Source organism: Muntiacus reevesi, chromosome 4, assembly GCF_963930625.1.
Source record: "Muntiacus reevesi chromosome 4, mMunRee1.1, whole genome shotgun sequence".
Lineage (NCBI taxonomy): Eukaryota > Metazoa > Chordata > Mammalia > Artiodactyla > Cervidae > Muntiacus > Muntiacus reevesi.
Genome location: NC_089252.1, coordinates 87,664,112 through 87,808,290, shown reverse-complemented (window position 1 = coordinate 87,808,290; position 144,179 = coordinate 87,664,112). Strand labels below are relative to the sequence as shown.

Here is a 144,179-nt window from a genome sequence, read left to right as displayed (position 1 = left end):
AGAGCATTCTTTAGCATTCATTGCCTTTCTTTGGGATTGGAATGAAAGCTGACCTTTTCCAGTCCTGTGGCCACTGCTGGGTTTTCCAAATTTGCTGGCGTATTGAGTGCAGCACTTTCACAGCATCATCTTTTAGGATTTGAAATAGCTCAACTGGAATTTCATCACTTCCACTAGCTTTGTTCGTACTGATGCTTCCTAAGGCCCACTTGACTTCACATTTCAGGATGTCTCTGGCTCTGGGTGAGTGATCACACCAATGTGATTATCTGGGTTGTGAAGATCTTTTTTGTACAGTTCTTCTGTGTATTCTTGCCACCTCTTCTTAATACCATCTGCTTCTCTAGATCCATACCATTTCTTTCCTTTATTGAGCCCATCTTTGCATGAAATGTTCCCTTGGTATCTCTAATTTAGGAACCCAACATTTCTCTCATTTTACATATGAAACTGCCATTCGTAGAAGTATAGTGTCTTGTCAAATGTCACATGGCTAGTGAGTCAGTATTCCTTCCATCCTTCACACTTCCTTCCGTGTTGATGAGCCCTTTGCCCTGGTCAGTCTGCAGTCATACTTCTGCCAGTTCCCAAATATCACCCTACATGTAAGAGTTAAGGGTATCCTTTGATCCTTCACCCCTGTTTAAAGAAGCCCCAGTTTCCAGAACAGGCTCTCTCAAGAGTTTCCTTCCCTTAGCAGCAGCTCTGGTTTGTTCAAAGGGAGAAGAGTGATTACAGGGATCAGCTCTGATGGCAAAGAAGATTTTCCTCCATCTCTCCCCCTTTCAGACTCAATTTCCTCAAAAATGCTCTGTGGAGATGGATATTGAAACGACACATGCCATTCAGGGACCAAAAAATATATAGTTATCCCAGAGGATTGACAATGTAGGAGCAGTTTGGAGGATGTACATGGAGCACCCAGAAAACCACCAATGAAACCAAAGAACTTTCTGCACAAGATTTCTCGTCCTTCATGCCCTGACATAACACAGGAGCTGCTGCCTTTCCCGCAGTATTTATTGCTGTAATGTGTCAGTGTGGCAAACAGAAAGCAGGCAAGGAAGGCTTAATTATAAAAAGGAATCTTTTCAAGACACTTTAATTCCCTCATTTTTTTCTCCTGACAAGAACTCACACACATACACAAAAAAGTGAACCTACTTTAATCTGGGGCTCTTGAAATTACTGCCAGTGTGATATCTTAATAGCTGTTGGTCCAATCTCAGAATTTCAAATTTTTCTGGCTAAGATTTTCTGTTGTTGGAGGCAACGGAGCAAAGAGGTTGAAAGCGTGGATTCTAGAGACAGCCTTCTGCCTCTGAGTTCCACCCCATCCCTCAGCACCCAGGGGGTCTTGGGCAACACATGCCCAAGCCCCAGTTGCCTCATATCTGAAATGAAGAGACCAACAGAGCCTGCCTCCCAGCCTTGCTGTGAGGTTAAAGGAAGAAAATATGAAAAGAATGTAACAGTCCCTGGCACTTAAATACTAAGTATTCATGTGTTTTAAATGTCAACTATGTTAATATCATTATATTTAAGTAGCCCAAAGAGTTCATATATCTTAAGTATCACATATAACACATGGATATATGTGTGAATTGGTATAAAATGACCAAGTATACATGTCTCTGTTAGTCACTCAAAAACATGTAAATTATTATAAAAGTAATTTGCTTATTGTGGGAAATGTTTGGACTATATAGAAGTAGAAAGAAAAAATAATCACCACATATTATCTAAATTTGTTGTTGTTAATTTGCTAAATCGTGTCCAACTCTTTATGACCTCATGGACTGTAACACTGTTTAATGACATGTGACTATATTTATGATTTATAACTTGCTCTATTCACTAGTCATATATCAGAGGTATAGGCATGCCATTAAACATTCCTAGATATTTAATATGAATTAAATAGCTATATAATCTTCCATCTGAATACATCATAATTCATTTAACTGATTCCCAACTATTGGACATTTAGGTTGCTTCCAACATTTTTACAATATTAAAAACGACATTGAAATGAACAGTTGAAAATAAACTACTGTGCACTTCCAAGTTCTATTCCCTAAGGATAAATTCCTAAAAATAGAATTTCCAGGTCAAAAGTTCTATGCAATTCTTAATATTATATATAGGACCATAGCACCCTTCAGGAAGGGTGTATCACTCCCTCAAGGGGTGTATGAGTATTTCTTTTTCCTGTATTTACCACCCCGAGTATTCCTTATTCAATTCTTTCACCTTTTTTTTTTATTGCACTCCCACTATTTTCCTGCTCTGTTGGGAATGTCTAGAACACAGACTCACTTCAGTCTGGCGGCTTTATCTCTCAACTTTACTTTCAGAGAAACAGGACTGTCTGATATGTACAACAGGGCAAGGCAGGGCTTCTGTCTCTAAGGGTCTCTAAAACAAGAATGTGTCAGTCCTAGTATCCCCCTCTTGCTGCTCTTGGGTCCTCTTCTAATCTAAGCCTTCTGCATAACGTGTGTCAAGAGCTTATAACTCAAGGAAGAGGGTTTCAATGCAAACACCAGCTCTAGTGGATTATACCTGGATCTCCGATTGAGAAGGATTCTGAGGCTATATTTGAGTTCATTTGAAAGAGGACTGTGATTGATTAGTGATGTCTGCCACTGAGATAGGAATGGGAAATAGTGGTCTGTATACTTAGATTCTGTTACTTACTCAATTCCAGGTTTTGGCTGTCCTTAGGACCTTATGGTTTCATGTGCCATTTTCTTATATTTCTGACTTCTTTTTCTCCTTTCCTGTTCCTGATATTCTCCCCTAATTTGCTTTGCTTTCTCCTTCTTTTGTTTTGGTACTTCACACATATTTATCATCTCTGTAAATTTTGTCTTCTATAGACCACACCCCCATTGTGTTAAGCTTGCAGAGAGCTCACTGTTGCACTTTCTTGCATGCCCTTGATCTTCCCCAGACTCTCTACTCCTATAGATCATCCACTCAGTTTCTCACGTGTTACCAGAAGCTGTCAATGGCAAACAGTATTCCATCAATTTATTCTTGCTAGACTGACCACAGGAGGGCTGTTTCCATCAGGAAGCCCCATTGTTCAGTCAGAAGATGCCTGATGCTCTGATAGAGTCACCAAGAATCCACCCCTACAGGAAACAAAGCACATCATTTATGATGCCTTGTTCATGTTACAGCATCCGCTGACTGCTTCACGAGCTCCTGGAGACTGATAAAATGTCACCTGAAGAACAGCTCATTGCTGGCCCAGTCCTGTGGACAGGCCTCATGGGGTCAACTGTCTTTGGGTTTAGTATTACATTTCCCATAAACAGCCTCCCTTTACTGAGCTCTGACCATGGACCAGACATCGTGAGAAGGGTTTACATGCATTATCTCAAGGAATCTTCCTGCTCATCTGGAAGCTGATATCATCATTGCCCCATTCTATAGATAAGAAAACTGAGGCTTGTTGAGTCTTAAGTAACTTGCCCCAAATCACTCTGCTAAGGAGCTGAGGAGCCTCCAACTGGTCTCTGCAGCTCCACATCATACATGAGTCAATATAATACACTGCTTTGTGAGGGGACCAAGGTGTCCCACTTACCCATCCTGCCCCACTGAAGAACTCAGAAATAAGGAAGACAGAATTGCCATCTTGGAGTTAAACCATACAGCCAGCATACAATGGATTAGATCAGCAAACTGCAAGGTGGTTTTAAAGAGATAGTCTGTCTTCCAGGTTTGTAAGAATAAAGATATTAGTAAATTTAAACAAAATAATTGTGTCCCTTTGAAGGAAGCTTGACTACTATCAGTAGACACTTTCAAAAAGGGGACTGAGGACTTGCTTGGTGGTACAGCGGAAAAGAATCTGCCTGCCAATGCTGGGGACACAGGTTGAATCTCTGGCCAAGGAGGAGTCCACATGCCACAGAGTAACTAAAAGCCCATGCACCCTAACTACTTAAGCCTGTGTGCCTAGAGCCTGTGCTCCACAAGGGAAGCCACCGCAACGAGAAGTCTGTGCACTGCAATGAAGAGAAGCCCCCACTCACCACAATTAGAGAAAGTCTATGCAAAAACAAAAACCCAGCACAGCCAAAAAATAATTTTTTAAAAATCCAAAAGGGGGGGACTGAAAGGATGGTCACCAAGCACCACCCAGGAGAGAAGCGAGTACCCCAAGTTTGCTCTGTAAGGCTATTCGTTCATTAAACTATCATGTACAGAGCACCTGCCCCGTGCCAGCCATGGTCTCAGCACTCATGGAGCCTACACTCTACTCAGAAGTTCACTTACCAAGAACTAATGAAATCTGAGCATCAGGGCCTCACCTGCCATGGGCCCCTTCCAAGAGCCCCAATTGTGTTCATGGGTCATGTGGTTTTATAAAATTTGCCAGAGTAATATCCTTCATTGGCCATCAGTTAAGGCCATTGCCTCCACTTTTATTTTCTCACTGTATTTAAAATAAATATTCACTTCTGTGCTGACTTAATTTGGTTCCCCTGGAAGCAGCCCTTGGGACAAGAATGGGAATACGGTTGGTTTATCTGGGAGGCGTATTGGCAGGCAAGTGGGGAAATGAGACCAGGAAAGGCAGTCAGCCAACAAAGGCTGCATTATCAAGCCAGCTCCCACTGTGGGTGTCTGGAACGTAATCCCATGGGGGCCTTTGGGGAACAGAATGTTTTAAAATACGGGTTTTATTATTATTTAGCTGAGACAAGGCCAGCAGATCAGGAGGCGACTGCCATTGAAAAGATAGCTTCTTACTCACAGTTCCCAAGAGGAGGGGACTCAGTACATTGGGAGCCACATGGAGAAGCACCAGGAGGCAGAGGGATGGGGTGCCATGAAGAGACTTTATTGAGGTTTCTTACGCTGGAATGGTTGAAGCAGGTTAAGTACTTTTGTGACTGGCTAACTTGACTAATTTCCACGGGTTCTGGGTACAGGGATACTCTTCGTTGGCTGATACCTGGCTCTGGGGTGGTTAGGGAAAGGGGATGATGCCTTGAAGCACGAGAGCCTGACACACAAAGAAGGTGCTTGGATAGGTTGATTTGAATGTGAAGGATACATGGACGGTGCATATTTGCTATCTCTAAGACTTGGCTAACCCTGCTGCTGCTAAGTCACTTCAGTCGTGTCTGACTCTGTGCGACCCCATAGATGGAAGCCCATCAGGATGTGGGTATTCTCCCACAGTGGGTCAGCAAGGCCTCAGAGGTCAAAACAACAGCAATACAGAAAATAAAGACATGGTTGATGCCCAGGATAGAACATACACCTCACTGACGTCCCACCAGAGGGGCGAGGCAGTCACTGGCCGGAGGCTTCTGAGTGTTGTGGTAGGAGTTATTTCCCCAGCACTGTTGGTGGGCAAAGGCCCTTGGAGAAATCTGGGGATCCTCACACTGAATGCCAGAGCCTGTGGGACATGAGTGGGGCAGCAACAGCTCTGCTCCCTGAATTCTACATTCACAGTTGTATATTCCTTTTCTTCTACTGGCATTTTTATTAAGAATGTATAGAAATCATTTATTGGAAGTTGACATCTTCAAGGTAGCAATGTTTATTTGTAAGTAAAATAAATCATGCCATTGCTACTTAATATTCTTATTTTTCTGCCTACAATAGTAACAGTAATTTTATCTCATAATTTCTTTAGGGGAAAGGATAGTTAGGAAGTTTGGGATTGACATGTACACACTGCTATATTTAAAATGGATAACTAACAAGGACCTACTGTATAGCACAGGGAACTCTGCTCAATGTTATGGGGCAGCCTGGATGAGGGGAGTTTGGGGGAGAATGGATACATGTATGTGATATGTATGTGTATATATGTATATATTCTTTTTTATCAAGAAGCCTTCCAACATTGCACAAGCTTCAGGCTATAAAACTGGGTCTGTCCCTATTGGGAGATAATCAATATCTGATCATTATGAACTGAATTGTGGCCCCTCCTAAAATCATATATTGAAGTCCTAACCCCAAGTACCAAATATGACTATATTTGGAGAGAGGGTCTTTAAAGAGGTCATCAAGTTAAAATGAGGTTCTTAGGGTGGGTCCTAATCCAATATGGGTGGTACAGTTGTAAGAAGGGGAGATTAGGACATAGATGCACTGAAGAGTGAAACATAGGGAGAAGACAGCCATCTGCAAGCCAAGCAGAGGCCTCAGAAGACACCAACTCTGCTGACACCCTGACCTTGGTATTTTAGCCTCCAAAATTGAGGAAATAAATTTCTGTTGTTTAAGCTACCCAGGGTGTGATACTTGGTTACAGCAGCCCTAGCAAACTAGTACACTGAGGAAGTTCTGACAGGTTGGTACCCTTCCACACTGGGGTCCAAGAACCTCCCGGGCTGGGTCCAGCCTCCCTTTGCAGCTGTGGCGTCATCTAATTCTTCAAAGAGCAGGCCTCCAGCTGGATGGGGCTGTGGCACTCCAGAAGGTTCCTGTTCCTTCTAGAAAGGGCAGTCATCCTTCTCTCCAACTGACCATTCCCAGATCCAGATCTTCTGGTTTCCCAGGAGAAGCCAGAAATCTGCATTATGAAAACTCCCTATTTTTAAGAGTTGGTAATAAATTCAAACATTTTTTAAAGAAATACTCTTCAGGCCAAACAAAACAACACTAAGGAAGATTAGACTAGTGTACACGGTTTGCAACCTCCAGCTGTATTTCTTCCTCGCAGGGAGCTACGAGGTACTCATCTGCTGGATATTTCCATTTCTTGTTGTCAATGAATCACTTGGTGTTGACTTGGGAGCCAGATCAACCTGAGTTAAAAATCCCAGCTCCACCACTTACTCCTGCTGGAGCTCACACAAGTCACTTTACCTCTCATGCCTCAGTTTCCTCATTTGGAAAGTGAATGTCATGAGGACAGATGCGCTGTGAAGGTCAGAGGCAAGGCTTCAAAGGGCTGAGGGTACAGCAGGCATCCAGGAAATAACAGCACTTTACATCCCACCTCATCCATTTGCTGATGTCAGCCTTCCAGCATCGCTGCAACAGGCAGTGTCTGAGCCCATGTGGGGCCTGTGATAACAATCACAAGGTAAATATCTCCTGGTCATGATCTTGTCAGGCGGCTGTCCTCTCCAGGGGATGGTCTGACCTTGAGACACTCTCCAATGTCTGCACAATGGAATGAATCACTGTTAGTTTGGTCTTAGAAGGTCCCCAACACTGAGATTCAAAAGTTGGAGCTTCTTCCCTGATCAAAATCAGTCTTTAAACACACACTTGCTTCCTGGGCCCCTGATCATGATGTCAAATGATTCCAGAAGGAGGTCAGCTCCAAAGGCATGCCAGATTCTGCTGTTGGATTCACTGCATCACACACGTTCGTTTTAAATTCCCAACCAGCCACATAAAGACAAGAAGAGACTGCCAAATATCGATCCTGGGAAATGAGACATAAATCAAGCTAATTCTGTCCACCCGGGCCCCGTTCCCACAGGCAGGCTAGAAATGCAGGCAGAGCCAGCATCTTCCTTTTTCTTTTTTTGTATTTTTCATAAATTAAACCTGACGCTCAGTCCATGGATCAAGCTGTGAACACAGGCAACAGTGCAGTTACGATGGGCCAAGTTTTCTATGGATCTGGGGAATATTCTGGTGAGCATTTGTTTGCTAGAAAGGAGACAGCATAGCCAGGTTGTGGAAACAAGTGCCTCAATCCTAGCTTGATTATTTCCTTGCTGTGTGAGGACTTTGAGCAAACCTTTCTCAGTCTCAGTTTTCTGTGAAACGGGTAAACAGTAATAGCTATCTCATTGAAAAAGTAAGAGGAATAAACAAGATAATATTAAATACTTAGTCTAGGGTTGCCCCTAGTTGCTAAAACAATAGTGTGCAGCTCTTTATATGAACATGTATTTTCTAGACTATATGATTTTCATGGCAGGTTCTCTGTCTGATTTATCTCATAGAACTCAGCAGATGTAGAACAAGTTTTTAATTATTTGTACCAATACATGCATTGACATGGATGGGCCTTGAAAACATTAGGCTAAGTGAAAGAAACTAATCACAAGAAAACACATATGACTTGATACTACATAAATGAAATGCCCAGAATAGGCAAATCTTTGGAGACAGAAAGTGAATTCCTAGAGTTGAGAGATTTAGGGGGAAATGGAGAATGACTGATAATGGGTATGATGTGTCTTTTCACGGTAAAATTGATTACGGTGATGGTCTCACAACCATGAATACACTAAAAACCACTGAATTGTACACATTAAATGGGTGAACTGTATACAATGTGAGTTATTTTTAAATCAAGCTGCTAAAAATTATGTTAAATGAACGAATGGTTTAATAATTGGATGATTCCATGTATGAATGAGTTTCCTCGTTTCCTTGGCTATTTCTTGTTTCTTTGGCTGTTACCAATACACTTTGGTATTTATCTGTAATTCAGCTAACTTACTGGACGTCTAGTCAGTGCCAAATATGGTATTAGGGGCTGAGGGTTCAAAGACAGAGGAGACACAGGATCCATCTTCCCAAAGACACATACTTGAGAAAGGGAAACAGACTGTAAGTGCAGCTGCAATAGATAACACTGACATACCACTTACTATGAGCCAGGCACTAAATATAAGTACAAATATATGTTCTTTCATTGAATCTTCATAGCAACCCTTAAGGAAGGTACCAGGATTGTTTGTAGTCTTTAGATTGGAAGACAGACGCACAGAGGGGTCAGTAAGTTGCCTAAGGTTGCCCAGCCAGGAAGTGGTCAGGTGGGACTCGCAGCCCAGAACGCTTGGCTCTGTGCCCATGGCCTTGTCCCCTGGGCTCCACTGCCCGCTCAGGGCCACACTGCTCTAACAGCAAGGGTCCCAATCGTGGCAGTGATACGAGAGCCAAGGGCACAATCTCCTCCCCACGTTGGGCTTGGGCTCCCAACCTGTCAAAATCTGTCTTTATACTCTTTCCCTGCCCCTCTCCTCTCACCACCTGGCCAGCCTCTGGCCCTGATCACACTCTGGAGATCACAGGAAAGGACCCCTAGTCCTATCTCTGGCATCAGGCATTGCCTCGACAACTGTCTGCTTCTCTTCCTTTCCTGCAGCAGAGCAGAAACACCACACCACTTGTTATGGACTGGACAGTGGCCCTCCCAAACCCATCTGTTGATTTCCTACCCCAGTGCGACTGCATTTGGAGATAGGCCTTTATGGAGGTGATCCCCGTTCAATGAGGCAATAAGGATGGAGCACTCATCTAATAGGACTGGTGCCCTTACAAGAGGAGGAAAAGACACCACGAGTATGGTGCATAGAGAAAAGGCCATGTGAGGACACGGCGAGAAGGTGGCCATCTACAAGCCGGGAAGACAGGCCTCACCAGAGCGATACTGACGGCACCTTGATCTTGAACTTCTGGTGTCCAGAACTGTGAGAAATAAATGTCTGTTGTTTAAGCCACTCTATCTGTGGTATTTGTTACAACAGCCCAAGTAAACTAATATACTGCTCTGCACCTGCTCCTCTCAGAGAGGAGGCAGGCTTGACTGGGAGGGACAGTAACAAAGGACGGAAGGTCTGAAGTGCTGTGGCCCTTCTTGGACATCTCATCTGGCTGTGGATACTGGGATGGATCTCATCAAACCACTGTTGTGCGGCAACCTGCTCATACCCTCCCAAGAGCTGACGCTAAAATTCTTAGGAATTTTCCAAGCTGGTTATTAAAGAGTCATAATAAAAAATTAAATTATATAAACTTCTAGCAAATAATTTATATTAAAAATAAAGGTCATAAGTACTCAAATCACCTCTTCCTAAGCATTTCACTACATTTTACTATCATGTGTGTTTCTGAGGTTATTTATATCTCCTGTATCTGTAGAGTGGGTACACCATATAAGGGTGTACAACCACATAACTCTTCCCAAATCCAGTTTCACTGACATCACCTGGGTAGCTTAAAATAGGGAGGTAGGAGTCTTTACACCACAGATGTTGGCCAACTGCACATCAGACCATTGTTTTGTTGATTATCTAGATTTAAGAGGGTATTGGAAAAATGTCAGTAATTAGATGCATCATATATACAGTTGTTACACAGTGAGTAGCACAAAAATCAAGGAACTATTCTTCAGGTATTCAAACATTTTTATCCATTTCAACGAAGAAGTCACTCATGCCATTGATGAATGCATAATATTCTGACATATGTCTTTGTTGTTTCACTGTCATCTTCCTCTTTAACATAAACAAAAATATCAACCAATATTCATGTCAGAACTACAACCATTTGTCAGTTGCAACTGTTGGTTGGATACTGATAGGAGAGGTGGGCAAAAATCAACAAAAACATTTTGTGAAAATCAGTTGACTTTGTGGAGCGTATAATAGGGTAATCTACGTTTTATTATTTTCAATTAAATACTACACATCAGTAATATTAATAAACTGTATAATAAGCACGTAGTACAAATGCAAATACATATATACATATTTACATATACATAGGATGTATATATATACACACACATGTATACACACATGTGTAATTTTTTTGGAGAAGCATTTAAACATTCACCAGCGTACTACTGCATCAAATCTTCCCCATGTGAGAAGGTTGGGGTCATGGAGCAGAGGACCTATTCCAGAAAACACACCAAGGTCTCCTGACCACCCACCCCACCTTGTTTGCTGTTTCCAGCTAACCACAGCCCACTCATTCCATGGGGTTAAAGAATGATAACCCAGTAAGATGGGAAAAGACTCTGAGATTCCATCATTTATATTTGTTTCTGAAATTCTTTCCATGCCATACAAATAGTAAGCCATAAATCCTAAGAGGTGCATAATTTCATTATTCTTATGATACTTAATTAAAATAACACTGAGTCTAAGTTAGTGATTAACTCTCTCTCCACTTTCCTCAGCCTCCCATTGGGGTAATTTGTTTCTGAACTCACCGAACAAGCACAGGCAGAGATTGTGTTTTTCCTCTGGGTATTTTGGTTATTTTTCATGATTATTTTCATACTCCTTGAGGGTCATATTCCTCAATATGTACCTTACTTGGGAAAGTGTGAAGGAATGAATGTCAGACAAACCTCGGATGAACAATGGTTCCAAAATGGGACTGAGACACCATTAAGGAGATGAAAAGACAGGACACATACTAGGGAGTGGAGGCAGATCATATTATATTGTGTAAATGCGTGCACAATGTGTAAATATACAAATGCATAAAGTATCACTTAATCTCAGTAACAGTAAGACAAACAATACAATTAAAAATGAGCAAAATATATGAATAAATACTTCACCAAAGAGGATATATCACTGGCCAATAAGCACATGAAAAATGATCAATATCACTAGATGTTTGGGAAATGAAAAGTTAAGCCTCGAGAAAGTAGGGCTGGCACCCACTTCAAAGATGAAAGTTAAAAAGACTGACCACACTAAAGGTTGGAGAGAATGTGAGACAGTTGGAACTCTCATATGCTGCTGGTGGGAATGCAAAATGGTACAAACGCTTTGAAAAGGGGTTTGAACATTTCTACTAAAGTTAAACACAGAATGGTTATACAATGCAGCAAGTTCACTCCTAGGCATCTACCCAGGAGAAATAACAATAGATATACATACAAAATTTGTACATGAATGTTCACAGTGTCTTTATCTCTAACAGACACAACCCAGAAACAATGCAAATGTCTACCAACAGGCAAATTGATAAAGAAATTATATTCTACTCATATAATAGGACACCTCCCAGTAATGAAAAAGGAATGAACTGTTGATACATAGAGCAACATGGAAGAACCTCCAATTATTATGCTGAGCCAAAGAGTTGGGCATAAATGAGTACTTGCTATACATTGCCATTATGTAAGATGTTCTAGAAAAGGCAAAAGTATAAGAACAGAAAACAAATTAGGGATTATCAGAGGCTGAAGGATATTGTCTGCAAAGTAGCACAAGGGAATTGTTGGGGTGACAGAGAGGTTCCATGTCTCACTTGGGTGATAGTTCTATGTATCCCCTTGTCAATAATACATTGGATGTGGATACATTGGAAATTCATACCTCACCAAAATTCATTTTCAAAGTAGCTTTAAAAGTATAACCTTTGGCAATCTATTCTACTTTTCTGGGGCTTAGTTTCCTCATCTGTAAAATGGTGATAATAGCAGTTGCAATGCTATGAGAATTAAAGGAGAGAATACTGCAAACACTGAGAATATGCATGTGAACAATAAGCTTGGGGTGCTTTCCTTGTTGGTTTTCATTAAACTAAAAAGGCCATATAACGGGTATTCATTCACTCACCCATCCAAGAAACAAGTATTTCTTAAGCATCTACTATATTCCAGGCATTGTTCATAGCACATGAAACACCAGCAAATGACAAAGATTCTTGTCTTCTCAAGATTTAAATTCTATTAGGGGAAGACATAATAAATAACAAAGACAATACAAATAAATTATATATGTTATATATAGTATTATATAGACATGTGAGAAGATGACAAGCACTACGGGAAAAAAAAAAAAAAGAAAGAAAGAAAAGAGAGTAAGTTGACAGAGCATTCAGGGCTCACAGTTTGTGATTTTAAGTAAAATAGCCAAAGGGGTTTTAGTGAATAGATGATGTTTGACCCAAAACTTGAAGAATGCATACTGATGAGAAGAAGGAAAGAACTCAGGCAGGAAGCGGGTGAGGGATGAATTACAGTTTTCCAATTTGATAATCTATCAGTTGCCTAAAGCTGAGTCTTAATTCTACCACGTGGGGTTGGGGATGGTCATGCTCTTTTTACCATATCAGGTGGAATGATTTTGCTCCAGTATAAGCACTGAGAGAATGACAATTGAAGTGAAGAATGTTTGAGATTCACAAGAAGGCACATTGGCATGCCAAAATTGAAACACCTATGCTGAAAAGTCACCTCAGCCACCTATTAGCCATGTGACCTCTGGGAGGTCACTCAATCTCTCAGAGACTTAGTTTCCTACCTGAGGAAAGGTGACAAGGGTCCCCAAGAGTGCTTTGAGTGTTAAAGAAGCTAACAGAGTAACATTCTAGGATAATTCCAGGTGCCCTTCTTGGCTGAGACCCATTTGGATTAGCGTGGCTGCCCCTACCTGCAGGGCCCCTCACTTTGCCCACTATGGGCTCCAGCACAGCAACTGTTCTGCTCTCTGTAGTCCCACCACTGCTTCTGTGACTCACCAATTAGCACGTGCAATTTCAGCACTTCTCCAATGAGATGATGTTAAATTCATAGTCAATAATTTATGGAAATGGATGCTGGTATTTTCCCCTCTCCCTCTTTTTTAAAAAAAGCACTTTAAAGAGATGGCCCAATCTTCTGACACTTGACATAGTCGATGAGCAATCTGCCTGGTGCCTGCATGGTGCCACTTCTGCCAGAGCTGGGCCTCCTGGGGAGACCCAGAAGAAAATTGAGCTTTCTCAAACATTTTCATTGTAAGTGGAGCTCATTAGTTTAGATCACATTACAATAAATTATTAGCCACTGCTTTCAATCTTAACAAAATGGACACTACCATGATTAGAGTCTATGTTTATACAAAGACCCTATAATAAACCACACTTGATGATAACAACAGCAGATTGGTCCTCAACCAAACTGGCTATTTGTCCCAAGATGGAAGGCCCCACATTTGATGAGTAAAGTAGAAACCTGGTTTTCTTATGCTCAGAACATTAACAATGGTCCGCTGGCAAATTTGATCATGGCATTTGTCAGCTTAAAACCTTCCACAGTTTCTCATCATGTTTAGGAGAAAGTTCTGTCAAAAAATCATATTAAGAAGATAAAACTGATCTCTTTTTTTCCCCCAGTTATACTGAGATATAATTGACATATAACATTACATGACTTTAAGGTGTATAACATAATAATTTGATATGTGTATATATTATGAAATGAGCACCAGTTAAGTCTAGTTAACATATGTCACTTCACATAGCTATAATTTTTTTTCTTGTGATGAGATGTTTAAGATCTACTATCAGTGACTTTCAAATATACAACAGTATTTGTCAACTATAGTCACCATGCCATACGTTACCCCTCTAAAACTTATTTATAACTGGAAGCTTGTATCTTTTGATCCCTACACTCATTTTGCCTACTCCCCACATACCATCTCTAGCAACCACCAATCTCTTTCCTGTATCTTTTGTACTTTGTTTTTTTTTTTAGGTTCCACAAACAGATTAGATCATATGGTGTTTGTCTTTTCTATATCTGACTTATTTTACTTAGCATAATACCCTCAAGGTTCATCCATGCTCTCACAAAGGGCAGTATTTCCTCCTCCTTTATGATTGAATTATTGTTTAGTCACTAAGTTGTATCTGACTCATTGTGACCCCATGGACTATAGCCCACCAGGTTCCTCTGTCCATGGGATTTCCCCAGGCAAGAATAACTGGAATGGGTTGCCATTTCCTCCTCCAGGGGGCCTTCCCACCCCAGGGATAGAACTCAGATCTCCTGCATTGGCAGGTGGATTCTTTACCACTGAGCCACCAGGAAAGCCCCTTATGACTGAATACTATTCTATTTATGTAGTCTATATGTACACCATGTTTACTTTAACCTTTCATTTGTCATAGATACTGGGTTGTTTCTATGTCTTGGCTGCTGTGAATAATGCTTCAGTTACTATGGGGATGCAGATATATCTTTGAGATAGTGATTTCTAAAAACCCAACTCTTACTGATATAGAATAAAAACATGTTGGATGTTTATTTAACTCATTAATGAGAGAACCAGTGATATGATAGAGCTAAAAGCATTTGATGACAGGGGTTTAAACTGTCCCTCAGAAAAGACGTAAGGAAGTTAACTGTTATTTACTGTCTTCTTTTTGGCCACACTGCATGACTTGTGGGATCCTAGTTCCCCAATCAGGGATCAAACCCAGGCCCACAACAGTGAAAGCATGGAGTTCTAACCACTGGACCGCCAGGGAATTCCCTACTTGTTCATTTTTTAAGTTAGAAACAAAACTGACTAAGTCCTTCAGGACGATAAAGTGATAACCTTAGGGGCCATCTTCTCTACCAGACAGAAAGCACTTGCTTATCTGCAGAAGGACAGCTCTCTACCAATGTACATATAACTTCATAGAGATCAGGCCCAAACAGTAAAGAGCAAAATCAAACAAAGGTACAATCTCATAGAAAATTAAGTCATTGTTTGGGTGAGTTTGGTAATTATGCTGTAGTCTGACATCAAAAGAATCTATGGTCCCTTTTAGCTCTCTTTCTAAGTGTTGGATCATTCTTTGTAAGAGTTCTAAGTTTTCAACAAGGCCGACAAGATCAGCTACTTCCCCAGCTCCAGCCCCATTCAATACTGCTGCCCTCCTAAGATCAGCTCCTCCTCCCCCTCTCTGGGCTCTATGGCCACTTCCTTTGTCTGGAGGACAACCCTCCTGCTTCCCCTCTCCTATGCTCACATTATCAGCTGAGGTCATGGCCTCAAGGGAACGTTCCTAACCCCTTGGACTAGGTCACACCCACTATGAACATCTAAGGCAGCTTTCTGTTGGCCTCCACCTGGTACCTCTACAACTCTGGTTAGCTACCTTGTTGTACAGTTCATTGTTGAAAGTCTGGCTCCTTGACTGGAATACAACCCCTCTGAGAGCAATAGTGGGTCTGTTTCACTCATCACCTGGAACAAGGCAAGTGCAGGAGGGTGGTCTCTCTCCATAGGATCATGAGTCTCCACACCCAGGGGTCTTGTTGTGCCCAGTTCTGTCCAAAAGCCAGGCTGATCCCTCCATGGTTCAGAAAGCTCATGTGAGGCGAGCTCACTGGTCAGGAAGACAGACATAGATCCTGCAGCTCCTCCCCCATCCTCCCTGGTGGTAACTGCCTTCGCCCCTCATCCCCCTTTTGCTTGGCTCATGGAAAGTTTTCAAACAGATTTCAGTTAGTTGTCAACATTCAAGGTTTAGGATCCAGAATGTCCGGTTCCTCTTGGAAAATCATTAGGCCCAAGAGGCCACACTTGGCAGGAGCTGAGGAGCAGCAATTTCCTGCAGTCTCTTTGCTGACTGAGCTGAATCACCAACTGCCGCCAATCTTGGTGTGGGCACCCAGCCCATGTCACACGTGTCTCCCTGGTATGAGAGCATTTGAGTTTTCAAGCCTCATGCAGAAGTCTCCAAGAACCAATGAGATCATCAGAAAGAAACACATCACGCTGGATCCCCATCAATATATCCTGCCCACCTCACTCTGGAACTCTGTGATGTCCCCTCTACTTTCAGAAATCATCGGGAAGGAATCTCGACACATTCAGAAAAACTAAATCATCTGAGAAATTTGAACAGTTGCCGATCAATCCTCCACCGTATCTCTCAGTTCCCCTTCCTCTTGGGAGGAAAACCTCCCAAGAATGTCTGCTTAACTTTAGTAGAGGAAAGCTTTTCTTCCCTAAAAATCTGCTTCACCTTGTTTTATTTGCAGATGAGAAACCGAAACCCACTGACGTTTCTTTTTGAGCTTTGATTACCAGGAAACTCTGTTAAATTCTGAGCTTGCTTCCTGCCACATTCTTTGATTTCTTTTTTCTGGCAACTTGGACACTTTGCTCACTCTGCCCTACATCCTCACTTTCCTTTTGGAGAATTATTCCTCCTGCCCAGACCTCCCCCACCCTTACTCAGAAGCAACCAGAATGTCAAATGTGTTCCTGACCCACTTTGGCCAAAGATGATGGGTCCAGGAATGGACTCCTGGCTCAAGCCAGCCCCTGAGTCCTTAGATGAGGCATGCTGGAACTGAGAGATACATTATCCTTGAGATGCTGGATTGTGGAAGTCAAGTTTATATAATAGAGGAGCTGTTGGCTCCCTGTGGACTGGGGTAGAGAGAGCACAGAGAAGACCCAGCATAGAGGTGAAGAATCTCCAGTTGTATGCAAACCTAACTTTATTTTTTCCTGTAGTTTCTCTGACACATTCCCACAGTCTTTTAAGAAATCCCGCCTTTTGTTAAAACTTCCTTGAGTTGGGTTTCTAAATGTTTTAAAACGGTAAAGGAGACTATGCTATTTCTCTGCTTCAAGGGCCCAAAATTCTTAAAATAATAGTTGAACACTTTATTATACTGGATAAGACCTTGCAGGATCTGGCCTCATCCAACCAACACAAACTGCTCTCCTTCCCTCATTTGGTTCCAGTCAAAACAGTCTTCTTCTTCTTATTCTTCAAACTCTTCAAGCTCCCCCATACCTCAGGGCCTTTGTACATGCTGCTCCCTCTGTATGGAGAGTTTTTGTCCCAGAGTGTCAGGTGGCTGGTTCTTTCTTGTCCTGTCACCTTCTCAGAGAGACCTTTCCTGATCACCCAACACATATTTGCCCTCCACTCCACAGGCCCTTTCTCTCTATTTACTTACTTCATGTCTCTGTCACTCTGAAATAATCTTATTTCTTGGACTTCATACAAGTAATACTCAAATGTGAGCTCCATGAGGTCACTGCTGCAAACCCATGATGAGCGCACCACCTGTTACCTGGGAAGAGCTCAGCAGACAGTCGTTGGATGCATAAATGTTCCTTGCAGCCCAAAGAGCCTTCCTTAATACAAGATATGACAAGCCTCTCTTCTTACCCCTTTCCTTATGTGGTTCTTGAATTCCTCAGTCTTCATTTTACTGATGTTTGTGTATCTCACTTTTCTGGTCTTTGTGTATCTTCATTGGAGGACTTCTCAGAGCCCTTCTGGAGTGGACAGAAAAATATAAGAGAATTTACTTACTTGTGCCAGGTATGTTTCCAAGCAAATATTAATTCATTTAATCCTTCCAACAATGATATGAGGACTGTAGCATTATTACCACCCCATCTTACCACCCTATCTCAGAACAGACCGAGACACCGGAGATGGAGTCACTTGCCTAAGGAAACCAGCCTGTCAGGGGCAGAGCCAGGACTCTGCCCAAGGAGTTTGGGTTTGAGCCCACATCTGTGAGCTCTTGGCCAGTGCCCTCCTGGGTGAAGGGGAGGAAGCATCCTCATTCCTGGGCAGTGAGCATGGGTCACATTCTACATCCTCGAGTCCCTTTCTCTAATATTTGGGCTCTTGGGCAGGGCCCAGGAAAGCATATATTCAACCCAGCACAAAGCCAGGGTGAAGTGCGTCTGATTAGGACTATGACAGATTGCAATGAGACACTGCAGGATGATTGAGGGCTTCCTCTAATCACACCAATTGATATAAATTACTATGCTGACCGCCCCAAGCGGCATCTATGGGATTTACACCTCATTAGATCGGCGGTGCCAAATGAAGCAACAGGGTTGGGTCATTCCCTCCTTAGGAGCTGAGTCTGTGCTGGGCAAAAATTGTCAAGGGGAATCAGAAGGTAGGATCCAAACCCTCCAGGGGATGAAAGCAACTGTGCCGGAGAAAACAGAAAGTTAAGTAGGCACAATTCTGCATTTCGGAGCTTCTGATATGAAAACTATTTACACTTCTGCCAAACTCCTGCTTTAGCTCTTCTGTCGTTGGAGATTTAGCCTGTAAACAAGCAAAATCACAGCCTCAGGTGGTTCAGGGAGAGTGTTGGGAGGCTCAGCATGTTCTGAGGTTTGGGGACTCAGCAGAGGCAAGGATTCAGCTTTGTTGGGGTGATGCCAAGGGTGAGTTGAACCTCCTCCAAGTTTCCACTAGCCACCACCCCCATTAAATAAACAATGTCAGAGAAAGCGACACACACAGCTTCAAGATGACTGCCCCCCTCGCCCCGCAAGCCCCACTCCTGAGCTTCGTGCAGTCACTCCCGATCCTGCCAGCTCCTCCGGAGGTCTGTGGGATAAAAACAGGAAGGCAGGAAGCCAGGAAACCTGGATTTCCTTATTGGCTTCCGAATGTGGAGGGGAGGAAGGGAAAGAGGCAGAAAATGAAGAAAGGGCACATCAGAGCCCAGACTTGATTATAAATTCAGGAGCTTTTATGTCATGATGATGTTTTAGCAGTCATGGGCCTTTTTTCTCCAAAACAATTCTTATTTAGACTGTGTGAGGACAACATCACAGGTGAGTGTCTATATTTATACTGCAGTTGATGAATGGCGTTAGGGGGACAATAGTTTGGATTGATTGGATCTGGCAGAAGAGAAGTTCTAGACACAGTGTGAGGCTCATGTAGAGGGTGCTTAGTTGGACGCTGACCACACCCTGCCCAGGGCAGCTCAGCAGGAACAACTGTAACCTCTCAGGAGGACTGTCTGCCTTCCTGAGAGCATAGCCTGTGTGCAGGGCAAGTGGAACAGCCCCTGCAAGCAGCTCTTCGTGATGGCCAGTGAGGCACTGGGATGATTTCAGGGCTATGTTCTCTGCTGTTGCCCAAAGCTCCCCAGCAAGCCTGGGCTCTGGTTGTCCACTATACCCACCTTGATACACACCTGAACAATTCTGGTCCCCACACTTCCCTGTCTTATGCCCCTACTTCCTACTAGTGCTTCTTGGGAGCATCTTCAAGACCAAAGACCTTTGCTGCAATATTGATCTCTGGGTCTACTTCCTGGAAAACCCAAACTAAGGCAGTGTCTTTGTTCAATTTATTAAGCACCTGTCTGAGATGATGTGGTCTCAGGGGCAAAGTACTTACAAACAGCACTCTCCAGTCCGATGAAGCCCAACACCAGGGTACTGACTGGCAGGTGACATGCAGGATGGATTTCAGCCCTCACCTATTCCTCTGCTGGGTATCTTTGCCTGACACAGAGGCACTGCAGCAGGTACTTCTTCTCTCTTGGCTTCAGGGAAGGAACAATTTACTGAGAAGGACACTCTTCTATTTTGGGGGCATATCAAAAATTCCACCAACATACTCTTGAGAGCCTGAACATCCCTTTGAATTTAGGGCATGAGCAAAGTATGAAAGAAACAGTGCAGGGTTTAAGCGTGACTTCTCTGAATTCAAATCCCACCACTGCCAAGTCCTAACTGTGTCACTTTGGGTTCATCATTTTACACTCTGTAGCTTCCACTGCATCAGCTGAGAAAGGATACACAATTGCTTGAGGCATAAAGTTAGGAAGCAAATCGTGGGTGCACTGCCTGGAGGCCAGAAGGTGCCCTTTCAGTGCTGGTCCCTCCTCACTCCTCCTGCACCCCTCTCTCCAAATAGCCAGCGGAGCTCACCAAGTGGTTGGGATTGGACTGGGACCCACGTGCATATGTCTCCAAGATCTGTTGATACTCAGAACTGGGTCAACCTCGTGTTAGTTTTGAACACTTGCCACTGTTAGTGCCAGGCTACAAAACGTTAACGAAAGGAGGCCACCAATCAGGTGATGGTGACAAAGCTCCCGTCCCAATCTGCCCTTCCCTCTGCTTCAGGCTAGCATGAAAACAACTTTTCCACTACTCCTCTGCTGCGTGAAGTGGTACATGAACACATGCCCACCAAGAGACCCAGCGCCAGGGGAGAGCAGCTGCCTTCCCACTTTATTTCTTGACTTTTATGTAGTGAGGGTAATAGCCATGGTTGTCACTGAATTTCTCAGCAAGTCCTCCTAGGTTTGGCAGCATCTGAGGTTTTCCTCACCTGGAGGTGCTGAGTGACCATGAGTCCTGGACCTCCTTACCTCAGCACAAACCCTGCCAAACTTATTATTTCAATCAAGGGAAACAGCCAGTAAGAGCTGCAGAAACAAGACTCTGGGAGCCTGGACACCCTGGCAGCACCTCTTCGAGGTTCCCCATAGACCTACCCCTGGCCAGGCAATCTTGTTTTATCCCTTAGGAACATACATACACACACACACACACACACAACACACATGCACACACACACACGTCACCTTCTAGGTCTCACAAACATGTCAGGGATCATGAAAAAATAAAAGTCATTGGCTTAAAATATTTAAAGAAAGATATGCAAAATCAGAATGAATAAATGTTTAATTCAACATTTCCATTCAGTTCAGTTCAGTTCAGTCTTTCAGTCGTGTCCGACTTTTTGCGACCCCCTGGATTGCAGCACGCCAGGCTTTCCTATACTTTACTATCTCCAAGAATTTGCTTAAACTCATGTCCACTGAATCAGAGATGCCATCCAACCACCTCATCCTCTGTCACCCCCTTCTCTTCCTGCCCTCAATCTTTCCCAGCATCAGGGTCTTTTCCAGTGAGTCAGCTCTTTGCATCAGGTGACCAAAGTATTGGAGCTTCAGCATCAGTCCTTCCAGTGAACATTCAGGGTTAATTTCCTTTAGGATCGACTGGGTTGATCTCCTTGCAGTACAAGGGACTCTCAAGAGTCTTCTCCAGGACCACAGTTTAAAAGCATCAACTCTTCAGCACTCAACCTTGTTTATGGTCCAATTCTCACATTCACTCATGACTATGGAAATACCATAGCTTTGACTATATGGACCTTGAAAACATTAGATCTATTTTGTTCATTGTCAAGTTTAGTTTTCATAAAGATTTTATTACATACGAAGACAATTTGTGTGGTAACTTGCTTTGTAAGAACTCTTGAGTATGCATGATGATTGCTTAGAAAGTAGAGCCAATAGCAAATTCAATAAGTTACTATTCATAGCCTCATAAGTTCAAAAGCAAACCTCTAAAATTTCTTTAAAGTGTATATAATATAAAAATAAATATACATACATATGATATGGGTACATTATATGTGTGGTATATATATGTATTATATAATGTGTATTATATATGTAATATATAAATACATATGATATGGTTTTAGAATAAATACTTGATGCAACATATAATATAGGGTGAGGTTCTAAAAGTAAGAGTAAGTATAAGAAAAGAAACATCTTTAAATGCTCTGCTCTGAGGCAAAAGTCACAACTGCTATTTGTTCTTGGGGAACTCTTTACTAGAGTATACCCTCCTGACGAAGTCCGTATTTTCTTCCCCCTGGAGACCTTCAGTCACTGATCATGAAAGATGCAGACAAATAAACCCTGCCTTATTATTTCAACATAGGAAAAGGGCCATTTTGCCCCTTAGAATTAAGAAAACTCATGACCGGCAACCCATATGTGTGTATATACATATATGTCTTCCTTGGCCTCTTATCCTACAGATTTGCCGCCATACCTCTTACCTTTAGAGGTTTCTCAAGTTGGTTGGGTTCACAGGCAACTGAACCTCAATCTCAAATCTCTGAAATCATACTGCCTTTCCCCCAGGAGCCTGTGGGGTTCACCAGCCCTCCCAAGACAGCCGCCACAAATGTGCAAATGATCAGGTCCCCCGTCTTCTATCCCTGGTTCTTACAGGCTGCGCCCTGTGAAACTGCTGAGACTAGAAAGCCACGTCCTCCCCATCCTACCACACACACCATTCTGCCAACCTCTTCAGAGCAAATGTGTGAGGAGGCCGTTAGCCACAGGTCATTAACAGAGCCGGAGCTGAGGTGGCGCCAGGGCAATCCCCTCACAGCGGGCATCCCTCAACCTTTTGTTTTCATGCCGCTTCAAGGAGAAAATTGATTTCAAATACACACTTTAGAGCCTCTTGTTCACCCCATCATCTCTCCAATTAAGACAAAAGGCTCAGGGAGGCTCATCTTCACTCTGAGGAAACCAGAGGCAGGCCTGGGCTAGGGGTGCCCTGGGCAGTGTTGGGCACAGAAAGGTGTGAGCAGTGCTGACTGGAGACAGATGGGTGCTGGGTTTTGTCGATGAATAATTCACACCCTCAGAGAGCTGGGTTGACACTTGGCATCAAAGAAGGGTTCTTTCTGAGCCTGGCCGCTGTGCAGATGGGTGGGGGCTTCCAGCCAAAGGCCAGGCCAAGCCTGGGAGAAGGAAGACAGAGGCGGGGATGGAGCTGCGCTCACCGACTGCTTGAGGACATGCATTCAGCAGCTTCAGCACCTCCCAAGCTGGCCTCCCAGGCTGGGCAGCCAGGGCTGAGTTCAACATTCCAGTCCACCAGGCCTGGCTCTTGGAGGGCTGTTGAGTGACATGAAAATGGATCTTTCCCCTCCTCTTTGAAAGCTTTGCTCCTGAATCCCCTCTGTCTCCTGGGCCCAACCAGCCCTTGGGAAGCCACTGCTAGTCACATGTGACAGAATCGCAGACTCACAGAAAGACAGAACTCAATTCAAAAAACATGCATTCAGTGTTGTGATATGCCAGGCACTGTTCTGGTGCAGGGGATACAGCATCAACAAAATGACTAAAAAAACAACTTCTTAGGGAGCTGTGGACTCTCTGGAAACCAGTATGACCCAGTCCTCTGGCGAAAGAAAAAGTAAAAGAGACTGAGCTTCAACTGTTGCCCTAATGATGTGCCAGGAGTTTTATATCTCACTTCATTACCTCCCCCATAAAATCAAGGCCCAAGGAAGTTTGGTAAGATGCTCAAAGTCACAGAGCTAGTGGGCAGTAAATCTTGATCATCTTCAAAACAGGTAATGTGTGTCCTTCATGAAGCCTCTCCATTTCTCTAACCCATATGATTAGTCTTCCTTAAAATAAAACCAAGTTTAGTTGCTAATGCCAATATTTAATAACTTTGCATGCTTGTGTAAGGGACTCATTTTTCTCATCTGTAAAATGGGATTGATGGCACCCATCTCCCTGGGCTGCAGTGATGATTATAGGAGATCAGACCTGTAAAGCCCTCTGTTCAGAGCTTGGTGCTGGTTAAGTGTTTAATAAATGTAAATTCTTATTAATAGTATTTTCATATTTGATATAAATAATCTCACATAGAGAGAAAGTTATAATACACTGAGTAAATCACCCCTAATAAAAGAATAAAAATTAAGTCAGAGAAGCTTTAATACTAAAAATGAAAGTGTACTAAGTCAGGCCTATAGAAGAACATATGGCAGTAATTATAAATTCATTAGGTGTTCAAACATTACAACCTTTTGACTCTGATTGTCACAGCTTTAGGACAGCCTAAGAGAAATTACAGAGTGTCAGATGTGTATCTGACCACTCCATCCTAAAGACAAATCTGTGCTGGATGCAATGATTCCAGTGAACACTGGCCACATGGGGTGCCCACTTAGGTGACCCCATTCAGAATTCAGCGTCATGGGCTCCATGCTTATTACAGCCATACCTCATTGTAGTGTGATTTGATTTATAGCCGTGGGTTTCCACCCCTGTGGAAACCAGAGTGTACTGTCAGCCCTTCAGACAGACATGAACAGAACACTATTATCAGAGAGGGGAAGAGGAATGATTTCCCTGGGAAGATGCCAGACAGACCAAAAGGCATGCCCGCTATTGCCCAGGAGTTCAGTTGATTATGGAAAGATGCCTTGTGTGACAAGCTTTAAAAAATGTTCAAAAAGATGGGATGGGCCCTCCAAAAAGGATCACAAAAGGGCCATAGCTTTTGGAAAGAGAACCTTGAAGCAGAATGCCACCACTCCTAACCCCAGGAATGACCAAATAGTTCTAAGTCACTCCTCATCCTAAAAAAACAAGCATGACTGTGGTAGACCCATGTGACAACTACCAATGGTTTGTCTTTGAAAGCAGCCTCCATCCCTCTCCATTTGATTGCCCTCCCAGACTGGCACACAACAGTCTCCCCCCTCTCCGGTTTTCTCAGAGTCTACCCCAGGTGGGCCTGGAAAACCCCAAAAGCCCCAGGCGAGGCACCTAAATTGCTACTGGATAAGTATCCATATCCCACTTCTTCTAAATCAGGGGTCAGCAAACTTTTCCCGAAAAAGGCCAAATGGTAAAATAGTCTAGGCTTTGTGGGCTAAGAGGCAAATTCATGTCATTTCTCATGACATGTAGAAAAACATACAATAAGATGTAACATATGACAAGAAAAAAAATTTTTCTACAAGTTCTTTTCAATCATTTAAAAGCATACTTAAAAAAATTCTCAGTTTATGGGCCACACAGAAATAAGCGATGGGATGGATTTGGTCTGTGCGAGGTCTAATTTGTGGATTCCTGTCCTAAATCATTCAAGAGGGAAGGAGCCACAAAGCAGAATTTACATTGAAGGGAAGAGGATGCTGTAGTTTCAAAATCACAGCCACAGAGGGAGAAGAAGGGAGAAAGAAAGAAAACTGTGGGGACAGAGACTGAGAGTCAGGGAAATTTGGAAAGGAAAGGTGACTCTTCATTTGGTCGTGGGCAGAGGCGATGATCAGTGAGAAAAAGAGGAAGGGAGATGATTTACAGTATTTGCTGAGCTCTTAAAATGAAATGCATCAGGGACTACAATATTCAATTGATTTTCAGTTATTGGGCATACTAGGTTTTCTCCTCCCGCCCCCACCCTTTCTTTCTGTGCCACAAAGCAGAGTCTGGACCCACAAGTAGATGTGATTTTTATGGGTTGCTTCCCAATCCTGTGGGGTGGCTAACCTGCCCCCTTCTCTGTCCCCGCCATCAAAGCACTCTGATTCCTTCAGCCATCACATCCATCCACCTGGGACATGCTTTTTCACTCCAGCCTCCGTCTCCTCAATCAACTCCTGCTCATCCTTTCTTCCCAGTCTTCTGTGATCCCCACCGCCTGCTTCCTTGGCTCTTGCTGCTAAGTGCCTCCCCTGAAAGCCTGAGCCCCAGCTTTGAAATGGGCCCACTCCTGCCTGCCCCTGTTGAAAATCAGGCAACGGACAAGAAAGCACTTTGCAAACTGTAAAGCTCATATTAGTATTTGGTCCCAAAGACAGACTACTTCTGATCCTCTTCTCTGTGCCTTTTGCTCCAGGCAATACTTCCATGGGCCCCTTGAGTCAGCACTCCACACACACAGAAAATATGTTATTGGGAGGGGAATGAAATATGCTTGTGATTTAAGGATCAGCTTCACGCCAAACAGTTTAGTCAGATTTGTGTGGGAGCAGGCGCTCTGAGTTCTCTATTAAAGCCTCCTGGGGTTCCAGGTGATTATTTTACATATCAGGAAATTCTGGGCGCGCCACCCCCAATTAAAGAAGCAGATGTCTCCTCTCCGCGGCAGCTTCCAGTATGCTACCTTCTCGAGCTCAGCTCAGAGCTCCATCTGAACGTGTCTCCTATAATTTTTAACTAAAACAGCCCCCTCCGTCGACTGTAATTAAACATATACTCAGCCACCGCTAGTTTGGCATCTGCACCTGCCGCTGGGATCCCCTTTCTCCAGGCACCTGCGCTCAGCCGCGCCCTGCCGCCTGGCCCTCGCCCGTGCGCACGCGTAGTCTCACAACCCCAGACCTCGCGCCCTCGTCCGCCTCCCGTTGGCGCCGGAGGAACAGATGGAGCGATCATCCTCTTCATTCCGCCAGAAGGGCCCCGCTGCTCTGGGGGGAGTTCTGCGGTTGTAAGACACATAATTAGACACGTCAATGGACAATGCGGCGGATTAGAGGGGGTGGGCTCGCGTCACGGAGGACAGGCGTCCTCATTGATGTGCCGCACGCCGATCCCCGATCCTCAGCGCTCACACCCGCGCCCAACCCGGAGGGAGCAAGGGCCACGCGAGCGCATCCAGGGTAGCTGGCCGCCCGCCTGCTACATCGCTTTGAATTCCCGGCCCTCTTCAGCGACATCTGAATTTTCTTTATCTTTTAAAACGCTGTGCCAGAATGAGTTATGCGCAAGAGATGACCGGCTCGTTGATGGCTCACCTGTCAAGTTCCCAAGCTCCGCGGGGCAGTGGGTCCTGCAGCTCACAAGGTAGACAGACAGTGACGATCTCCACCGACAGCGCGAGTCCCCCGGGGGTGAGAAAGAGTCAAGAAAATCCCTCTGGAGTGGACACATGCTGAGACTCCCTCTCTCCTCCCACAAGGAGCCAGGTGATCTTCAGTGACTCAGGCTACCTCACCAGGCTCCATAGGGACAGCATCTAATGTTGTAAAGAGCCGGGGATGCAGAGAGGGAAAGATTCAGTTTGAAATCCAAGGCTGTCCCTTGCTGCCTGGGGGACATTAGGCAGTTCACTCAGTCTGGAGCCCTGGTCTCCTCTTCCTTATAGTAAGGGAGGTAGTCTCTACCCTACAGGCACTGTAGGGTACAGTATATTTGAGCTGAGCTCTTTTGTGAAATCAGAGGCTCACTCAGAAAACCTGTGTGTCATTTGGGTCCTGTGGGAAGCAGGAGCCAAGAGATAATTACAAGTACATCCTCCATGAAGGATAAAGAGGAGAGCAAACAGGAGTAGGAGCAGAGAACTTTAAGCAGAAAGGGGACTGACACATGTGAAAAAAAGGAGAGGAAGATTTGGTGGAGGGTTCCAGAGGGTCTGCAGCCTGAGAAGGTCTCAGAGCTATGAAGGTGAGTCCAGAGCAAAAACTGCCTGTGAGTGGAGTCCCACATTGGGCAGCAGTGGCCCGGTGCTAGCATCTGGGAATAACCTGGGACAACTGTGGCACGTTTGTGAACAGTGCTTGATCAGGAAGTGAAGGTGTGGCAGCCTGAAGCTGTCAGCTCACCATACTCCCCTGAGGGGTCTCCTTGGAGGGAGAGAACTGGTGTCAGCTGAGCTGACACCACCCCCCACCCCCCCTCGGCTATCCTGCTCCTGGGCTGGCCACTTGGCTGGGAAAAAGTCAGCTAGCACACTTCACTGGCCAGCCATGAATGATTCAGAGTTTCCCTACACTGATCCAATCAGAGTAATCCAGTGACATCGGCTAAGGATTCAGTTCAGTTCAGTCACTCACTCGTGTCCGATTCTGCGACCCCATGAACCATAGCATGCCAGGCCTCCCTATCCATCACCAACTCCTGGAGTTTACTCAGTCTCACGTCCATTGAGTTAGTGATGCCATCCAACAATCTCATCCTCTGTCTTCCCCTTCTCCTCCTGCCCTCAATCTTTCCCAGCATCAGGGTCTTTTCCAATGAGTCAGCTCTTCACATCAGGTGGCCAAAATATTGGAGTTTCAGTTTCAGCATCAGTCCTTCCAATGAACACCCCGGACTGAGCTCCTTTAGGATGGACTCGGATCTCCTTACAGTCCAAGAGACTCTCAAGAGTCTTCTCCAACACCGCAGTTCAAAAGCATCAATTCTTTGGCGCTCAGCTTTCTTTATAGTCCAACTCTCACATCCATACATGACCACTCAAAAAACCATAGCCTTGACTAGACAGACCTTTGCTGACAAAGTGATGTCTCTGCTTTTCAATATGCTGTCTAGGTTGGTCATAACTTTCCAAGGGCTAAGCATCTTTTAATTTGTTGGCTGCAATCACCATCTGCAGTGATTTTGGAGCCCCCAAAAATAACAGCCACTGTTCCCCCATCTATTTGTCATGAAGTGACGGGACCAGATGCCATGATCTTAGTTTTCTGAATGTTGAGCTTTAAGTCAACTTTTTCATTCTTCTCTTTCACTTTCATCAAGAGGCTCTTTAGTTCTTCTTCACTTTCTGCCATAAGGATGGTGTCATCTGCATATCTGAGGTTATTGATATTTCTCCTGGCAATCTTGATTCCAGCTTGTGCTTCAACCAGCCCAGCATTTCTCATGATGTACTCTGCATATAAGTTAAATAATCAGGGTGACAATATACAGCCTTGACATACTCCTTTTCCTATTTGGAACCAGTCTGTTGTTCCATGTCCAGTTCTTCCCTACCCCACCACAGTTTTCTTGCTTCTTTCTCATCTTAATTTTACACAAGTCTGAATACAGAGCTCAAGAACCCACTGTTCCTGAGTACAGCCTGGTAGAAACGCCTCTTCTCTGCTCCAATTCCTTTGGCTTTACTTGTTTTCCAGACTCTTCCAGCAGGATTGGCCCTGATTCAGTGGGAGTTCAGAGGAGCAAAACTATTTCCAGCCAGGAAGAATGAAGGGTGGCCTCCTGGAAGAGGTGGCATTTGCATGGGGCCTTGAAGGATGGGTAAAATGCAAATCTGGGCAAAGTCACAGGGAAAAGAGAAAGCAGTATGCAAGCAAACAGGTGGAGGTGGGAAAACACAGTATGTACAGAGACATAAAGACAGTAAACTGTACAGTTGGTAAGGCTCCATGGGAGCCCCTGGGCTGCAACATGGCTCTTCTTTTCCAGGCATCTCTAGGCTGGTGGTCAAACTGTTGGAGCTTCAGGCCAGATGGACTATAGACAGGGCTCTCAAGTTGCTCGGCTGTTCCTGCTGCTGCTGCTTCTGAATGTTCACTCTAGCAAGAGCAGCTGGGTAAGGTCGCGCTGGAATAACTTAAGAGGCAACATCCTATCACTTTGAATACTTAAAATACCAGAGGCAGAGCCTTCAGCATGTGATCCTAGCTAGGACTGAGGCTCGCATGGCCAAACTGCTGCTTCCAGTATGTTTTGAGGGGAAAGGAAAGCGGATACACGTAGCCAGATTCTTCCAGGAGGTACATCCTTTTGTTGGTTTTTTTTTCCAAGTGCTCAGGCATCCGCTTTCACATTCATCATTTTCCTCCAGCTTATCTTCTCATGACTTTGGAGAGAAGTCTTCCTTATCTAGGAAACAAATGGCCTTCACAGAGAGCTCAAAACACCCAAGTCATTTATCTGTTTGACATGTGTTTCCCTGTTTGTTTTCTCCAGCCTTGAGACAAGAGTTGTGTCAACTGTGGATGTCTGTGCCCCAGTCACTGGAGAGGCATGAATCAATTTCCAGCTGCATTTATCACTCACTGCCTTAAATCAAGTCTAATCAATGCTTCCTTCATTTGGTATGGATTGAAACTATATATAATACACTCAGAAAATGGGCGGGAAAGGCAGCAGCCGATCACCAACAAAAACTGTCAGGGACTTAGATGGAATGATGTTAAGGAAACATTTGCAATCTTTGATTTGCTTTCATGGAGACGCCTGACCAAACAGTCACAGAGATTTGTGTTTATGATGCTTTAACTTCAATCTACCTGACAGGCAATGACATTACATGACGGATCATTTTATACCAGAGGATGTCTGCATCTTCAAAGATTTTATAATTAATACATTCTGAAGAGTTGGAATATTTCTGATAGCGCAACAACTATAAAGTTGCCAAGAGTTTCCTTTCTATTATTGTCTTTCATTCATTTCCATTTCTTTTAAAGGTAGCTCTTTTGTCATCATTGACTATATGGGTCAATCTCTAGTCACAAGATAGAAAATAAAAATCCCCTATAACAAAAGAGATATCTAGGAGCCCTCTCTAATTTAGAATTTTATAAAGTCTTACGGCTGAGAAAACTTGACCCTTTCTCTCCTATGCCCAATCCTTGGTAACAGAATTTGATCCATGCATCCAAAATGGATTTTTCACTAGCAGGTGTGAAAACCACCCCCCAGCTGTTCAACCAATTTAGAATGTGGTAGGGAGCAGCCCTGTCTCATTTGTAAATTAATCCCATGCCAGTGAAAGATGATATCAGCATAGTCCCTGGCACCTTAAACAGATCATGCCCACAGCAAGTCCCCACATTGTTCTTCAAGGATAATGGGAGAAGAGACAGAACATAGAAAAATGGGTCAATAATTCCAACCAGATGAGGCAGTGCTGTGATTCACTGATACAATTAATATTTCTATCTAATCTGCTGAACTGTACAGATTTTTACCACGAGCACACCTCGGACGTGATTAAGAGAGCTCTCATTTTCCAAGTGCTGGCTCCCCCAGTGGCTTGTTGTCAGGTCGCTGAAAAGAGCCCTGTGCAGCTCTGGGAAGTGTGACAGTAATAATAAACCCTTGTGCTGGTTTAATACTTTCTAGTTTATAGAGTGTTTTGAATATACAGTCTCCTCATCCTGTAAGGTGAGCAAGAAAAGTAGTTGTATTCCTTTTTCCAAGAGACTTCCCTGGTGGCTCAGAGGATAAAGCATCTGCCTGTGATGCGGGAGACCCGGGTTCGATTCCCTGGGTCGGGAAGATCCCCTGGTGGAGGAAATGGCAACCCACTCCAATACTCTTGCTTGGAAAATCCCATGGATGGAGAAGCCTGGTGCAGGCTACAGTCCATGGGTCGAAAAGAAACGGACACAACTGAGCGACTTCACTTTCACTTTACAAGAGGAAGACAGAGGTTTCGAGGTTGGCGTACCCCTGTTGGGCTGCTCACACCTGAACTGTGTCTCTAGGACTCAATGCCTCATCTCCTCAGCCCTGTCACCGCGGTTCTTGACACTAAGCTGCAGCTAGTCAGCTGCTAAATATTCCTCTTTGTGCTTTCCCTAACTTTTTTTCACCATCACCCGGGGTTCTTGGGAATGCACATGATTATAAGAGATCCCTCGAGTTGCCTACCAATTATCTAGTTAAAAAAGATACATTAAAAGCAGCATTTTGGCTGTTTTGTGTTATAGATACAGTATAGCACTCTTAACTCATCTTAAAGGCAGGGTAATATAATAAAGTTTTAACCCTCAGCAAACAAAGACAGGGTAAAAGAAACGCTGCAGACATGGAATCTAAAATTAAAGTACTCACTCTCTTTGTCTTTCCAATGCATGAGACTTGTATGGTGAGTTTCTTTGCTTTGAGGATGTCCAGAAAGGATCACATTTGCCCATCCTCTGAGTAAGGAAGTCACAGATTTTTCTACCCAAGGTGAGTCTCACCAAAGTAGATCCTCTTTAGATTCCTAAGTAAGGACAGAAGTTGATGGAAAGAGAAACTTCCACAGCTTTAAATTTTTAGACAAGAGTGGATTTGCTCAACTTGACATTAGTAGTAGTAAATGAGAGGAATAACAGATAATGCGTTTTCAAACTGGCCTCAGGTCATGTGCTACTGAGGAGAAATGCATTTTCAATGGTCATAGGGATTTTGAAGCTCTCTGGGGAGCCTGAGAAAAGTCTTGAACACATTCTAACAAAGCTGTTACAGTGTTCAGGAGTTAACGTGCGTGTCAAATGGCACAGTCACCCCAACTATCCTGTTAATACAAACTGGAATTTACAGTGGAAATACAAATACTCGCAACCTACAGAGAAGTAGAATAAAAGGGATCATACCCTTTCCTGAAATAAAAATGCTACTGAGATTAATACATATCAGATTGCATTTCATTTCCTCCCCAAAGCAAATTGGTTTATTTCATTTGTTCATTCATTCAGCAAGTATTTATGGTGCGCTGAGAATATGGGCTGATGGTTCAGTAGTAATAAGACACGACACAGACATCATTCCCAAGGAACTTACACTCAAGTGAGGAAATTCACATATAAAATATTAATGGAAGTGTATGTTTCTAAGCAAGATGGAGTAACAGGGACTAGGTTTAACCTCCCCCCTTCTGATATAGCCAAAAAAGAAAACCAGAGATAATACATGAAACAATGTGGTTTTTAAGATATCGGACATCAGGCAATGAAAGACAGTGATCCTGAGGAATGGAAACCAAACCCTAGGAGGGTGAGAGGGCCTCACCTACTGTCCCAGATGATTGTCCAGGCTGCACAGGGAGGGGCAACCCAGAGAGAACCCAGTGGACTCTGGAGTTCGGGAGACAGAGCTGGGGGCCTGGGGGGTCAGAGTGTATAAGACAGAGTACGGGAAAGGTGAGAGCTGTGGAGAACACCAGATACCAGGAGAGGGTCAACTGCTCACCGAGGAGAGCCTGCAAATGAGGCTGGGAAAGAGCCATGCGAAAGGACTAGAGGGACCAGTATTCACACAGGTGTCTGTTTTCATCAGCCGGACTGGAGAAAACATAATCCCTGGGGCATGGGAAAATCTTTCCTTAGGACTGGGAAATTGTTTGTCCTAGATGGAGCACTGTTTCAGACCTACCTAACAAACTAAAAAGCAAGACCCACAAGGATCAAAACTATTTCCAAACAAAAGCTAAAGAATACTTATGAGAATACATATAACCAGCACCCAATGAAGTAAAATTCACAATGTTTATCCAAACAAAGATTATCAGGCATGCAAGGATGACTCATTTAAGGATTTGTATTTAGAATTTATAAAGAATTCTGCAAACTCAGAAATAAGAAAAGCAACCCAGGTCAAAAATAACTGGCAAGAGATTTGAACAGACACTTCACCAAAGATACATGGATGACAAACACACATGTGAAAAGATGCTCAACATAAGAAGTCTTAAAATGCAAAATAAAATCACAATGAGATACCACTTCACACTTATTAAAATGGCAAAAATGGACCACAACAAGTGATGATACCAAGTGATGACAAGAATGAGAAAGAAGCAGAGCTCTCACAGGCTGCTAGTGGGCGTGTAAAATGGTACAGTCACTGTGGAAAACAGTTTGGCAGCTTCTTACACTGTTAAACATACACCTACCATACGGCTCCATCATTCCACTCCTAGATATTTACCTAAGAGAAATAAAAGCATATGTCCACACAAAGACTTGCACACAAATGTTCATAAGAGCTTTATTTGGAACAGCCAAAAGCTGGAAACAACCCAAATGTCCATTCAATGAAATACTACTCAGATATGGGAAAAAAACCAACAAATCCTCGATACATGCTACATTGATGAATCTCAAAATAATTATGCTGCATGAAATAAGCCTGATAATATTAATTACAGTTTGCTTTAGAACTTTGTTCTTAAAGGTACAATAAGAAAACCAACTGGTGTCAATGTTAGCTCACAAACAATGTTGTATATACCAAGGAAAAGTACAAAGTGAAAATGAAGAATTTTAATTCAGTCAATAAAACCAAATCTGACATAATTCTCAATAACAAATGAGACCACTCAAGAGTCGATCCTCAGGTGTCTGCCGGCTTTCTCTCTCCAGCACACTGCCCTGCGGTCCAGCAGCAGAGTCTTTGGGCTCAGAAATCTGAACTGAAGTCTCCAGTTGTTCTCCGAGCTCCTGGATCAGAGGCCCAAATGCTCTGGGAGCCCGGGGGGAGGCCAGCGGCTGTCCTCGACCATCACCAGACTCCAGGAAAGTGGTGCTTTTGCACATCCCACCATCGTTAAGAAGCAGGGCCATGCTGCTTTCTTCAACAAAGGGACTGAGCAAGGAACACCCTGTCTCAGATTCACCACCTCCGGGCTCCTCTTGTTCCGAGTCTGACTCCTCAGTCTCAGGTGATGCACTGCCCTCTGATTCCTCTGAACTACTCGTCTCAGAGCTGGAGGAAGGCATCTGCTGCCCGGAAGTGGAATGGACTCCTGCTTTTGATGTGGTTTCTTCCTCCTGGACCAGAAAAGCTGCTGCCTCCAGCTCCTCCAGTTCTAACCCCAGCTGGGCCTTGGTCAGGGATGCTTTCTTTAAGGCTTCTGCAAGAGCTGCCAACTTTTTGGACCTTGAAAACCATTTTAAGAACAATTATTAGGACTATTCATTAACTGGCCTGGGGATAACAGGGTCCACAGCTTAAAGAGATGACAAAATAAAGTTGGATCCATACTTCACATGGCACAGAGGATGAAACCCCAAATAGATCAAGGATACAGATGGAAAAAAGTATTACAAGTATTACAAGGAAATGAAGGAGATTTCCTTTATGACCCCAGAATGAAGAAGGCCTTCCTATGATCAAAATCTAGAAGCCACAAAAGAAAGGCAAAGACTGATAAATTCAACTAATAAAAATAAGATCATTTCTGAAGGGTTAAAAAAAAAAGCCATAAGAAAAGTCAAAAGGCTAATGCAAAATTGAGAAAAGTATTTGTGATTTATATCATAAAACAAGGCCTAATTCCCCTAATAGAGTTCTTAAAAATAGAGATAACAATCCATGAGGAAAATGGGCAAAAGATACAAGCAGACAATTCTCACAAAAAGAAATAGAAATGACTCTGAAAATATATGAAAAGATGTTCAACAACTTCAGTCAAATAAAAGAAATACAAATTAAAGTCATGCTGAGATATATTTTCATTTATCAGATTGGCAAAAATCCAAACATTTGGTAACACTGCCAGCAAGGCTGTGGATGAAAGGCGCTTTCATTCACTGGTGGTGAGAGAGTAAACAGCTATAATCCCGATGCAGGAGAACCTGGCAATAACTTTCAAAATGGAAAATGTACATACCCTTGACCCAGCAAAACCACATCTGGAAATTAAACACATATGCTACAGGACACGGTAATATTTACTGCGGCATTGTTTCTAATACTCCAAAATAAGAAATACCCAAATGTCCACCAACACGGGACTGGTTAGATCAGTTGTGGAACAGCCACAGGAAGGAATAGTCAATGGTGACGTAATGCAGAAGGCTCTCCAGGGACTAACCCAGACATACTGTTTAACAATGACAAAAGGCTTTCTGTATGTATATGCTGCTTTCTATGTTAAACACACGAAAAAAGTAAAGAAGCAAAAACATATTTGAAGTTGCTTGTACACTTAACCATGAACTCTGGAGAGCTACAGAAAACACTAATATTTATGTAGAGGGGGCACTGCAGGAGCTGGAAAGATGAAGGATCATCATGAAAGGGAGACTTTTCATAAATATGGTTTATTTTTAAACTTATGGGAATGGAATACCTATTCAAAATTCTTAACTAGAAAAGAAAAGAAAAGCAGAATAAGAGCAACACAGAGTGCTTTTTAACTGAAAACCATCTCATGCTATTTCAGAGGATATTTTTGCTAAATTTATAACATTACATGATAAACACTATACTGAACAGATAAACTTTTTCATTAACTCAGATGCATTTTTGTTTTGTTTTTTGAAGCAATGTAAGGCATACTGCAGTTTTCCATAAAAGATGTCTTTGCTGTTCCATGGAGGAAAATCCGGTGTGACAAGTGAAAAAAGGTAGCAGTGAGTGAAAACGTAAGTGTGCTGATGTGGCTTCTGTGTTTCTCTGGCTCCAAAGATTAAATGAGTGGCTGGAGACAAACTGAATGAGTTGAGTTCACAGGATAAATTCATTCGTCAAAGCGCAGTCCACCCCAAAATACTGGGGACTAGAGGCTTCATTTCAATAGAGTGATGGATGGGGATTTTCACCTAAGTGCCTGGATATAACTGAGACCCCTTTGTCTCAAAATATTTGGCATAACAAAAGATTCCTGCAGGGATGCTTCCCCTACCCCCAGCCCCAGGTCTGGAGAATGTAATCAGGACCCAAAGTTCCACTGCAGTCAGTGTCCAAGGTTGGGTGGGACGAGGACAATGGCTGTCATGGATGTGCAATTTTCTCTTAAACGAGGAAAACCCTGTGTTTAGGTGCTGAAATTGCTGGAGCTTAGAAAAGGAAAGATGGCCTGCGGTTGAAAGGAAAGCTTGGGGAGATCCACTGGAGTTGGTAGATGATCTACCAAAGGGCTGTAACTCTGGGTAAGTTCTGGTGGGTTTGAGACATCTTTAAAAGCACAGTTGTAAAATAAGATGTTTCCAATAGAATCTACATCCATGTCCAAGACAGTTGTGGATGATATACATATTATATTTTGAAGCCTTGGCTACCAGTTGCCAAGGATCTGGTCAGAGCTGGTGGACCAGTTTAAAACCTCCCTGCCGCAAGCCTCTGCCAGCCTAAGGAGTAGCTCACTGTCACCTTTTTCACTAAAAAAAAGGTCCTCTCTGGGTAATGACACACAGCCTTAAGAGATAAAGAGCCATGAACTTGGGAAAGAAGAAAATGCTTCTTATTAAATTATAATATCCAAAATAAAAAATTTAAATAAAAGCCCTTACACTCCAGTGACTACACATCTCACATTTTTAACACCCATAATAAACACTTTTGACAATATATGAAGGATAACGTTCCACAAACATTGTTGTACTTGCTCCTATGACAATCCTGTGAATCAGCTTCATTTTTATCCCCACATGACAGATGGCAAAATAGAAGTTTGGAGGAATTGAGAGGCCATCTAAAGTTTGCCCCGCTGAGCGGGGGGGCGGGGTGCCAGTAAGGAGCGGAAGCCCACATCCTCTGAGCTCTAGCACTCTCTGCCACCACATGGCCTCTCAGGACTACTCGGGCTCTGAAAAGGTTCCCATGATTCCTTCCCAATTTGATGCCACTCAACCCCTTCCCAAGGAGCAAGTTCTCACTTGCATAAGGCCCAGAATTCTCCATAGAAACTGTGACGGGTCTCTTTTTAGCTCAGCAGTCTTAAAGTATACATCTAAGCTTTACCTACAAGGACTGCAGGATCTGAGGGGAAAAAATGTGGATTATTTCTGTGAATATTAGTGAATACCACAGATATATCTACTCAAGCTAAAACTGATTGGATCTTTATTATTGTCTATTATAAAAATATTACATCTGTCACTTATAACTATATAAATTTGGAATTCTAAAGTTCCTCACCTGTAATTTTGGCTCTTTTCAGAAAGCATCCCTCACAATACTGGGACTAAGAAGTGTCAACTTTAACAGGCAGGAAAGTGGCAAAGATGAGCCAAGTGATCTTTGCCTGTTACCAGCTGAGGTAACTTCCTATCCTTCAGGGAAAAGTTTGTTTCTCAGTTTTAGTAGTATATTATTTCTAAAATGATCCATTATATAATGTGTATTTAAAAATGGATCATATGTGGATTTATTTTTTTATTCCTTACCACCCTGATTCATCTTTATTTTTTATTATCCCCCTTTTACTACCTCAAGCTATCTAGTTTCTCAAATTTATATTAAACTTCTGATAGAAACTTAACAGAATAAGCATTTTGAACTCTCATAGAATGCTAGGAAGAAAAAAAAAACTAATTCAAATTTCAAAATATCATTGGTATAGAATATGACTCAACTAATCTGAGAAATCAAAGTCGGGTTTGTTTCTGTTCAATTATTTTACACAGATGATTTAGCAGTCACTGTTCACAGAAAAGGAAATTATTCCTTTGGAGAAAAAACGGAGCCATGAGAGAGTCACCTTCGCTCTTTTCAAACATCGGCACAAGTGGAGCTGGTCCTAAGGTCTGCCACTCCTTGTAAACTCTACAATCTAACTGTAATGGCCTTGCCATTTCAGAAAGCACCTCATTTAACGTAGTTAGTGGCTTTTCACTGTCACACTCAAAACAGACCAGGCTAGGTCAAGTCAAAAAGCCTTGTCAAATGACATTATTAGTTAGACAGAGTTCTTATAAAAACCAGGTACATGTGGATATACTCAACCGACACATATGTTGAGTTACTAGTTGTACTTATAGTGTATATTTTACATCTAAGTGAAGAATACCTATCTGTTAAGATGTATTAATTATGGAGTGGAGAGATTCAGCATTTAAAAGATACATGATAGATCAAACTAATGTCATATTTTAATAAAATTACACTCAATGCAGGTTTTTCTCAGAAAATTTTTGGAAATGTAATCCTGCCATATAACTTAAAAAAAAAAAAAAAAAAACCTTCCATTCTGTTTATACATGTGAAATAATATCCTATTTGGAGAAATTTTTTTAAATTAAAGACTGACAAGCTACAGTAAATCCAACTACCAATGAAGAGTAATAATAACAGCTAAGGGTGCATGCCTTTACTATGGCTAAGATGATATAAAATTTCCTCAATTATTTTATATTTGGCAACTGACTTTAGGGGGGGGGCAAAAAGGGAACCATAACTTTATGAAACCACCAAAACAAAGTGCAAAAGGAACCCTGAAATGTAGGCAAAAGAAAACTGGGTATAAATAGAAAGCATACATCCTGTTTCTTGCTGTAGAATTTTGTCTCAAACTATCAATCAACTTTTCACCACTTCCTGCAATAGCAGGTCTACTATAAATCTCATAGTAACTGACTAGGTTTCATTTCCTCTGCCAAAACCTGCTAGCCTGCCAGCCATGACATACTGACACTAGAGCCAGCAACTGATAATGTAGGACAGGACTCCAGTGAGGCCACTCCAGACACATTTCATACTAGATGATGAATACAGTGACTTGGCTTTTAATTTCAAAGGACACACACACACCCCACCCCCACCCCCACCCCCACCCCCTCAGACTCTTTCTGGGAACAAACCGTATATCAACATTCTTTTTAAAAGACAATGATGACAATGACATATAATCATAATTCCTCTACTGAAAAGAACCAGTTCCAAACTTCAAACTCCCCTGCCTAATATACATTTATGCAACCTGATCTAAATAAAAGGTAATGCATTAGCTTTAGGTAGAAGTTGCTGCTGAAACTCATCTCTGAGAACAGGCATGAAAGACAAATACCAGTTCATGCACAAATGAACACAGAACTAACTGCCTGCCCTGACTCTGTAAGAATGAAAAGCATTTCCAGCTCAGTCATTAGCAGAAACAACTGATCTCTTTGAACAAGAAAATACCAATTTAATACAGAAAATACTGCAAGATAAGAGTTATTTAGGCCTCACTGAGTATGGACCAATTTAATATTTTTTCATCCTATTTTCAACTTGACTTAATACCCTTCTCTGGGTCTGCATTATGAAAAACAATACCTAGTCCATGGGTCATTAGATCAATTTTCCCCAAAACTCCTTCTATTAGTTACTAGTAACCATCATAACAAACTACTACTGGCTGGCTTAAAACAATAGAAATTTATCCTCTCATAGTTCTAGAGGCCAGAAGTCCAAAATCAAGGTATCAGCAGGGTTGCTTCCTTCTGAAGGCTCTGAGGGGAGAATCTGTTTCATGCCTTTCTCGTAGCTTCTGGTGTTGCCAGGAATCCTTGGCTTGTAGATATATCACCCTAAGCTCTGCTTCTGTCACCACCTGGCGTTCTCTCTGCGTGTTTCTTCACAAGGCTGTCTTCCATCTGGATGTGTCTCTATGTCTCTTCTCCTCATAAGAATACCAGTCATACTAGATCAAGGGCTCATTCTACACCAATATGACCTTATCTTAACAATTAATTACATCTACAAGAACCCTATTTCCAAAGTCATGTTCTAGGGTTCTGAGAAGATATGAATTAAGGAGAGGCACTATCCAACGATGCAGTCTGTCTTCTAGCCTCTGCCTCACCCCCAATTCATGTCTGTCCCACATACAATATATATTCACTCATCTGAATACTCCCAAAGTCTCAATCCATTCCAACATCAATTTTAGGTCCAAACTTTCGTCTAACTCTCATCTCAAACAGGTTGAGGTGGAACTCTGGGTATACTCTATCCTGGGGTAACATTTCTCTGTCCACAGACCTGTGACTAAAGAACAAGTTATCTGTTTCCAAAACACAACGGTTGTACAAGTGTTTAAAAAAAAAAAATTTCCATTTCAGAAGGGAAAAAATGAAATGGATTAAAAAAAATGTTAACCAATCTAAAGGAAGTTCACAATGCAGTAGGTCAAATTCCATCAGTTTTGAAGCCTGAGAATAATCCTCTGTGGCTTGATGCTGTGTCCTCTGGGCCCACCCACTAGGGTGGAAGCTCCACCTACTCTGGCCTCTGAATTCCTGGTTCTGCCCTCAGACCCATTCTCCCTTCATTTCATCCTATCTCTGCCCTTCTCAGTCCAGGCTGGTTGTTTCTCTGCTGCTGTAACATTCTCAAAAACCTTGTCAGTCTTCTGTGAAAGTCAAGGGGATGCACACCATTAGACAAGAGAATTCTCCACATGTCCCTCCTGGATGAGCCCACCTCCATTCCTGACTTGTGCCAGATGGCTGAGCGGATCCAAAATCCATATGCTTAATCTCTTTAGCCAAAGGCTGTCCACCCATACCCGTGGCCCCAATTCCAGAGCACAGTTATGTGAACAAACTCATGATGATGATGAGTGCATGCTCAGTCCTTTCTGACTCTTTGCTATAGCCTGCCAGTCTCCTCTGTCCATGGCATTTTCTAGGCAAGAATACTGGAGTGGGTTGCCATTTCCTCCTCCAGGGTATCTGACCCAGGGATCCAACCTGCATCTCCTGTGTCTCCTGCATGGCAGGCAGATTCTTTACCCACTGAGCACTGGGGAAGTGTGGACAGGCTGGGAAATTTCCAAATCATCAAGTGCTGACCCCTTTGTACTCAATAATTTCTTCCTCAATTTCTTTGCCTTCTCTCATTCACTCTAGTTAACAAGGAGAAACCAGGCTGCACCTTTAACCCTGGGGAAATCTCTCCAGCTAAATACCCAAGTTCTACTCTCCACACTGAGTGACTGGCTGACACAGCACAACCAGGTTCTCCACCCTTGTAACAAGGGTCACTGTTCCTCCAGTTTGCAATAACAAGTTCTTTTCCATCTGGGATCTCACTAGAAGTACCTTTCACATTCCTGTTTCTAGCACCATTCTACAGGTGATAGATAATATGCAAATGTTTTTCTAAGACTACAGAAGCTTTCTCTGTAGCTCTCCTCACTTCTTTCTAAGCCTTTGCAAGATTCACCTTTAATGTTCATATTTCTACTACGTTATCTCTTTAAGTAATCTAAGATTCTTCCATCATGCACACATTCCCAAACTCTTCCAGCCTCTACTGATGACCTAACCCCAAAGCCACTCCCACAATTTCAGGTATCTGTTACAGTAACACCCCACTCACGGTATGAAAATCTGTATTAATTTCCTACAGCTGCCATAACAAACCATCAAAATGTGGTGGCTTAAAACAACAGAAATTTATCCTTTCACAGTTCTAGAGGCTAGAAATCCAAAATCAAGGTGCTGCAGGGTTGATTCCTTCTGCAAGCTCCAATGGAACAATCTGTTCCATGACTTTCTCTTAGCCTCTGGTGTTGCCAGGAATCCCTGGCGTTCCTTGGCTTGTAGACACATCATTCTATGCTCTGTCACCATATAGGTTTCCTCACAAGGCTGTCTTCCTTCTGAATGTATATCTGTGACTTTTTTTCTCCTTATGAGGGTACAAGTCATACTGGATCAAAGGGCCATCCTACTCCAGCATGACCTCCTCTTAACAACTAACTACATCTGCAACAACCCTATCTCCAAATAAGGTCACCTTCTTAGGTTTGGGGAGGACATGAAGTTTGAAAGAGAGTGGAGATGCTCATTAATGGAAGATAATTAAGATGAAACAAGAACACTTAAAGTCAATCAACATAAAATAGAAGTCAAAATTTAATAGTAAAAAGTGATTTTTAAAAGGTGAAGATTTCACCTTGAGACAAAATGACAAACTACCCAAATAAGTTTAGAAAGTATTTAACAATATTCATATGTAGGTTATAATTACAACTAGGCACTAACTCTCAAAATAAAGAATGAGCCAAATATTAATTGTATTTGTAACTGTTCTAAGAATATTCTATTATAGTACTGTATGACACTTCACGTTGGTCTTTTAGAGCAGAATCATAAGATAGTTTTTATAAATAATCATGATGGCATCATGAGTTCAAGGGCCTCTCAATCATGTGATACTCAAATCAATGCTTTAACAGTCAAAATAAAGACTTTCAACTTGTCACTATTATTGTAGAATTTTCTGCTTCAGTTGTTAATAATCCCACACATTCAAGCCTCACTGTCAGCGGTTCTATGTGTGGTTCAAATCCAGCTTCTATATTACTTCCTCTGCCTTTGTGAAATCCTTGTCCTTTTCTCAATCTGCAGTTTATTTGTACTACATAATATCAACCATCATCGCGAAGGCCCGCAGCGGGTGTTGACGCGATGTGATTTCTGCCCAGTGCTCTGAATGTCCAAGTGAAGAAATTCAATGAAGCACGGGTAAATGGCGGGAGTAACTATGACTCTCTTAAGGTAGCCAAATGCCTCATCATCTAATTAGTGACGCGCATGAATGGATGAACGAGATTCCCACTGTCCCTACCTACTATCCAGCGAAACCACAACCAAGGGAACGGGCTTGGCGGAATCAGCCAGGAAAGAAGACCCTGTTGAGCTTGACTTTAGTCTGGCACGGTGAAGAGACATGAGAGGTGTAGAATAAGTGAGCGGGCCCCCGCCGCCCCATTTTCCTTGAGGGGGCGGGGCGGGGTCCGCCAGCCTTGCGGCTGCAGGTGAAACACCACTACTCAAAAAAAAAAAAAAAAAAAAAACACAATCATCATCAAGAGGTTAAAGAAAAAAAATACTGGCAGGATGAGTAGGGGGGAGACGCTAGGAAGGAGAGTGATATACTAGGATGGGAATTAAATTTATTAAATGGTTTGATCAATAGTGTGTATTTTTGTGTGCTATCACCAGTTCTCTTCAATTTTCTAAGTGTGGAAACTCTAATTATGACTATTCAAAAAGAATGACCCCCTCATGATACATATGTGGTGTACTACATACACAAACAACCCCACCCCCCCACACACAAACATTTTTAGAGCAAAGTAAAAGAGTTTACATTTTAAAAATTTATATGGCAATTATACATACTGAAGTACAGTTAGTAGGTAAATGAAGTAGGTGAATGAAGGTTTACCCAAATCCAGAGAAGCTATCGTTCGCTTTACTACTGGCATCCATCTAAGAAGCGAACAATGAGGATGACAAATAGATTAAGAAGGACGCAATGTCCACAGTTTGAGAGAAATGCACTGCATCCTGTCCTTGAAACCATTTTGCATTTATGCCAGACTGAATCAAATAGTAGAGACGGAAATGTTAAGTGTCATAAATTTGCCACATTTCCCTCTATGCCCCCCACACCCCAGCAGAACTGTGTTAGGGAAATGTGCTTCATTGTAATCCCCAAAGCTAGAATTCAGAGTCAATTTCAAAACTGGCCCCATGAAATTTTTGGAACTGTGCCAAGTCAAAAGGTCTCCCTTTCTACACCAGCAGTTGTGAAGTCCCAATCTGTGATCCACCTGCATGATAGAGCAATCCAGTGACTCCTTCTCGCCTCTCCACTTCCATTTAGGTCTTTACCTTACCCCCGCTTCTTTTACCCCAACCCTAATCAGCTCATCTTGTTTATTCAAACAAGAAAGATGCTTTAAATAATTTCTGGTACAAGGCAGGAAATAAATATGTAATCTATCAGTGAACCCAAACAACTGGTTAAGTAAAACAAAAAACAACAACAACAAAAGACTTTTGTAGGGTAGAAAAGGATATGGGAAAATGGGGTGGAAACAGATCTCTTCCATCCATTTTTTTCTCTAAAAGTATTCCATGAAGCAAGACATCTGGGCGTATGTCAGACTTGTACAATTCTGACAATATTTCTACCTTTCATCTGTGTGAAAGGGGCAGAGCATACTGTTCAACCACAGAGGTGTAGTATTTTGACCTACTAACTGTTCAGATGAAATGGCTATTTGGATTCCATTAAACTAAGTAGAGGTCAATAAACTAAAGGGAGAAGGCACTAAGAAGGTGGTAACAGAAGGAAGGTGTTCTGGTTGAAGTGTATCCCCCACAAAGATATGTTCAAGTCCTCACCCCCAGAACCTGTCAGTATGACCTCAGTTTGGGAAACAGGGTCTTTACAAATGTCATAAAGTCAAGATGAGGTCATACTGTGTTAGGGTGAGCCCTAAATCCAATCACTTAAGTGGGGACTAGTGTCCTTATAAGAACATCATATAAAGACACGAGGAACACTAATGGTTTATGATGTCTATCTTCTTTGTGAATTGTACCATTTATTATCAAAAAAATTCATCTTTGTTTCATTTAAAATAAATAAATATTAAAAAAAGAGACAACGATACAGAGAAGACCCTTTGATAATAGTGTCAGAGACTGAAGTGCTGTGTCTACAAGCCAAGCAAGGACTGTCAAGGACGGCTGGTAGTTAGGATCTCGAGAGAGCCATGGGACAACTCTCTCTCAAGCCTGTAGAAAGAACCAACCCTGCTGAACCATTGATTTTAGACTTATGGCCTCCAAAACTGTGAGGGAATAAATTTCTGCTCTTTTAAGCTTCAGTCATCTGTTATCACAGCCCAAGGGAACTAATACAGAGATGTATACAGGGATCAAGATCTTTAGAGCCAAAAAGAAATCAGAAGGCACCTCATACAAGTTCCTGATTTTACAAATGAAATAAATGATACCACCAAGAATATCAACAGCAGCAAGACACAGAAGTTTCCTTCACATAATAAAATGCAGTGAATGATCAGTCTGTTTCTAGTTTCTGAGTCTAAAATGCTATGCTTTGACACTTCTACATTAATGACCAAGATGTTCCCCTGTTTAAAACCTGCAATGGGTTCCCAGAACACTCAGGATAAAATCTAGACTTCCCCAGTGAAGACGAGGCCCCAGAAGATCAGCCCTCTGGGCCTGTCTGCCTCTCCGGGGGGCTGCCTGCCATTTGTTTCCACGTCATTGTGCTCTAGAGCTCCACTCACCACCCTCTCTCTGTCCCAAGGACACAATGATCCGTTCTTTCTTCAAGGCCTTTGCAAATGTTCCCTCTTTCTGGAACATTCTTCCCCCAAGTCTTCGTAGGCTGGCTCCTACTCATTCAGTTCTAAGCTGAACTGCCCCTCAGACAGTCTTGCAGAGTCTATTTAAAGCAATGCTTTCCAAGCTGTTTCATGCCCTGGGACCCAGAAAACAGTCTCCATCTGGCATGGCACAAAAGTAAACTGTCCAGGCTGGCTCCCATCCCACCTGCCATCCTGAAGGTGAGGGGGCCATTATGTCCATTTCTCCTGAAACCCATCAGTGGGGCCACAGACCACCAGCTGGGATGCTCTGCCCCTTGTCCTCCAATTTCTTGCACACACAATGAACTTGGCATTCTAAAACAGTCTTGAGGTCTACAGAAGTGCAAGTTCTGGCTGCGTTTTCAAACATGTCCTTTTTGTCTCCACTTTCCCATCTTGAAAGCAGAAGGAAAATGACTGCTCCCAAACTTCCTGGCATCCTCTGAGGAAGAAAGACTGGGACAAGTGATTTAATGTGTTTATTTCTTTGTAAGCTTGTTCTCAATGCTAAGATTTTCCCTGGTTACAAAACACAAAGTTTGTGCACTGTGTTGTTTTCACAGTACTGACACAGGAAAATACTTGAGTGCCGGAATGTTTGCCACACACACGATGCAGCACACAGCTCTCCAAATTAAGATGGAAGTAAAGAAACTTTGAAAATTCAGAATATTTATCCACTCGCAAGTGTGATGGTCAATGAAATGTTTTCTCCAATGCATACTGCAATGGCATGAATCAGTTAAAAAAGAACTATTCGAAAAAAAAAAAAAAAAAAGAACTATTCGGCATTTTCTTAATGACAATTTTGTTCTACCAAATGAATGACAACCATGCACTGCCTGCTCCCTGGTGTGGGTTTTCTGGAATTATTAAATGTCTGACATATCACATAAGCTCTCTGCCTCTTCCCACACACTTCAAACCACAGTTAACATGCTCTCTAGAGAAAGGTGGGAACCTGTGCTTTCCAACACGATCAGACACAGTTACAGAACAGACCTCCTCACGAGGGCCAGTCACTATGCTAAGTGGCCACCTCTAGGGGCAGACCTGCAGGACCTTCCTGTACTCATTCTTACACAGAATGACTCCACAGAATGCCAATTGGTACAGCCTGCTGACATGATAAAAACAGCTCTATAACTTGTCTCCCTCTGTGGGGAGGCCAAACCCAGGAGCTGCAGCATTTAGCATTCAGCTTCTTCTTAGATAAGATTCATTGGATTTTCCTCAGTTGAGGAAACAGTTCAGTTCAGTCGCTCAGTAGTGTCCAACTCTTTGCGACCCCATGAATTGCAGCACGCCAGGCCTCCCTGGCCATCACCAACTCCCGGAGTTTACACAAACTCATGTCCACTGAGTCAGTGATGCCATCAAACCATCTCGTCCTCTGTCGTCCCCTTCTCCTGCTCTCAATCTTTCCCAGCATCAGGGTCAGGGTCTTTACAAATGCCATAAAGTCAAGATGAGGTCATAACAGGTATGACCAAGAGATTTTGCTACAGGTGCCCCTAGAGGGACCTTTAAAAACTGATACTGAGTTAGACTTCTCACCAAAATGAGGTTGAATAGATGAAGCCACATGCAAAAGAGCACACACTGTATTATTTCAGTTATACAAAGTTCCAAAGCAGGCAAAAACCAACGTATGGTAACACAATGTGAAAATGTACAAGGGACTTCCGGGTGGCTCTTGACTTGGGTGATACTTACGCAGGTGTTTTAAAATTCAATATTTGTATATTTATCACCTGTACTTACTTAACAAACACAAGTTCTGTAAAGAAGCCTCAGGCTTCTGAACATTTGTTCAGGTAAAGGGGGCAGAGCCAGAGAGAGAAGGGTGCAGAGAGTCACAGGGATAGCTCTGGTTTCCTTGGGGCAAACAATAAGATTTCTAATACAATGCTACTCTTCTCAAACTATTTTTTAAAAGGCCTGGCACGTTTTACCAAACACAAAAAGAATCTCAAAATATGCCTAGAGAAAGATCCATTAGTCATTTCTTTCAACAAGCATACTCTCCACAGAAAGCTGTTCTTTGCAGAAGTACATAGTTCAATGCAATGGAAGTGATTCCTATGATATTGGTTAAAGCACTGTCTGTGGGTCATTTCAAATACCATTTTTAAAGGCATCTACTCAGAGCCCCAACAGGACATTTGATCTACAGACCAACCTTAGTACTTTCTCAAGTAAGAATAAAATAAGAATGTGTATTATTTTTCTTTTTAATACTGTTTTCAAGCCTTCAACCTGGATGGAAGGGAGTTTGGGGAAGAATGGACACATGTATATGTATGGCTGAGTCCCTCTGCTGTCCACCTGGAACAATCACAACACTGTAAATCAACTATACTCCAATACAAAATAAAAGGTTTAATTAAAAAAATATTTCATCTTTCCAATTAAACCCCTGAAAACTAGCCACCAGGAATCTACCACTTGTATGAATATTTTCTACAAAGTGAGCAACTTTATCAAATTTGTGTAGTACAGACTGAAGCTTGCTTTCTAAAACATTTATTTATTTATTTGGGTGCACTGGGTCTTAGTTGTAGCACATGTGATCTTTAGTTGCAGCAGGCAAACTCTTAGTTGTGGCATGTGGGATCTAGCTCCCTGACTAGGGATCTAACCCAGGCCTCCAGCATTGGGAGTGAGAAGTCTTAGCCACTGAACCACCAAGGAAGTCCCCAGATAGTTTTGTTTTGTTTTTAAATGAGTATAAAGGTTTATAAGTGTTAGCTGCTCAGTCATGTTTAACTCTTTGTGACCCCATGGACTATAGCCCGCCAGGCTCCTCTGTCCTGGAATTCTCTAGGCAAGAATACTGGAGTAGGTACCCATTTTCTTCTTCAGGGGTTCTTTCTGACCCAGGGATCGAACCTGGGTCTCTCACATTGCAGGTAGATTCTTTACTGTCTGAGCCACAAGGGAAGCCCAAGGTTTGTAAGAGTCCAGGCCATATTTTCAATTCCAATTAAAATCTATACAGGGTTTAAAAAAAAAAACCCTTCCCCTAGAGAAGGAGAAAGACAACCAGATTCCATTTCCAGGTGCTTCATTATAATAATCTTCTTTATTATTACCAGTAGAAGAGAAGCAGACGGGAAAAACTGTTTTTGGCAAACCTCTGAAACTGCGGTTCTTTTGCTATGAATTTTTTTTTAAACAGAAGAGTATGTTTTATAACAACATCCGCTGGATCATTGAAAAAGCAAGAGAGTTCCAGAAAAACATCTATTTCTGTTTTATTGACTATGCCAAAGCCTTTGACTGTGTGGATCACAATATACTGTGGAAAATTCTGAAAGAGATGGGAATACCAGACCACCTGACCTGCCTCTTGAGAAACCTGTAAGCAGGTCAGGAAGCAACAGTTAGAACTGGACATGGAACAACAGACTGGTTCCAAATAGGAAAAGGGAGTACGTCAAGGCTATATATTGTCACCCTGCTTATTTAACTTATAGGCAGAATACATCATGAGACACGCTGGGCTGGATGAAGCACAAGCTGGAATCAAGGTTGCCGGAAGAAATATCAATAACCTCAGATATGCAGATGACACCACCCTTATTGCAGAAAGTGAAGAACTAAAGAGCCTCTTGATGAAAGTGAAAGAGGAGAGTGAAAAAGTTGGCTTAAAGCTCAATGCTCAAAAAACTAAGATCATAGCATCCGGTCCCGTCATTTCATGACAAATAGATGGGGAAACAGTGGCTGACTTTATTTTCTTGGGCTCCAAAATCACTGCAGATGGTGATTGCAGCCATGAAATTAAAAGATGCTTATTCCTTGGAAAGAAAGTTATGACCAACCTAGACAGTATTTTAAAAAGCAGAGACATTACTTTGTTAACAAAGGTCCATCTAGTCAAGGCTATGGTTTTTCTAGTAATCATGTATGGATGTGAGTTGGACTATAAAGAAAGCTGAGTGCCGAAGAATTGATGTTTTTGAACTGTGGTTTTGGAGAATCCCTTGGACTGCAAGGAGATCCAATCCAGTCCATCCTAAAGGAGCTCAGTCCTGGGTGTTCATTGGAAGGACTGATGTTGAAGCTGAAACTGCAGTACTTTGGCCACCTGATGCGAAGAACTGATTCATTGGAAAAGACCCTGATGCTGGGAAAGATTGAGGGCAGGAGGAGAAGGGGAAGACAGAGGATGAGATGGTTGGATGGCATCACCGACTCAATGGACATGGGTTTGGGTAAACTCTGGGAGTTGGTGATGGCCAGGGAGGCCTGGCGTGCTGCAGTTCATGGGGTTGCAAAGAGTTGGACACGACTGACTGACGGAACTGAAATGAATGTTTTACAAATACATTTTTCTGTGAAATGATAGTTGATTTGGACATTATGGTCAATCTTTCAAATATGTCCTGAAGTTCAAGGAATCTTTTTTTCTAATAAAAGACTCACATTTTTAATATTTATGATAAAGTCTTAAGATTTATCAACTCCTTCACTTTTCATGATTTAAGCTTCCAATTCACATAAGAAACTATTGTCACCACTCTTCAAACTTACTCTGGGACTTTACTCTATACATTGTTCCTGCAGGAGGTAAGCTATCAGATTATATCACTTAACCATCTCCTCATCTTCCAGAGGCCATAATCATTTATGTCTCTAATTTGTTTTTAAATAAATTTGCTTCTTAAATAAAATTTCTACAGAAAATCCCTAAATAATAGTAAAAGTGAATAAGACATCAGCTGAAACTCTTGGACCTAGATGAATTCCAAAATTCCAGTTTGTTTTATACATAAGAAAGGTGATTCTGGACCTGTAATATTATACTATGCATTACTTAACACCACCAGCAGCAATCTGTAATCAAATAGACTAATATTTCTATGCAAGATGTATGGTTTGTCACTCCAAGTTGAATAAATGTTATAAATGGCCTCAGGTCACCAGTTGAATTTAGGTCAGTCAGGTTGTGCTGTCCATTGCCTTGAAAATACTTCTGCTTTCAGAACTTTGTAGGTTTCAGAACTGAGGAACTGAGGTCACGGGGTGGTGGACATGGACCAGAAGCAAGCAGACTGAGCTGCAGTGCCCAGGTCCAGTCAGTCTTTTGACAAATATTTATTGACCATCTTCTATGCGCCAGGTTTGGTGGATGTAATGCTGAATATAAAATACAGTCTTTGCTCTGAGGATCATATCATCTTAGTCTGGACTTGGCAAGGAAGAAGATATCCTACGAGAGTGAAGGACATCTATGATAAGGATCAGCCTGGGGTGCCCCAGGCATTGAAGAGACAGTCTGTTCCCACATATAATTCCATAGGAAAACCATTTTATGCCTTAAAACCAGGGTAAGACGAAAGTCCTAATTCAGCCTAAATTGACTACTTCAATGCTTATCTTAAATTTTTAAATATCAGATTCTTGGAGAGAAGCAATAGTTATTTCTTCTCTTCTGCCCCTTCTGTGTGAGTCTGTATACCAATGTTTATAGGCTTTATTATTCACAAATTCCATATTGGTAAATCTGACTACTTGTCGCAGTTTCCTGTAGCCTCAAAATCAATACTCCTCACCCTTATGTAGTCATTCATGGCTGCACAGAGAGCAGTGGGCATCTTCAATACCCAATACACATATCCTGAGGGATGCCTGGATGCAACTCTGCCTTCTTGTTTCAGTTTTCATACTGTAAATAGGGTCCTTCTTCACGGTCAATTTAGTGCCATGGTTTTTGCATCTGGGGGCTTTTGTTGACAATTTTCCTGTATATCATGGCCTCCAAGTTCAATGTTGAACTGTTGTCTACTGCCCAAAGCCTAGAATGTGTCTTATGAAGAAAACATATGTTCTTAGATAAGCTTTGTTCAGGCATGAGTTATGGTGCTGTTGGCCATGAGTTCACTGTGAATGAATCAATAATATTGGTATATATGAAATAAAGTGTCTTTAAGCAGAAACACTAATAAAACAAGGCTATGCGCTGATTGGCTGATGAAAATGTTGTGACCAGAGGCTCACAAGAAACTAACCGTGTATTTCAATAGTTGCAAGTTTGCTAATTGAGTGTCTGCAACAACTTCATATAACATACTTCTGTAAATGATGAAAGGTGACTGTAAGTAGGTATTGGCCATGAGACCAGAAGGGGGCAACCATTTCAGGTTTGGAATGGTGGTAACAAAGTGAAGACAGTAGAGAAGGTCTGCTCTTACAGAACAGGTCGTCTAAACTGGTAACAAAGTGAAGACAGTAGACAAGGTCTGCTCTTACAGAACAGGTTGTCTAAACTGAAATGGTCTCAAGGACTATGAGAAGCAGTCCAGGGTAGAAAAATAGGAAGAAGCACATGGGAATGGTGGCATCACAGAACAAGGAGAATAGCGCCATTAGGTCCATGGCTCCATCCTCAGACCATGGGACAGGCTGACTGCATTCCACAGGGACTAAACATTCTATCTTGGTATGTGGCAGAAAGGAGAGATGCATGGAAGAGGGTCTATTTATAAGAGACCTTGACTCTCAGAACACAAATTCCAAAATGCCCATGGTTTCAAGTCATCTTTCCTGCCTCTCTCTCTTAATTCTTCCAGACAGAAATATTGATAAAAGCATGGAGAGCCTTCAGTGTGAGTCAGGTGCCACCAACACCTGTGCATCACAAGAACAGATTTCTCTTAACCCCGATCCAGGCCCATGTCAAGACCAGCTTGGTCAGTGGCTCAGCACACCACACTACATCCTGCTGCACACAACCACCTCTTGCACGAAGGGAAGAGACATAAAAGTTCACTCAAATCAGGCCTGGAGTACTCAGTGACTGATTTGGGAAGTCTTGGATTTGAAAGCCAGACTGGACAACAGTGCCGACAAGCATTCATCTACAGAAAATCAAAACTGGGGAAGGCCAATTTTCTTAATGCTTATTTATATTCTCTCAAAAATTACTTCAACTAAAGTGAAAAGCATTTGCCTATCAGAACATTATCAAGTGGCAGCCCCCAGCCCATCTAAGGGGAATTTTAAAATAGTTTTAATAAGAGCAATTGATGTCAATGACATATTTAGCTTCTCTCTTTAATAAAGCCTTGCTACTTAAAGTATAGTCCCTTGCTACTTAAAGTATGGACCAGTAGCAGCAGTATTACCCCAGAACTTGTTAGAATTACAAAATCAGAATCTGCATTTTAACAAGCTCCCAGGGGACCTGTTTGCTCAATAAAGTCTCAGAAGCACTAAGTCAGATAGCTGTGACCATCATCTTCATCAGAATGAAGATTATGACCACCTTACACTTTATGGCTTTAACATCACTGACTCAATCTGATCAAACACCTGGGAGGGTGAGAGCAGCATGAGGCTCTCCCTGAGTCCTGGGTCAGCTCTTGAGGGTAAAGCATTTGCTTTCCCTTTACAGGTTCTGGAAAGGGCGGCCTGACTGTGTCCTAGCCCTCTCTTATCTGGAGCATAAACCTGAATCTTCAGCCTGCAGCCACTCAGCAACCATGGCTCCAGGTCAAAGGTGCAAGGAACCCTTCTCTAATGGCCTTTTGGCTCAAGGTTCTTCCTGTGACCCTTTCTTCTAGGTCAGCTTAATCCTGAGGCTCAATCTCAGAAGTACCTTATTTCTCAGCCCTGAGTCTACAAAGCTAAGGTCAGCTGCTATCTTGTACAGAAACTTCAACCTCCACAGGGACCTCTACCAAGGTCAGGCTCGAAAAATCTGCCCTGATCCCTCTGCCGTCCAAATAGCCCCAATACCTTGCCTGCCTTCCCCAACCTCCACTCATTACTTCACCTGGACCCTCCTACAAGTAACCTCTGCCTACAGGTCTCAATGAAACAATGTAGCAGGTGAATTTTTTCATTCATTCATTCATTCAACAAACATTTACTCAAAGTACTATGTGCCCAAGGACTGAGCAAAACCCATAAGGATCCTCGTGTTCATGGAGCTTATACTCTGCAGAAAAAGACAGACAATAAATGTGCCACATGGTGTAAGTGCTATGGGGAAAACAGAGCTAAAAAGTGGCCTAGGAGTGCTAAGGACAGAGGAGGTTCCATTTTTATAAGTGTTTAGAAAAGACCTCACTGAAAGGTGACAAAAAGACCAAATACGCTGAACAGCCTGAAGTGTGGGACCTGGCTTTACTCTTTCTTTATACTGACCCACTTCTTCCTGGCTTGAGCCTCCAGCCCACAGAGTATAGCACTCAAACTGACTCCCTGTTTCCAGTCCTAAGAGCCATATGGATATCAATTCCCATGTGGTTGTCTAATCTCCAGATATACAGATCATGTATCCATGCCTAGACAACTGCTTCTCCCACCTGCTTTCACCTGAGCCTGATAGCCTACCTGTGCGGGCCCATGTTCATGGGACATGACAACATGCTACTTTGTTTCTAAAAAGGAAGACCCAGAGGTTTAGGAAAAGAGGAGAAAAATTGTGCCAGAATTTTACAGTATTTCATATGATAAATATAAGCTATATAAAACTACTTGAGGGCTCAAGAATGTATCCTTCTACAACTAAATTTTCTCTGCTAAGAAACAATGAAAGATGACATAGGAAGACCTCATGCTCAGCCACCAGGGAAACAAGGGCAAAGATTACAGCAGATCCATGCACCTGGTATGAGTGGAGGATAGGGCACTAGAGGCACAATCAATTCTCCTTTAAAAAAAAATTCTCCTATGGATTGAGCAAGCTACTCTGTTGAGGTCTACACAACTGCAGGTTGGAAGGAATCTACTGAGCCCAGGGTCATCCAGCAGAGCTTCATGTAATGATGCAAATAGCCTAGATCTGTACTATCCAATATGCTACCCACAAGACACACGTGCCAACTGAGCACTTGAAATGTCCAGTGTGGCTGAGGAGTTGAATCCTAAATTGCATTTTATTTTAATTAATTTACACTAAAATAGCCTTGGAAGGCTATGAATATAAAATTGGACCACATAATTAAAATCTAAAACCCTAATTTTCTGTGACAAAGATGAGGCCTAGACAAAGCTAAGACCATTGGGCTACCTCAACTTGGAGCATGAATATTCCACACAAGCACCAGACTGGAGGCTTTTCAAGCTGCATTCACATGCCATGAGCCCATGTGATTCTTTCTTCAGCCACATAGGCTAAGCCGGGACTCTTCATACTTAAAGACTCTCCACACTTTACCATGGCTCACAGGGCAACACGTGCCTGATACAAGAGGGAAAATCCGGGGGTAGCCTGGGCTTCTAACACACGCACCTGCTGTGTGCTGGTTCCCAGGAAGCAGTGACATCAGCTGGGTACTCAGAGGGCTTATCGCCCATGTGAAACGAGATGCTGGAAGACTGCACTGGCCAGAAGAACTACTGAAGAATCTTTCCTATGTTGGGGGACACAATCCTTGACCAAACTTTTATGCAAATCAAGTTTTCTAGGATACAATTACACTTGGTTCTCTATTTTAGGGTAGTAACCATGACTTTCAAAAACTAGAACTCAACTAGTTTGTTGGACATCTCTTTAAAATCCTATGTTCACTTTAGCATCAAAACATACAGGCAAAAACTCTGCTATAATTAGAATTGAAGAGTTGCCAAGATGTCCAATAGACCCAAATTACTATCTACAAAAATTACTGATTACTAAAAATAAGAATGAAAAAGTGGCTCCAAGATATCATTTGACTAAATACAGGCATACACAGCACAAGTGAAACCCCCAGTTAGATGGCTGTGAAAAACAAACCTGCTGGCTGAACAGCATTTCATGTTCCTACAAGAACTAGATGCAAAAGCCTAATTATGGTTTGATTCAAACGATGTTATCAAAACACTTCCCACGTGGCGTGAGAGATGTAAGTGCTTTTCTCCTTTCGTTCTTTGTTGGGGCATCCGGGTGGGTTTTTTCTTGGAGCCATCTCACTCCAATGAGATGAATCCAGTCCCACCAGGAGCACTTGACAAAAAAGCAGGGTTGGCTGTCAGCAGGGAGTGCGAGGCTGGGCTTTGATCGCAGCTGAGCTCCCACCTGCTTAAAAAGGCAGCCGTGGAGCTTCCTCCTCTTGCTCAAAAACACAAGAAATCGGCAGAGATAAGCTGACAGGGAAAACATTACACAAATCGCTGACCCTGCTGCAGGCAGAGAAGAGCTGCCTCTGCTCGGCTTTGATTTTCTGGAGCTGAGCCTGAGGGTAGAGGCGGCTGGACTTTCTTCTTTCCCGGGGCTTCCCATGGCAAGGTGCGTGCAGACAGAACCCTGAGGAATACCAAGTGTGGAAGAAAGGGAAACAAAGAAAGAAACAAAACAAGAAGCCAGACTAAACTAAACCATGGTGGAGAGCTGCCATCAGCAGCCAGGAGGAAAGATCACATCCCTAGTGAAAAGCAATGAGGGTTTTACAGATTTGGGGGAAGCCACGCCAAGCCAGGAGCTCTGGCTGTGATCTCTGTCGTGCTACTGTCCTGCTGAGTGAAGCAAATAAGTACGTGCCCAAAGTCCTCCTGATGCATGTTCTACTTCTATTGTTTAGTTTGTGTCCAAAGAAGAAAATAAGAGCGTGCCTACCCGTGTCCAGGAGTGGTGTTGGAAACAGAGCGACAAACAACAAGCAGCTCTTTCCTTGACACACACCATTCTCAACTTCATAAGCGACCTGTTTGCTGCTTAAGGGTCATCTACAGTTTGCCTTTTTAAGTGGATTTAAAATGAGCCACTAGGTTTACTGGTGTGCGCCTCATCAGTATTTAGCTTCCAAAATTAAGCCCACTATAAAGTGGTCACTGGTGCCACCCAAGTACCACACTGATTGAGGGCCTGAGATGTGTGGGGCAGATTTCCAGCCTGAGCAGTGCAGTAGTGCATAAGCAAAGCGTGGCTCCTGCTCGCATGCAGCTTGCAGTTTGGCAGGAAGAAAGGACAAGGACCTCTGAGCCATTCTCAGAGCCTGTATCCATAAGGCCAAGGTCACAAACTCTGCTGCCCTCACCAGCTAGGCAGATGGAGTCGCAAGGAAGTGGAGGGGGTCTGTGGCAGAATGAAGACACTTATTCCGCATGATGGAGACAGCTGGCCTCAGCTCCAGCCAATTGTCACCATGTGGGAATGTGGGCTCAGCAACTGCCAGAACTTCCATTAGTTCAGAAGCAGCTGTAAATCCAGACCTTGACATAAAATCTACCAATTTCTAAGTGCTGACAACCAATTAGAAGTTTTAGAAAACTGAATACCAACAGTGACCCAATGGCTGCCTGCTTGCAACCCTTACATTCTGCAAACTTTTATGCATCTTCCCACTGCTCCAAGCTACTCTCAATACCCCAACATGTTCCCGCTATACTGGGGTGACCAGTTTGCTACTTGTCTCACTCCCAGCACAACTGTTTTAACTGTGGGGATTTGCCTTGCACACCTCCCTCTTTTCTCTCTGTGCCTGGTTAGATCCCACCCATCTTTACTTCCCAGGTCAAGACCCTCCTACTCCACCCGCCCTATAGACCACTCCAAGTTCCCTCTTCTCTGAGTCAATATCTTTCTTACAACTGTATCACTGGCAACAAGGCAGGGATTCACTCTACAATCCTCTAACTCTTCTATTTGCATATCGTATCTCCCTAAGAAGACTAAATGCTCAATAATAGAAACCACACTAGAATTCCATCAACAGAGATGGAGTATGCAGTGTTAATGGAGAGGGAGGGTTAATGATCTGAAAGACAACAGGGATTGACTGACCACAGCAAGGTGGTTAAGAGCTTAGGTTCTGAAGACTAGCAGGACTAGGTTTCTTCATCTCTTTGAGCTTCAGTTTCCATACCTGTAACCTGGGGTCACAAAAAAATGGGGACATAACCCAGATAATATAAAACCTGTGATATTAAAAGGTTATAAAAATGCATAAATAGATATAAAGCACTTAGCACAATGCCTGGCATGCAGTAGTGAAAGTCACTCAGTCGTGTCCAACTCTTTGCAACCGCATGAACTATATAGGCCATGGAATTCTCCAGGCCAGAATACTGGAGTGGGTAGCCTTTCCCTTCTCCAGGGGATCTTGCTAACCCAGGGATTGAACCCAGGTCTCCTGCACTGCAGCAAGATTCTTTACCAGCTAAGCCACAGTAAGCTCTTATTATCATGGACAAATAGCCCGATTCAGCCAATATCATTGTTAAGCAAGCATTGCATCAATGGAGGAACTTTCTTGTTTGCAAACTATTGACTACTTATTCTTTGCTAACATTCTCTAAGCATACAGAATGTGTCAGCTCATCCACTTTCTTAATTTTACCTATTTTATGGATAGCTGAGGCACAGAAAGGTTAAATCACTTGTCTAGGCTACACAGATCTGAACCCAGCCAGCCGGCTCCCATAGTCTTAACCACGATACTCAATGGCCTCTTTACATTTCTAATGGCAAGGGACATCTTTCTGACCACAGCCTTTTCAAATCGAAAGCAGGATTTCACTTTGTGGACAACGGTTTAAGAGGACAGAGTGATCAGGGCTTGGTTTGAGCCAAACTATATTTTAGAAGTTCCAAGAAGAAGCAATTTGCTTCTCTGTCAGTTTGACCAAGGGCTATCTGTCCAATAGAATGAAAATAATGAAGAAAAAAGAAAAATGTTTAGGAAGTACTATAAAGTTATAAATATTATTCAGTCAGTTCAGTTCAGTTCAGTCACTCAGTCGTGTCTCACTCTTTGTGACCCCATGAATCGCAGCGCGCCAGGCCTGCCTGTCCACCGCCATTCCCGGAGGTTACTCAAACTCATGTCCATTGAGTCGGTGATGCCATCCAGCCATCTCATCCTCTGTCATCCCCTTCTCCTCCTGCCCCCAAATCCCTCCCAGCATTAGGCTCTTTTCAAATTAGTCAACTCTTCGCATGAGGTGGCCAAAGTATTGGAGTTTCAGCTTCAGCATCAGTCCTTCCAATGAACACCCAGGACTGAGCTCCTTTAGGATGGACTGGTTGGATCTCCTTGCAGTCCAAGGGACTGTCAAGAGTCTTCTCCAACACCACAGTTCAAAAGCATCAATTTTTCGGCGCTCAGCTTTCTTCACAGTCCAACTCTCATATCCATACATGACCACTGGAAAAACCATAGCTTTGACTAGATGGATCTTTGTGGCAAAGTAATGTCTCTGCTTTTTAATATGCTACCTAGGTTGGTCATAACTTTCCTTCCAAGGAGTAAGCATCTTTTAATTTCATGGCTGCAATCACCATCTGCAGTGATTTTGGAGCCCCCCAAAATAAAGTCTGACACTGTTTCCACTGTTTCCCCATCTATTTGCCATGAAGTGATGGGACCAGATGCCATGATCTTAGTTTTCTGAATATTGAGCTTTAAGCCAACTTTTTCACTCTCCTCTTTCACTTTCATCAAGAGGCTTTTTAGTTCCTCTTCACTTTCTGCCATTATCATTATGGAAGGCAAAACCTCACATAGATTAATACTAACAGAAAAGGCATTTTGCTGATCATAGAAAAAACCTGAAAATGAATCAGAACAATGTTTCTAGCTCTCAATAGCCACAGAGAAGACAGGAAAGAGGGAAATGCATCTTGCCTAACTTTCAGAAGGTGAAGAAGAAAAGTGGTGAAATCAGACAGTGAACTAAAAATCCATGAACTGTGGGCATTAGGAGATAAAGTGGTATCCCCAGGAGTTGGTGTCAGCTCATGAAAACAGATGCCATCCCTTGGAGTGGCCTGAGCCTAGGAGCCCTGGGCAAAGACTGTGCCTGGGTTCTAAGAAGGCATATTACAGTCTCCTATGGCTTCTTTATGGATAAAAATACAAAACATGGGATATATGGTTATAAAGCTGACTGGATTCACATTTGACATCACAGATTGATTGCCATCTGAAGGAAGTAATCTAGTGGGAGAATAAAAAGTTTTAATGTTAGACTTTTTCATTCAACATGTATTCACTGTCTTAGATGAAAACCCAGAATGTTCATTCTAATTTCTTAAGGTTAGAAGCCTTACTAATTCCTCTTCAGTTCCCCAGTGCCACATCTCATGCTTCACACGCTAACAGAGCTCCCAAAATGGTTACTTAATGGATTTCAGGAGTCAAGTTTACAAAGAGTGTTACAAAACTAAAAATATCCAGAACAGATCAGGAAATAGCTGGGATGACAGCTTATAGCTCCAGAAAGATTTAAAGCAGGTAGACGGGACAAAACCAAATCCAATAAGGTAAAAATCAAGGAAACAAAGTTCTTCATAGCTGATACAAGAGAAATTATAATTAATTAAACAACGCTGTCTGAGAAAAAAATTCCAAGGATTAGGATTAATGGTAAACTAAAAGTAAGTAGTGTGCTGAGGTTTCCAACTGTAAGCAGAAGAGCTCCTAGATCATATGAACACAAGAGTAGTGATAAAAAATGAGAGCAACAGTTTTTTTCTATTTTCTGGCCAAACCTAGAGGATTATACTTATCTTGGAGGATGTTTTAAAAGGGTATTGGCCCAAAAAAGGAGGGGAAGAGGTAGTGACAAAGTACAGTTTGCTTCTTAAAAAGAGACCAAGAAGGGTAAAGCAGTAGAAATTTGGGACCTTAAAGAATCATTTAAAGGCAGAAGAGCCTAATTTAGAAGATTTGGAAGGGATGCAACAGCAATCCTCTAGATAAATAAAAACAGATATTTGAAGAAAAAATGAACTTATTCTGTATGGGTGCAGAATTAAAACTAATATGAAAAGAGTAGATTTCATCCAATTCAAAGGAGAACTTTCAAACAATCTAAGGTGCTTCCAAGTGGAATCAGTCTACTCTTTCATCAGTCAGTCCCTAGACATCCCAAGTGGTTCATGCAGGGGACTAGAAACCAAACACAATACATACACACACGCACACATACACACAGAGTTAGAACACCAAATTCAGCATCACTATTTAAGTAATGCTTCTTAATCAAAATACACTTATCCCAGGAATGCAAGGCCCAATTTAAGTTAGAAATTTAAAAAATGTCATTCATTCAGTTCAGTTCAGTCACTGTCATGTCCGACTCTTTGCGACCCCATGAACCGCAGCACATCAGGCTTCCCTGTCCATCACCAACTCCCAGAGTTCACCCAAACCCATGTCCATTGGATACCATCCAGCCATCTCATCCTCTGTCGTCACTTCTCCTCCTGCCCTCAATCTTTCCCAGCTTCAGGGTCATTTCAAATCAGTCAGCTCTTCACATCAGGTGGCCAAAGTACTGGAGTTTCAGCTTCAACATCAGTCCTTCCAATGAACACCCAGGACTGATCTCCTTTAGGATGGACTGGTTGGATCTCCTTGCAGTCCAAGGGACTGTCAAGAGTCTTCTCCAACACCATAGTTCAAAAGCATCAATTCTTCAGCACTCAGTTTTCTTTATAGCCCAACTCTCACATCCATACATGACCACTAGATAAACCATAGCCTTGACTAGACGGACCTTTGTTGACAAAGTAATGTCTCTGCTTTTCAATATGCTGTCTGGGTTGGTTATAACTTTCCTTCCAAGGAGTGTCTTTTAATTTTATGGCTGCAGTCACCATCACAGTGATTTTGGAGCCCAGAAAAATAAAGTCAGCCACTGTTTCCCCATCTATTTGCCATGAAGTGATGGGACCGGATGCCACGATCTTAGTTTTCTGAATGTTGAGCTTTAAGCCAACTTTTTCACTCTCCTCTTTCACTTTCATCAAGAGGCTCTTTAGTTCTTCTTCACTTTCTGCCGCAAGGGTGGTATCATCTGCATATCTGAGGTTATTGATATTTCTTCCGGCAACCTTGATTCCAGCTTGTGCTTCATCCAGCCCAGCGTGTCTCATGATGTATTCTGCCTATAAGTTAAATAAGCAGGGTGACAATATATAGCCTTGACCTACTCCCTTTTCCTATTTGGAACCAGTCTGTTGTTCCATGTCCAGTTCTAACTGTTGCTTCCTGACCTGCATACAGGTTTCTCAAGAGGCAGGTCAGGTGGTCTGGTATTCCCATCTCTTGAAGAATTTTCCACAGTTTATTGTGATCCACACAGGCAAAGGCTTTGGCATAGTAAATAAAGCAGAAAGAGATGTTTTTCTGGAACTCTCTTGCTTTTTCAATGATCCAGCGGATGTTGGCAATTTGATCTCTGGTTCCTCTGCCTTTTCTAAATCCAGCTTCAACATCTGGAAATTCATGGTTCACGTATTGCTGAAACCTGGCTTGGAGAATTTTGAGCATTACTTTACTAGCGCGTAAGATGAGTGTAACTGTGCAGTAGTTTGAGCATTCTTTGGCATTACCTTTCTTTGGGATTGAAATGAAAACTGACCTTTTCCAGTCCTGTGGCCACTGCTGGGTTTTCCAAATTTGCTGGCAAATTGAGTGCAGAACTTTCACAGCATCATCTTTCAGGATTAAAAAAAGCTCAACTAGAATTCCATCAACTCCACTAGCTTTGTTTGTAGTGATGCTTCCTAAGGCCCACTTGACTTCACATTCCAGGATGTTTGGCTGTAGGGGAGTGATCACACCATTGTGATTATCTGGGTTGTGAAGATCTTTTTTGTACAATTCTTCTGTGTATTCTTGCCACCTCTTCTTAGTACCTTCTGCTTCTGTTAGGTCCCTACTATTTCTGTCCTTTATCGAGCCTATCTTTGCATGAAATGTTCCCTTGGTATCTCTAATTTTCTTGAAGAGATCTCTAGTCTTTTCCACTCTGTTGTTTTCCTCTATTTCTTTGCATTGATCACTGAGGAAGGCTCTCTTATCCTTGCTGTTCTTTGGAACTGTGCATTCAAATGGGTATATCTTTCCTTCTCTTCTTTGCTTTTTGCTTCCCTTCTTTTCACAGCTATTTGTAAGTCCTCCTCAGACAGCCATTTTGCTTTTTTGCATTTCTTTTTCTTGGGGATGGTCTTGATTCCTACTTCCTGTACAATGCCACGAACCTCCATCTGTAGTTCATCAGGCACTCACTCTATCAGATCTAGTCCCTTAAATCTACTTCCCACTTTCACTGGATAGTCATAAGGGATTTGATTTAGGTCATACCTGAATGGTCTAGTAGCAGATTAAAGAAGAAAATCCTTAAGATTATCCCAAAAGATGAGGAGGCAAATATGTGATAAAATTTGATGACCATTTGGGATTGTAATTCTTAGCAAAAACTATGAATAACAGGAACCTTTCTTAACATGATATAGGCTATCTACAAAAGCCTGGAGCAAACACCAATTTAATGATGAATTGCTGAAAGTTTTTTCTAAAAAATAAAGAGCAAGATAAGAAGTACTTTACCACTACATCTATTCAGTATTTTACTGGAGGGTCTAGTCAGTCTAATATGATGAAGAAAAAGACAAAAGGAAATAAAAGATATAAAGATTGGAAAAGAAGAAATCTAACTGCTATTATTTGCATTGCTATCATTGCCTATATCAAAAACTGGGAAGAAACTGTATGTAAGTTGATAATAGAGTTTAACAAGGTAGCTGGATACAAAAATCAGTATTAAAAAATGAATTATATTTCTGCATATTTTAAACAAGAAGTTTGAAAATTAAATTTTTTTAAAATACCATTTATAATAGCAAAGCAAAGACTAAAGCAGTAAATCTAGCAAAACATGTGTAAAGTTTTTATGGAGTATTATTATGCAATTTCATTAAAAGACATCTAAGAAAACTTAAGAGAGTCACACCATGTTATTGCAAAGAGATGAAATGTTTTGGTCTCCCCAAACTGATAAACAGATTCAAAGCAATTCCAGTCAAAGTGTTATTCATGGAATTTGACAAGCTGATTCTAAGATACAAAGCTGCAGTAATTAAGAAAGTATGGTATTGGCACATGATAGACAAGTAAATCAGTGAAACTGAACAGACAACCCAGAGGCAGATCCATGTATATATGTCAACTTGATGTATGACAGAGTGAGCACTGCAGGATGCATAGGGAAAGGATAGACTATTTAATAAATGAAGCCGGAATAAGGTTATCCATATGGGGAAGAAATGAAACTGGATCCCCTACCTCATAAAACATACAAAAATCAGTTCCAGGTGGACTAAAGACTTAGATGCTAAACCCAAGGGAATAAAAATTTTAGAAGATACTATATGAGAATATCTTTATGACAAGCAAATCAAAAAACTTTCTTAAAGAAGAAACAAAAAGCATACCAAAAAAGGAACATATTGATAAATCCTACAATGTTAAAATTAAAAACTTCTGTTTATATAGACACTACAAGGAGACTGGAAGATAAACTACAAAATGGGGGGAAATGTTTGCAACATATTTAATCAATAAAGGACTAGTATCCAGACTATCAGAGAAATCTAAAAATCAAAAAGAAAAAGACAGGCCTAATGAAAATTAGGCCAATACAACAGACAGATATTTCACAAAAGAAGGGACATGAATGGCTAATAAATACATGAAAGGATGCTTAGATCCACTTGTTATCAAGAAAGTGAAAGTTACAAAAGAAACTCTTTCACAGCCTTGGAGAATGTAAAATTTTAAAATGTGAACAATACAAGTGCTGATATGAAGGATGAGCTATGGAATAAGTTGAAATAAATTGGTACAGCCACTTTGGAAAATAGTTTGGCATTACCCAATAAAGTCTAACTGGCCTATAGCCATCCTCTAAATCCCAGCAATTCCACTCCGGAGTAAAAGGGCTTACTCAAAAAGTTGCACAAGTGTACCATGAAGCATGAACAAATATGTTCAGAGCAGGATTTTTCTCACAACCCAAAATGGGAACCATTCATCAACAATACAATACACATTACAATAGATAAGCAAATTGCAGTCGATTCACACAGCAGGAAAATAAACTATACCTATGTGCATCATCTTCCCTGGTGACTTCCCTGGTGGATCAGACAGTAAAGAATCTGCCTGGAATGTAGGAGACCCAGGTTCAATTCCTGGGTCAGGAAGATCCCCTGGAGAAGGGAACAGCAACCCAGTATTCTTGCCTGGAGAATTCCATGGACAGATAAGCCTGGGGAGTAAAGTCCATGGGGTTGTAAAGAGTCGGACACGACTGAGTGACTAACACTTTCATTTTCTATATGCATCATCATGGATAAATTCAAAAAAAAAGGAAAAGAAAAAACATTATGTGAGAATTGCAAGTAACAGAAGAACACATACAGTATGATTCCATTTACATACAGTTCAGAAGCAAGTGAAACTAAAACTAAACTTGGGATAAATACATCGATAGCAAAACCATTAGGAAAAGCAAGGTAATGATTAACACAAAATTCAGAATTGTGGTTAGCAAACTGGGACTGCTCCCATAGGGTGCCTCTAGGAAACTGGTAATGCTCTACTTCTTAGGATTGGTGGTAAATATATGCATGTTCACTTCTTTTATTATTCTTAAAGTATACACATGTATCTTATTGTAATATTTCATAAGAAAATATTTTTAAAAAATAAACTTTATAAACATACAAAAAAGGCAAATAAGCTAGATAACTGAACCCAATAGTTCCATTAAAGAATTTTAAAAAAAAGAATCCACAGAGGCAAAGAAAGAAAACTAACCATTAGTTTTAGCAGACCACCCCAAAAGAAGGTAAGTTCTGTAAATAGAGGAATTTTTCTAACAAAAGTCAACAGCCTGAGAATTATTTTTCCCAAATGCATTCTCATCACTTCTTCAGCTGTGCAAGCCACAAACTCAGGCATAATCTTCCATGGTATCTTTTCCCTCTCTCCCCAAATTCATTTTAGTTTCTAAATTCTAATTTCCTGGTCAGGTTACATTCATCCTTTACAAGAACCTTTCTAGCTGTTACAACATGCAATTCACACTATTATCCTAGTGATCTCCCATCATGAACCCAAGATTTTTTTCCAGCTTCCCACTGCACTTAAGATAAAGATTCTTAACATTACATAGAAGCTACTCTACAATCTGGGCCCTGCCTGAATCACCAGTCACATCCTGATCCATCCACACACATTCATACACCTTTTAGGTTTCAGACACTCTGGCTTAACATCCTATGTTCCTTCAGTTTCTTGAACACATATAAAATTCCCTCCTGCCACAAGGCCTCTGCAAGTAGTGGACTTACTACATTCTAGGTGAAATCCTAGAATGCTAAAATTCACCACTTCTCTTAACTCCTGGTTGGGCAGATGCTCAATAATTATTTTTTCAAATCAGTAATTAACAATGAAATAACAAAATCATTCTTCACAGAATCATACATCTTAAGAAAGAATCTCTATCTCATCCCACTCCCAGACCTACATAATCATCCATTTCAAATTTCAATCATTTTGCCTCATAATGATTGTCATCTTTTTGTTCTTTCATACTATAGGTTAACAATAAGAAGCTCAAAAGCAAAAGACAAAGCCTCTGTAGCTCAAAGTGTCCAAGAAATATGTGCTACCATTGTGACAAAGGCCCTGCCTTCCAAGCCAGGCTTCTCTCTCTCCACTAAGCAAACAGAACATACAACTTAAGCAGGAAGGAACCATTTCATAGCTAGCATAAATCTCAAGCTCCAAAAGTTGAGTTTCTATGTCTTCAACTAAATTCAAGCAATTGGCAGAGGCTGACTGGAGTCCCTGAACCTCAACTGCAGTTTCTTAGGCAAAACAACCCCTTCCCAGCCATAATTCAGGCTGAGAATAAATAAACTGCTTCCCTTTGGAAACAACGATGGTTGTTCCTCTAAACTTCAGACCATTATTTTTAAAAGTCTGGTACCCACAAAACATGATTTTTGCTACTGATCCACATATTAAATATTAGTGAAGCTGAATATTTTTCTTAATAAACACAGATCTATACAGTTTTCCTGCATGCTAAAAAGACTGTTTTATGCTCTCCATGGCCTAAGATCACCTCACTTTGGAGGCAACTGCAATAGATTTGGAAAATAAACATCTAAATTGTAACCACAATTTTATAGTATTAGAAAACTATGCATGAAAAAGAGATAAGATAAACATAAAATAAAACTAGAAAACAGTACTCTTCATGAAAATACTACATCATTTTAACAAAAGCAGAAGCTTCTAGGAGGAAAAGACAACACAAGCATGGAAGAGCTGACACTTTCCTTACAGTAAACCTTCTAAAAGGCCACACTAAGTGAAAACATCTAGAAATGGACCAGGAATTTGCTGAAACCCATCCATTTAAAAAAGAATCCGTCAAATTCTCTCAAAGCTCTATTAATATCTATATTTTACAAGATAAAAACTACTTCCTGGAAAGCTTGTTAAACTGAGAACAGCAAATAATCAATGATAAAATTATCTACAATAAATGTTATGCATCACTTACAATCAAGGAATAAACCTCAGAGGCCTTTTTCCAACATCATTTCCCATCCCAGGCACAATACTCTCTAAAGCTCCATTTATAATTTTCCCAGCTTCTATTTATTCAGGAAAGTAGTCAGAGCAGGAAATGGGACCAGTCAAATGATCATAATCAATCTCATCACCTTCACAACATGCTGTGAATGTAATTAATCCTCTATTTATTTAGGGGACTTCACACCCCTTACATTAAGACAGCAACTCCCTGCTGGCTTTGGTTGAGATAATTATGTTATAACAAGGATTGGGTTTCAATCATATTTGGCAGAAGAAAAAGGAAACTGTACTTGAAGTTGTCAGTTTTATAAAAAAAAGCTTTCTTGTGACTCCATTCAAAGGACGCTCTTGACAAAGCTCTTCTTAAACAGAGCACTTTCTAAGTACGATAACCACACATACACCACATTAATCAATGTAAGCCTCTTCTCTGAATGAGACGTGAAGACCATCCAAGCACAGGGAAAATTCTATCTGAAGCAGAAAATACTGGTTTACAAAAGCTGACTACATCAATCCCCACCTGAACTCACTTGATCCTACAGGGCTTCTCCACTGAGAATCCTCCCAAGACCTTTGACATGCAAAAACTACATTAGAGCAAGGGAGGTGAAGGAACATACCAATTTGCTCACACAGTAGCTAATTATACTCCGTGAAAAGCCAGGGCTCCAGCAAGTCAAAACCAAGGATGTGAGAAGTCTGAAGCCAAGTATCCAAAAACGAAACGAGTAAGGACAGAGACAAAAACCAAACACAGCCACCCAGCTGTAGCTCTTGAATGGGCGTGACACACACAAACCTCCATGCAGCAATAAACGCAGGCACTTTCCGATTTGGGAGCTGCCAAGTCACCCCTGAAAGTTTCTTTTTTACAAGAACTTGTATTCACACTTTCTTCACTAAATCCTCCACCTTTAGAAAATCAGTAAGAAAATATAAAGTCTTACTTTATTTTTACAAATCTGTTCTATTTTTATTAATCTAGCAAAATCACAATACCCACAGTACAGGTACAAGTAAAAATGATAAATGAATTATGTCTTCAAATTTCTAAAAATTCTCCCACCTGCCAAACATTTTTTTCCCAAGGTCTGGATTAGAATGTTTGTATGTATTAAGCCCCTCAGATAAATCTTAACATATCACAATAATATTTTATTGCCTTTTGATAACATTTAAGCTCTTGAAAAAACAAAACATGCAAGAAACGGAGCTTGACTGATCTGAGTTCCCGTTCTTAACAAAAAACAAAACAAAACATGATAACATGAAAGAGGAGAAGGATATTAGTTAAGAAGTAGGAAAATCTAAATAAATCTATGGGCTTTAGCTAATAATAATGTATCAATAATGGTTCTTTGTGACAAATGACCATACGGATATAAAAAGTTAATTATAGGGGAAACTGAGTCTGGGACATCTGGGAACTCTCTAAACCATATTCATAATTTTTCTATAAATCTAAAACTATTCCAAAATAAAAATGCTACTAAAAAAAAAAGGATATTACAAATTTTAAAAAACAACAACAACAAAAAGCTCCACAAACCCTGGGACATTCAGACACAGGATTCTTTGACAAGTTTTCTCAATGTATATAGTTACAGGGAGCATTCGTATCTTTACAAAGGGTTATTTTGACCTGAAATCTTTAGGAACATTCATAATCCCATGATTCACTGGCACATTTCTTGTTAGAGAAGTCTAATGAAGAGCAGCAGCCCCCAGTGGGCATTGCTGAACTACTGGTGATAAGGTGAAGAACCATTAAGTAAATCCTTTCTATATGAAACCTCACTGAAGGGCTACAAGTGAATGGAGATTGGCATGTACTAATCTTTTCTTATGGAGATAAAACCCACTCCCATCCAGGATGAATTTGTGGATTTAATTAAAAATAAACAGTAAAACTGAAGAGCAACTTGACAGGCCAGAATAAGCACCTTACCAAGAATGATTTCAATTCAAGGGAGGTTTAACTTGCTTGAAATTCTGCACAATTGTCTCTTGAAATTTCTACATGCTAATCATTAGCAGCTAATGTAACACTTAATGTTGTACCATTTGTCAGAGAAGGAACTTCCCCTGCAGAAGTGAAACCACCTAGAGTGCCTGATTATCATTTGGTTATGCCTGAATTAAACAGACCTCTGAAATCAGCCACAGCACTGTATTTTTACTATGAGCATCAGTGACATGGGCAGCAGGGTTCTCCCTCAGTTATGGTTCAGATAGGTGTCATGAAATTACAGCAGTCCTCTTTGGGGGTCTGCATGCCACACATGCACCACACCCTGCTTTGAGAAGGGCCACTCACTAGTGACAAAGTGGGCCCTGGGACTATGTGTATACCACTTTAGGGGGCACATGCCCACTGTGATCAAGGCAACTAGACCAGAAACAAACACTGACCCACACTGGATCAACCACATGCTCCTCCCTTGGAATCATAAGCAAGGGACTCTAGTCCATCTCTACTGAAACTAGGCACATGGAAACTCAGAGCAGTGGAAAAGCCATTCTCCTTCTCATGCATCAAGGAAGTAGAGCAGCAAGGATTTACAGAAAGAAGCAATGACCACAAGTCACCAGAAAGTCAGTCAACTGTCGTACTTTATGCCTTGAGCTCAGGGGTCCAACTGCACACTCCCAGCACCTGGGTCCCAGAAGATAACCGATGACATCCCCATTTTTACTATATAAGTCCAGGTGGGTTTCTTGTTTGTAACCAAGCAATTTCTAAGTAAAAATACTGCTGTAGTCTCCAGACACTGAAGGGAGAAATCAGGGTTTCATATCTGGCCCTGTTACTAAAATGCCAGGACCCCAGGCTAACTGCAGACTCTCTTATTCAATAATAAAGGGACACTAAAGGACAGATAAGGAGAAGGAAAAGGCAACCCACTCCAGTATTCCTGCCTGGAAAATCCCATGGACGGAGGAGCCTGGTAGGCTATAGTCAGTCCGGGGGGGGGGGGGGGTTGCAAAGAGTCGGACACGACTGAGCGACTTCACTTGCACTTTTCAAAGGACAGATAAAACTTGTGATCCAAAAGCAAAAACGCCTCACATCCATTCTTGCCCTTCAGTGCACCAGAGCTACAACCAGAAAATCTATTCTCCATGTTGCTTACATGTTTGACTTGTCTACTCCTCTGCATGATGCTGTTTGCCAGCCTGGAATGCATCTGCTGATTATTATTATACTCATATGTGAAACAGTGCTGTGCAACAAGATACCATTTTTTATGTTTTGCTATTAATTCATATCCCTTCTTTGTCCAACTCTTCTCCATATATCTTTTCCAGCTGTGATCCAAATGTTCCTCTTTTTTCACAGATACTCCTTAGAGATCTCAAATCAACATTTTTAAAACTGAACGCCCATCTTACCTCCCTTCTCACTTTTCTTCTACCCTATACCGTTCTCTAATACGATTTAATTTCAGCAAATGCACCTCCAACCACCTGGTTGACTGGCCAAGTCAAAATTCAGATCTCATCTTTGACTTCCCCACTTCTCATCATTGCCTGAGATCCAATTCTTATTTGGTCCTCTCTCATCTACCCCTGACCACTTGTCTCCTGCCCCACTCACTGCCCTTACTCAGGCTACAACTGCCTTTTGCTTCCATCACCTTTTCATCTGAAACCAGCCTTTCCAGCTTGAATCTGAGCTCTGCCCCCATGCCAGTTCATTCCCCACAATGTGACCTGATGGGCCCTCCCAGAATCTAAATCTCACCATGTCACTCATACACATATCCCAGCACTTAAACTCTCTAGATTCTCCACACTCTTCCAGGATAAATTTCAAACATCTTCATGTGGCCAGGGCTCTAGAAGAATCAGCCTCATGTCTTTCCTCTCATTCCTGTACCAAGAGTCAACCAACCTGAGCTTTCACGCTCTTTAAAAGGTCCATATTCTTTTGTCCCTATTGTCTGAAATACTCTCCATATCTGCTTTCCCATCTGCATCTAACCATCCCCTACTGACCTTTCAGCCCTCAGTTTCAACTCTTCCTTCTGGAAGCGGTTTCCGAGACCCTAAGACTAGGCATGTGGCCTTCTAGGTGGTTCCACAGCACCCATACTTTCCCACTGCAGCCGCTATTTGGCTACAGAATAATATTCCCCTTATATCTGTGTTTCCTGCTAGAAGGTCAGCTACAAAGTGGCGTGTCTCTTGTTCACCAGAGTGGCTCCATCAACTCAGTTCCTGGCACATGGTAGGGCTCGATAATTAGTGATTAAAAAAAATAAATAATTCCACTTTTACATCCAATGCTGATGTTTTACCTCTACATCAGTTACCACCACTCCCATGGCTTTTGGAAGATAAACCAGGAACAAGAGAAAGCCAAAAGGAAGAGATCTACACTCTTCTCAGGAACATAATTCTTCTCCCTACCAAAACACATACACAGATGAAGCAACCAAAGCAGTATGAAGCAAAGATAAGATTCTAAGTTTTCTAAAATTTTAAAATTTGAGTGCAGAAATAGCTTGAGTTTATTCACAATTGAGGAAATGTTACTGAAATGCCAGTCTGTGTGTCTGATACACAGTGAGGCCAAACAATGCCAAAACATCAGAGTTTGGAACAGAGAAAAGTTAACTGAGAGCCTTGCAAGGAGATGGGTGGCTCCTGCCTTAAAAATCCCAAACTCTCAGAAAGCTTTCCTCACAGAAAAGGTGAAGGAAGGGAGTGGTTAGTTGCTGCAAATTTTTTGGTACCAGATTCTTCATTCTTGAGGTCATGTCAATGATGTTCCTATAAATCTACAATAAACAAATGTTACTCTCTGTTCTGACAACAAAGAGCAAGGTCCCAGGGCACAGCTTTCACTCTCTGAGGTCCAGGTCCTGACTTGAGAGGTTCCCACAGGGCCAGTTACTCTGCCCCAAAACCTTCACATACCACTCGGCGTGGGTCCTCCCGCCAGCGCCCAGGTACTGACTGAGGAAGCAGATCTCAGCTGGCAGCTCCCTCAGGGTCAGGTCCCCAGATTCTGCCCTGCTGTCATCATGGAGGGAGCCAGGCACCTAAGACCCAATTGACCCTCAAGTTCCTCAGGAGGTTGGAATGGCGGGGGCAGGGCCAGAAGAGCGCATGCCAGGCAGACGGCTGCGGCCATCAGGTCACAGAGACAGGGACACAGAAGAGATTCACCTCACCTCAAAGCCGACCCAGCCAGTGGGCTGCCTTGGCGAGGGCTCTGGAGCCCTACAGGACACAGCCCCCAGCCTGTTTCCTGGACCGCTCAGCTCATGCGCTGGCCCAAGGCCAGGCGACTTAGAGGGCACCGGGAGAAAGCCGGGATCCACCTCTTACCTCACTCTCCACCTCAGGACCACAGCTCCGCTGACCGTTGGCTGAATGGCTCACTAACGGTTGCTGTTTGACAATTATTCATTGTGGAAGGGGCCCAATGCAGAACTGACCAATGGCTGAGCAGGACCACTAACCGTAGCTCTTGGACAGTCATTCGCTTGGGGGAGGGGCCCACTGTGCAAGCTGACCAATGAACAGCGCGCAGCAACCCCCAGGTGTGCCAAGAGCTGCAGCAGAGCAGAGCACGCTGTATTACAGAATCTGAGGTCCAGGATTTATCAAATAAAACTCTCTAGCAATGGAGTTGCTTACCTCTACAAACTTTGCACATTAGTGTCCAAAGGGCTGCAAGCTAAGATTTCATTTCGCTCTTGAGAGGTTTTGCGCCGGGAGCCGAGTTCCTGGACTGCGGCTCGGCGCTCGGAGCCGGGCTGGCCTGTACCTGGTGGCCGTGACTGCGCCCTGTCCCCAGCCGGGCTCCAGGCGCCATGGCGTCCCGCGGGAGGAAGCGAAAGGCCAGGGCGGCGCTGGCCGCAGCGGGAGAAGCCGGCCAGCGGCCAGGAAGGGGGAGTGGAGGGTCCGAGCGTCGTCATCGAGCACTGCTGTCAGCCAGGGGCTGCGCCTGCAGGCCCCGGAGCTGGCGGTGAAGGTGAACCCCGCCAGGCCGCGGAGGGGCAGCTTCGAGGTGATGCTGCGCTTCAGCAGCGCAGAGCTCTGGACGGGTCTTAAGAAGGGGCCCCCACGCAAACTCAAGCTTCCGGAGCCTCACGTGGTGCTGGAGGAGCTGAAGAAGTAACTTTCGTAGAGAGGTGGGGCAGAAGGCGTCTCGCTGAGCCTCCGTCCCTGGTGATGTTGGAGCATTTATGACGGGACATGGCCAAACTTCAGTCATGTCCCCGAAGCTGTGGTTTCCTCCCCTCCAGAAACGATGGTTCAGTTGTGAGGCAATCCTCTAGTAAGGCATTGAAAAGTTCTTGGATTTGGTTTAATAAAAACTAAAGGATTTGAGTTGATATAAAAAAACAAGTCAATGTATGGCAAAAACCACTATAATATTGTAAAGTAATTAGCCTCCAACTAATAAAAATAAATGGGAAAAAGGAAAAAAAAGATTTCATTTCATGGGGGGGTGGGAACAATGCAAAAAAGCAGTGAAAAAAACAAATGCACAAAGAATATTAATGAGAGGAAACCATTTATCAGTTCAATATAAAAAGGCTCAGTGTTTCAAAGACATATATTTTCTTTTCTTCCCCACAACTACCTACCTTAAAAAACCACACCAGAGAAAACGAAGATTAGAATCTTCATGGACAAGCTCTGACTTATAGTGAAGTTAGCTGGGACTTCAGATTTTAATTATTAAAAAAGAAACATTCAAAATCTTTGACACAGAAAAACAACATCATATTCTATCCTGTGTCATTTTAAAATACACCATGCATTAAAATACTAGCACTGAGTGCATTAGATGAAGTAATGGAGTGACTTGCTAAAGTCTTATTGTCAATGAGATGCGGGGCTGGAACATATTTTACAGTGTAAGCTTTTCCACTCCAGCTTATACTAAAGAGTGTAAAATGCTAAACTTTCAGTAGGTCAGAACTACCAGTGCTACTGGTGAGCAGAGCCCACCAGAAGGAAATCAGGGGAAAGGCGAAATCTTAAATGGAATGTAGCTAAAAATTTCAATAAACATAGGTTAGAATTGATTTACAGTTTGGTTGGGGGGGGGGAAAGAAGTGTTCCTTCAACTGGCTCTATGAGGTACCATTCAACTGAAATTTACTGTGCTCACAAGGGACTGTAATGGGCGCAGATAGGTGCTTATTCACGTGGATTTTAAAATTTTAGAAGAAGAAAGAGATATGCACCTAAATTACTACAATGAGAGGCAGACATAATGTGTGCCCAAGTGATCTCTAAACCAAGTGCTATGGGAACATCCCTGAGGAAGACAGATAAATCCTTAATCCCTCTTCCTAAAGGAAAAGCCCTCTACAGGGAAGGTGCCCCTCTTCACTCTCCACCCCACCCCATATCATGGACAGAGACAACTGCTTGTCTAGGTGGCATATCTTGGAAAACATGCAACCTGGAGCCAGAAGACCTGAGATTATCACAGACATATCTCTTATAAGATATATGACCTCAAGCAAACCACCTCTGCATGCTGCTACCCAAGTTGTGTTTGTTGCAGAAGCCACCACACTCGAAACTTCCAATGAAGCTTATGATGAAGGATAGCATGAAGCATTTCTTTTTAGAAAAGTAATGTGCAGAGTCTATAACTCGAAATAAAAATACACAAGTTTCAGTTTTTAAGGCCTGCAAGTGTGCTCCTCAAGACACAAATGTCACAAGGAAAACTATGAAGCACTAAAGCAAAACCTCAAGATAACTGTTGTCCTAACTTCATTAATTCACCATAAGAATGGCTTTGCTGCCCATATTCCAGTAAGTGTTTGCCAAAGTAAATGTCTGACTGTAAAAATGGAATGCTAGTCAGAATGTAGCACTTGTCTGGTACATCAAATAAAATTTTACACAGTCATTATTAAAAATCAAAAACATCAACTAGAGACTAAGGAAAATGCAGAACTATTTTAATACATTAAAAAAAGGCACTAGATTTCACTAATAAGTTATCTGGAAAAGAAATAAGATAGAAAGTGAAAAATTAAGGAAGAAATTAGTTATGAAAATTATGGACATTCACCATAGTATTAATTCAAAGTTCACAATTAAGATGATACTAGAAAGCTCAATTATGCTATGCTTGAAAAACTAAGAATGAAATTAGAAAATTTAATTAAAATTTGGTTCTCTTACTTCAAGGGGGAGGGGAAAATAGTTAAAACATAACACACAAAGTGAAAACAACACAGCCTACTTAGAGAAAGGGACGTTACAGTCACATGGTAAAGTTGAAAATTTCTTTTCCAAAGCAATTTGAAGATTTCCTGTTGGTTTCTCTCTTCTATTCTGCTCCCTATACATTAACATCTTTTTAAAAATTACTGTTACCATAACAATGACAAGGAGCCTAAGAATGTTATTTGATTTCCTGCAACTTAAAACAAAGGGAAAAACTTTTTTAAAGTGAAAGAAAGTCCTATTAATCCCCACATCAACTTGAGGGCATTACACTCTTCTACTTCAATGAAATAAGATCTCTCTAGTCAATAAAGAATGCCACAAACAGAGCAAGGAGGCACTCTCAGAAATGGGATCCTAGCATAAACTTCAATGCTCATTACATGCTTATAAAATCCTCACCCTGAAAGAAAAATGAAAAACCTAAACCCTCACAAATAGACTATTTCAATTTAATTTTATTATGAAAACAACGGGAAATGGCAGCAGGGTATTTGATAAGCTCAATTAGCAGAAGGATCAAATGAAGTGATGACATACCATTATGACCTCAGGGGTTAAAGATGCAATTTTCCATCTGGTGAAATCTAGATTTCTACTCCGAATGCTGACACCACCTGCTGTATGCTATTAGGCATTATCCTGAGCAGTCACTAAGCATTTTGCTTACAACAGGTACAGCCTCAAGTTTTTTTCTTACTTCACTCTTGCAATATAATTGCTTCCCCATGAACAGAAATCAAAAATAAATTCTATATAATGGCTTGTTCAAAACAGGCATTAAAAGCCATCCTAACGCATTCATTTACCATTCACAGTAATAGTGAAAATATTATCATTTATCTTCTAAGTCACAAATGATATTATGCCATCATTTTCTATAGCACCTAAGAATTATTCTAATCAAAGGCTCTTTTTGTATGTTCTCAATTAACAGTCTCCTTTTACTAAAATGGATATTCTGATCATGTCTGATAAGAATCAGGTCTATAGAACATTCTTAACAAAATGAAAATTCATTGTATTTTTAAACTTGGTAAGATTTCTTGAGTGAGACAATGGTAAACAAGTAAAAAATTTTTTTTTTACATACCAAGTTCAAGGAGCTCATTTCTTAGTGTTCAGACCCTTAGATACATTTAATTAGGCTCTGAAAGTTGTGCTTATACTCTGAATAAAGGATTCCATTCACCAGTGATTAACCAAAGAGGGCACAGTTATTTTTATTAGATCTGATTAGGTCTGCATCTTGTCATGTTACACATATGCTGGCAAAACAGGCTTTTAATGCCTGTTTTGAACACTCACACTCCCCTATAGATCAGCTACAGATACAGGTTCAGATAGATCAGTCTTGCGATTTCATTGAGAACAGTCAATAGCATAACAACAAATAGTCACAACTGTTTAACACTTATTTTTCAGGCTATTACTAATTTTTTCTAGAAAACTTCACGTTTTTGTCATCTGCACCTTCTCCCTAAGCAGCTTCACCAAGTACCCCATGTTGATCCCATACTTCTCAAGTATTGGTAGGTGTACAGGTTTCTCCCTCATTAAAACTAATACTCCAGGTTATTTTGCTTTCTTCAGTGTTCCAGAAATGGGAGCATCTAGCATACATAACTCAAAACTTACTTGGCTTTCTGAATCCACACACAGTAGTCTGAGATGTAGAGATCATTTAGAATATAAGCTGGGTCATTTTCCTGAAAAATTTTGTGAATGTCCAGTAGACACTTTAAAACTGCACTTTTCCCTAAAGGAAATTGAAAAAAATAAAATTATTCTTAAGACAAAAATCTGATTTTTTTAACTGAGAAATTCACATACTGAGGAGTAACATGTACAGCAGCTCAGAGTTTTAACCATTTTTTAATATTTTTCATATTCTTTTATTGCAGGATATCATATCAGTATCATTAAGTCCAAACCTCTTTCTTTCCTGAAGAATTATAGAAAAATCTTTATACTCTATTGTTACAGTTGACTATGGTTACCATAAAAACACCATAAGATATGACAGGGTACATTAAATAACAAGGAGAGAAGTTATCATAAGTAAATGAATATTTAATGTATCATAGCTTTAATTAGATAATGTTTCTCTAATTCAAGCTTTCAAAATACCATGGAAAATTATATTTTCAATGCCTCTATTTCTTAAATCAATATTTTTTGTCAAGGAATTACCTAGAACAAACATAAATTTTTCCACCTTAAAGAAATGAAGAAAACTCAGACTGAAAAATATAAAATATCATAACTCTACTTCGAAAACAAACTGACAACATCATTTGGAAAAAAACATATCAAGTATCGAAGTCTTGTCCAACTTAATTACTTCCTCCTGGTTGTTTAGTTTGGTTCAGTTCAGTCACTCAGTTGTGTCCAACTCTTTGTGACCCCATGGACTGCAGCACGCCAGGCCTCCCTGGCCATCATCAACTCCGGGAGTTTACTCAAACTCATGTCCATTGAGCCAGTCTGTCATCCCCTTCTCCTCCCACCTTCAATCTTTCCCAGCATCAGAGTCTTTTAAAGAGAGTCAGTTCTTCACATCAGGTGGCCAAAGTATTGGAGTTTCAGCTCAACATCAGCCCTTCCAATAAGTACTCAGGACTGATTTCCTTTAGGATGGACTGGTTGGATCTCCTTGCAGTCCAAGGGACTCTCAAGAGTCTTCTCAACACCACAGTTCAAAAGCATCAATTTTTCAGTGCTCAGCTTTCCTTATAGTCCAACTCTCACATCCATACATGACTACTGGAAAACCACAGCTTTGACTAGATGGACCTTTGTTGACAAAGTAATGTCTGCTTTTTAATATATTGTCTAGGTTGGTCATAACTTTTCTTCCAAGGAGCAAGCGTCTTTTAATTTCATGGCTGCAGTCACCATCTGCAGTGATTTTGGAGGCCAGAATAATAAAAGTCTGTCACTGTTTCCACTGTTTCCCCATCTATTTGCCATGAAGTGATGGGACCAGATGCCATGATCTTAGCTTTCTGAATGTTGAGCTTTAAGCCAACTTTTTCACTCTCCTCTTTCACTTTCATCAAGAGGCTCTTTAGTTCTTCTTTGCTTTCTGCCATCAGGGTGGTGTCATCTGCATAACTGAGGTTATTGATATTTCTCCTGGCAATCTTGATTCCAGCTTGTGCTTCCTCCAGCCCAGCGTTTCTCATGATGTACTCTGCATATAAGTTAAATAAGCAGGGTGACAATATACAGCCTTGATGTACTCCTTTCCTGACTTGGAACCAGTCTGTTGTTCCACGTCTGGTTCTCACTGTTGCTTCTTGACCTGCATACATGTTTCTCAGGAGGCAGGTCAGGTGATCTGGTATTCCCATCCTTTGAAAAATTTTCCACAGTTTGTTGTGATCCACACAGTCGAAGGCTTTGGCATAGTCAATAAAGCAGAAGTAGATGTTTTTCTGGAGCTCTCTTCCTTTTTCGATGATCCAACGGATGTTGGCAATTTGATCTTTGGTTCCTCTGCCTTTTCTAAATCCTGATTGTTAAATGAACCTATTTTAACCCAAAGCCAAACCTACAAAAAGAACCTTTCACAACTCAGCAACAATTCTCCAGGTGTTCCAAACTTCAAGATAGTCCCTGAAATTTATCAACTATAAGGCAAATTACTAAATCTATAGTAGTAGCACTTCCTTTGATCTCTGAAATACTGCATTTTCAGTTTAACTGCTTTATTCTTATCTTTATAGTCCTAAAACATGAAAATACTGTTTATTGATTTCGTGAAGACACTGGATGTGCTTTCACTGACGTTTCCCACCTGACTTTCAGACATGATAAAAGCATCATGAGCTACTTAATAACACCTCAAGATGCCAAAACTGCAGCCACTAAATTTTTAGCACAATTAACCCTAGAAACTAAGCTTCGAAAGAGCAGGAACTTCTATTTTTTCCTCAATACCTAGAACAGAACCCCATAGCAGCAGATTTTTAAGTATTTTATTGATGAATGAATGACACAGTAATCACCTGCTTTGTTGTTGTTTAGTTACTAAGTCACATCCAACTCTTTTATGACCCCATGAACTGTAGCCTGCCAGGCTCCTCTGACCATGGGATTTCCCAGGGAAGAATACTGGCATGGGCTACCATTTCCTTCTCCAGGGGATCTTCCCCCAGGGATCAAACCTGCATCTCCTGCATTGGCAGGCAGGTTCCTTACCACTGAGCCACCAGGGAAATCCAATCGCCTGCTCAAACCCTTGCAATTTCGCCAATTACCTAGCCTCACACACCAAGTCCTAATAATTTTTCCCTGAAAATGCCTCTCAGAGCTACCCTTTCTCCACCACTCCCCAACAACCCATCCTCACTCATCCTAAATTAAAAATTCTTTTGCATCCCTCAGATTGCAGACTCTATCCTGTCAAGCCCTCTCATATATTTTGATGCACTGTTTTCATCAAGTGCTTCCCTGTATTTGCTTGCAAGGCTCTATGGACCAGTCTGTGGCTTGATTGGTTCCCCACATCTGGAAGGCCTATACTTTCTCATTCCACCTAGTAGAATCCTAGCCTGCCTTCACAGCTCAGCTCAAGTCTTCCTCCTTTGGAGGCCTGGACTGACTTGCCCAGGCATCACAGTTATTGATCCAAAGGAGAGAAGTGGAAATAAAACACGGTGATTCTCCCCATAACCTCCCTTGCTCATTTCAAAGAAAGAGAAACTGAGACCCAAGGACTGTAAGATACTCACAGTGCCCTTAAGTGGAGGATCTAAATTCTGATCTTACTGATTCCAGAATTACTCTGTTCTTGGCCCATTTGGTTATATCACATTTTTATTATTCAATAGTTAAGTGAAAGTGTAGTGAAGTCACTCAGTCGTGTCCAACTCCTTGCGACTCCATGAACTGTAGCCCACTAGGCTCCTCCGTCCATGGAATTCTCCAGGCAAGAATACTGGAGTGGGTTGCCATTTGGGGGTACTAAATTCAAAATAGAGACCATGTCTTTTTCAAAAATGTTCACGATTTATGTGGCTTTCTTATATGCAGAGGGAAAGAATGTCAATAAACACTTCACTGCTCAAGGGGTTAAGAGAAATACATACTTAGAAGGCCTAAAACTACATTTGGTTAAGTCAAGGTCTTTGTGTCTTATCAAAGTGGCCCAGGGTAACTGTATCTAATGAGAAGTATGGATCTCCATCTCCCCACCACAACAGACCTATTTTAATTACAAAGTAGGTAACCTTGAAGGCTGAGTTTGATGACAGGAGGAAGGAATCCAATCATAACTCACAGAACTGATGAAACCAAGTTAGCCCTGTTATTCAAACAGGAAAAAATAAAGGGAGAACTAACAAAACTATGAGAATTTTTTGAAACAGTTTAAATTGCAACAGAGAAAAAAACTGTCAGGGCAAGCATCTGCCAAGTTCTTACTTTCTCTCTCTTGTTCGTGGGGTGGGGAGGGGGACATGGAGTTTTATGACAACTACTAACTTAAAGGTTTAAAAGTCAACCAAAAAAACATTCACTTGAAGCTTACATAAGCTCCTCTATGGCATGATGCCCCAGAATACTGCCTCTCAATACAACATGCCCTACTAATATAAGAGAGTTAATAGGAAACGCAGGATTTGGAGCTAGGTTGCCTCAGATGGTAAAGAATCTGGTAAATCAATCCCTGGGATGGGAAGATCCCCTGGAGAAGGGAATGGTAACCCACTCCAGTATTCTTGCCTGAAGAATTCCATGGACAGAGGAGCCTGGTGGGCTACAGTCCATAGGATCGCAGATTCAGACACGACTGAGCAACTAACACGTTCTTCTTTCTCATAGCGAATAATTCAGTGAGTGAAGAAAAGGGGTAGGTATGCCAGCTTGGAGGGTGGCACGTAAAGGAGCAAAGACTTAAAATGGGGTGGGTTAGGGGAACAACAGAAAGAGACCATTTAGATGGAGCAATGGTTCTAGTAGAGAAACAGGGGAAGTAAACAGATGAGTTTGGCAGAAGTGAGACTGTGACAAGGAAGAGAATATGAAGGTGATCAGGCAGGACTGTGGGGACAAGACCTAAAGGCAGCTGTGGGCAGTAGCGATAAAAGACCCTACATGCCAGAAATTTTCTGAAAGAGTGTGGAATTAAGGTCACATGTTTAATGAGAATTCATTACAACCATTACCTAATGAAATTACAGGAGCTCTTTTCTACTTGCTAGATGGGATGCTGATTCATGAATCACTGAATAAAGCAAATTAAATAATTCTTTTTAAAGAAATTTCCTAGTTTCATTTAACAGACATGCCTAAAGTAAGGTTGCCCCTTGCTAGGGGCCACAGGCAAGTTTAAATCTTCCAGTTATCACAAAATAATAACAATAACAATAGCAATGCCGAAAGAAATCAATTTTTAAAATTTAAAGTGAAGTTACACTGTACTTATGTTCTGATCTCTATTTTTTTTTTTAAAAAAAGACAAATACACATGGAAAAAAATCTTAAACAAGAACACACTCATATTTCTATAGTCACTGAACAAATATGTGGGAGTCTGATGTGTGTCGGGCATCATTTCACACATGGGATTACAGTTGTTTATTTTTCCTTAAACTTTCCCCCATTTTCTTTTTTTTTCAAATATAGTTCATACTTACTTTAATTTTATAGTTCATAACTACGTATAATCTTACTGCAATAAGGGCTAATTCTACAGAGATTCACAGGCCAATCACATTAGGAATTACTAGGACATTCAAAAACTACCTCATATATGGATGTACCTCATATATGTATGCAACTTCACTGATCTTGTAAGTCTGAATTTTTTTTACAGCTTAAGATTAGTTGCTATTTTAGATGCAGCAGTGTTCTTAAAGGCAATAGATCCCCTGGATATTCTCTTGAAGCAAAACCCACTGAGGGACAGCCGTGACAACTTGAACTTCTCCTCCTGCTCAAGGCTACCCTGGCATCTCCATGGACATGGAAATAACTTTCCCCTCTTTTCAAAATTCTCCACAATAAACACTTAGTAATTTACCAAAATTCAAATATTCCTGAGTACATAGCTAACCCTTGAAATACTGACAAAGAATGTTAAAATTTTTTAGCTCCTATTTCAATCTTCCTTACCTTGTATTTTTGAACAATAGACAAGCAACATTTAGATCAGGTGATTCTAGAAAATCACATGTCAGTCAGTTTTAGGCATTATTTCAAAGTTTACATTTTCATTGTAAGTCTTATTCAAACTATTTTTGCAGTGTGCTATGTGACAAATAAGCTAAAAGGCAACTAGGCTACTGGCAGCTGACACTCTAGAACCAAAAGTACATTAAAACCATCCTGCCCCCAACAATGTATACTGTTACTCCAAGGACATATCTGATCCCGTGTATTCCTACTAAATCACCATAGGTGACTGCAGCATCATAGCCAAGAAGCTTGGGAAGCATGCACTTTTTTTCTTCTCTTTTTTCATCTCTTACACTGACTGCTCTTTCTCTCAAGTTGCCAACCACTTATCCAACAGCTATGAGCAAAGGAAGGAGCTGGTCCATCTTCAGAGTGTCACATGACCAGCAGCTAAAAAGGGACTCAATGTACCTGCCTCCTGTGGGGTTGTAGCTAGTCGTGGGCTACTTACACAACATATGGGCCTAAAAAATTGTTCAGACCTAAATCTAAAAGAATCATTTCTGCTCCAAAGTACTGCAGATGAGTGACCATTTTCCGCCAGTTCACTGCCTGGCCCGGAGCACAAAAAAGCAGGTACCTTGCACAGTAACCACAGTAACTAATTTCACTGCAGCGATACACTAACAGACCTCGCCAAAGAGCCAGGGATTCTCTACGCTCGCCTGGTCCTCAGTGAAGCCAACTCTGTCCATGGAGGAAAGACTTTTGACATCAAGATTTCTCTAAGAGTTTTAAACCAGTGAAGGGACTTCAAAACTAGAAATATGGCACATAAATGGACAAGTTCCATGCACGTTTCACTTCTGGGAAAATGACTATCTAATGACAACAGAGAAACAACACCACCACCAACAGACTCATGATCGTAACAATCAGATGGGCAGTAAGCAGTATTTAACACAGACTCTGGTTATGCATTCTCCAGCTTTCCTTTAACGGGAATGTAAACTAAGAACAATATGCTTTCCTGTTCTGGACAGATGCAGCATCTCAGATTAATACATCTTAAACCAGAGACAAGATAGAGCTGTTCTAAATTAGAATTCATTGGCTACCTGAGATCCTCCTATTAGCTGACCAGGTTTGACCATAATCATTCAATGACAGGCCAGCTCATGGTTGAAGGCTCTTAAGAAATGGCTCCCATCTCTAGGAGATTAGAATAGTGGATATTTTTACTGGCTAAAAGCCAGCATAGAAAAAATAATATAAATTGCTAACTCTATACAGTAAGAGCAGAAGTTCTTTTCAACTCTTGGTACATTATAGCTATGATATGACTGTGGTTTTCTGGGTATATAGTTCTGTCCTTTAAAGTTTTGAACCACACATAACAAGAAGCCAAAAAGAGTAAAGGAGAAAGAAACGGTGATTCAAAACATCTGAAGGAAAGCACTGGGTGGCCTTCATTTGTAAAAGCATCTCAAAATAAAACCCAACAGGGCTATCATCTTAAAATGAGTAACTTAGTAGACGCCTGCCTAGAATTCGTGGATTTTGATGAGGCCATATATGAGGAGGGATAATTTATGAATTATCTTTAACACTAATTTTCAGAGATCACTGGACCATAAAAAGGGATGACAGAAGAGCTATATCAAAGTAATCAAAATGAAGAGAATCAAAGTGTGGGAATTTGCTTCAATATCCGGCCCTGCTAGAAAGTAGCATAAAGTCCCTAACAACACAAACATGAGTTAATTTAACTTTATGAAAACTTCTCAGTCTATTTAGTATTTTATCCTTAACTTCTTCAGATGCCGTTTAAGCTCTTATACTTTTGAGTTGTAATAAACACATACTGGAAGCAATGGCAGTTGTTATTTCAAGCACATATGTACAGTCTTAAATCAATTTTTAGACATCTTTTTGTTATTAAAATTACACATATTATCTGTATAGTCACAAACGAAATCAGCACAAAGCAAATATATACTTTATAAATGTTCCCTTTGCCTAGAAAGCACAAACCTCAACCCAAACCTAATTTTCCATCAAGTCTCAAAATGGGCCAAGCTTCCTTAGGAACGGGCTGCCAACTAACTGCCCAACCCCACCCTCCTCCAGCCCAAGCTAGTTTGGGTTCTTTCAAAACACCTGTCAAATGTCTGTTAATTAATAGCTACTCACAAGTACTCTCTGCATACTGCATCATTTAACCCTATTAGTTTGGTGCTTTCTTGCTCATTTCATAAAAGAGGAAACTGAGGCTCAACTGATAGGAAACAACAGCCATGATGAACACAGGTATGTCTGCATCCCAGCCACTACATAATACATAGTGTCGCTATTTATCACCTTCTGTGGCAAACCTCTTAATGGGAAAGAACATAGCTTCTCATTTGTCTTCCAGGGTCTAAGACAATGTCTGGCAAATGGTAGGAGCCTGTTCAGTAAAGGCAGCTTGCTAATGTAACCCAGAGTATACAAAACTTAAGTTTGAAACCACTTGGTCAGATTGCTCAGTTAACTTGTACTAGTTATAACACCTTTGTGATCTGCACCCAAAAGTCAAGGTGTCCTGACAGATGTGTGGTACACAACATGTTTGCCTTCACTTCTTATTTCTATTCCCAACAAGAAAAGGATGTAGCTGTGCCAACTTTCTGATACCACCTCACCATCAGAAGTTCAAATAATGAATTTAACCCAAGGCTGCTTTTTGCCTTTTCTGCTCTAACAATCTCTGCTAGATTTGCTGGTTTGAAAGGACAGCCTTGACTTAAGTCTTGACTTCTCCTCCTCCTTAAGTCACCTGTCAAAGCAGCAGTTGTGTCAGTGTAGAAATACATGGCCAGATGTCACCAGAATTACATAATGGCAGCATGACTAATTTCCATTTCTTTAGACAGTTAAGAGTGAGGCATCCAAGTTCAAGGTAAAACATTAAAAAAAAAAATCCCATCCATACAGTAACTATAAAAGTAGGTCAAGAAGCTGAACATGCATGGAAAGAAAGCTCTTAGAACTGCTGCGATCTAGATCCAAATTCTTTTAAAAATCCATAGGCATCTGAAACTTCTTAATTATCCAGATAAAATTTTATTTCAACTATTCTGCCATGAATAAGGCATGGATCTCAATGCCTGGTAGCTCAATCTAAAATAAATTCTTTGTATTGCTGCTTTAATTCTGTAAAAGTTCTGACTTTTTTTTTTTTTTTGCAATTAGCTTAGTTTCAAATTGGGAAAACTGAGACTGTACATGCAGTCAGAGAGAAGAAACATACAGGAAGAAAGACAACCGGATTTCTCAAATGGCGTGTAAATGGGAAGAACAAACTCAGTCTGACCAGATTTACAAGTCCCTTTTGGTGACATTAGAAAATTAAGTAGAAAGAGAGGTAAGGGATCTGGGTTTTGTTGTGTTTGGATTTTCTAAGGTTTCCGGTCATAGTCATTTAGAGAATACAGGACCTCCACCTCCTCCCCACACCTCATCTTGGAACCTACACTGGGATGAGACTGAACCTAAGCTGTGATGGAAGGACAGAGACCTGGTACAAGGCCGCACTGCAGCTGACATGGCAGGTCCAAGACAGCGTGACAAAGACAGGCTGGCTTTGCTTGTCTTCCAAATCACAAACTGACGGTCCACATAGGCTGACCTGGGTGCTCAGATACGCCATAGTTCTTACAGCATGATATTAAATCTTTACATCATTGTTCACATTTCAAACTTTTGAGTAATTTTATATTAAAGATCATGACTTTCTACTCCAAGGTCCTAAAGGTGGCAAATCCACATACCCACATGGCAACAACAGGCTACTGATGGGACGTGTGTGTCTCCAATTCACACGGGCTTCATTCCCACGTTTCTTAAATTCTGCCATTCTCATTAATTTATCTGCTTGGCTAGGTAGGCATCTCTGTTTCTCCTAATGTTGAGGGACCTACTTTAATAGGAACCAACTATTTCACGTCCAGGCTTCCGGCAATGCAGGAAGAGCAGGAGACACAGGCTCGATCACTGGGTTGGGAAGATCCCCTGGAGGAGCACATGGCAACCCACTCCAGTATTCTTGCCTGGAAACCTCACGGACAGAGAAGTCTGGTAGGCAACGTCCATGGGATCCCAAAAAGTCAGTCGGACATGATTAAATTGACTTAGCAAGCAAGTTCAGGTCCATTTTATCCTACAGGGGGAGAAAAACGTGACAGGATGCCCATCAATACTGGCCACTATTTGGGATGGAAGGCAGCCAAAGACCTTGGCTCACTTGGATGGAAAGGGCTCTGCTCCAACCCCAAATACAGCTGATCTCTGAACAATGACAGGGTTAATCTGGCCTTCATATCTACAGTTCCACCCCATCCACAGATTCAACCAACCATGGACAGTGGGGCGCTACAGTATTTTCTACTGAAGAAAAAAATTCACCTGCAAGAGGACCCGAAAACGTCAGTCGCTCAGCCGGGTCCGACTGTGACCCCAAGGACTGTAGCCCACCAGGCTCCTCTGTCCATGGAATTCTCCAGGAAAGAAAACTGGAGTGGGTAGTCATTCCCTTTTCCAGGGGATCTTCCCGACCCAGGGATCAAACCTGGGTCTTCCGCATTGCAGACAGATTCTTTACTGTCTGAGCCACCCATAAGAGGACCTGCCCATGTTCAAAGTCAAGCTTGTTCAAGGGTCAACTTCATATGTACTTATAGCAAGGAGAGGCCAATTTTTTCTCTAAAGAGCCAGAGAGTAAATATTTTGCTTTGCAGGCCATATGGTCTGTTGCAACTACTCAACTCTGCCATTATATCACAAAAGCAGCCATAAACAACACCCCAGTGAATGAGGACAACTATGTTCCAATAAAGCTTCATTTATGGGCACTAAACTTTGAAGTTCATATAATTTACATGTGTCATGAAATACTATTTTTGTTTTGATTTTTTTTCAACATTTGAAGATGTTAAGATATTATCTGAAGGGACTATTTATCCTTTGTATATTGTAAATACTTATATTTTTTACTTTTGTCTTATCATTCCTGTTACACAATAAAACCAAGAGCCAAAGCCAAGTCATATATATCCTCATAATTCTTTCCTGATTCTCTTTTAACATCTTGCAAAGAGAAGGGATGTGATTTGTGTCTGTTGAATAAATATCTGCTTGCTTGTTACTTTTCAGTATTAATTCCTATTTAAAGGAACACTAAATTGCAAAAATATAATTCTTCCATGATTTCCTGATAACATACAAGTATTTATTATTCAGTATACTTCATCTGGCCTTCCCTGGTGGCTCAGACAGTGAAGAATCCGCCTGCAATGTGGGAGACCTGGGTTCGATCCCTGGGTTGGGAAGATACCCTGGAGGAGGACATGGCAACCCACGCAGTATTTTTTCCTGGAGAATCTCATGGACAGAGGAGCCTGGTGGACTACAGTCATGGGGTCACAAAGAGTCGGACACAACTGAATGACTAAGCACAGCACAGCACATAATTCATCTAGGTCTCAATATTACCATGCCACAGGACTTGCACTCTTTAGGGTAAATAAAATATTTTCTCTTTGTTCTCCCAAATTTGTCTTAAATATATACATTTTTCTACTTTTATCCTCTTAGTTAAAGAAAGTAATTTTATAGTTACTTCCTTAAAAATTCAGGTCAATTAAAAAAAAAATCTCAAAATTGACTTTAGATTTATTAAAAGAGGCACTAAACATAGAATTTTTTTTAAGCCATATCAAACCATGTAACTAACCTCCTGGGGTTCTTTTCCATTGCTCAGATGAGAAACTGTAGAAATTAACAAAAAATCTTATATAAATAGTATAAGAAATACCATGTAGATGTAAATGTAAATACCATGTAGATTTAAATTTAAATACTTAAAAGATCAGCAGTGTATCTTGAACTATTACCCACCCATAAGATACTTTAAGTGATTTTTTGGGGGGGAGCTGATTAACCGTAAGATCTTAATCAGTTATGGCAATTAAAAGCAATTTATTATTTGTAAACCATACAGGAAATGCTGCCCCCTAGAGAATATCTTAAGAGAACAAAGAACGCTTTATACAAATGGAACCCAGCAATTTCCAGGCAAGCAATCTAAAAAAATTTCAGTGATTAACAATATTTAATGATTAATAAGGTACTTAGAGGAAACATGTGTCTGTGGAGTTGATCAGAATTTTATTTTCTTCCCTTTAATGTTCATGCTCATATACAATATCCTTCCATATAAAAGTATATGTATAAACCTACAAATTCTGTGAGGATAAATAATACAGATAGGCAGTAAGAACATGCCAATTTAAGATTGGGAACACAGATTTAGGCTCTGAGGAAGCAATGGAAGTAAAAGAAGTTTGCTCTGCCTGGTCAAAGAATCCCAGAAGAGCAAGGCAGAAGACTGACCAGCACGTGGGGACTTCCAGGGGAATCCTACATTCTCTTTCACACGTTCCAGCTGCAGTTCACACTCGTCAGGGCTCCAAAGTCCCTCCTTTCTTAGGCTGCTTGGCATGTAAGGAAGCAGTCAGCAAAAGCAGATACCAACACGACTTCAAATATCTGATCTGAATTCCATGCTATTGAAATTGACTGAAAGCACTACAGTTGTTCCATTCTTCAAAATGTTTTAACTGTGACAGGGAATTGACTAGGAAAGGAAAAGTTCAAGAACAATTTAGAATGAAGAGGGAAACAGAATTATCGTCTCCTGACTGGAGAGCAGGAGATTAAGTGATCATATTAGGGAAGCAGAGAAATCAATTCTGGAGACCAGTAGACTCAAGTAAAACTGTCAACTAATTTTAGAGGCTGTAGGGTAATAGTGAAGAAAAGAGAAACCTGGTGTGCTAAAGTCCATGGGGTTGCAATCGGACACGACTTAGCAACTGAACAACAAGGGCAAATCTCAGGGTCAGAGAGCCTATCAATTCCCAAGTTTCACTGATGAAACAGATGCTCATCTATGAACTGTCTCATGCCCCTCACTCACAATATTTAGAACACTTCCCTCCACCCTGCTATGCAACACTACCTGTCCTTCAAGTCCCAATTCAAATCTCCAGTCCTGAATGAAGCTTTCTCTGATCCCTAACATAACATCACTTCTCCCTGTTTTGAAACCACTCAGTCAGCATTTCCTGTAAGGTGCTTACCGCTGTCTACTCTGTCTTTAATTTTGTGATGGACACCTTAGCTCCCTTATTCATGCAGATGCTCCCCAAATACAGTCCGTGAACCTAACTCAGCTCTCTGCTGCTCTTCATACGGGCACTTTGTACATAATAAATAGCTTTATAGTAGATACTGACAAAATACCTACTGAATGAATGAACACACTAACAATGAACACACTAACCAATGAACAAGTACTTTAGAGCAACAGGAAACTGAGGAGGAGCTGAGAATCTGAAGTCAAACAAGGCAGAAGCTCCTCTCTGCAGGGAATGACATGTCATACATGACTTAAAGCTCAGCCAGTTTTCCTGGCTTTATATTTTCATCCACTGTATTTCTCCTTTGAACTACTTATTACAAAATGTAATTTTTTAAAAACCTGTTAACTGTGTTATTCCAGGACCCCAATAGAATTTTAAGTTCTCCCAGTGCAAGTCATGTCCCACCTGCTTACTCCAAGATCTCCAGACCCAGCTCAGCATCTTCACATAGCAAGTGCTCAACAAATACTTGTTGAATAACCCTCAAAATCATTTCATATAAGGCCCATAAGAAAGAACAATTAAAAGGCTTAATAGTTCTTTAAAATGTCCATAATTGAGAACCCACAAAAATTAAGTACAGATAAAAGTAAACACCGAAAACCAGTGGTTTCATCTTTCATCGCAGCACTGTTTATAATAGCCAGGACATGGAAGCAACCTAGAGGTCCACCAGCAGACAAATGGATAAGAAAGCTGTGGTACATATACACCATGGAATATTACCCAGCCGTTAAAAAGAATACATTTGAATCATTTCTAATGAGATGGATGAAACTGGAGCTCATTATACAGAGTGAAGTAAACCAGAAAGATAAACACCAATACAGTATACTAATGCATATATATGGAATTTAGAACGATGGTAACAATAACCCTACATGCAAGACAGAAAAAGAGACACAGATGTATAGAACAGACTTTTGGACTCTATGGGAGAAGGCGAGGGTGGGATGATCTGAGAGAAGAGCATCAAAACATGTATATTATCAAGTGTGAAACAGATCGCCAGTCCAGGTTGGATGCATGAGACAAGTGCTCGGAGCTGGTGCACTGGGAAGACCCAGACGGATGGGATGGGGAGGGAGGTGGGCGGGGTGTTCAGGATGGGGAACACATGTAAATCCATGACTGATTCATGTCAATGTATGGCAAAAACCACTACAATACTGTAAAGTAATTAGCCTCCAACTAATAAAAATAAATAAAAAAAAATAAAATTCAATAAAAAGAAGCTGGGACCTCCCTGGGGGCCCAATGGCTAAGACCTCGAGCTCCCAATGCAGGGGACCTGAGTTCGAGTCCTGCTTGGGGAACTAGATCCCACATGCTACAACTAGGATGCTGCACAGTCAAACTAATTAATTAATTATTTTTAAAAAGAAGCATTTGGATACTGGACTAAAGAGAAATGAAATGCTAAAAACAAACTCATCTTCCAGGTTGCATGAGGTCTCAGAGCTCACACAATACACTTGCCATAGTTCTGTTTCTTAAACAACCATTTGCCTTAAAGGAAAAGCTCAGCCCTAAGCCATTTACTATGGCTCTTTTCTTTCACATGGATTGTGCTATTATATCTATTTACAGAAGAGGTTAGTAAAGCTGTCATTTCAGTCATTTCTGAAAAAATGCTTAGCCCAGTAAGACTAATATGTAAGGGCTATTCATTACATGAAGTAATGCCAGCTTTTACTTGGTAACAATGACTAATTGCCAGAGGCTATTTCTCAGGTTATAGGCTGCCCACAGAACTACCAGACATCAGATCTCAAATGTTCACAGAAGGGTAGGTTTCTTTTTAGACCTAAAAACAAAACAGAACCTGAAATAGTAACTTCAAACAGGCATTTTTACTAGCCAAAAATTTTATATAATGGTCTGAACAAAGAGTACTATGTTTTCTAAAAGATGGTGAATAAATTTAAACTGAAAACACAGATATATAGGGGTTAAGACTCTAGATTCTTTTTTAAAAATAACTTTTTATAAAGGAAGATCACAACATGTACAAAGAGAAAAAAACAGGGTGGTGAACCCCCAAGTACTCACTACCCAGCTTCAGCAAGGACCAACTCATGGCCAGCCTTGTCCCCTCCACACCCTCCCACTTTCCACCAACCCACTGTGGATTACTGTAAAGTCAATCCCAGTTTCATAAAATGTCCTTTACTATAACTATTTTAACACTTCAAAGGGCACAGACTTAAGAATCAGGCAGACCCAGCGTCCAATCCAGGCTCCACCAACTCCTAGCTGAGTGAGCCGGGGCAACTGGACTGAACTTCCCTGAGACTGTCTTCTACCCGTCAGGTGGAGACTGACATCCGACTTCTCAGGAAGCCAGTGTGGATGCAATGAGGAACGGAGCCTCGCGCTGGCACACAGGAAGGAGTCACCAAGGTGCTGTGGCCAGAACCACTACTGTGCTAGCACATCAAGACAGGACTCCGTGACTCATCTCCAGTGAGGCCCACAAAGGACAAAATAGACATCAAGTATTTCCACACTTTAAGAAGGGATGCTTAACCCTCTGTGCTAAACTCGTAAGACACTAGCAAAAAACCTGGTATGTCACCTCTGGACCAATATTCACCTCTGGGAACTTGAGGGTATCATGGTCCAGAAGATCTCTTTGGATAAAACTGTTGAGGTGCTATGGGATTTCTACCATCATTCATGAGGAAGGGAAAAAGGTGCTCTCCTGTCTCTTGGTTTTTCTTAAACCAAGAGAAAGGGGATTTCTAAGGGGGGGATCTTGGAGAGCATAAGATACCTGTCCTGAAAATTGTGGGGCACAAAGACTGTCGTCTGACCCAAAACTGATAAAAGGCCCCCGTGGAGAAGCAGGAAGGAGCAGCCTGTGGCTGAGCAGAGAGTGGCTCTGGAAGCAAGCAAGGCTCCGCAGCAGGCGAAGGGCCCCTCCCCACTGCTGGCTTCCCAACCTGAGGCAGGCCCAAGCCGGGGAAGGGAAGATTTATATTTTTAATCAAGTTCAAAGGGAGCATTTTAAGTACTGAAATGAGACTTCTCTTATAATCTAAAGCAATATAAAAAGTTATAGAATATTTATCATATAGGATATATGTGTGTGATGTGATATTTAGAGGATATATATTCCATCCACAAGCAATAAAAGAAACACTCCACAGAAAGAGCTTGAAGTGGAAACAGGGAGAAAAAATTAAGTTCTTTCCCTTTTACCCCTTGATGTTTAGCCCTTTCAATCTAACAGTTACATTATATGCTCAATAACCATACAAGAATGTGGGAGAAGAATAAAGAATGCCTTTAGAAAGATGAATGAAACAAAGATAGTAGAACAAACAGTAAGCTGTATAAACAATGTATAATCAAGTACTCAACTAGGTCATTTATAAAAGAATAAGATTCTTAAGACATACTAGAAAAACTGCTCTCTTTTAATTCCTTTTTATCATTGATTTTCAGTGAATAACGGCAGCTAAGTGATACTTCCATGAAGGATTCTTCCTACTCTTCCCAAAAGAATGGAGAAGGAAGTAAAAATTGCCAAAGATACAGGAACAAAGGGGGAAAACATGGGATGATCATGTGCCCCAAGATTATAGACTCAGACAGAGGAATTCCACATGCAAGGCCCTAAGTCAAGCACTAAAATAACACTTGAAAGGACAAAGTAGGTTTTCTTCTTTTACAGGAATTTGAGCTATACATACAGCAACAGTAAGAGATGAATATACAGTCTTCCAGGGGTGGGGAAGGTATAGCAGAGAGAACGTAAAATTGAAAACAGCCAAAGGCCCAGAGAAGAATTTTGTAGGGCCTCTGTGAAGTCAGGCAAAGCAAAATTCATGGCTCTTTAAAAACTTAGCTCTCAGTCAATCTGTAGATTCTGATACCAGCCTTCCTTCCTTGGTTTCGAGAGCGTGTTTCATATAAGATTTGCATTTCTTCTGGGGAAAGAGTTATTCATTACTTTCAACTATGAAAGCATGACACTGACCTTCAGACTAAAAGTGTGATGGCTTTTCTGATTATAAGCAGGCACGAATTCATTCTTGGAAAATGTTAAATGCCAAACCGGCGCTACCTGAAGTTAAAACTATAAGGTGTCTAAACAACTGAGACTCTTCAGTGGTATTAATGGCACCCCGGTGTCATCCAGCTGTATAAACAAAGGTGTCAACCTTCATCCAGAGCTTGCCATCCCCAGAGTTTAGGGCACGAACTCTAGACAACCTAACTCTCTGTTTCAGCACTAACTAGCCACAACCCAAACAAGCCACAGAACATACTGTGCGTGGTTTAGACGGGGTTGGGATTCGTTTTCAGCATGCTACCTCGGGTTTTCTGTTGCTATCACAACACAGCTGATAAGCCTTTTTTTGTAGATAGATAATGACGGAAACTTAAGTCTAAATTTTCAATTCCAACCTACTAAAACCATTTGAGGAACTAACTACAGTGTAAGTCAAGGCAATCAAATTTATTTTTGGTTATGAATCACACAACTGATTACTTTTCAAATAAAAACCCAGAGAACTAGATTGTTTCCCAGAATAAAATAACAAGAGGGTGTGTGTGTGTGTGTGTGTGTGTGTGTGTGCACATGCACACATGCACGCTCATCCGTGCATGTGCACACACACATGGGGGTTTTGCAAGTTTTCCATTTCAAAGCCATGAAATAACAAGAAAGTCACAACTGCATTCTCACTGTTTAAATCTATGAATAATGTGCAGATAATCTAGCATGACTTAAATAAGAAATTTAATTGTGACAGGTACTCAAATTCAACAATCAATCATTTATAATAGATTGACTTTTCAAGATAATTTTTGTAGTTAAAAAAAAAATATCTTGGGGAGTTGCCTGGAGGTCCAGGGGTTAACACTCGCCTTCCAATGAAGGGAGTATGATCAGGGAGCTAGAGCCCACATTCCTCAGGGCCAAAACACCAAAACATAAAATAAAAGCAATATTGTAACAATTTCAACAAAGACTTTAAAAATAGTCCACACCAAAAATATCTTTAAAAAATATATCTTAGAAGGTAAAAAGAAAGAAGAGCAAAAAAAACCCCCCAAAGCAATGTGTTTCCCCTTGTTAAAGAAGACAGATTTCTCAAAGGCAGTAGCTCTTCTGTTCTATAATCAACAATCCTTTAAAATAAAATACTGCTAGTCTAAACCAATAGGATGAATTAAAAAAGATCTTTCATTTAACTATGATTCATTTTTATGATTATTATCCAGTTTAAAAGAATCTACTTCAAACATGACTTTTCCCCGCAGGGCAGGAAAACTATGGGTCACACAGAAGTCAAAGAAAAACCTAGATAAATCCTAGGAGGGAGAAAACATTACAGATGTGATTATTCCCATTAGACCTAATGATATAAAGGAAGGAACTTCTTCCTTTCTCCTTCTTAACCTTAAGTCTGAAAACTAAACCTCCAGAAGCACTGTTATCTAAAGACAAAGAAATGATGAGACTCCCTAAAAAATATATATATATATAAGAAATGACCATAAAGTATACCAAGTGAGTTTTACTAAAAATGTGCTAGAACTAATACATACAAATGGATGTTGTCCCCTTAAAAAAGTCATTACCTTGGAAATTATATACTTAATCCAGTGATGCTGTTATAGGCACTTTGGAATTTGTTTCACAGCTTAGAATTTTCCACATCCTTAAAAATAGCAAACATTTGTCTTTGGGGGTTTGATTTAGCAATAACCAAGTAACCAGAGTAGCTGAACTTTCTCTGAAAACCTTTCCTAATCTGCCAAATCCAGGTTCTGTGCCCCTTCTAGGATGAATGTCCTTCCTCCACCAGAGAACTTTTCACTCAGCGCTGGAATTGCTTACTTACTTACCATCGGTCACCTTGGCAAAACTGTAAACCTCACAGGAGCAGGGAACTTATTTATTATTTTACTCAAACCCTAAAATAATGCCTAGAAAATTACAGGCATCTGTATGATACAGAAATACTGAATGATACAATCTACTAAATACAAGATGCTTTGGAACACTGTCTGTATTTACCTTCCCCATTCCTCTCTGAAAGAGTACCACACCTGTCTGTATGATTATATACCTATATAGAAGGACAATTACTTTATTTTTTTCATTTATTTTTATTAATTACTTTATATAATACCTGAGAGGAAGAGTGTCTGGATTGGATGATTTTCATTACTTATTTTTGTAAAGGAAGAAAAGCAAAAATCAATGACTACATCCTCACAGACTAAAAACATTTAACTTTTACTCTCAAATTTGCAAGCATAATAACATCTTACCTAGCTGCAATATCTTTATAGTGTCTCTGTAGGCTTTCATCACCAGCTTAAAATGGCGGTACAGTGGATAACACAAAACTCTTCTTCCAAAAGACACCAGGATTTCATGAACATTAGTCCAAGTCTGTGAAGTAGCGTTTACATGAATAATCATTTCCATATTACACAAAACAAAAGTACACAACAAAATGTAAAACTATTCTCAATTAAAAACCAAGTCTGAGTCAACAAGAAGTCAAGTGGAAGATACAGTGCCAAGCAGCGAGACTCTTTCTGTAAACTTAGAATAAAATTTTTATCTCAGTCTTTGTAATTTCTCATACTTTATCAACATATCACAAGTGCTCCTTAAAAATCACATTCAGAGCAGGAAAGTTTTTAAAAGTCTTTTAAGAATTACCACTATGAATGTAAAACACATGGTACTAACAAAATACAGATGCACATAAAATGCATTTTAAATGATACATGTTTCATGTTTTTGTCCTTTAGGACCATTCAAGATAATACAGATGAAAAATACAGAACTCTTTAGTGCAATGTGTTCACAGTTCCCCTCTTTCCTCTCTCTGTTTTTCTGCTTTGGGCATGAGTAATATATGGCATTTACTTCAGTAATTTACTTTCACTTATCAAAGAGAAAACTACTCATTTCTGTAAAAAGGCTTTATCTTGAATGGTATCAAACTGATGCCATCAGCAATGTAAAACTTACTGAAAACACATTTTCTACAAAATTGTTTTTTAATTGGGTTTTGATTTAAAATGTATAAAAAATGTTAACCTGCAAATAAAACTTAACATATAAAATTAAAGGCGTATACAACATTTCCATGTATATGCACCTTTAATAAATGAGTGGTCTGATTAAGAACACTGAGTACTCAACAAAGAATAGTTGATATAATATAAAAAACAATGATGAACTTCTAAAAAATTCTGGCAAAAACTAAATACTTATAAAAGTTTGACAGAGCTGGTTACATGTATGACAATAGTAAATTATCTAAAAAACAAAAATGTCAAAATCAAATCATAAATAGATGAATTTTTCATGCAGATTTTAATAACTAAACTATGAAATGATCTAGTCACCAACTATTTTGCTTTCAATATTGGAATAATTACTGTGAGTATTACAAAAGCCAATTTATCCATTATATGCTGATCGTAGAAATACACAGAATCCAAAAGGAGTTCAGAGAAAAGCACTTTTCCATCTTAAATATGCATATGAATTCCTGGAGATCTTGCTATAGCATCTAGCTCAGAGGGTCTGCTCTGGGATTCTGTCTTTTCAACAAGCTCCCAGCAGAGGATACTGGTCAGGCAGCTGGTTCATGGACATTCTTGGAGTAGCAAGATTCTCTGCTCAAGTTCCTGCTTACATCTTACCTATTATTTGAACAGATGTAGGGTATTTTGGAAGTTTGGGGACAATGTCTGTTATGGGAAGATGTATGCCAATATATGCTAACTTACATATAGGCCTTACCTATTATTTGAACAAAGTGATGCCACAAAACAACTTTGATTTTCCAACTGAAAGTGTACACTATTTAGGATTCAAACTGGGAAAAACAAACAAACAAACAGAAACAAAACTAGTTGCCTTAATAAACGATGCAGTTACCAATTGTTTAAATAAACACTTTTTTAAAGCTTCTGTTTTGATGGACAACAGCATGTTCGAAACTAGTAAATTTAAAGACACCATCCTTTGCATTTTTGGTGAAATATGCACAGCTGCTTTCTAGAAAACAGACACAAAAACAATTATGACTATACTAGAAGAGTTAAGAGATCTAACCATACTAATTGCAGAACCTAGGATACATTATTTAAGCTATATGACCTATGTTTCTTCACCTAAAAAACACCAGTAATACTTATCTCACAGACTTATTGAAAGGAATAGGTGAAGTAATATATATAAAAGGCTTAGCACAGTCTCTGGTGGTGACAGTTAACAGTATTATCACCTAGGTTTGCTGCCTGCCCTTGAGCTCTGTGCCCCAATATATGCCAACTTACATACAGGCCTCAAACTTGACCCAGCATCTTCCCACAACAGACAATGTCCCCATCACTCCTTCAAACTTCGAAGATACCCTACACCTGGCCTTATTTATGGACTATGATTAGATTAAGAGTAACATAAAACCAGAATTTTATTTAAAAACATGGGGGAAAAAAACTAGTACAATAAAGCTACCACTTTTCAGTCCAGGTTCGATGCATGAGATAGGGCACTCAGGGCCGGTGCACTGGGACGGCCCTGAAGGATGGGATGGGGAGGGGGCTCGGAGGGGGGTTCAGGATGGGGGACACATGTACACCCATGGCTGATTCATGTCAATGTATGGCAAAAACCACTACAATATTGTAAAGTATTTAGCCTCCAATTAAAATAAATTAATTAATTTGCAAAAAAAAGTCAAGGAATTGCAGAAATTACAAATGAACTAATAACAACAAAGTATAACTCTGAAGAAACAAAATCTAAACAACTGCAACTGAAAATCGTACCTCAAACCAGCACAGTGTTGGACTCAATTTTCTGATATTCCATGCAGATTCAACCTTTATTTGTTATGAAGAAAAGGATAGTGTCATATGATAGTTAAAGTCATTTAGAAAGAAAACAACTATATCCACTTATTCAACTAGTATATGAATACTATTGACATATGTTTAAAACCTAAGAAGTGTCTATGGCTTTACTGATGTCAAGGTGATCAAAGGCCAAGTCTCTACTTTCTTCAGAATTTTATAAAGTAAAACTTTTGCACTGATAAGAGTACCAGAATATAAGAGCACATAAGCAAAGGCTTTGAAACTAAAGAAAACCAATGCATGCTCAATTTCTGTCCTTCTCAACTAGGTTACTTACCTCTCAAATATTTCATAAATAATCTACTAAAAGACTCAAAGATAATATTAAAGTACTCTCTGTGGCATTTTAAAAAGCTGCTCAAGAATCTGGCCTTTCAGAGAAGGTCTGCAAGAATAAGTACATTCTAGAGAAGACCTTGAAGCTGCAAGACTTCGTGATTTCAAATATATGAATCTAAGAATGAAAAATGCAAAATTTTATTGAGTATAACTAAACACTCTCACTCATCTTCTCAAGAAATATGAAGCTATTTTTTCCATCAAAGAAAACATTTTCTCTGACTATGGTATTCTAAAAAGATGAGTGGAACAAAATCCATTTTCAGTTATACTATGCACTTAATACACTCATTAATATTCATTTTGGAGTCAAATACAAATCTCAAAAGTCACCTTTGAAATTTTCAGAATCCCAACAGCAAAAAAACTTGACACATATCAAATCCTTATCCCAATATTATGCTAACACTATGATGTTAAGTAGGTGAGAAAAGCAGGTTAAATAATAGTACATACATTACAACCCAGTATAAATACATGTGTGCAATGAAAGAAGCCAAGAAGAGAAACATTTCCTTGTAACAATGGCTACCTTTGATAGTTGAGATGACAGGAAATTTTAATTATTTTCTTCCTGTATTTTCCTTTACAATGATATGAATTATTTGTGTAATTTAAAAAGAAGGATGGGGAGGCATACGATAGAGGTAGGAGATGAACTACTATGTACAAAATAAATAAGATACAAGAATACAGTATACAGCACAGGGAAATATAGCCAATACTTTATAATAACTTTGAAAGGAGTAAAATATATAAAAATACTGAATCACTGAAATATTGTCAATCAACTTTATGCCAATTTAAAGAAATTTTTTAAATTTAATAAATAAATAAAAAACAGGGAAGCATTGCACACCTCAAGTATAACCCCTTGAGCAAAAATTATTATCAACAGATACAGGGACATATTAACTGGAAAGATTTTTTTTCTGGCTTTCCAGCCTTTTTAAAAAACATATATATACTATCAGTGAAATAGGTGAGAAAGAAATTCAGCTCTTCATTTACAGAATCAAGTGTGGTATAAGAAGGGATACAATTGTATATATATATATATATTTTTACAATTGTATATATATTTTTTAAAGATCATTTAAAAAGGTAAGATCATCCTTACTTTACAAAAGGATTTACTTTTGCAATAGGATTTCACTGAATAGCAAAAAGATAAAATTCAGGTTTTCAAAATGTGATTTACGTACAATTTTTCAGAAGTACAATACTATTTAAATTGAGGGACACCTGCAGATAAACGCTCACATTCCTTTTTGTACAAAATACCATACCTTACATCTGTTAATACACAGCTCAGAGAAAGACTAGAAATGAGCATGGTAAAGTTTACCCCTTTCCAATGTCAGGTGTCATGTGGCAACAGCTGTCTCGCTTGGTCACTTCATCTCCTAAAAGAGATGAGAGCCCAGGATATCCTTCTTCCCTAACCTTCAGCTTTACTTCCCCACTCTGCTGTTGAGTGAGACTAATGCCAAGAGAGAAGGAAAAAAAGACCAAATAAAAGCATTATGCTGGGGCTTCCATGGTGGCTCAGCGTGTAAGAATCCACCTCCCAACGCAGGGGACACAGGTTCAATCCCTGGTCCGGGAAGATCCCACATGCCTTGAGCAACTCAGCCCATGGGCCACAACTACTGAGCCTGTGCTCTCGAGCCCGCAAGCCACAACTACTGAGCCCACGCACCCTGGAACCTGTGCTCCAAAATAAGAGGTCACTCCAATGAAAAGGCTGCACAACTCAGCTAGAGAGTGGCCCCTGCTTGCCACAACTAGAGAAACGCTTGCGCAGCAACGAAGACCCAGCACAATCAAAAATAAATAAATAAATACATCTTTAAAAAGCATCATGCTTTCATGCTGGTATCCATCACCAACACACCTGTGCACCTCAGTTAGGAGAGGCCCTAAATAAACATGACTGGTCTCACCATGACCTTAATACAGCTTACTCTGCACGACGGTCTATGCCAACGTTCACAGACACACACGCACTTACATTCCGCTCTCCTTCCGTGACACGGGTCTCATAGCAATATGCCAGAAGGATGTCAGTCAAGCTGTAGTACACCTGCCGATGGGCTCTCTTGTCCAGCAGGTAAGATTTATTAACAAATTTTCGCAGCTGATATTTCTCTTCTTCAGAAAAAGACACTAGAAGAAAATGCATTTAAAACTCAGATGTTCCATTCTGTTTGGTAAAACCCCCACTGCAGACAGATTTGTCAAAATTAGAACTTTAATTATAGAAACTGAAATAAAAATTATTAAACTCTGGACGTGGAAACAACTTTTTAATTAGACTTCACAATTTTTTAAAGAGCTATGTATTTGTTCAAATTCTAGTAGGGCTAAAAAAAGAAAAAAAAATGTCTAAACAATATCTATTCCTTATTTCCAGACCCCTCCCACACACTGTTTTTTTTTGTTTTTTTTTGCTACACAGTTCTGTACTCAAGACAGCTAAATGACAGAGTTATTGACTTTAAAAATACAATAATTACATTTTGATAACAGAAAATGTGTGAAACACTCTGTAAATATTATTTACTTTGAAAGTTCTATACAAAGAAATGGAAGTATTCCTGTGTATTAGTCAATTGTAAGGGCATAGTATTTTTAAAATATCATTTATACCAAGTTTTACATAAATATGCAAATTTGATAATACCACACATACTAGACTGTTAGAGGATGTTTCCTTTTCTTCTTCTGCTTGGCACCCTCTATCCTAATCAATAACTTTTTCCATGTTAAAAAAATCTAGTATATATCACTTCATATTTTTCTTTACAACCAATAAAGACACACAAACATGTATACAAGGGAGTTGATACCCTTTTCTCCCCAGAAAATTAGATTATTTTTTCCCATCTAGCCAGTCTCACTCAACAACACCTCCAGGAAGTCTCCCCAAGTCACTTGGTACTTAGCTAAATTTGTGAAGGAGTAGAATATTCCACAGAGAAGGCAATTGCAACCCACTCCAGTACTCTTGCCTGGAAAATTCCATGGATGGAGGAGCCTGGTAGGCAACAGTCCATGGGGTCGCAAGGAGTCAGACACTACTGAGTGACTTCACTTTCACTTTTCACTTTCATGCACTGAAGACGGAAATGGCAACCCACTCCAGTATTCTTGCCTGGAGAATCCCAGGGACGGGAGCCTGGTGGGCTGCCATCTATGGGGTCGCACAGAGTCGGACACGACTGATGTGACTTAGCAGAATATTCCATGGTGTAGCATGCTCTATCCAACCACTCCCCCTACTGATGGGCATTCACTCTGCTTCCAACTTTATGCCACTGCTAATGATGCCGCAGTAAATGTCATATCAAATGTCACTGGATACTGCGGGACTTATTTCCATGAAACAGATCCCCAACAGTAGACTTACTGGGTCAAAAAATTTATCTGTTTTTGAGAGATACTTTATTTAAGGGCTACATCTCTCCTTTGTAATGGTCATGGACAGAAGTTTCCTTCCCTAAGCATATATCTTGCTTGCTCCCAGCCATAAATGCTTTTTTTAAAACCATTTTGAGTTTAATGGATATGAAAGGACTGTGTTAAGAAAAATTCTAAAATGACCCCCAATAAGACATCATTTGAGTGTGGGCAGGACCTGTGACTTGCTTCTGTTCAAAAGAATATGGCAAAAGTGATAGGACAGTTACTGTTATGATTACTATGACTATGTTCTGATATTGACAGAGACTCTTCTGCTAATCACCAATCGTGAAGAAATAAGACGTCATGTCATGAGGGGGCCAGGTAGCAGGGAACTGTGGGATCCTGTAATATCTGAGAGTGATGCCCCGGCTGACAGCCAGCAAGAAACATGGGGGTCTCAGTTCTATAGTCGCAGGAATCAAGTTCTGCCAACCATCATGTGAGCTTAGAAAAGAACTGAGCTTCAAAAAGGAATACAGCTGCAAACACCAATTTCTTGAAAATGAAAAGATGGCCATATTTGTCTATAGCCTTCCAAGACCCCAAGCAGAGGACCCCACCTCAGCTTCTAAGCATCTAGATATACCGTTAAGCATTTAGATATATTATTACCTCTAAGTCAGTGTCATCAATCTCTTCCCTTACAAATTAATTCTTCATTTTCCTTACGTGCCCCATCAGAAGACCACTTTCAAATTCACTTTAAAAGTTGTTCAGCTCAGTCATGAGGAACATTTAGCTTCCAGTGCCAGTGAATACCAAAGTAATGCCAAAATAACTTTGAAGCCTTTTTTCCAGGTTTCAGAATTGTCCATTATATGCAGGTCAAGACAGGCTATACTGCTGTAACAGACAGACCCAAAATACACTGGCTTCAGTAAGACAGAAGCTTCTCTCTCACCCTACTACTTGGAGTGAACAGTACAGGACAGGTGGGTATCAGGGTCTCCATACCTGTCTCCTAACCCATGAAAACAGCCAAATTAGACCTCTGTTTCTGATCTGTGGTAACTTGGAATGCAATAAGAGGAAACTAACACAGTGACATATCGCTGTTACTTCAGTTAATATTTCTTTAACTGCTTAACTCTAAACATTATTTCATAGATTTGTTTGGCAACTTGGATTTGCTCTCCTATAAATTACCCATATGTTTTGCCCAGTTTTTTTTTTTTTTTTGGATGGCTTGTCAAATATTTAAGAACTTGTCTATTATGGATTCAAACCCTAGTCATCTGACCAAATCTATTGCATCTCTACTGACTCTGTTTAGAGGATCTTAGGTCACTGAATTATTTATGTCTGTGTGTAGTCCAATATGTCTATCTTTTTTTTTTTTTTTACCAGATTGTGAATTTATAGCCTTCAATAAGGTTTCCCCAACTCCTGAACTGTCCATGGAGTCTCTCAGCTTTTCTTTAAGAGTTACTGTTTCCTCTTTTAAATTTAAGTCTATAATCTATCTGAAAGTTACTTTTTCGTATTTTCAGATTTTGGTTAATTACAGATGAGGAGTTAATTGTGCCAGCACAGTCTGCTCAGTAAGCCATCTTTTCTACTGTATTGAACCACCAACTTTATCAAATAGATCTGCTGCTTTTCTTGCTAAATACTACTTCCAAGCACTTTAGGTATTAGTCACCTGCAAATACAATATTTTTCCCATTCTCAATAAATTATCAACAGAAGAGAGAGACACTGTCTCTTTTTATATATCAGTCACCTTACCAAGGGTTTCTCAGGTGGCGCTAGTGGTAAAGAACCCCCACCAATGCAGGAGACACAAGAGACGGGGATCTGATTCCTGGGTCCGGAAGATCCCCTGGAGGAAGGCATAGTAACCCACTCCAGTATTCTCGCCTGGGGAATCCCATGGTCAGAGAAGCTTGGTGGGTTACAGTCCATAGGGTCGCAAAGAGTTGGACAGGGCGGAAGCAACTCAGCACACACACACATATAGGCATATAAAATGTACATACAGAAAGACCCAAAATACAGTGGCTTCAGTAAGACAGAGGTTTCTCTCTCACACTGCTACTCGGAGTGAACGGTCCAGAACGGGTGAGTATCAGCATCTCCACTCTATGACTTCCATCTATGGTCCAAGATGTTGTTTCGGGTTTTAAAATTTTCCAACCAATGGCAAAGTGGAAGAAGAGGATGACGAACACCTTTTTTCTAAGGAACTGATCCAGAAAGTGCACACAGCACTTTCACTCACTTCCTATCATTGAGGACTTAAGTCTTACGACCACATCCAGGGGCAAAGAAAGGCAGGAAACTTGGCCACTAGCTGAGAGGGCATGAGCTCAGTTTTAACTCAGGAAGCCTCTTCTTAGTGGAGAAGAGTTAATAAAAGCCACGTGTTCTTGACACCTTCTCAGAAACCAAAAATTATTAAACCGCCTTTTTAACATTCCCAAGTCACTCTCTTGATAGCCAGTTAAGTCCCAGCCTTTCTGTCTCTGCTCAACAAAAGACTGCCCTTCTGCTCATCACAACTGGGCAAAATCCAGAAGGAAAAGAATATGATTACTCCCACACAATGGTCCCTTTTCACATATAGTTTTCATGTCTATACTCTCTTAGGAGCCTTCAGTTTAACATGGCTTCTTTTTGCTATAAGGCTTCCTTCCAGCAGTTTTTTGCAGTCTGTTCTCTTGGGAAAAAAAAATCTTAAACACCCTTACATCAAATTACTAGAAGCAATATTCCTTTACTTACTAAAATACTGTTAGTACCAAAAAAAAAAAAAAAAGAAGAAGATAGGATATGACATAAAATACACTATTTTTTTTTCAGCCATGTTAAAAAGTCTATGTTCAAAAAAATTTTTTAATGTATTTGTACAAGCATTGTTTACATAAACAAGTAACTATATGAATGTATTTAATTTGCTGTCCAGCAATAAAAAGAAATGTGTATATTTTAAGGTTTAATAATACAGGTGAGCATAACACAGTTAGGAGAAGCACTCTTTTTAAAGATTAACTTCTAAAAAAAAAAGATTGACTTCTAAAAAAGAAATTCATGTGACAGATCAACTGGGTGCTGACTGTCCCATTACAGAGCTCATATGAAGATTTTTCAATTTAAAGAGAAGCTCTCCGTTCACTTAAAGTGGTCTGATGTGAGGAAACTGTAAAAATGAACATTTCTTCACTGCATAAAGAACACATATGTGACAAAGTACTTGAAGATCCCTATTACTCAGCAAGAACCCCTGAGAAGGTATTCCCTTAGGTACAGTTTTGGAGATGTTCATTAGTTTAGCTAACAGGAAAGTGCCAGGTGATCGGGACAATAGTATCTCACTAGAGAAAAGCCTTTAGACCATAGTTGGCTAAGAAAGACCTCTGCTTCCATGGAATTCTGAATCACAAGGTAAGTGTGCCCAGGACCAGTGAACAACGTACCAAATCATTCACACACACATTTATTCCTTGCTCCTAAGTCATCACACCTGTATGTATTCAATGATTTGCAGAGGTTGACTTGGGGACTATGAGCTCTGATGTTATATGACCCACAGATAAGTCTTTCCATACATCACAGATAATTTCCATGACTGTACACACAAGGCTGACTTGAATGTAGTCTTCCAAATTCCTGAATGCTGGGTGCCCCTAACCTTCCCTTACAACACAACCACCTTTTCCTGGGTGGTGTGAGCTCCAGTTTGGACTAAGTAGTTCATTAACAATACACAGAAGTATTTAAATTCTGAAATTCAAGCAAAGAAACCAGAGATAATAAATAACAATAACAACAAACCAGGAAGTCAGTAGAGAAACCAAAAGTCTGAGCTCCCCCAGGCCTTTCACATTAGAGCTATAAATCATATTACCCAAAGGGAAACTTGGGGAGATTTGCACACAGTCAGTTCTAACCAAAGAGCAGCACCACAAATAACTACAGTCGCGGTACCAATGATACTTGGATGCTTGCCACCACAATAAACATTTGTCAAGCATTCGTGTGACTTTACACGACATAAGAGCTTTGCTATCCAGTTCATAACATTTTGGTTAATTATACTTCTGTAAACAATCTACAGGGTTTCCAAGGTGGTTCAGTAGTAAAGAATCTGCCTGCCAATGCAGGAGATTCAGGAAATGCAGGTTCAAACCCTGGATCGGGCAGAACCCCTGGAGGAGGAAACTGCAACTCGCTTAAGTAGTCTTGCCTGAGAAATCCTGTGGACAGAGGAACCTGCCAGGTTACAGTGCAGGGGGTCGCAAAGAGTCAAATAAGACTCAGCAACTGAGCACACAACAACAAATAATCTACAGTCAAACAAAAGCCCATCTCGAGCTCTATTTGGAGAAGAAACTGGTGCCTTAACACGGAAGCAAATGGCCCAAGACCACCTCCCATCAATACATTTGAAGACCGCCAAGTGGTTCCCTTCAAAGTAGAAAGTGACTTTGTCACTTCACTTCAAACATCATCTGTTTTTAATACTTTTAAATCTTCTTTGTTGCCTAATTCCCTTCCCACACATCCTTGTCCTCTCTGGGTCAACAGATCACACATGATCTGGCTCCTGTTAGAGAAATGCAAATCTATTCCATTGTACACTTTCTGGAAAAAGATCAAGGGAATCAGAAGAAAACGTACTGCGCTCAAACCCTTGGCCCAAATGGGCAGACCCACAGTGCTGTAGCTTGCAGGGCTGATGCTGAGAGTTTAGCTCCGCAAACACTGGTGCCAAACAGGATGTCCCTGCTAGGAAGTTCACCGACTATGAGTGTTACGTGGTGTCTTAACAAGTAATCATGTGCCAAGATTCTTGGGCTGAGATTAACCGCTGAGACACAACATGGGAAATGTGGTAAGTTCATCTAGTGAAACCAGAGCTCAGTGGGAGCATGGTATTTAACACTTCCATTTACAAGCCTTTGGGGAGGAAGATTCAGATCATTGCAGAATTGAAGACGGCAAGGAAAGTCTCCGTGTTGTAACTCAGAGCGACAACGAATATGACAAATGTCATAACCGAGGCAACGATAGGGGACAAAGTTTATCACCTAAGGTTTCGCTGGAAATCAAGACAATACAGCTTAATGTTTTAGGAGGAGGAGGAATCCAAGATGCACCCCTCACCTGCACTGTTGGGTCTGCTGGAAATGTCCCCCTGCAATAACAGACAGGAAGAAGGCCTGGGAGCAAAGAGGGGATAAGAGGAAGAGGAGGAAGGGGGAAGTTACAGCAGCAGCATGCTGCTTGAATGAGCTGAGAACTTCAATGTTTATTTTTTGGTTTATTTCTTTTCTCCCCTATTTGAGCCTGGTTTGACGCATTTCAATGTGTGCCTCCAATTCTGGATGTCTCAAAAAATTGAACAAGAAAAAAAAAACTGAAAGAAGAATCATGTTAACAAAGAACTTGCCCTTAAAGCCATGTAAATGTACAAAAATTGTCATTTCAAAAGGAAGCCAGTCAATTCCTGGCTCTCCTGCCATTGATTTACTCTGTACTGATAATTTCTAACACTTATAATGTGCTAAGATTTTAAGTAAATGGTCTAGTTCAATCCTCATGACAATTCTGTGAGGTAGATACAAGATTTCCACAGCAACTCAGAGCAGTTGCAAAGTCACAAAGCCAGTCTGTGAAGGAGCAGGGCATTAAACCCTGAACCCCCTATTTACCTTGTATCTTAGACATAACCAAGCTTCCCTGATAGCTCAGTTGGTAAAGAATCCACGTGCAGTGCAGGAGACCCCAGTTCAATTCCTGGGTCGGAAAGATCCCCTGGAGAAGGGAAAGGCTACCCGCTCCAGTATTCTGGCCTGGAGAATGGCCCTATACAGTCCATGGAGTTGCAAAAAGTCAGACACGACTGAGCGACTTTCATAGGCATAGCCATTACTTAGTACATTTACAAGAGGTACCATCTATACAACACAGAAGTCAAATTTCTCTACCTTTATCACATGCCCTTGTTGTTTTTAAAAGTGATTCTTAGAATAAATCACTGTAACAGTTTAATGGACTGGGAATGAGTCTGAAGCACAGGTCTGCATTCCACACCACAGACAGTCAGAGGGACAGTGGTTAAAGGCATCAACTGGCTTATCCTTCTGTTAAAATTATACAGAGAGGACAGCTGAGACAGAAAATAGGACCTAGAATACACTACAACCGATTAAAGCAGAGCACGTTAAACTTTACATTAAAGGGAAACACCATCTCGATTTTTAAGGCAACTAGCTCACCCTTGTGGACAGAAAACTACACAACCACCAATTCCTTCCCAGACAGCTACAGCAAGATACTACACCAAAACTGGGGAACTGACTCAAACCAATAGAAAGCATTGACGATTTAAGTCTGAACAAACTTTCTGAGCAGGTCCATATGGCATATAACTATCTAAATGGTGGTAGCAATCCCATGCCTGAAAATTCCCCTACATGATACGAGAAGTCTCTGAAAGATTCTTAAACATAAATCAAATATAAAACCAAGGATTTACTGAAAACAATGTAACAAGAATCATTATTTATAAATGAGTTTCCATTGTGTGGGAGAGTCAGCTCCAAAAAATTATAGTGGCAATTTTTCAATCTGGTAGAGACCACCTAAATTCTAATGAAACCTAACTACCAAAATATGTACTGTAATATTTATTTTATTCTACAAATATTTATTGAGTACCCATTATATAATAGGCTCTTTCGAAACTCTAGAAATAGAACAAATAACAAGCTACTACATTTCTATTCAGAGGATCAAAATACTGTGAAGCAACAGTTTCTTCAGAATGAGTGGACAAAGACGGTCACTGCAGAACCATGTAAACACCCCGAATGTCCACAAATAGTCAACAACCCAAACAGTTACCAGTTATGACACAAAATCACAACAGAATACCAGGCAGGTATTAAAAGCTTCAGGTAGAACTGTAAGCATTGATGGAAGATGTACAACATATACTATAAAGAAAGCAAAGTGAGAAGAGAGTGTATGTGAATCTATGTGCATAAACTTCTAAAAGCAAATGCTTACATGTGGGTATATGTGTTTAAAATACCCCAAATTGCTAACAGTGATTATTTTCAGGAAAAGGAATTTGGAGGGAGATTCTATATTCCATTTCATGCATATGGGAGATTCTATATTCCATTTCATGCATATGTGCATGTGTGTGTGTGTTCCTTTCATTTAAACACTGAATTTTTTTTTGGAAGTAAGATTGTTCACTCTCAAATAATGTATAGGATGGATTTTTAAATACATGTATTTTTATTATATAATTTTCAAGTGTACAGCATTAAAATTCAACATCTGCATATACTACAAAGTGATCATCGCAACACAAGTCTAGGCATGATATTTTTAACATATAATTAAAAGCCAAATCAGTGTAACAGAAAACAGTAGCCCACTATTCTTGATCTATATGAAATTTATATAATTCTAATTCACAGACTTAACACACCAACCTCCCACTTAGAAAAGGTGCTAATAAAATGCGTGTGTGTGTGTGAGTGCTCAGCCACGTCCAACTGTTTTGTGACCCCATGGACCACAGCCCACCAGCTCCTCTGTCCATGGCATTCTCCAGGCAAGACTACTGGAGTGGGTTGCTATTTCCTACTCCAGGGGATCTACTCAGCCCAGGGATTGGACCCATATCATCTCTTGTGTCCCCTGCATTGGCAGACAGACTTTTCACCACTGCACCACTTGGGAAGTCCATTAATAAAATGCCCTTCTAAAACTACAACTCTGTGTATAATATTTGGGTTAATATTAAGCATAGCACAGTCATCTCTTGTGGCTCATAAAACCCCCTAGCTCAGCCTCCTTTGGTAAAAATTGCTCTCTGTAAGGTACAGAAAGGAAGATAACTAGTCCTGCTTCCACATGAAACCACTTGTGAAAAAACTGGGAAGAACTTATCAAATTTATTCAAGAGACAAAAGGATGGAAAACTTGGTCTTTTCTCACCATTATTAATACTCAAACGCCCTTACCACAGAGGAACAATCAGATCCCACAAGCAGATTATTCAACAACTACACATGTCCTGTATGTTTATGTCCCTAAATTTGATAAAAATATTTTAAAAATTAAGAAATTTTAAAGAACCCCAATGATTCAAAAGTAAAACATATTCCAGAAGAATTTTCTGAGACAAATAAGAATAACTACTGTGTGGCATTTCCCAGTCCCAGGTGAAGCTCCTATTTCCAAAATTACCAAATCAAAATAATATCTTCACTCCATGTGACAACTACAATTGTGTGTTTAAGAAAGGCAGTGCACAAATGAGTCTTATTTTGAGTTTCTTACCTAATGCAGCAAGATTTTCTTCCTCCTGACTCTTTCCCAAAGAGGCCATCATTTCTGAATATAAACCAGTCCACCAAGGATTATATTCCAAAACCCTTTTAACTGCCTCATCTTCCATAAAGTCAGCTCTGGGGGAAAAAAAAAATATATGAAGAGACTTGTTACATAGAATTGGGCTGGTTTTCACTGTTTCAAATTTTACCTTAATTTGTCATATTTGTACTGGAAATACAGACTAATTCAAAGTACATTTCAAGTCAAGACTGAGCACTGCTATTACTTTCACTGTGGTTACTAATCATCATAAATGAAAAGTAAGCCTCAGACTAAAGGGATATTTGACATTTGTGATCTTTTTAAACAGAAAGTTCAGAGAAGACCAGTCCCCTCTAAAGTCCTATGTCCTATACCACAGTTATGTGGGATGAAGCAAATCTGAACACACAATGCTCATGAAGACTAGGCCTTGTGCAAAGTTTGCAAATATGACACATTTTGATAAGGTTATAATAAATAGTATTTTAACTCAACCACCAACAACAAAAAAATAAACACATGAGAATATTTAGGATATCACATAATCACAGAGATCTCTCTCTCACATACACACACACATCTCATTTTTTAGAATGTGCACTCATGTTTCCTTCCAAGACGCAATCTATTTAGCTATGCTAATCTTTATAGACCCTAAGTCAAAACTATTGCAAAAAAGAAAAGGAACTTTCATAGAGAACAGAAAACTACTTTTCCTGTACTTTACTTTCTCAGTTTTAACTAGAAAAATAACTGCTACATTCAAAATAAACTCTTTGAAGACACTTATTCAGAAACTACGCTGTCTTACAGCTTCCCAGGAGGCACTGGTGGTAAAGAACGCAGGAAACAGAAGAAACGCTGGTTTGATCCCTGGGTCGGGAACATCCCCTGGAGGAGGGCATGGCAACCCACTCCAGGATTCTTGCCTGGAGAATCCCACGGACAGAGGAGCCTGGTGGGCTACAGTCCATGGGGTCACAAAGAGTCGGACACAATGGAAGCGACTTAGCATAGCACACCCAGCACAGATACTATCTTATATTGAAAGTTGGATATTTCATTGATATTTCAGGTAACTAGAACCTCAAGACACTGGTTGTTTTGATACATTGGATTTTCTAGCTCATAGTTTTAATACTTTAAAGACGTTAATAGACTTTAAAGACTTTCAACTGAGATACTGAAATCTTTTTAAAATTAGAACGATCACAGATAACTTATTGAGCTTTCTGGATGTGGCAAGCACTGCACTAAGTGCTTTTCATTCATTACTTCCTTGAACACCCACACCACTTCATTAGGCAGCGGGTGCTATTAATACTCCCCTTTAACACGAGTGGAAACTGAGGGCTGGAAAAGTTGGATATCAGGGATAAGGTCAAAGAACCAGTGAGAAGTGGGGCCAGGATTTGGACCTATTTAAGTCTTAGTCTGAAATCCAAGCTATTAACCAATATAAACATTCCATTTTTATGAGTGAGGAAATAAAGCATATATTGGACAAAACTGAAGAGCAATTATCTTGAAAGAGTAATTCTCAGTACCAGTTCCTGTCAGCATCAGGCTGTTGCCCAGGATGGCCTGGACAGTCAGGTGAACCACAGCGCCCTCCGCAGACAGGAACACAGGAGGCTAACAGACTCGACTGGAGAGGGAACGGCTTCTGCTCTGGGACATGTTATTTGAAGTGTCCTTGCAGGACAGACAGCAACTTGTCCCACAGGCAGTCAGACATGCAAACCTGTGCTCAAGAGAGATACACAGAAGTCCTGAGCATTCACACAGTTACTGAGGCGAAAGAAGAGGACAGAACACCCAGGGTGAAGTGGCCACATGAGAGGAAACGGTGTTGAAAGCTGAAGCACCAAGGACGTTTAAGTCAAGGGTAGAAGAAGAAGAAGAGCCCATCTGAAAAGATGCTGTTTTTTTCCCCTAGGAGAAAAAATAGTAGGGGGAAAATCCTCTTGTAAAACAGTATCTCTGCCAACCCCTCAAAAAATTCAAAATGTTTTGAGTAAAATCTCACTAGTACAGTCCCTCATCTAAACAGCGATGGTTCATTCCTTGTGCTGCCCAATACCTAGGCCGACTGATGCTCTACTTTCCAGAATAAATTATTTTCAAGTTTTAAAATGCCAGGAGTTCAATGGGCATTCACTGAGTGCCCTCTCTGTGTGGCGCAAGAGAGAAGACCAGTAAGACTCTTGCCCTGTCCCTCAGGGCACCACCATTCGATGGGAACAACAGACAAAATACAGAATGTTACAAAACGATGCAGTAAGAACAAGATGAGCTGTAACACATGAGCACTTCCTATGCCCAGCTGGAAGCAAGGGTGACAACTGAGCCCAGCCTTACAGGATAAGTCAAAGTTATTCAGGGAAAGCAGAAAAAGGGGAGACAACAGCTGGCAAAGGGAAATTAGGAGTAAAAACTGTGTGAGAAGCGGTGTGGTACAGGTGAGGAGATGCAAACATTCATCACTGTCATCATATGAAATGTGGGCACGGGGTGGCAAAATAGACGCCACAGAGGCAGGGAGCATCCAGATCACAGAAAACTCTCTATACGTGCTAAGGAGTTAGAAGCTTATGCTTTAGGCAAAGGAGAGCCCAGTAAGGCCTTAACCAGATTTTCACTCTCAGTAGACACTGCACTGGTTTGTTTTATGGTTGATGGATCTGCAGAAGAGCAGGCTGGAATGAGAAATGCCAGCTAGGCAGGTAGGGGACAGCTGCAACAAGCCAGACACAGATGAGGGCCAAGGAGAGATGGAGTGAAGCAAAGCAGAAAGAGATAAATGGTACAATTTCAGGACTGAGTGGAAATGTGAAATACAGAACAAAGTCCAAGGCGAACCCCAGGTTTTCAACCTGGGTGACTGGGATCAAATAAAGGGCATCCTACCAAGCAGAAAATTCAGGAAAATTTTACAGGTAAAATGATGCATTCTATTTTAAACATGTGGCAATAGACGAGTCAGTGAGATGCCTAGTCGCTCTCTAAACCCTTTACCTGGCTTTTCTTCATAGCATTCATCACAACAGAAATACTTTTCATTTCCCCACTGGAGTGTAAGCCCCATGAGGGCAGCTACCATGTATTCCCACTCTCTGCTTGCTGTCTGCAACACTGCCTGGTATGGAAGTCATTCAAACAAATATTGGTAGAACAAGCAAGTATATACATGAAAGAATGAATAAGTGACATTTTATTCCAGAGCTTTTTCCTAAGGTTGCTATTTTGAATAAAGAAACACAATGGGAAGAAGGTGAACCTTTCTTTTCAGGTTTCTAATTACTACTTGTCATTTTGAGATCTCCTCAATAAATCCAGGAGCTTGATCATTCTACCATCTTCTTTACTAAGTGTATAGTGCTGAACATTACAATTTTACATGACTCCCCAGATTAAGAGGTATAAACAACCATATATAAAATAAATAAGCTATAAGGACATATTGTACAGTACAGGGGATAGAGTCAACATTTTATAATAACTTTAAACGAAGTATAATCTATAAAATTGTGAATCACTATGTTGTATACTTGAAACTAATACAAAATTGTAAATCAACTACACCTCAATTTTTAAAAAGAAATAAATAAATAAAAGAAGGTCTTCTCTTGGTCCCCAAAAAGGCACTTCAAATGCTATACAATCATTGTTGTCCCTTTTCTTATCTCATAGTTATTTTGAATGTTAACTAAATTCTTTTATTTTCTTCAATAAGTAAATAAGGGAGGTTTTATGAACTGGTTAAAGTAAAATATATGCCAACAATTAAAAAACAATTTGCCTGGGAAGGAAAACAAAAACAAAAACCAGGCTCAGCTAAAGAAATATGGAAATTATAATAAGCAAAAAAGGAAGGACTATTAACAAATGTTTCAAAATTCCTTCAACATACTTCACTGTAAAAATAATACCAAATGAAATTTAAAATGGCAAGAAATGGATAATCAAAAAGAACAATGGATCATCTTTATATGCTCAGCATTCTGCTGGGCTGCAAAACTTATGGGGGGAAAAATCACACTGGCATCCAGATTTTACAAGAAAGGATTTTTAAAACAATAACCTGAAGTCATTTACATTTGGAATGTATAAATTTTTGTATATAGTCAATTTACCTCACTGTGTTCTGCCTTAGGGTGAAATTTAAATTAGTTTTCCTTAGCTACTGAAAAACCTAACAACATGAAGAGACATCATGATTTGTGAGGGCAAGTCAAACAACTTGAAAACGCCATGTATTATGCTAAGGTAAAATATACTATGTATTACACATGCATATCACATTACATACATATAAATTCTAATACAATACATGCAATGTATTGTCTTCATGGTAGGTAAGAATTTAAAATAAACCTTTTCTTCCACTGTAGTAACCATTAAGAATGACAAAATAAGCAGTGATTTTTAACTGAAAATTTAAAAGAATTTTACTTGCACTTCATTTAATTCAACACATTTGGGTGAATCAGTCAGCTAATATAAACAATGAGTAAAACAAAAATGACAAATAACTGGTCTTATTTCTACCAGCTTCCCTCATAGCTCAGTCGGTAAAGAGTCTGCCTACAATGCAGGAGACGTGGGTTTGATTCCTCGGTCAGGAAGATCCCCTGGAGAAGGAAATGGCAACCCACTCTGGTATTCTTGCCTGGAGAATCTCATGGACAGAGGAGCCTGGCTGGCTATAGTCCAAGGGATCACAAAGAGTCGGACACGACTTCGTGACTAAACCACCACCACCATTCCGACCAGAAAAGTCACAAAGAATCTTTACCTCCTGACTCTCACCCTCCAACTTGCCCAAGACTGAATTTAAACCGCTCATGTAAAAAGAACCCTTCCTGGAGTAATGCAAAGAACATTTCATGCATACTATTAAAGAAAATGTGCTTCTGGATAAAGACACAGAAGGTAGAGAAAAATAAGGGCTGCTTCTAATATCACACTGCTAACTATACATTTCAATTTCCTAATTCTCTCAGGCCATATCACTATTCTTCAAGTGTTAGAAGAAAAGAGATAGGCAGTTCAACTAATTAAGCTCCCTCCCACTCGAAATTTCTGTCTTGTAAAGCTCAATCTGTTTTCATGCTTGCCCAGGAAATTTGCTGACAATGAAATTTCCGATTTAAATATTCAGTATGATTTTAAATGGGTTCCTTCAAATTATTCTTCAGTGGACATTTAAAATCACCACTGGAGAGATAAAGGTAATTAGAAATGGCAATGTAAATGGAGTTGAATCTCTCAGATGTCCTCCAAAATACAACCCACCCTGCTCTTACACAGCTTCCCTGAGGATGTCGAAGAGTTCCACCATTCATCATCACATATCACTCAACCCATTTGCACATCACAAGATATATTTCTGCCATTCCAATTAGTCTCCCACTGAGTCACAGGAGATAGAATGTTAATCACAAGAGCAACAGCAGTTAAACTGAAATAGTGTACATGAAAAGGAAATACAAAATGACAAATGGAAAGACTCTTTTCAAGTCCCAGATGAGTCACTGAGCAGTGGTGTGACCTTCGGTGAGGCCCTTAACCCGCCTTCGTCACTGCTGTGAAAACTGAAATAATCACACAAGAGAACTCGATAAGCTGAGAGCACTATACAAGGGAATATGATGATGACAGCTGCATATGCAACAGTTTAGAACCTGCCGGCCCAGAGTATGGGAAGAATATTAACTGAGGTCTACATCAAAACACAACTGACATCCTAAGAAAGCTGTCAAGTACTCACAGAGGCCTGGGGACAATCACTTCCTTGCAAGAAGTGCCACTATTCATAACCAATGAGACACATCACAGTCTTTCCAAGGTAAGTGATTATTTACCTAACCCTTAGTTTTGTTCCTTCAACAAATGTAAGCCCGACAGAGACACATGATAGCTCAAGACACAACTGATGCAGGTGGGAAATAAAGCAAAACTTAAAATCAGACTGTATTTATATCCTACCCCAATAAACAGTTATTTGTTCATTTGAAATGGATCCTCGATTACAGGTGCTAGTGGATAAAAGTGTTGGGAAAACCCATTCCTAGATCAGCCAAGAAATGCAGTACACGTAGATTCAAATTCATAAAGAAACTGAAATGTGTTTTTATTCATATATACCATTAATCACAACAGAGTCTTCTGAAAAGAATGGTATGTATTCTCAGGAATGCAGTGTTCTATTTTTAAGCCTGGAAAGCAAAAATCTCAAAGAAGAACATTAAAAGATTTCTGTGGTGTGCTGGAATGAGGTAATGAAACGGAGCACCTTACAAAGATCACGGAGGTATAACAGCTATAGGTAAATTTAAAGGTCAATTAAGGTTGTGAGCTATCACTCATTTCTGGAGTCCAAAAAGCACATGCCTAACACAGTCAAAAACGCACTCAAAATTTTTTTAAATACTCAATCTCAAGTAAATTATTTAAACCTTAAAAAAAAAACTCAATACTTACAGATAATGATCAGGATCAAACTTGGCCAGCTCAGCAGCCAGGCGTTTCTGCCTTCGTTCAGCAGCAGAGGTGAAATCTGGATCCTTAATATCGATAACATCACTCAATTCATCCTAAGAACACCCAGGAAAGAAAGAATAATTGCTGTCTCCTATTTGAGCTATGAGAAATCTAATTTTGTACAAAATGCCCAAACACAAGAAGAATTTAATGGATCGATAAGTCATTATACCACCTGTGACATTTAAATTCAAATGCAGCAAATGTTTGTTAAACATCTACTATTTGCCAGGCCCTGTCAGAAGCTTTCACATCAATTATTTCATTTAATCCTTACAACAAACAAACTGATTAACATGGATTAAAGCTATAAAAGTTTAACATGAAAACCAGAACAGAATAAAACCTCTGCAAGCAAACAGGAACATTTAATTCTCCATTTAGTCCCCCATTTACTCCCAGAGATTTAAAAATTATGAAATGGCAAGTTGAAATAAAATTTCTATACTCAAGATGGAACTGCTGCTACCAGGGGTGCCATGTCAGCAAATCAAAACTTAGATAACTTTCATGGCCCTGTAAATGCTCCCCATGAAGAGAAATTCAGTCTTCTTAGTCAATCCCCCAAGGCCAAGCCAACTTTGGACTCTGTCCTTATTTCCTTGCCCCCTTTCATCTCTGACAAGAATTTTTAAGGACAATTTTAGTAGACGTAATTTCCACTTGAAAATTAAAAAATCTAATCCAAAGTAAAATTCAACATTACCACAATCATCTTCCCCTGGATGAATACATACTGATATAGAGCATGTTTTCCTACGTCCAACTCTACAAAAAACATCTGTATTAGTAAAACTACCTATAATCCATATGGTCTTTTTTCTTTTGACTAGTATTATGAAGGAAAGAAACCTCGTACAATACAAAATATTTCTAAAGCCCTTTTTTCTTTCTTCAGTCTCCCCATTCCCACAACCAACTGCAAGGGATAAGTAAGCAAACTAGAAGCAGCTTGAAGTATTGGTTGAAAAAAAATCAAGGGAAGTAACTTGGTAGAGGGTTGGGAAGGCAAACTGTTAAAACAGACTTGTAAATAGAATAATTGGTTGGTGACTGATGCCCAGGCTTAAGGTCAACAGCTGTGGCACAGCAAAATCACTACAATGAAACCAGCTATATGGAATCCTCCAGGGACACAGAACTCTCCACACCATCAGAATTCCTGCAATTAAAAAAAAAACAAACTCCAAAAAAAACCTCTCAGCCCTACCACAATCCATTGACCTAAAGTAACATCAGCTATGGTTTTCCAGTAGTGATGTACAGATGTGAAAGCTGGACCATAAAGAAGACTGAGCGCCAAAGAAATTGATGACTTCCAGTTGCGGTGCTGGAAAAGACTCTTGAGAGTCCCTTGGACTGCAAGATCAAATTAGTCAATCCTAAAGAAAACCAACCCTGAATATTCATTGGAAGAACTGAGGCTGAAGCTGACGCTTCAATACTTTGGCCACCTAATGTGAAGAGTCAACTCACTGGAAAAGCCCCTGATGCTGGGCAAGACTGAAGGCAAAAGGAGAAAAGGGTGGCAGAGGATGAGATGGTTAGGTAGTATCACTGAGTCAATGGACATGAAATCTGAGCACACTCCAGAAGATAGTAAAGGACAGGGAAGTCTGGCTTGCGGCAGTCCATGGGGTCGCAAAGAGTCAACCACAACTTAGCGACTGAACAACAAAACATCACCAACATTTAATGTAAGCGCATCCTAGTAAAATGAAGGGGCCCAGGGGCCCTTTCATTTTTGGAAGTCACATCCAGAATATCTGAACGCTTCAGAGCACAAACATTCTGGGGAAAAAACAGATCCTCAAACTTGGAAAAATCTACATTCCAAGAGTTCTTTTACAATTTACTTTTGGGAGGCTCAGAATGAATTTTCCTAAAGATACATGATTATAAATCATAGTTAGATTCTCTGGGCAGCCCACAAATGTACTCAATTCAAAATAAACTGGAGACAGAGCACTCGCAATACAGAGTTCAGAAGCGTGCAGCAAAGCTTACAGGGGAAAACTTTCAGAGTTCTAGTTTCATCTGTCAGAAATCTCTCTCCCCTGAGTCTCCCCTGAGACTCTCAACCTGGACTCTTCCTCACTCCTCTGCTTCCTCACCTGCCCGACATCACCTCCTCAACCTCAGAGACAGGAGGGGCAGTGAGACAGGCCTTGGGTGGCGCGGGGGATGGGGCAGGGAGGTGTGAAACCGGAACAAACTAAAAAGTGAAGTTAGCTTGGAGCAGTGAAATCTAAGGCATCTGTCAAACAAGAGAAAGGAAGACAAGAGGATGAGAAATGACACAGCGCAACAGGGCGAAAATGATTCTTGTTATTGTTTTGTTTTGAAAGTACTGCTAAGGTCAGCACTGGGAGAGCTGTCTAAAGATGGGCAGTGCCAAGAAAAGGTCATGTGGGATCTAAACAAGGCTAATGTGAGCTTCAGCAGAGTGAAGCAGAGACTCTCCAGAGAGAGAATGAAGAACTGTGTGCCCATCAGGCCAGTAGGTCTCCTGGAAACAGCAGCTTCAGGTCCCCAGTGTAGCTGAGAGAAGGAAAGGGCCGGCAGGCCAGCATCCTGCGGCTGCTGGCAGCAGAGGTCCCGGGAGCCTGCTGGGTGGGAGTCCAGAGACTCCAGGATTGCTGCTGCTGGCAGCCACTGACGCCAGGAGCCTGGTTAGAAGCCCTGACTTGGAACTGCCAGGGCAGTTTTCCAAAGGCGCCCTGCGGCTGGCAGAAATTTCAGAAAGGAAAGAGAGAGAGAGAGAGAGTGTGTGTGTGAGCGTGTACACATGTGTATGGGGGCAGTTTTCCAAAGGCACCCTGTGGCTGGCAGAAATTTCAGAAAGGAAAGAGTGTGTGGGGGGGGGGGGTGGGGGGGTGAGCATGCACACATGTGTATGGGGGCAGGGTGGCGACAGAGAATTTGTTTCAGCAAAAATTAATTTCCTTCTCAGTATCAGTATAAAATATAGAAGTTTACAAGCAAACCCTGTGTAAATGGCTGGTGGGAAATACACATGAAAGACTATACACTATCCCCCAGTAAAGGGTTAAATAATTCAATTCAGACAAGATACCTGGGTACTGGAATTATGGATGATGTTCTACTTTCTTTCGTATATTGTATCTTTATAATGAATATATATTGCTTTTATCATCAGAGAAAAATGAAGCTGTATTTCATTTACTGGAGGATGGGTGGGAAGAGATTTTAAAAATGCTAATAAAATAGGAGTCAACAAAACTTTATGGATATTTTCTCATCCAAAGGCAGAACCAGAGGAACTGTAAATGGTGGTTTCTTAAACACATCATGTAAAACAGAAAATATGTTCTCAAAGTTCTTATTTATGCAATAATGGTCTCAGTTTCCTCTGGCTCGTTTACTAGTAGAAAAAGGTCCTGGGGATGATGTGGGGTGGAAATAAACTAAGAGTTTGGTACTGACATACCCACTACCAAATGTAAAACAGAGATTATCAACAAGGGCCTACTGTAGAGCATAGGGAATTATAGTCAACATTTTCTAATAACCTATAAGGAAAAGTATCTGAAATATACATGTATATACACACATATATGTGTGCATGCATGTATAACTGAATCACTTTGCTGTACACCTCCTGAAACTAACAATATCATAAATCAACTATACTTCAATTTAAAAAATTAAAAAACAATAAAATTTCTAAAAATAAAAAGAATTTTTTTTACAATCCATAAAAAAAGGTCTTACATGTTAATCTCACATAATTGCTCAGTTTTTAATTGCATGATGTGAATGCCACAAACAGAACAGTTATAAATGCAATCAACTCTGCAAGTAATACCAGTTACGTAAGATTCCTGTGGCATGATCACAGAAAACACATGTACCTTAATACCCCGAAGACAGCACCCTTTAATTACTGGCATCTTGATTCACACATGATTTTCAAAAGTTCTGATATTTCCACACTGTCATGAAGGACACCGCTGACCTCACATTTAATCCACATGAGAAAACACAATATTCTTTAAAGACTACACATTGGTTTGTCCAGAGGTAGAATAAGCACATACAATAGTGACGAGGCCACAAAAGAATGATGACGTGCGGCCCAGCCCAGTGCCTCTCAGGGACACACATAGCAGCTGCTAGCTGTCACTGAGGTCCACAGTCTATCCAAGTTCCCCAGAGAGGGCTGAGCTTCAGGATTCACTCTTAAGGCTTTAGAAAAGTAATGGTGCACACACAATCCATGTATTACTTAATCCCCTCTAAGAAGTCTGGGGCAATACATCGTATTTTAAATTCATTGCTATTTCTATAGCAAAATCTTTGAATATGCACACTAAGTGGGATTTTTTTTTTCTTGTGGAATATCTTTCTCTTTTTTTTCCATTTATTTTTATTAGTTGGAGGCTAATTACTTTACAGAATTGTAGTGGTTTTTGTCATACATTGACATGAATCAGCCATGGATTTACATGTATTCACCATCCCGATCCCCCCTCCCTCTCCACCCGATTCCTCTGGGTCTTCCCAGTGCACCAGGCCCGAGCACTTGTCTCATGCATCCAGCCTGGGCTGGCGATCTGTTTCATCCTAGATAATATACATGCTTCGATGCTGTTCTCTCAAAACATCCCACCCTCGCCTTCTCCCATAGAGTCCAAAAGTCTGTTCTATACATCTGTGTCTCTTTTTCTGTTTTGCATATAGGGTTATCGTTACCATCTTTCTAAATTTCATATATATGCATTAGTATACTATATTGGTCTTTATCTTTCTGGCTTACTTCACTCTGTAAAATGGGCTCCAGTTTTATCCACCTCATTAGAACTGATTCAAATGAATTCTTTTTAATGGCTGAGTAATATTCCATTGTGTATATGTACCACGGCTTCCTTATCCATTCGTCTGCTGATGGGCATCTAGGCTGCTTCCATGTCCTGGCTATTATAAACAGTGCTGCGATGAACATTGGGGTGCATGTGTCTCTTTCAGATCTGGTTTCCTCGGTGTGTGTGCCCAGGAGTGGGATTGCTGGGTCATATGGCAGTTCTAATTCCAGTTTTTTAAGAAATCTCCACACTGTTCTCCATAGTGGCTGTACTAGTTTGCATTCCCACTGACAGTGTAAGAGGGATTTTTTAAAAAAATTATTGAAAAACTCCTATCAGCTCTGATCAGGTCATGTCATCAAACTCAATATAAAAAACTTTTAGTTTTAGAACTTTTTGTGATCCCTACATTGTACATGTGGGGTTATACACCTGCACTGTTAATAGTATTGCTATTTACATTATCCTTTAGAATGTTCTCAAATGCATTTTGTTTTTCCCTCTGTTGAAGACAAGAGGCATTCAAATTGTTTATAATAGCAAGATTCAGAGGGATGCAGTCAGGAAGAGCTACAGGAGGGCTCCAAAAATGTGAGGATGATTCGCTTTTTTTTTTTTTTTAAAGCTGGGAGACGGGAATCTAGAGATTCAGGGCATTAGATAAGACATTCAAAGATAAAAAGAATATTGATTAATAACTTTTCTCTTAACTCAACCTAAACTACTAACTTAGTGAACATTTTCAACAGATGCAAGAATTTCTGACCTCCCAGGGACTTGGCCTGGGCTCACGTCATGGCAGTCCTGCATCTTCTCAGCAATGTGGCAGAAACCCCTTGAGAGGATCTTCCCTCTACAGTGGCAATAATGAAGAAACCAAGTTCCTTGGCATCAAACAAGCACTTTCAGACTGAATGTACAATCTGTCCTTAGCCTGCAGGACTTTTCTCTCATTCATTTATAGCTTTAGACAGGTAATCCCAAAAAGATTAACCACAGACTACTCTCTGCCAAACAACTGAGGTCCATTTACTGTAGTTTCTGCTGTAGAAAAAAACTGATTCTATTCTTACTACCTAAAAGATAACCAGGAAATTTGGTGAGGGAGAGAGAATATGGAGAAACCATAACTCAGCAGAAAATCATATAAGGCGTTTGAATGAAGCATCTCATCAGTATTATTTGCTCTTAAGTAAATCCCAATTTTGTTCCCTTTAAGAAGTTTTGAGAGCATTTTAAATTTTTTAAGGGCAGAAGTCTTTCTAGTATGCTAATCTTTTTTTTTTTTTTTTAGTTTTCAAATGCAGCATCTCCATAAATTTTCTAAACAGCCTTATAAAGTAGGTGAGCAAATTCATCGCTGTTTTACAAAGAGGAGACAAAATTTATTTGTGGTCAAATAACTGGCCTGAATTCCAAATTTTTTATTTATTTATTTTTTATTATTATTATTATTTTTATTTTTCAGTGGGTTTTGTCATACATTGATATGAATCAGCCATAGAGTTACACGTATTCCCCATTCCGATCCCCTCTCCCACCTCCCTCTCCACCTGATTCCTCTGGGTCTTCCCAGCCCACCAGGCCTGAGCACTTGACTCATGCATCCCACCTGGGCTGGTGATCTGTTTCACCACAGATAATATACATGCTGTTCTTTTGAAACATCCCACCCTCACCTTCTCCAACAGAGTTCAAAAGTCTGTTCTGTACTTCTGTGTCTCTTTTTCTGTTTTGCATACAGGGTTATTGTTACCATCTTTCTAAATTCCATATATATGTGTTAGTAAACTGTAATGTTCTTTATCTTTCTGGCTTACTTCACTCTGTATAATGGGCTCCAGTTTCATCCATCTCATTAGAACTGATTCAAATGAATTCTTTTTAACGGCTGAGTAATATTCCATGGTGTATATGTACCATAGCTTCCTTATCCACTGAATTCCAAATTTAAACAGAGGTACAAATAGGACCAAAACAAAGATCTTTAATCTTTCCTTAGCAGACTCAAATATGTCTTACTATAATAAACCACATACTAAGCAGGTTTAGCATCCTCTACCCAGAAGGGATGAAGTTAAAATAAAAAACTGTTTCATCACATGCTTCTTTCATTTAAAAAAAAATTAAGGGGACTCCCTGGCAGTCCAGTGGGCTCTGCACTCTTACCACTAAGGGCTGGGGCTCTATTCCAGTCAGAGGGAAAAAAAAAGAAAAAAAAAAAGAAATGAGCTATCAAGTCATGAAAAGACATGAAGGAAATTTAAACACATATTACTAAAAAAGAAGTCAATCTGAAAAGGCTACATGTTTACATGTTGCATAGCTCCAATTTTGTGACATACTATTAAAAAAAAAGGAAAAAAAGTAAAACTAGACCAAAAAGTTCAATAAGTAAATAAATAAAAAATTTTTAAAGACACCAACTATATTGCTTTCTATAATACAACTAAAGTAGAAAATAATCCAAAATCTCCATTTCATTCATGAAATAGAATTTCCTACATTGTCTGAGGAAGAGAAAGAGTGATGTCATTCCTTTTTTAGCCTAAGTGACCAAAGAGCAGATTTTAACAAAAGATTCCATTCAAACGCCACAAAGAGTAAATACAGAAAAGTGCCTACAGTACACTAAAAACTAAACAATTTGACCAAAAGACGGAAACCCCTTCTCACCAGGAATATTCTGCCTCATTTACATATAAAACAGAAGAGACATCAAGCCAGAAGTAAACAATTTCCATTTTTTAGAAGTATAAAACATAAAGCTTTTGAGGAAGTATGAGGAGAGGGGGGTTCTGTTCTGTACTTTGGAAACTTCATGTCTAAAATAACAACTGCAGTGGAGAAAGAAGAAAGTATGACATCTTTCATGTGTAAGCACAATGAGAGTGTGCAACACAGACAATGGCAAGGAAGGGACGGAACGTCCGTGTAACAATCACACACGAGGAGCTGCGGTCTGCGCTCTAAATACAACACCTCCTACAATCTTCTCAAAAAACCTCCAGGTATGAGCAGAACTGAAATTAAATTAGGCAAACGGTCAAACCCTTGGTATACACCAAGGTCTTTTAGAAAAACATACCTGCAACCGCTGAAACACTCCTGAGCGTAAGTTTCCAAACCCGTAGCGGCAGTTCGGATTCAAGGCACTTTCTGGTACCTCTTCATAGGGGGACTGTTCAATTTCCCAATCAAACTCATCATCATCATCTTCCACTCCTTCCTCAGAAACCTCAGAAGCACCTAAATATGTAAAGTACTAGTTCATTAAAGCACTAGATTTCCTAGGTACAACTTGGGGAAGAAAAAGTATAGGGAAAAAGTGTCTGCCCATGTACCCCAAAAGAATACTCCTACTATTCTTTTTTTTTTTTTACTATGTTAATGTATCATACTAGGTTCATGCTGCGTGTACTACATAATCATTTGATGTTGGCAAACATACAAAATGATCACCAACCGTCCCCATATAAAGTATTTACAGTACTATTGACCTTATTCCTTATGCTATATATTACATCCCCGTGGTTTCCTTATTATAAAACTGGAGGTTTGTATCTCTTAATCCCATTCACCTATTTTGCCCAGCCCTCACCTCACTATTCTTATTAGACAAAAAAAAAAAAAGGAACCAAGCCAAAGTTCCATCAATGGCAGGATATATAAATAATAACACGATAAAAACAAACAGACCTCAGCTATACGTGGATAAATCTCACAAAAATGTTAAGTGAAAGAAGCTAGACAACAAAGATCATTTACTGTATGGATTATATATATATATTGATCCAATTCAAAAACAGGCAACACTGAAGGTAGTGGTTACCTTGGAGAGTCAGGAGTGAAAATAACCAGGGTAAGATTCCAGGACATGGGAGATGTTCTACTTCTTTGACCTGGGTGGTGTTTGCTTTCTGCTTACACTGAATTGAAGGCTTCTGATTTTAGCTTGAGGCCAATATTTTGCCAAACACAGAGACGTTGCCTCAATTGGTCCCAAAAAATGACTGACCTACTGGTGTAACAGAGTTGTTTATGTCTTAAATTAAATGTCAGCAAATGAACTATTTTCATACGGTGTTTTATGATCTCCTCATCTTGTCATCTGAAGTATTTTCTCCTATTTCCTATGTGCTATATCCCTTTTCCCTGAGAAACACACAGCATTCCAAATGTTCATTTACCTGCATTTCCTCCCAAATGCAATAAACATACCTATCTCTTCCACAAGTGGTTTTGCAGTCCTGGATTTTCTTGGTGCCAGCAGAGCAGTTAACATGTTCAGCCCTTCAAAATGTTGGCCAGGAGTTTCTTTGGGCAACCGAATGGTAAAAATTCCTTAAAGATAAATGAGTTCTATGCTTAGCTAAATTAAAATACTCAAACACTTCACAAACATATCTAAGAAATAGACATCTCAGAATTATAATTTTATTTCATAGAGCTCCAAAATTACGCCCTTATTACATAGTTAGTTAATAAAAATCAAGACAGGAAAAGGCTCAAACAAGGTTTTTCAGAACCACTGATTCAGCTGTCTCCTCTATGAGAAATTAATCTGTTAAAGCTACAAAATGCTTAAATCTTACCCAATATCACATTCACCTACAGATAATATTAAAAGTTCAGGTCAAAAACACAATGGCCTGAGAAGGCAATAGCTTAGAGTCAACTGTAACTACTCATGAGATTTATTTCTAGCCTGGGTGGGGGGAGGCGGTAAAATCAAGATATCTTGTTCAATGAAGAACAACAAACTGTGGAAAATTCTTAAAAAGACAGGAATATCAGACCACCTAACCTGACTCTTGAGAAACCTGTATGCAGGTCAAGAAGCAACAGTTAGAACTGGACATGGAACAACAGACTGGTTCCAAATAGGAAAAGGAGTGCGTCAAGGCTGTATAATGTCACCCTGCTTATTTAACTTATATGCAGAGTACATCATGAGAAACGCTGGGCTGGATGAAGCACAAGCTGGAATCAAGATTGCCGGGAAAAATATCATAACCTCAGTTATGCAGATGACACCATCCTGATGGCAGAAAGTGAAGAGGAACTAAAAAGCCTCTTGATGAAAGTGAAAGAGGAGAGTGAAAAAGTTGGCTTAAAGCTCAACATTCAGAAAACTAAGAACATGGCATCTGGTCCCATCACTTCATGGCAAATACATGGGGAAACAGTGAAAACAGTGACAGACTTTACTTTTGGGGGCTCCAAAATCACTGCAGATGGTGACTGCAGCCATGAAATTAAAAGGCATTTACTCCTTGGAAGAAAAGTTATGACCAACCTAGACAGCATATTGAAAAGCAGAGACATTACTTTGTCAACAAATGTCCGTTAAGTCAAAGCTATGGTTTTTTCAGTAGTCATGTATGGATGTGAGAGTTGGACTACAAAGAAAGCTGAGTACCGAAGAATTGATGCTTTTGAACTGTGGTGTTGGAGAAGACTCTTGAGAGTCCCTTGGACTGCAAGGAGATCCAACCAATCCATCCTAAAGGAAATCGATCCTGAATATTCATTGGAAGGACTGATGCTGAAGCTGAAACTCCAATACTTTGGCCATGTGATGTGAAGAAATGACTCATTTGAAAAGACCATGATGCTGGGAGGGATTGGGGGCAGGAGGAGAAGGGGACGACAGAGGATGAGATGGTTGGATGGCATCACTGACTCAATGGACATGAGTTTGAGTAAACTCCGGGAGTTGGTGATGGACACGGAGGCCTGGTGTGCTGAGGTCTATGGGGTCACAAAGAGTCAGACACGACTGAGCAACTGAACTGAACTGAATCCAATGAAGAATACCAGCCATTTCAAATATACACAAAATCTTAAATAAGGCAATGATGGCTTGATAAAGTTCTTTGATATCTCAAGAGATATATCGCTAAAGTTTGTCTAATGCAGACACAAATTCCATCTATGTACTTCTTTATTTTCCTTGACAGGGTTTATCACCTTCATCTAGGTTCCCCTATGAACAGATTACATTATTTACTACTCTTACATTTTAAAACATTTTACCTCTTTCAGTGCACTTAGCCATATTCTAAAATATCAAACACAACTAAATCCAAACATTTCCACATATATAACCTTCCTAAACCCCCATTTATTTTCAAGATTTAATAACTATGCTTCAGTATGCAGCTTATCTGCAATTAAAAGCAGATTTACTACCTAGAAAGGCAGTTTCATTGTACTTCATCACATCAGTTATACTGTGTTTTGGGTTAGAACTTTGTCATTTAACTCTTTCATTCCATCTTTCCTCCATTACCCTAGTTCATTGAGGTCAATATTCACTGAATAAATCACACAACAGTACACAAGGTATTCTTGTTCCAGATGCAGTGACAAAGGAAATTCCAGTGACTTCTACAGAAGGAAAATAAATGGTTTCAAGATGAGCTAAAATGAAGGGCTTATCAATTAAGAGAGGAAAATTGAATCAGTCCACGTAAATTATATTTTAAGATTGAAAATAGTAATGGAAAAAAAGAATATATGTATATCTGAATCACTTTGTTGTATATCTGAAACTAGCAACACTGTAAATCAATTATACTTAAACAAAAAATAAATTTTTAAAACTCTAAAAAGAAAACTGTCTTAGAAACATTTGACTCACAGCTTACAAAAATTATCCACTTCTTTTCTAATCAGTCACCTCCCACAATCTAACTTTAACTTTTAAACACTTACTAAATGAAGGGAGAATTAGGAAATAAAACTTTCAGAAAACAGAGCCAGAGTATTTAACTAATTAAACTTTAAAGAACAATGTGAAGTATAATTTAGAGGGCTGGGGAAACTGTGACTGTTAAGAAATCCATCAATAACAGGCACTGGACATTAGGAAACAATAAAGGGTGACAGGGACAGATTGCACTTGCCATACACCTAAAGGTCGCCATAGTACATGAGATTATTATGGAGCTACACCAACATGAAGAATTCAAAGGAAAAAAACTAACAGAAAATTCCAAGGGCAATACCTTTATCTGCATCATAGGATCCCTGCTCATTTCCATTTTCTACAATTCTTCCAGGAAGGGTTAACCTGCAGATGTAATAAAAGGTCTCATGAAGTCCTTAAATTATAAAGCATCATAAAGCATGATAGTAAGCATCAAGCGCTGAAATCTATCAACCATTTAAAAAGATATTCCTCAGCATTTAAATTTTATCAACTAAATAACTTATATTTCTTCCCTAGCTAAGAAAAAAAGAATCAGAGATGACTCATCTTTCTGTTTGAATAGACACTAGTCACTGAAAAAACACTTAAAAAGAAAAGCCACAATAAATACTAGCTATCACTAATGTTATAGTACTTTCCCCTCCTAACATGAGTTATTTATATACCTGATGACTGACACAGGATGGGCTCAATACAAGTGTACTAACTGGCTTCCAAAAAGAAAAGAAACAAAAAAATGAGAAAGAATAAAGAACCAACAAAACCAATTGTTTATATTGAGGAAATTACTACTTTTTAAAAAAAGGCAGAAAGCAAAAGTGTTTTTGTAAATCTCATTATTACTGTATAGGGATTTCCCCCTCTTTCCTGCTAAAGGACATGAACTGATTTCCCTGTTCCCAGTTTTACTCTGGGTCAATCAATGCTCTAACTGAGGCCCCAAAAGAATTTTTCTAAAACAGAAATCTGTCACTTTTCTATTACGAAAGCTTCCATGGCTGCTTGATATTGGCTAGATAATTTAAATTCACCCGTACTATATATGAGGCCAGATCCATTCCACTCCAAACTTAAAATATGAACCTACTTTCCTCCTACACCCCCCTCTTCCTTGTTACCTATTCTAACACCATCATCATTATCATCATCATCCATCTTGGCAGACCCCAAAAGGTACAGGGCTTTATCCCTACTTACCTTTGATCTTAATGTTTCCTGAAGCTATAATACATTTTCAAAACAAAAGTCCCTTCTAAACCTAGCATAAAAATTCAGTTATGAATAAATTTGTTATACAATGGATACAAATAAGAACGTTACCTTCAGAGTCTAAATTAAGTCCACTTGTAGACTTAATTCCAAGTTACGCCATTTACTAGCTCTGTAACTTTCTTTGTACCACAAGTTAATTAACTTCAAAGTTAATATTCCTCATTTATAAAAAGTAAAAAATAATAGAATCTATCTGAGGGTTACTGTGAGAAAGAAAGGATAATACAAAAACCTTAGTGGCTAGTACAATAGGCAAGCATTCAGAAAATGTAAACTATTATTATCATCACCCTTCTCCTAAACTCTCTGTAAGTACAGAGTTAAATTCTTAATGCATGATGGCGAAACAGTATTTGCTAACAGATCTGCCTTCCCTGCTAGACACTCAGTTCCTGAAGGAGAGGGGTGAGGTTTTATTCATCTCTGGTATACTGTAGCAAACTGCATTTCCAAAGATGACCTATCTCACATCACTCCTCCCAATAATGCAATCTATGTCCCCTCCCCTTAAAACTGAGTGGGCTTCTAGAATTGTTTTACCAAAAACAAAACAATACAGCAGAAGTGACACTGTGATTTCTGAAGTTAGGTTATAAAAGATGATATGGATTCTGCCTTGCTCCCGGAAATATTTACTCTTAAAAATTTCAGCTGTCATGGTAGGGATGCAACTCCCTGCAGGAATCACAAGGGAGACCACTCAGGGAGGTCCTTAGACCACATGAAAAGAGATTCCCTCCTTCACCTACCCTGTAAGTCCCCAGCTGCTTTAGCCCTTCCTGTCCTAGGTCCAGCCACGTGACTAAATTAAAGACCTTAAGCCAGAACAGTTTAGCCAAGCTCTTACCAAGTTCCTAAGGCACAAAAACCAACAGAGGGAGTTAAAGGATTGTTATTTTTATACAGTTAGATTTGACTGGTTATTGGCAGCAGATAATTGCAACAATATGCCCCCTTAATAAATAATAATACCTACCATTTATTGAATATGTAGTTAATTATCAGGCACAGTAATAAGGATTATACATGCATTATCTCAAACCTCACATCAACTCTTTAAAACCACTAATATTAGTCCCACTTAACAGATTAGGAAACTTTACTGAGACTGAATAACTTGCCAAAAGTCACAGAACAATAAGTGTGCTGAGACCCACATGTGCCCAACCCCCAAGCCTCTGCTACCCAAGGAATGGATAAATTTGTATAAAAAGTACTCTATAAACTGCTTCACATGTAGCTGCTTACTGGCTCTTCACCAAACCTCCCAAACTTAATTAAGCAAGTGATTTTTATTTTGAAATATTTCTTTCACTGTAATTACTTAATTTTATCATCCTCTCATTTAAGACCTTTTCTCTGAGCCTCTGAGCCCTTATCTGCAACATGAGTATATAACAAAACCTACTTTGTAAGACTTTTCTAAAATCAAGTGAGTCACATAAAGCACTAAGCAGGAGTAAAATGTCAATAAATGTTTGCTAACATCATCATCATCTTCTTTCCATTCTTCATGTTTTGGCTTTAATATTACCTCTTCAAACAGGCTTTCCCTGGTCGCTTTGTATAAATCCAGACACTCTTTTATACAATATATTCAAGTACGTAGATTAAGTTAAGACCAAAGGGATACCTGAGCAGAACAGGTTCAGGCCAAGTACTTAATAGCTTAACTCAAGAAGAAGGTCTGCACTGGAAATGAACTTGGGTAGGAAGGGTAGGCTGGAACCACACTTGAATGAGAAAGACAAGGAGACTGGATTTTCACTCGGTAGAAAGGAGAAAAGAATGTATTGACAATGTTGAGAAAGAATAATATGGCAGGGTCTTCTAAAATGTTTTCTAAATAATGATGCCTATCTCCAAGGATCGCTGTCCAGGTTAAATGAGATAATGCACACAAGCACTTAACCCTTCACTTAAACGCACTGCTTGCCCACCACACAGAGGGGGAGAAGAAGTCAGCTGTTACCACTGATGTTACGGTTCTGCAGGAAGAAAAATGCAAACAAACAAGAACTGAAGGTCCCTCCCTGAGGCTTGCGGGACGACAACGACAATAATGGGGTAAAATCAAACAGAGAAGAACCAAACAACGAAGAGGTGAATGAGACTTTGGCATCAGCGGGACCAAGAAAGGTGAAAATTTCAGGGAATAGAAAGCGTCAGCCAGGAGGTCGGGGAACAGGACGTGGACCGAAAAAGTCAAACCGATAGGTCAGTAGGGAAGGCAGCATGAGCCGTTGGGACAAGGAGGACTAATGCAGAGCGAAAAGAAAACAGGAAAAGGGCAAGAACTAGGGCGACAGGACAAAAACTGGAAAAGCGATTATGGTCCCAAACTCTGCGTTCTAAAGTGGCTCTGGAATCTCTTCCAGGCGGGGATGTAAGAAGATGTAAGAACCAATAAGCTTCTGCAGCATTCAGAGCGCACGCCTGAAAGAGTTCGCTTCCTCGGCACCTGCTGTTGGAACCTCGGGATAAGGCAGTGGCGATGCCGAAAAGTCCTCCTTCGTTCTTTCATCCTCCCTTGATAAGCAGTTATCTAATGAATGAATAAATGAATCCCCAAAACATGCTCCTCCCAGGGCCAAACACCCGGAACTCGCCTGAGAAAGTACGGCTTGGCGTAGAATTTGAAATCGACCCCCTCGAAATAGACATCGAACTCAGAGACCCGGGCGTAAGGCACGCGGATGGCGACAGTCAGGAAGTCGGGGTCCTGGCTAAGATCGAACGCCGGGGTCAGCATCACCACGCCGAACTCGGGCGCCCAAGTCGATCACTCTCGCAGCCGCCGCGGGCCTGCCACTGAAACTCTCCTAGAAGTCCCCACGCGCTGGTACCCGCTGTAAGACACGGGTCTTCCGGTTCTAGGCGGAAGTGCGCGTGCGTGCGAAAGGAAATCCCGCCTCGCGCCGGTTTCCTTGGAGACGGGACGCTGTGAGTCGAGAAGGAACCGGAGGAGTGAGGCTTTGTGCGCAGAAATTGAACCCAGGGTATAACTTGCACGAACCCGGGCAAGAAACCACTTTAGAACCACTAAGCTTCTTTGAAGGTTATTAGAGATGATTTTAACAGCATTGGCTTTGCAGGCAGTGAAACCTGCGTTTAAATTCTTTCTTTCCAATACCCAGAAGTACGACTTTGAGAAAGTTACAGAACCCCTCTATGCTTCAGGTATCTCTTCTATAAAATAAGGTTAGAAACCTAGCCTCGTAGAAACGGTGTGAGGATAGCATGCATTTGTGCATGTTAAGCTCTTGGTTCCCGGCAAGTTGTCGAGGCTGGGTGTGTTGGAGCAGTCACCTCAGAAACCACAGAAGCACCGTTACTGTGGTTTTCCTTAGTTCTCACTTGCTTTGTCAACAGCTCCCCTTTCTCCCTCTCCTCCTTCATTCTCTACCGATTTCTATCTCCTCTTTCCCTCCATGCCTCTCCCCCTGTCCGTTCCTGTCACTTTCTCTCCTCTTCCTAACTCCTTAATTGAACAGAATTTGCTCGTTTAGTGAACGTCCGTTCCACTCATCTCGTTTAATCTACACCACGAACGCCGAAGAACACGACTCACAAAGGTTAAGCAATATGTCTTACAATCATGCATTTTACAATTACCAAAATCCATAACATCTGACTCTTAAACCATATTAGTGTCTGCAAGGACGAATAGCAATGCCTCTGTACTTTCTCCTCTTTCCTTTTCTCACTTTTCTTCTTACACTTATTTGAGGTCCTCTTTTCTGTCTTTATTCTTTCTCTTCCTTGTATTTCTCCTTTTAATTCTGGTCATACTCTCTCAATGCCTCTCCCACTAGGCTCTCCTCCCCTGCGTATTCCCTTGGCCTTCCTTCCCTCTCATTTTATTTCCAGCTATTCCACCAGTAACTAGAATAGTCCAAGAAATGTTTTTATTTCCAGATTTTAAATATCAGTGAAAGACAAGTGAAAGTCATCTCCAGAGTCAGGGGATCAGATAATCTAAAAAACCTTTTCAACCTCCAACTTTTTATGAGTCTTGAAAATTAATTAGGACTCAGCATATCAATAGGAGTAAGTAAAATTTAAAATTCAAAATAAAAATCAATCTGGTTAAATCTGGGAGTTTTTTGTATTTGTTTATTTTCATTGGAGGCTAATTACTTTACAGTATTGTGGTGGGTTTTGCCACACATTGACATGAATCAGCCCTGGGTGTGCATGTGTCCCACCATCATGAACCCGCCTCCCACTTCCCTCCCCACCCCATTCCTCTGGGTTGTTCCAGAGCACCAGCTTTGGGTGCCCCGCTTCAGGCATCCAATTTGCACTGGTCGTCTATTTTACATATGGTAATATACATGTTTCAATACTATTCAATGCCATCATCTCACCCTCACTTTCTCCCACATAGTCCAAAAGTCTGTTCTTCACATCTGTGTCTCTTTTGCTGTCTTATATATAGGGTCATCGTTACCATCTTTCTAAATTCCATATATATGCGTTAATATACTGTATTGGTGTTTCTCTTTCTGGCTTACTTCACTCTGTATAATGGACTCCAGTTTCATCCACTTCATTAGAAATGACTCAAATGCGTTCTTAAATCAGAGTTTTGATAAAGACAAGAGGTTTTTGTTAAACAATTTAAAAAGTACTTCTGCACATTCATCTGTTCCTTGGGGAGCAGAGGGATTAATTGAATTAAGTACTCACTATGTGCCAGCACTGCACCATATCCTTTATAATGATTTCATTTTTCCATTCTGACAGCTCTGTGAACTAGGGATTACACATCCCCATCGTGTGCACAAGATTACAGTTAGTGAGTGGTTCAATGAGAATTGAAACCCAAGTGAGTCTGATTCCTGAGTTCAAGCTCTAAAATACTATAGAGTTGGCTCCCTCTATACTACCTCCTACCCAGCTTGTTTCGCAATGTGAGCACAAGTCTTCCTGCTTTAGACCATCTTAGACAAATAACAGGTGCTCTGTAATGAAAATGAACTGATGCAAACATGGAATTAATGTAGCCCTCAAAAAATCCCTTGAGATAGGCCTTTGGCTGGCTCATTCCAAATTAGCTTCTCTAAAGAGAACCTTTACATCTGCCATGGGACTTCATTCCTGGAGGTCACAAGCATTAATATTTTAAAATAAGTAATGCCAAAGAATTAACTGAGGGTGAAGCTACACCTGATGAAAGTCTATTTGAAAACACTTTACACAGTAGAGCTATGCACTTCCTGGATGTTTTACTCTTTGTTTGGCAACACACACAGACAAATTATTGCAATACAGATAAACAGATCATAAGGTACATTGCTGCTGTTATGTATTTATTCGAAATATATATTGCATTTGCTATATCACAAAATACTGATTGATATATATGTATATATAAAACAGGGATTTATGACTTTATTTGCAAGTCATAGTTCACTCTTTGGATTCCTAATTAATGGCTAATTACACAAGTGAAAAGTTCATTCTCTTTTTTTAAAAATTTTTAAGAATATTACAGAAAAATTCCCTTGACTGCTGTCTAACTTTGGTTATTTCTCCTGCTTCACCAAGAGTAATCCCTCTAATCACTCTTGCAGAGCTTTTTATATTTCTATATACATTTCTAAGTACCCTGTTACATTATGTCTCTAATGCTTGGGGAGCATTATCACACTATAAATGAATATCTGCAACACTAGTTTATTGTTTTTCTTGGGTACTTTTTTAGGCATATCAATATGGGTTCAAATATCCAGTTGAATTCTTATTTCTAGATATAGACAATGCTTGAAAATAAAGACATCATTTCAACATTTCATGTTAACTCTGCTTTGGAGGGAAGAAAACAAACAAGAATGAAAATTTTTGTCTCTTTTAAGCATTCAAAGTTACTGAGATTTTGTTTGTTTTTCCATTGCTTTAAGCCTTATTTTTGGATGACCTTTCACTATTTTAAAAATAGTTTTTTCCTGTGATCAGTTTGGGGGGCTTCCCAGGTAGCTCAGCTGGTAAAGATTCTGCCTGCAATACAGAAGATGCTAGTTCGATTCCTGGGTCGGGAAGTTCCCCTGGAGAATGGATAGTCTACCCATCCCAGTATTCTAGGGCTTCCCTGATGGCTCAGATGGTAAAGAATCTGCCTGCAATGCAGGAGACCTGGATTTGACCCCTGGGTTGGGAAGATCCCATGGAGGAGGGCGTGGCAACCCACTCCAGTATTCTTGCCTGGAGAATCCCTTGAACAGAGGAAACTTGCGGGCTACAATCCATAGGGTTACAAAGAGTTGGAGAAGACCAAAGCAACTTAGCATGCACAAGCATGCATATCTGACATCTCTGATTGAATTAAATTAACCACTCTTCTAGTCTAATAACTTGTTTGTGATCCACATGGTTCAAAATTAAATGTTATTTTAAAAATATTTTCTAAAAACAATCCCAGTTCCAGCCGTATTACAAAATTCTATTAGAAATCTTTTAATGGTGAAGTCCCCCTTGCTTCCAGAAGGTGGCAGGCACTTAGGCAAGTAAGACAATGTTAATGAAGAACAGAGCTTTAATCTATGTTGGAAATAGCTTCCTGTATAAACTGTTTATAACTCTAGTTCATTCTCTGAGTCATTTTGGGGAGATGGTGGGATCTTATACAGAACTTGCAAACTACACTTTAACTGCTGTCATTATTTTGGCATACATCTTTTATGACTTTCAGTGTATTCATAAAATTCATTAAAAGTATCTTCCTATTCATAAAAAGTACAGAAATAATTTAAACAAAAATGTTATCATATCTTATTTTTTCATTATTTCCACCCAACATAGCATTATATCTAGTATTTCATTTGACTATTTTTTGGCAAGAATATTTTACCATAATTGTACCTTCCTTTTTTATCACTGTTAGTATTGTTAATTCTTAAGAAGTGAACAAAGTGATGATTTGTTTCAAGATGGGGAAGAAAGTGAAACCAATAGAATCATAAGCAAAGATCAGACAACTAGAATAAAAATACGAAAGTTAGAATACAAACTATATAACATATTTTGAGGTTTGAAAAACAACTATCCTTCTATACACAGTGGGACTAGATATCTGAAGTTTTGCAATTTTGAGTTATAAACTAATTCTAAGAGGGCTTGGATGAGTTCCTGGATAGCAAGTAAGCAAGTGTTAGCAGCTCAATCATATCCAACTCTTTGCAAAGCTATGAACTGTAACCCATGAGGCTCCTCTGTTCATGGAATTCCCCAGGCAGTAACACTGGAGTAGGTAGCCATTCCTTTCTCTAGAGGATCTTCCCAACCGAGGGATCGAGCCTGGGTCTCCCTGCATTACAGGTGGATTCTTTACAATCTGAGCCTCCAGGGAAACCCTGAAATTAGAATTGTAAAAGAGGATTAAGGGATGGGCCTAACAGGGTACATGAGCATGAGTCGGACACTGGTGATGTGTCCAGTGTTTTTTAAGCCCCTTTATTGTTAAGCACAACTATTTTTGATCTTTGCACCAGTCCTTCAGCCTATTCAAGTTACAGCTGTTAGAAGAGCACAGTGTTAGCAATAATATAGCACAGTCATGGGTATTTCAGTTAAGACTTAGTCCAATTCCAATTGTATACAAGCTCAATAAAGTTCTGGAAAAAAACCTAAAAGAGTTACAGCTGATCCTAGGGTGTTTTTTGTTTTGTTTTGACATTTTTGTGCAGGGTTTAGCTAAGGGCTTAGCAACATACATTCCAAGATGCTAGTCTCATTCCATTTAATGAAATACAGGCCAGGGAGGGAAATGCTAACCAAATTGCATTTTGAGCTTCCTTTATTGTTTTCTGTCATGTATATAAAAGACATCTACAGAAGGTACTGTTTTGATCCCCTGCCCAGGTGTTCTTTATGGACCCAGGAAGCCCATCTGTAACTGGCCACAAACATTTAGGATGACCTCTTCTCCAAAGACTTTCCTTAGCTCAGGGTTTCTCCCCCTCAGGTATTTGGGGCCAACTAATTCTTTGTTGTGGGGAGCCCGCCTGCATACTATGAGATGTTTAGCAGCATCCCTGACCTCTTATTTCTCAATTCCAATACCAACCCTGCTATTGTGACAACCACAAATATCTCCAGACTTTGCCAAATGTCTCTTAGGAGACCAAATAGCCCATAGTTGAGAATGACTGCCCTAGATTGATGGAAGACTCTCAAAAGTAACTATGCCACCGCCAGCATCTACCCCGGGTCCACAATCATGAGGATTATTATGGGGTACAGAAAACTGCCTTCAAGGGCAGATGACTCCATTGTGGCTTACACTCCAGAATTCTTAAGGTCAAGTTTTCCCTGAGCCCACATCTCTGCTCAGCTTCTACCCTTTCCCTTTCCTTCACTCCCTTCCTTACAGATTTCTCCAGAGTAACACCCTCACACTGAGTCACATGCATCGGAATCTCTGTCTCAGGCTCTAGTTCTAGGGGCTAGGTCGAGGGTACCTGACCTATGTACACAGCTTGGGGAACCCCTTACCATTCCTTACAGTCCTTCAAAACTGCTGGAGAAAAGTTATATACAATATCTACAGAGAATACATAATACAACTTTTTATGTTACTCTTTTTAAAGTTCTTATAATCCAACGATCCTTAACAGAACTAATCTTTTCCTTAATTCACAGAGAAAGTGTTTTTAGTCCTTCATGCAGAAATCATTTAAATGTACCTCTTTTGGCATCAAAGATTACGATGGGATTGTAAATTAGTACAACAACCTTGGACAAGAATCCCTTGGAGAGCAAGGAGATCCAACCAGTCCATTCTAAATGAAATCAGTCTTGGATATTCATTGGAAGGACTGATGCTGAAGCTGAAACTCCAATACTTTGGCCACCTGATGCAAAGAGCTGACTCATTTGAAAAGACCCTGATGCTGGGAAAGATTGAAGGAGGGAGGAGAAGGGGACGACAGAGGATGAGGTGGTTGGATGGCATCACTGACTCTATGGACATGAGCTTGAGTAAACTCCGGGAGTTGGTGATAGACAGGAAGGCCTGGCGTGCACACTCCATGGGGTTGCAAAGAGTCAGACACAACTGAGCAACCGAACTGAACCTTAAAAAATTGTTTTGCAGTATTACTAGAACTGAACATATGTATGCTCTAGCACCCTACAATTCCCCTCTTTGACACATAACAGAAATGAGTGGTAATTGTCCATTAAGAGACAGGCACAGGAAAGTTCAGAGATGTATTATCCATTACACGCTACACTAGATACAAGCAAGTGCCCATCAAGAGTAGAATAGACAAATTGTGGTATACTTACTCAATATTGCTAAACAGAAATAAGAAAGAATGGACTACAGCTATACACAACATGTAGAAACACATTGGCATGTTAAGTTAAAAAGACCAGATCCAAAAGAAGATGGAGTATTGTTGTTGTTTAGTCACTGAGTTGTGTCTAACTCTTTTGAGATCCCATGGACTGTAACCTGCCAGGCTTCTCTGTCCATGGGATTTCCCAGGCAAGAATACCAGAGTGGGTCTCCATTTCCTTTTCCAAGGGATCACCTCCACCCAGGGATCAAACCTGCATCTCCTACATTGGCAGGTAGATTCTTTACCACTGACCCACAGCAAAAGGATAAAATAATGACATTTGCAGCAACATGAATGGGTCTAGGGATTTTCATACTAAGTCAGATAAAGACAAATATGTGGCATCACTTATATGTGGAAACTAAAAAATAATGATATAAATGAACTTATTTACAAAACAGAAATAGACTCACAGGCATAGAAAACAAACAGGGTTACTGAAACGTAAAAGCAGGGGGATAAATTAGGAGTTTGGAACTAATGGATACATTACTAGTATGTATAAAATAGATATACAACAAGGATCTACTGTATAGCAATTATATTCAATATCTTATAATAATCTAATATGGAAACAAATCTGAAAAAAGAACAAATATATATGAACCACTTTGCTATACACCTGAAACTAACACAGTACTGTAAATCAACAAAGTTCAATTTTTTTAAATGGTGAAAAGTTTAAAAAATCCAAAAAATAGATACCTTCTGCCTTTTTAAGTAATAAAATCACTCAGATAAGAGAGTTATTAAAGAACATTTATATGTCAGGGGAAAAAAGATCAAAATCAAAAGAGTTCATACTAGATGTTTCCATTTATATGAAGTTCAAAACAGGCAAAACTTAATCCATGGTCATAGATGTGAGAACAGTGATTACTTTTGTGGGGATGGTTACTGACTGGGAGGAGGTGTGAGAAAGCCTGCTGGGTGCTGAATATTTAATCTATATCCTGATTGGGGTGGGAATTACGTGGATATATACATATGTGAAATTCACAGAGTCATACACATATATAAGATTGGGCAACTTACTGTATGAAATTCATTAATATATAATAAAAGGAATCCTGTGCATGGCTAGGAGACGATCAGAAGAGCTGACGCCCCCTGGATGCTGGGAATGGAGACCGCTGGTGGCTCACAGTCGTCCTTCACAGGGCATTATCCTTGACGGCAGAGTAGTGCCTCGCCCAAAGTTACCCACTTCCACGAGGCTAATGCAGGATGCAAAGGTCCTGGGTTCCCTACCTCAGATGGGACACGTAACTCTGAAAGCCACCCTGGCTCCAAGGCTCCCTGCAGAATTGGCAGAGGCCTCGGTTGCTGTGGCACTGTGAGGCTCTGTCCCTCTTTCTCTTCACAGGCGTGTCTCCAAAGAGCATCCCCTTCAAAACCATCCTCACTCAGTGGTCCTTCTTTGAGTCTGTTCCCAGGAGCCTCAGTATAAGATGTTGCTCGTGCTACAGGTCTACTCTTCCAAATAGACTGAAATGCCCACTTTACTTTCAATATCAACATTCTTAAAATTAACTCAACAGCCTCCTTGATTTTTCTGCAGTGTCATTTCCTGGTGTTCCTTCACCCAGGGGTCTGGAAGCCGTGAATTTGCCAATATTTTTTAAAAACTGCTGCCAAGACTCTCTTTCTTCCTTGAATGCCTTTTGATTATTGCAGTCACTCAGAAGAAAACCAACCTTCTGAAGAAAACACTAAGCTAAACTATGAGCTCTAAGGAGGAGGAAAATAGGTCCCCTGCAATTTGAAACAATTTCTGTTGATTATGTCTATTGTAAATTCATTATAAGTACTTCTCTATGAAGTTGATATAAGTATTTCTCTGTAAAGTTGAAATAGCATAACTGGATAATTTTATGTTATTTTCCCAGGGGAGTTCATGTTAGTTGTCTTTTCCCTAAATAAAAGTATATCCTTTTCAACCAGAGGCCATGGCATTCGGAATGTAGGTTGTAATTATGTCATTGTCAATGGTGCATAATCAAGACATAGCCTTGAAACCTTCTCCCAGTCTTCTCCCTTAGCTTTCCTCCATTCTGCACTCTGGTTCTTGAAACATTTCTAAGTGTTCATTCATCCCTCAATTTTTACTTACACTTATTTTTCCTACATTGACATTTTCTCGGCTTCAAAACAATATTCTTCCTCATGGGTTTTGTTTATTTACACTCATCTTGTTTCGTCACTTCAGCAGTTAACAACATTTTTATGGTGATTTTTAGAAATCATAATTTGTAGCCAGTTAGGTGTCTTCTCTCTTTATATAAAACATGAAGAAATAAGAAAATTTAAACTTCTGTCTTCATGGCATCAGAGGTCTCCAGTCAGTGAGAACAGAACCTGTTGCCTTCATTATCACAGTTCATGGAATTTTTTTTTCATGCTGGAAAATAATGCTTATGCTCTTTTCTTTGCCTCTAGGTAATACTACACCCAAGTTATCATAAACTTATGGCATAAATTTAATCAACAATATATTTATTGGTTGCTTATTATATATGAGCCGTTTTTCTAAGTGTTTTGCAAACAATGTCATTATTTCAGCTCTGGGAGGAAGCAGACTTTATATTACCAGTGCCTTCATTTTATTCATGAGAAAACTGGGACTTACAGAGGTTAAGTGACTTTCTGGGTCTCATGGTTTATAAGTAACACAGTCAGGATTGGGATCTCTGAGTTTATCCCACCTTTAGTCCACCATCTATAAAACATAAGTTTCTGTTTTTGATGATCTAGGAGGAAGAGAGAGAAGAGATAATACAAGATGAAAGAAATGATCTCTAACTTTAAATAATTTAGACTCCAGTTGTGAAAATGAAACACAGAAGAATTAGCAATTGCAGTAGCCAGTTTCCAAAGCTGCATCTTCCCACAATGAGCCACTACACCCGGTAATCACACCTGAGTGTGAAGCTGGGTTGTCCCAGAGGTACCAGTGGAGACACTGCATTACTTTGGAGAGCCAGGTCATAAAAAAGCTTGCCACTTCCAACCAGACTATTGAAACACATGCTCTAAAGGAAGCCAGGCACCGTGCAAGAAATCTGGCTACCTCTGAGATCACCATGCTGTGGGGAAGCCCGACCTGCCACTTGGAAAGGCTGTGTGGCCAGCTGTGACTGCCTCTGCCATCCCAGCCCAGGCAACATTTTCAAGAGTGAAGAAGCCATCTTGGACATTTAAGCCTCAGCAGATACCACATGAAGAAGAACAGAGGAATCTTGCTGTTAGCCAGAAACACAGCTCGAAGCTTACAGTCCCACCCCAGCCACCTCTAGGATTTGAGCCACCCCAGCTGAGGCCCCAGTTACTTTAGAAGAGAGACAAGCTGTCCCCACTGCGCCTGCCCTAATTTCTGACTCACAAAATTGTCAGCCTAAGAAAATGATTGTTGTTTCAAATTGGTAGGTTTGAGGGAGGTTTTGCAATGCAGCAGGGGATAAACAGAACAGCAATGAAAGACAATCAAGTGTAGAAATCCAGTCAGAGAGATCCAGAGATGGAGAAATGTTCCGGGGGCGGGGGGGTTGGACAATTAGAAAAATCCCATTCCTGATAAGTCTGGGGCCTAAGCAAAGGCTCCCAGGGGAAAAAGTACAGATAAATGGGGTGGAACCAGGTCACTTTATCTGATGTGGAGGATACAAAAACTGAAGCAACAAGCAATAAGACTAGATAAGAGTCTAGGGCAATCCTTGAGAGGGGTGAATGTCCAGGAAAAGAATTCTGCAGCCAAACAGGGCTATAAAAACCATTTAGTACAACTCACGCCTTTGTAAGATAAAGAAATTGAAATTCAGAAAAATGAAGTGATTGGGAGAAGGACACATAGCAGGTTGGTGGCAAAGGTTAATACTCAAGGCTAGGACTTAGTTTCTTTTCTCCAGGAACCCACAGTTGGTTAAGGAAATAGAATCATGATTCTCGGTGTCTAAATCTAGATAAGCTTTCTCCCCTGGCATCAAAACAAAAAACCATGGTATATCCATCCTAAATATCTGGACAGATAACCATGGTGTTTAAAGCCAGATTCTCTCCTTCGCAGTTGTGAAGTCTCTAATCACTCTTTCTTCATCCTCTTCTTCCATGTTAAAACCAAAATACAACAAAACCTCTAAATCTTTTAGTCTCTGAACTTTCACCAAAGTCTCCATTAAGTTTTTTAAAAAAACTTTTTGAAGCATAAATTACATTTCATGAAATTCACTCTGTTTTAAGTGTACCAGTCAGCATTTTTAGTACTGAGTTGAGCAATCATCACCTTAATCCACTTCTGGAATATTTCTACTCCCTGCAACAAAATCTCTCTGTGCATTTACAGTTAACCCTTCTTCCTGCCTTGAGCTGCAGATAAGAAATAATTTACTTTCTGTCTCTATAGATTTGCTTTTCTGGATATTTCAGGTAAATAGGACCATACAGTAAGTGGCCCTTTGTGTCTGGCTTCCTTCACATAGCATGTTTTTGAAGTTCATCCATCCTGTAATGTGAATCAGTAGCTAATTCCTTTTTATTGCTGAATAGTATTGCATTGTGTGGATATACCATATTAGTTTATCTATTAACCAGTTAGTGGACATTGGCTTGGTTCCACTTTTTGACTACTGTGAATAATTCTGCTTCCACTAATTTTAAATTTAAAAGTAGTAAAGATTGGTTAGAAGAGAGAAGTCTCACAGAAGTTTTGGGAGTTTTGTGGAGATTGTTTATTTAAATAAGAAAAATACAGAAAAACGGGAAAAATATAAATTCACCATTCAGAGATAATCAGAGTGTTAATGTTCTACACTTTTTAGCTAAGTATTATATAGAATTTTTTCTTATAATAAAGCTAAACAGTACATAATTTTGTGATAGCTCATTTTAAAATTAATTATGTCATGAAAAACCTTTCTATGTGACTACATTATATTGAATCAATGTATCATAATTTATCTGATTTGATAAAAATTTGATTTTAATGATTATATAATTCAGTTACATCCAATTTCTTGGTCATTATAAACAAGAATGACTTTGGCTATGCTCACAAAAGCTGTCTCCAAACTAAATTCATGAAACTATTTACTTCTGTTTTCTTTCAGCTCTTTATGGTTTATTGTTTATATTCAACTTTTTAGTCCAGCCTGAAAGTATTTTGGCATTTGTTTACCCCAAAGCCATCCTTCCACACTGACTTAAAAAGCATTCTTTAATTCACAGTACAGATGAACACTGCCCAGAATCATTTCTTAGGTTTCTACTCTATGTAACCACATGACTTCAAGTGCCAATACCATC

At 40.4% G+C, this 144,179-nt stretch overlaps 1 protein-coding gene and 1 pseudogene across 1 annotated transcript; one reads left to right on the top strand and one right to left on the bottom strand.

Annotated features, from left to right (window-relative positions):
- Positions 1-33,297: 33,297 nt before the first annotated feature.
- SHQ1 (SHQ1, H/ACA ribonucleoprotein assembly factor) lies at positions 33,298-132,391 on the bottom strand. Its single transcript, XM_065935287.1, has 11 exons — positions 132,144-132,391; positions 128,558-128,622; positions 125,766-125,888; positions 124,633-124,793; positions 116,659-116,771; positions 110,137-110,264; positions 100,379-100,533; positions 97,939-97,992; positions 95,410-95,533; positions 76,385-76,505; positions 33,298-34,213 (listed from the first exon to the last, which is right to left on the bottom strand). The coding sequence occupies exons 1-11, from the start codon at positions 132,284-132,286 to the stop codon at positions 33,634-33,636; spliced, it is 1,767 nt and encodes a 588-aa protein (XP_065791359.1). The 5' UTR covers positions 132,287-132,391; the 3' UTR covers positions 33,298-33,633.
- Positions 72,358-72,674, top strand: LOC136166212 (selenoprotein H pseudogene; annotated as a pseudogene).
- Positions 132,392-144,179: the final 11,788 nt, after the last annotated feature.

Excerpts from the sequence above, each read along its gene's own strand:
- SHQ1 (XM_065935287.1), bottom strand. The coding sequence starts at position 132,286 with ATGCTGACCCCGGCGTTCGATCTTAGCCAGGACCCCGACTTCCTGACT. Across the intron at positions 128,623-132,143 it reads GCCAAGCCGTACTTTCTCAG|GTTAACCCTTCCTGGAAGAA; the intron begins GCGAGTTCCGGG and ends TTACATCTGCAG. Across the intron at positions 110,265-116,658 it reads TTTGATCCTGATCATTATCT|AGCTGACTTTATGGAAGATG; the intron begins GTAAGTATTGAG and ends TTTTTCCCCCAG.